This window comes from Lithobates pipiens, unplaced genomic scaffold, assembly GCF_037356315.1.
Source record: "Lithobates pipiens isolate NorthernLeopardFrog02 unplaced genomic scaffold, aLitPip1_a1.2 Scaffold_25, whole genome shotgun sequence".
NCBI lineage: Eukaryota > Metazoa > Chordata > Amphibia > Anura > Ranidae > Lithobates > Lithobates pipiens.
Genome location: NW_027507787.1, coordinates 39872028 through 40016206, shown reverse-complemented (window position 1 = coordinate 40016206; position 144179 = coordinate 39872028). Strand labels below are relative to the sequence as shown.

At 44.5% G+C, this 144179-nt stretch overlaps 2 protein-coding genes across 49 annotated transcripts in view; both read left to right on the top strand.

Moving 5' to 3' along the window:
• SORBS1 (sorbin and SH3 domain containing 1) overlaps positions 1 to 7205 on the top strand; it is a 582779-nt gene extending 575574 nt beyond the window's left edge. For all 46 annotated transcript variants that reach the window (XM_077454315.1, XM_077454316.1, XM_077454323.1 and 43 more), the window contains 2 exons: positions 612 to 724; positions 3339 to 7205. In XM_077454315.1, the coding sequence (XP_077310441.1) occupies positions 612 to 724; positions 3339 to 3406 (181 nt within the window). In that variant the 3' untranslated portion in view covers positions 3407 to 7205. The remainder of the gene's footprint in view (positions 1 to 611; positions 725 to 3338) is intronic.
• Positions 7206 to 58941: 51736 nt separating this feature from the next.
• Positions 58942 to 141113, top strand: PDLIM1 (PDZ and LIM domain 1). Of its 3 annotated transcripts, XM_077454295.1 has the most exons (8): positions 58942 to 59150; positions 85942 to 86093; positions 107022 to 107106; positions 111141 to 111343; positions 119109 to 119263; positions 134554 to 134607; positions 134977 to 135088; positions 140690 to 141113. In XM_077454295.1, the coding sequence occupies exons 1-8, from the start codon at positions 59055 to 59057 to the stop codon at positions 140874 to 140876; spliced, it is 1044 nt and encodes a 347-aa protein (XP_077310421.1). In that variant the 5' UTR covers positions 58942 to 59054; the 3' UTR covers positions 140877 to 141113. The 3 variants fall into 3 exon arrangements, with proteins under 3 accessions (XP_077310421.1, XP_077310422.1, XP_077310423.1); XM_077454296.1 differs by lacking the exon at positions 134554 to 134607 and having other exon boundaries at positions 58945 to 59150; XM_077454297.1 differs by lacking the exons at positions 58942 to 59150; positions 85942 to 86093; positions 107022 to 107106 and adding exons at positions 114274 to 114344; positions 115383 to 115691 and having other exon boundaries at positions 111210 to 111343.
• Positions 141114 to 144179: the final 3066 nt, after the last annotated feature.

Here is a 144179-nt window from a genome sequence, read left to right as displayed (position 1 = left end):
GGCTCGGGGTTACCGCTTTTGGTATAAAACTTCCACCTCGAGCCAGACTCGGGAACACCGCCAGGGGGGTTAAGCTGGGTACACAAAGCATGTTTTCTTTTTGTTCAACCCGAAACTGACATATCGACATACCAATACAAGTGATGTTGGTGCTGCTGATTGGATGCTGGTTTACCAGCATGTCATTTCAACAAAAGCCAGCCGTTAGACCGGCTTCTGTTGGACAGCCTGTCGTACACATTGATCAACTGGGACAGTTCCTGCTGAACCAGCCCCTTTTTGGACAGTGTGTACCCAGCTTTATGCCCCATACACACTATCAGATTTTCTGATGATTGTTTCCTTCAGGTTTACCAAAACCATGTGGTGCAAGGGCCTGCCTGATTGCATAGAAATTGAAACTCCTAAGGTTTGACCTCATATTATATGGTTTTGGTAAATCTGAAGGAAAAACTCAGCAGAAAAACTGATAGTGTTTATGGGGCTTAAGATTTCGCCTAACAACTGCAGTCTGGTATCTGTTTCTTTAATAGTTTTGCTACCTCATTTGACATCAATAAACTATTGTTCTTGTATCTATAGCTTGACACATTCTTTGTCTTACCTTTCAGGTTTGGCTTTCAGGCATTGTACAGCTACTTACCACAAAATGAAGATGAGCTGGAGCTCAGAGAAGGAGATGTTGTTGATGTCATGGAGAAATGTGATGATGGGTGGTTTGTTGGTAAGTATTTACTTAAAGCGGAACTGCAGTCTGCTCACATAATCTGTAATAAAAACATCTTTGCCATTCTGAAGCTTTCCTCCAACCACTTTGCATATTATTTTATATATACTGTAATTCTGTACTAAGCTGCAGAAATCTCCCTCCACTAAGTCTGGCTGCATCCATTTTAACTGTGGGCAGCTGAAGCTGCTGCCTGTTCACTTCCTGGATTTACACAGACACACAGAGACACACCTCCAGCTCTGAGAGAGAGAGCTGTGCATGATGTCATACACCTAGGCTTTTTACCAGACAAGAAACAGGAAGTGGGCTGTATCAAAAAAAATGTTTAACTATCCAAAGTTAAAACAACAAGGGCAGAAGCTTTAATAGATAGAAAGTTGAAAAAAATGACTGAAGGTCCACTTCAATTAGCGACTCATTATTACAAATCCAGATGGGACTACTAGTTTTTCTTGTATATAGTCAGGATTGATTTCATTTCTTAGAGATATATTGAGCTTTCTAATGAATTGGCTATGATTTTATACTGTACATCATTTGCATGATGAGCATCAAATACATGAAAGAACAGCCGCCTTTTATTACCCAAGAGTCATCCCAACTGTGGCACCCATGCTGTTATACTCTTTGATCAAAAGAGTCCACATTGCTCCTGCTTTCATGTCTCATGTTTAATTTTTCACTTGTGAAGTTGGGCTAGACACGGGTTGGAATTAGAGCATATGTTAAGGATAGGTTTACTAGTGCTTGGAAAATATATGAAATCATATTGAATTATTTTTTCATGTTCCTCTGTTTATAACCCTTGACATTAAAAAGATACGTATTTAGGTATAGTGGTTCTATGTGCACTGAAAAAATTATGCCATGCCAATATGGTTACCAGACCCAGCAGCAAACCACAGGTCATGCAACATAATATTTTATATATCTGTGTATTCTGTATACAGCGCTGACAGTTGGTGTTTGAGAAATAAATGAAAGACAACAGAAAAAACTGTTTTAAAAAGAATTATATTTTTTTTGTGTGTGTTTTCTTGTTTCCTACATTGTACACAGATATTTTATCTACATAGATAGTTTAATTTACATTGTAAAAACATATTAGTGAAACATCCAAGTATTTTATATATAATGATGTAATATAATATGTTAAAGATTAACTCCATGCAGGTATCGAAAAAATACTGTAGTTGTGCATTTCTTTAAAAATATTAAAACTAAAATGTATGCAAAGGCCAACCTTTTGTTGGGTTACAATTGTCAGAACCTAAAGCCTGATACACACTTTGTTATTTTTTTTTTTTCAATCTGGGCTGAAGTTCAGGAGGAGCTTGCTGTACTAACTATTCAGTGTTAGTGCAGTGATCTCCCCGCTGAGCTATTGTGTTCGCAGAACACACTGGCCTGCGCTGATCGGATGGCTGATGTACACACATGCCAAAGGTCGGAGAGTTTCTGTTGAACCTGCCAAAATTCAGTCTGTTTGCACCAGACCTTGGTTTTTTTATTGGTGTCTGTGTCTACACTGAGGAGATTTACCCTTACTATTGGTCCTGGTGACCATGGTCTCCAATATAGAAAGTAATGGGAAATCCAAACTGATTAAAGGCTAAATCCAACTTTAAGACCGTGGCGCCAAGTGTACCCCCCACCCCCAAAACGCCCCTTTCTTTACAGCGTGCAGGTGTTCTTCCCCCCCTGCAGCAGCTGTCAGATTTGAAAACCACTTTGTTCATTCATGCAGGTTTCCACGGCAGTCGGACTTGTAGTCTGACGACACTTCAGCTTTCTAACTGAAAGTTGTATCTTGGTACAGGCAGAGAGCTGAAGGAAGGGTGTGCAGGAGCCTGGCATTGCACCAATGATCCACTCACATTGCAATGATTTGCGTGCTCATTTGTAAAAAAAAAAAATGGATAAATGCGATACATTTTTCTCCTGCAAAAATATGTACATTTTTATTTTTTTTGCAGAAGGTGGGCTTAGCCTTTAAGTTGTCACTTGAACAGAAATTAAAGTGATTGTAAAGCTTTACATTTTTTTCGTAAAACATGTCATACTTACCTACTCTGCACAATGGTTTTGCACAGAGCAGTCCTGATTTCCCTCTTTTCAGGTTTCCAGCTGACGCTCTTGGTTCCTCCCCACTGCCGGGTGCCCCTGTAGGAAGCCACTATGGGGGCACACATACATGCTTGATGCCAAGCTGGGCTATTTGAGAATCAGAGTTTGAGTCAGAAAACCAGCCCTATATGGCTCTGCCCTCCTGCTCTCCCTTCTCAGGTTTTGACTGACAACCTAACAGCTCTTAGCCAAGCCTGTGAGACGAGGAGAGGAAAGAAGAGCTGCTGCAGAAGTGCACAGTGCTGGATTGAGATAGGACTCTTTAGAGGGGACAGAGAAGAGATCTTCTCTTAGTTTCTGCTAAGTGCATCCTAAGTGTCCCTGTGACAGGAAATAAAGGGAAATGTATGACAAAAGTGGAAGATCAGGTAACTTGCATACAGTATGTTCATTTCAATCGTTTGCTTGGAGTTCAATAATCAGCTTTTCTTCTTTGCGATTCTAATTTTACTTTACCTATTTCACTTTTATTTTGTAACAGGTACATCAAGAAGAACAAAACTGTTTGGCACGTTCCCTGGCAATTATGTCAAGCCATTGTATTATTAAAGACGATACAGCACGCAGCTACAGAATTATTAAGCTATACTTATAAAGAATCCAGGCTTATGGTATTATGCTATGTGAAGGCATTTGCTGAATGTATCCATTAAGGTTCTAAACAAACAAGGTTTACATGTGTCAGTACTGTGTTCAACTCTATATTTCTAATATGAGACAGTGAAGCGTTATTCCATCTAGTCAGTCTGTTGTTACTATGTTGCCTTAATGTTCTGTTATTTTAATAAGGATTCTATCCTTTTCATACTATTTTTTTAAGTATACCTGTCTCCTGCAAACAGAGATGCCATTTGGTGAGCTGAAATTTTACCTAAATTCTAAGGAATTAAAGGTGGAAAGTGCCCTTGCCTGTCCCTGTTGAGTTCAGAGAATCAATGCTTGGTCACCCTAGGTCCCTTGCTATTACGAGGAAAAGTGAAAACTTGTCCACGAGCAATGCCCTTCAGGGGCAGCATGGGGCAGGCTTCTCACCTGACCACCTGATCCCTAAACTGGTCCCTATTGCTGTTCACATTGAGGAATGCAGTAACACAAAATCTTCTTCGTAATCATCTTGTCACCATTGTCCATAATAGCTGCTACAGTAGAAGAACATTTTTCCAGGAGGCAGAGAGGACCATAAAGTTCCTGGCCTCTCCACGCTCTTTGGTTGCCTTCAATTTATGCATAAAGAAAGTATACCATTAAAGGTTTGGTTATGATCACATGTTTTAAAAAAAATTATTTTCACATTTTTATGCTTTAAATTACATCACAAAATAGCATGTTTTTCCAGTGATATAACAATATCACATGTCCATCAGTTTATAGAGATGTCCTGAAATGTTTTTCCAGAGATTAGTTTTGACATTCATATCAGAGGCCTTCAAGGTATGAAATGACAATTATCCCATCTTTGTGTAACAGTGTAGGCATATATGCAGCCGTCTCTTTTATATGCCTAGATGTATACTGTTATTGAGCTAAAGAAGTAAAGAATCTGACTAAGCGAGAGCCGTTGTTTTCTCTGCTGCTATATTTATTCTCTTGCCTGGCTCAAGAGGTTATACAACTGAAGATGGCATAAAATACAGAGTCAGGATTTAAAAAATGTGCATAGAAGGCATATGATAATTTCCAAAAGGAATTACAAGTGTTCACTCTATAAATGGATATCTGTAGTTGGATAAATAAGGTTTATAAGATGCCCATAGATAGGGGGTAACTGGGGCAGAGTATATTATTTTACGTACATGTACATGTTTAAACCTTACACAGATCTGGTCACAAGTTGCATTCCAATGGACTTTGTAACTTGGCTGTTGGCCTGGGGTCTAGGCCAAGCAGCTTCCCATAACAATGTTTTGCCAGCTTTGATTAAAGAGGGGATCTTTAATAATGGGTAGTCAAGCATTTAGATCTCCATTCTGACCACTTCATCAGTGGGTGGGGCTGTGATTTTCTTCTGTGACTTGGTGCCCCTAGTACTTTGTAGGGCATGCATTGTTAAAGGCTTATTTATGCTCATTTCATGCCTATAGAACAGTGGCCACATTTTCATTTATTTATTCAGATTTCAGCCAACCTGAAGTTTACACAGAGTTCATACACATACCTATGTACAGTCACTTATTTAAAAGTAATCCTTAGCAGCCAATCATGTTTCATTTGAGAGCTGTCCTTAAAGTGAATTTTGCATGGTCTCTCTGTTTTTGGCCCCTGCCTGTAATAAGAGCTGGCTGGCACAGTATGGGCGTACAGTAGACTAATTGCTTCATCCAGGAAAGGCAGGTTAGTGATATTAATGATATAGTAGTATATGAGGAGATAACTGTGACTTAAATATGCTCAGTAGACTTTCATCAGATAGTCAAAAGAAACAAAAAGTGTAACTACATATGTAACTAGATAGCATTGTATTTGACCTGATTTTATCTTCATATTTTACATTTTTAAAGTTCAGATGGCCATTCTGGGAGGAAAATTAGGTTTGAAGTTTGCTAATGGACATTGGTGTAATGTTGCCAGTCTGAGGTATCATATATTATAATTTTTCCAAAATGGCCCCTCCTGTGTGTAGGTACCAGGTATGCTTTCACTGTCTGTGTCTCAAGGTGAGGTGTGTTAATCTGATTTAAAGGGGTTTTCCAGAGTAATTTAATTACCAAAACAAACTTAAAATATACCAACTTTGAATGTATGTTTTCCTGCCTTTACATCTTTTTTGTTTACAAACTTTTATTTGGTAAAGTGGTGGTACATTCCTGCCTTTACATCTTCTACCATTAAGGGGTACCTGATGCTTCCTACCATTGCGGAGTGGTTGCTGCTGTACCTTTTTTTCCCTGAGGTTACGTTTTTTCCCCTGAAACACAGCCACAATCCTGGGGTGACCAGTAGGCAGAGCACAGATAGGCAGGGGTAGCCTGCACCCAAATATATGTATGTAAGCCTTCCAGGTGCACTTCAGAGTGGCATTACCTTTTGAGGACATTCAGGCAAATCTGTGGACAGTGCTCAAAAGTAGGGATGAGCTGAAACACACTTGGATCCTAGTCCAAATCCACCTGAGTGAACCCGCCAGGTGGCGGTCACTGTACTGGGCCAATCATAAGTGGCCAAGGCATTCCCCCACCCTACAGCCGCACATATGCACGCCCCTTTAGACGTGCAGCTGTGGGTCGGGAAAGGTCTTGGGTGCTTATAATTGGTCCATTGCAGTGACAGTGACGGAATTGTTCAGGTGGGTTTGGAATAGGACCCATAAACGTCTTAGCTCATCCCTATTTAAAGGCAACAGGCCACACGGTATATTCTAAGGTTACATGTTAATGGATCTTGCTGAAAATCCAGAAAACCCCTTTTAATTCAGTGAACTGAAACATACCTCATCGTTTTTACTATGGTTTAAGTCCAAATGGAAAAAAAAAAAATGTTAACCTCTTTAAGTCTGCTTTCACAAAACTACCACATACTGTACACACCTATAAAATGTTTCTAAAAAATACACTGTAAGTTTGCATCTTACAGTTCAAAAAAAAAATACAGATCTAGAATGTTCTTTTGTCATAAGATATATTTAATAATGTAAGATGACTATTTTTTTGCTGGCGCTTTTTTTACCAACTTATTAATTACAGCTGTGATAGCATGACTAGCAATATGTTTTGATAAATATACATAAAAAAACCTCTATATATATATATATTACCTGTGTTCCTAGTACTAAAGAAGAGTATTTTTTTTGCCATGAATTGTACTTAAGTACATTCAACAAAAGATTTCTAAGAGGTTATTGACTGTAAATATGTATATTTGACTTTGTAAAGAACATGTATGTTACCTTGTATAAAGAGAAAAAATAATTTAAGTGAATTGACTGAAAAGGAAAAACAGTTTGGAGAAATGGAAAGATTTTTTTTTTTTTTTTAAGTATACCGGTAATTTAAATGAAGGAGGTTCGGTATAACTTCACAGGAAGTGTTTAGCACAAGATATCTATGTCACACTTAACAAAATCACACTGTCCACATTATAAAGAAAGAAAGACATAACATATGCATTGTTTATTATTACTATTTTAACCCAGCAGGTGCGTTCATGACACAGTATTTAGAACTATGTTAAGAATTGGAAAGTACACTAACAATACATTAGGAATTGTCTATTTGACTATTTAGTCAAGCACACATACAACAATAATGGATGACCACTTTTCTCCTCACTTTAACATAGAGTTATGTTGTGGTGTTTTCTTATTGCAGTGCATTATATTTTGAATCATAATAAAAAGGAAGCATTCAATAAATGTTGGTTCTTTTATGATTTGTAATCCATGTGATCTAAAATAGTTAAAAGGAGAAAATGTTTACTTGACCACTTCAGCCCTGGAAGAATTTACCCGCTTCCTGACCAGAGCACTTTTTGCATTTCGGCACTTGCGTCGCTTTAACTGACAATTGCGCGGTCTCCCAAACAAAATTGACGTCCTTTTTTTCCCCACAAATAGAGCTTTCTTTTGGTGGTATTTGATTACCCCTGCGGTTTTTATTTTTTGCGCTATAAACAAAAAAAGAGCGACAATTTTGAAGAAAAAAAACGCATTCTTTTTTACATTTTGCTATAATAAATATCCCCCAAAAATATATAAAAAAAATGTGTTTCCTCGTTTTAGGCCGATACGTATTCTTCTACATATTTTTGGTAAAAAAAATCTCAATAAGCGATTATTGATTGGTTTGCGCAAAAGTTATAGCGTTTGCAAAAAAGTGGGATAGTTTTATGGCATTTTTATTCATTTTATTAATTTTTTTCACTAGTAATGGCAGCGATCAGCGATTTTTATCATAACTGCGACATTATGGCAGACACATCGGACATTTTTGAAACATTTTTGGGACCATTGTCATTTATACAGCAATCAGTGCACTGTACAAATGCACTGATTGCTGTGTAAAATGACACTGGCAGTGAAGGGGTTAACCAGTAGGGGGCAGTGTAGGCGTTAAGTGTGTCCTGGGGTGTGTTTCTAACTGGGGGGGGTGTGGCTACATGTGACACGTCACTGATCTCTGCTCACGATGACAGAGGGGATCACAGGGAGCAGAGATCAGTGAGACTTCACTAGGCAGAACAGGGAGATGCTTGTTTACATTAGCACCTCCCCGTTCTTCCTCCCCGTGAGACGATCGTGGGTATCCCCACAGCGATCGAGTCCGCGGGATCTGCGACCCGATTCACGGAGCTTGCCACAGGTGCCTCTTAAAGGGCAATGTACAGGTACGTGATTCTGCCTGAAGGAGCCTTTCTGCCGACGTATATCGGTGTGAGGCGGTCGGCAAGCGGGTAAAGTTGTGTTTAGCAGGGAACTTCAATAATACCCTGTATCATACGACTAAGGTGTTTATCAAGCAGCGGAAAATAACCGGCATTCTCAGAGGCAAGTGCCTGTTTATGAAGTGGTGTAGATTGCTTCTTCTTTTGAGGAGTGAAGCGATCTACAAATGATACGAACTGTGGAGAACACCTGCTGTTATAATCTCAGAAGACATGTCGAGATTACAGTAACAGAAAATCAATGAGCTGTACGTTTATTAAGCAGCGGTGAATTACCACTGCTGAGTAAACGGGCATTCTCAGAGGAGTACCTCACACTACACCTCATATGAATAAAATAAAGTTTAAGTTCCCCTACACAATATATATATATATCTATATACATACATTATATTTATATCTAATATATATATATATATATATATATATATATATATATATATACACAGTATCTCACAAAGGTGAGTACACCCCTTACATTTTTGTAAATATTTTATTATCTTTTCATGTAACAACACTGAAGAAATGACACTTTGCTACAATGTACAATGTAAAGTAGTGAGTGTTGAGTTATTTTGAGGGGATAGCAAATTTACACTGTTATACAAGCTAAACACACAGCCATTAATGTCTAAACCGCTGGCAATAACAGTGAGTACACTCCTAAGTGAAAATGCCCAAATTGGGCCCAATTAGCCATTTTCCCTCCCCGATGTCATGTGATTTATTAGTGTTACAAAGTCTCAGATGTGAATGGGTAGCAGGTGTGTTAAATGTGGTGTTATCGCTCTCACTCTTTCATACTGGTCACTGGAAGTTCAACATGGCACCTCATGGCAAAGAACTCTCTTAAGATCTGAAAAAAAGAATTGTTGCTCTGCATATCAAGATGGCCTAGGCTATAAGAAGATTGCCAAGACCCTGAAACTGAGCTGCAGCACAGTGGCCAAGACCATACTGCTGTTTAACAGGACAGGTTCCACCCAGAACAGGCCTCGCCATGGTCGACCAAAGAAGTTGCGTGCACATGCTCAGCGTCATATCTAGAGGTTGTCTTTGGGAAATAGATGTATGAATGCTGCCAGCATTGTTGCAGAGGTTGAAGGGGTGGGAGGATCAGCTTGTCAGTGCTCAGACCATACACCGCACACTGCATCTAATTGGCCTGCATGGCTGTTGTCCCAGAATGAATCCTCTTCTTGTATATCCATTGCATAAACTGCTAATAATCTGAGATGAGTTGCAATTATCAGGATCATCAACTGACACCTAAGAAAAAATACATTTGATCTTTTCTGTTAATTAAGAAGGAAAGGCTCTCCACTGAGTAAGGCTTAAATGCTGCCTGCCCTCTGCCTAATGCTGCATAATGTTGAGATAACAATCAGTGTAAATATTTTTTTTTCTTCATCTGTTTACTAGTGATGATGTCACAGCCCAGTTCTGGGACCTGGGCAGTTGGTGAGATAAGACCTCAACAGCACTTAGAATATTGGCCCCTGTCGTAGTGACTTCACCGCTTTGAGAACTCCTCGTAGTTTTCGGCTCGTGCAGCAGCGACCCAGGACCCAGAGTTATGCGGTCACAGATTTCAAAAAAAGATATTTGCCCTCTATGTTATTAGCAACAGTATGCAACATTAGTAAAGGGAGAGGGCAGGCAGCTTTAAAGGGGTTGTAAAGGTAAAAGTTTTTTTTACCTTAATGCATTCTATGCATTAAGGTGAAAAAACATTCCCCCATCCCCTTCGTTTTATTTACCTGACCCCTCGAAAGTCCTGCACTCGCCCCCAACGTCCTCTTTGCCGCTCACCCTGGCCGTTGATTGGCTAGAGTGGATGGATTGAAAGCAGCGCCACCATTGGCTCACGCTGCTGTCAATCACATCCAATGACGTGGCGCGCCGGGGGCGGGGCCAAGTGATACAGTGAGCAGCTATGGCCGCCAGCTGTATCACCGGAGCACGCCCGCAAGCACTCCACATCATGCGAGGGAGCTCGCATGAAGTTGTGGAGTCCTTGCGGGAGGGAGCCGAGACAGCCGCTGAGAGACCCCAGAAGACCAAGTTCGGGGCCACTCTGTGCAAAACGAGCTGCACAGTGGAGGTAAGTATAACATGTTTGTTATTTAAAAAAAAAATTCCTTTAGTGACCCTTTAATGCTTACTTAGTAGTTAGCCTTTCCTTCTTTTTTATTAAGATATGCAGCCCCTTTTTAAAGCGGAGGTCCACCCTAAAGTGGACCTTCCGCTCATCGGAACCCTCCCCCCCTCCGGCGCCACAATTGGCACCTTTCAGGGGGGAGGGGGGTGCAGATACCTGTACAGTACAGGTATCTGCACCCACTTCCGGGATAGCTCTCTGCGGAAAGGGGCGTATATTACGCCCCTTTCCGCAAGTGCCCGCCCCTTTCCGCAAGTGCTCCGCTGCCTGCTGGGAAAACACACAGATCCCAGAGGCAGCGGGGACCGTCCTTATTGCGCAGCGCGGCTCGCGCATGCGCAGTAGGGAACCAGGAAATGAAGCCGAAAGGCTCCATTTCCTGATTCCCATACCCAAGATGATGGCGGCAGCACCCGAGAGACGATCTACAGATCAGCTTCAGGTGCCGACATCGCGGGCGCGCTGGACAGGTAAGTGTCACTATTTTAAAAGTCAGCAGCTGCAGTATTTGTAGCTGCTGGCTTTTAAAAAAAAAAAACGCGGAGTCCCGGCGGACTCCCGCTTTAAGTGATACATCATTATTGATGCAAAAGACTTGAGACTTGGGTGGAGGTTCACCTTCCAGCAGGACAACGACCCTAAACAATACAGCCAGAGCAGCAATGGAATGGTTTTTATCAAAGCATATTCATGTGTTAGAATGGCCCAGTCAAAGTCCAGACCTAAATCCATTCGAGAATCTGTGGTAAGACTTGAAAATTGCTGTTCACAGACATTCTCCCTCCAATCTGACAGAGTTTGAGCTATTTTGCAAAGAAGAATGGGAAAAAATGTCACTCTCTAGATGTGCAAAGCTGGTAGAGACATCCCCAAAAAGACTTTCAGCTGTAATTGCAGTGAAAGGTGGTTCTACAAAGTACTGAGTCAGGGGGGCTGAATACAAATGCATGCCACACTTTTCACATATTTATTTGTAAAAAAAATTGAAAACCATTTATCAATTTCCTTCAACTTCACAATTATGTGCCACTTTGTGTTGGTCTATCACATAAAATCCCAATAAAATACATTTATGTTTTTGGTTGTAACCTGACAAAATGTGAAAAATGTCAAGGGGTATGAATACTTTTTCAAGGCACTGTATGTATTAAATTACTGTACTTAGATGTTTGCCTGGAGTTCAGCTTTAAAATTCAAACCCTGAAAAACATTTTTGATTGGTTGATAACTTCAGGCTGTTATTAGTCTTGAGGGTTGATGACATGACTGGAGTTTCCAGTTTCTCCTGTTTCTTCACTCAGCAATTATATAGTAACAAGGTTCAAAAGTGATACAGATCCACCAAATATAGCTACATTTTGATCCAAAGCTTTGTTGAAACCTGTAGCAACTTGACATGTAAATACATTAGGGCCTATTCAACCTGATGCATTATGATAACCTTACTACAGGGCACACAATTGCTTGAAATGTGATGGGTTTCAGTGTCATACATTTTGAAAATGCCACCCTAGTCCCCCCCCTCCCCCACTCTTCAGTGGTAGGCAATGCAACAACATTGCAGTAAGGCTATATTTCCACTATTGCGTCCCCAAAGTCGCGCAATTTTGCCACGATTTTTTTTACCGTGATTTTTTTGCCGCGACTTGAAGCAATGCCTGTGTATTCTTGAGGTCTAGGGACTTCAAGTCGCATAAAAGTGGGACCAAAGTAGTGCATGGACTACTTTGAAGTCACTGCGTCTTGAAGTCGCACATTGTATTCATTGGAAATCATGGGGTACAACTTGTCATGCGACTTTTCAGTCCCAAATCGCATGAAAAGTCGCACTAGTGGAAACCTAGCCTAAACCACAATATGCATGGATGCATTGTGGTGCCTTGTGTAGAAAAAAAGTCAAGTCTGTATCTTCGTGCATTATGGTGCACCACCAACCCATTCCAAATCGGTGCTCCGCCTTAACGACGCACGATTCAGTGCAGAATATGAATAGATTTTTATTGTCACTACACCAAGCTGTGACAGTATGATATCTGATTGACTAGTATGGCTTGCTGGACATTATTGCAGAAGCACTAATGTGCTATTATAAACCATTCGTCTGTGAATGTTTCCTACCAGGTTTATCTGCTTGTATTGTGTATGCCTTTACTGTCTATGTAAAGATACAAACTCCTTAATATTTTACTGGAGGATATGGTAAAGAGATTCATCCCTGACCTCACCTACATTACAGGGGTTAGCCAGGTCTTTGCAAGCTGAGAGTCAGTTTACACACTTCATTATAAAGAGCATCATTTTCTGGTCTATCTGGAGGAGCAGCTTCCTATGAACTAAGCTATAGGCGGAAGCCTGGGTCAGATAAAGAGAAATATAACTTCAGAAGTTTCTGTATATAACTAGTTGACGATGCAACTACAGCCATTGCCAATGACACCGATTTAATGATCCAGGCAGTGGCTGCTGGTGCTCAAATTTATGGGGGGCGGGGGGGCGCAAACAAGCTGAAAAATTAACCTGTTAGTAACGCAGGACTGTAAATAGTCATTTACCAAGTGATTATGTATTATTACTGCTAGATAAAACTGTGCCCATCACATGCAGCCTCACCGTGCCCATCACAGTAGGCCAATCACATCCACATTTCAGGTAAAAGAAAATAAAATCACTTAACATCAGGTGTCCTCATCAGAGTCCCCTTTTACATCAGGTGGCCCAATCAGAGTCCCCCTTTACAGCCGGGGCCTCCTTTTACATCAGGTGTCCCCATCATCATTCCTCTTTGCATCAGGTGTCCCCATCAGAGTCCCCTATACATCGGGTGTCCTCAAGTCCCTTTACATCAGGTGTCCCAATCAGAGTCCCTCTTTACAGCAGGTGCCGGTTTACATCAGGTTTCCCCATCAGAGTCCTCCTTTAAATCAGGTGTCCCTCATTAGAGTCCTCCCTTTACATCAAATGTTCCAATCAGCATCCCTCTTTACATCAAGTGTCCCCATCACAATCCCCCTTTACATCAGGTGTCCCCATTAGAGTCCCCCCTTTACATCAGGTGTCCGCATTAGAGTCCTCCCTTTACATCAGAGTCCTCCTTTAAATCGGGTGCCCCTTTACATCAGGTGTCCCCATTAGAGTCCCCCTTTACATCAGGGGCCCCCTTCAGAGTCCTCCTTTAAATCAGGTGCCCCCTTTACATCAGGTGTCCCAATCAGAGTCCTCCTTTACATAAGGTGTCCCCATCAGAGTCCCCTTATAGATCAGGTGTCCCCCTTTAGCGTCTTCCCTTTACATCAGATTTTACAATCAGAATCCCTCTTTACATCAGGTGTCCCCATCACAATCTCCCTTTACATCAGCTGTCCCCATCAGAGTCCTCCCTTTACATCAGAGTCTCCCTTTACAAGAGTGGTCCCATCAGAGTCCTTATTTAAATCAGGGGCCCCTTTACATCAGGTGTCCTCATCAAAATCCTCCCTGTACATCAGATGTCCCCATCAGAGTCCCCCTTTACATTGGGTCCACTTTACATCAGGGGTCCCCATAAGGCCGCGTACACACGGGCGGATTGTCTGGCCAACAAAATCAATCAATCAAAATTTGCATGAACGGACTTGACCACACATGATGAGCGGACTGTCCGCTGAAACCAAGTTTGGACGGACAAAACCAAGTTTGAACGGACAAAATTTCGGAAATTCCGTAAGACTTTGTTCGTCAGACAGTCCGCTGAAAAAGTCCGCTGAAGCCCACACACGAGCGGATTGTCCGCTGAAACACGGTTCAGCGGACTAAGTTGGACAGACAATCCGCCCGTGTGTACGCGGCCTCAGAGTCTTCCTTTGAATCAGGTGCCCTCTTTACATTGTGTCCTCATCAGAGTCCTCCCTTTATATCAGGTGTCCCATTCAGAGTCCCCTTTTACAGCAGGTGCCATTTTACATCAGTGTTCCCCATCCGGTGTCCCCCTATACATTAGGTGTCCCCCTTTACATCAGGTGTCCCCGTCAGGGTCCCCCTATAGATCAGGTGTACCCATCAGAGTCCTCTTTTAAATCAGGTGTCCCCATCAGTGTAAGCCTTCACATCAGGTGTCCCCATCAGAGTCCTTCTTTAAATCAGGTGTTACCATCAGAGTCCACCTTTAAATCAGGTGTCTCCCTTTAGAGTCCTCCCTTTACATCAAATGTCCCAATCAGAGTCCACCTTTACATCAGGTTCCCCCATCAGAGTCCCCCTATACATCAGGTGCCCTTTTACATCAGGTGCCCCTGTCAGAGTCCCCCTTCACAACAGGTGTCACCATCAGCATCCCCCTTTACATCAGTTGTCCTCATCAGAGTCCCACTTTACATCAGGTGTCCCCATCAGAGTCTTCCTTTGAATAAGGTGCCCTCTTTACATTGTGTCCTCATCAGAGTCCTCCCTTTACATCAGGTGTCCCATTCAGAGTCCCCTTTTACAGCAGGTGCCATTTTACATCAGATTTCCCCATCAGGTGTCCCCCCTATACATCAGGTGTCCCCCTTTACATCAGGTGTCCCAATCAGAGTCCTCCTATACATCAGGTGCCCCATCAGAGTCCCCCTATACATCAGGTGCCCCCATCAGAGTGCCCCTATCAGAGTCCCCCTTTACAACAGGTGTCCCCATCAGCATCCCCCTTTACATCAGGTGTCCTCATCAGAGTCCCACTTTACATCAGGGGTCCCCATCAGAGTCTTGCTTTGAATCAGGTGCCCTCTTTACATTGTGTCCTCATCAGAGTCCTCCCTTTTAAACAAATGTGTCCCATTCAGAGTCCCCTTTTACAGCAGGTGCCATTTTACATCAGATTTCCCCATCAGGTGTCCCCCTATACATCAGGTGTCCCCGTCAGGGTCCCCCTATAGATCAGGTGTCCCCATCAGTGTAAGCTTTCACATCAGGTGTCCCCATCAGAGTCCTTCTTTAAATCAGGTGTTACCATCAGAGTCCACCTTTAAATCAGGTGTCTCCCTTTAGAGTCCTCCCTTTACATCAGATGTCCCAATCAGAGTCCCCCTAAACATCAGGTGCCCCCATCAGAGTGCCCCTTTACATCAGGTGCCCCTATCAGAGTCCCCCTTTACAACAGGTGTCCCCATCAGCATCCCACTTTACATCAGGTGTCCCCATCAGAGTCCCACTTTACATCAGGTGTCCCCACCAGAGTCCTCACTTTACATCAGGTGTCCCTATCAGAGTCATCCTTCAGGGGTCAGGGGCCCCATAAAAAAATCATCCCTTTACATCAGGTGTTCCCATCAGTGATCCCCTTTACTTCAGGTGCCCCCATCAGCATCCCCTTTACATCAGGTGTCCCCATCAGAGTCATCCCTCACATCAGGGGTCCAAATCAAAATCCTCCCTTTACATCCGGTGCCCCCATCAGAGTCCCCCTAAAGATCAGGTGTCCCCATCAGAGTCCTCTTTTAAATCAGGTGTCTGTGTCCCCATCAGTGTCTGCCTTCACATCAGGTGTCCCCATCAGAGTCCTTCTTTAAATCAGGTGTCCCCCTTTAGAGTCCTCCCTTTACATCAGATGTTCCTATCAGCATCACTCTTTACATCAGGTTTCCCCATCAGAGTCCCCCTATACATCAGGTGTCCCAATCAGAGTCCCCCTTTATAACAGGTGTTCCCGTCAGCATCCCCCTTTACATCAGGTGTCTCCATTGGGGTCCCCCTATAGATCAGGTGTCCCCATCAGAGTCATCCTTCAGGGGTCAGGGCCCCCATCGAAATCCTCCCTTTACATCAGGTGTCCCCATCAGAGTCATCCCTCACATCAGGGGTCCAAATAAAAATCCTCCCTTTACATCAGATGTCCCCATCAGCATCCCCCTTTACATCGGGTGTCCCCATCAGAGTCCTCCTTTAAATCAGGTGCCCCTTTAAATAAGGTGTTCCCATCAGAGTCCTTTAAATCAGGTGTCCCCATCAGAGTCATTCCTTTACATCAGATGTTCCAATCAGCATCCCTCTTTACATCAGGTGTCCCCATCACAGTCCCCCTTTATACCAGGTGCCCCCATCAGAGTCCTCACTTTACATCAGGTGTCCTCTTCAGAGTCATCCTTTACATTAGGGGTCTCCATCAAAATCCTCCCTTTACATCAGGTGTTCCCATCAGTGTCCATCTTCACATCAGGTGTCCCCATCAAAATCCTCCCTTTACATCAGGTGTTCCCATCAGTGTCCACCTTCACATCAGGTGTCCCCATCAAAATCCTCCCTTCACATCAGGTGTTCCCATCAGTGTCCACCTTCACATCAGGTGTCCCCATCAGAGTCCTCCCTTTACATCAGATGTTCCAATCAGCATCCCTCTTTACATAAAGTATCCCCATCACAGTCCCCCTTTACATCAGGTGTCCCCATCAGAGTCCCCCTTTAAATCAGGTGCCCCTTTACATAAGGTGTTCCCATCAGAGTCCTTTAAATCAGGTGTCCCCATCAGAGTCATCCCTTTACATCAGATGTTCCAATCAGCATCCCTCTTTACATCAGGTGTCCCCGTCACAGTCCCCCTTTACACCAGGTGTCCCCATCAGAGTCCCCCTTTACACCAGATGTCCTCCCTTTACATCAGGTGTCCCCATCAAAGTCATCCCTTCACATCAGGTGTTCCCATCAGTGTCCACCTTCACATCAGGTGTCCCCATCAGAGTCCCCCTTTACATCAGGTGTCCCCATCAGAGTCCTCCCTTTACATCAGGCATCCCCATCAGAGTCCCCCTTTATAACAGGTGTTCCCGTCAGCATCCCCCTTTACATCAGGTGTCTCCATTGGGGTCCCCCTATAGATCAGGTGTCCCCATCAGAGTCCTCACTTTACATCAGGTGTCCCCATCAGAGTCATCCTTCAGGGGTCAGGGCCCCCATCGAAATCCTCCCTTTACATCAGGTGTCCCCATCAGAGTCATCCCTGACATCAGGGGTCCAAATAAAAATCCTCCCTTTACATCAGATGTCCCCATCAGCATCCCCCTTTACATCGGGTGTCCCCATCAGAGTCCTCCTTTAAATCAGGTGCCCCTTTAAATAAGGTATTCCCATCAGAGTCCTTTAAATCAGGTGTCCCCATCAGAGTCATCCCTTTACATCAGATGTTCCAATCAGCATCCCTCTTTACATCAGGTGTCCCCATCACAGTCCCCCTTTATACCAGGTGCCCCCATCAGAGTCCTCACTTTACATCAGGTGTCCTCTTCAGAGTCATCCTTTACATTAGGGGTCTCCATCAAAATCCTCCCTTTACATCAGGTGTCCCCATCACAGTCCCCCTTTACACCAGGTGCCCCCATCAGAGTCCTCACTTTACATCAGGTGTCCTCATCAGAGTCATCCTTTACATCAGGGGTCTCCACCAAAATCCTCCCTTTACATCAGGTGTTCCCATCAGTGTCCATCTTCACATCAGGTGTCCCCATCAAAATCCTCCCTTTACATCAGGTGTTCCCATCAGTGTCCACCTTCACATCAGGTGTCCCCATCAAAATCCTCCCTTCACATCAGGTGTTCCCATCAGTGTCCACCTTCACATCAGGTGTCCCCATCCGAGTCCTCCCTTTACATCAGATGTTCCAATCAGCATCCCTCTTTACATAAAGTATCCCCATCACAGTCCCCCTTTACATCAGGTGTCCCCATCAGAGTCCCCCTTTAAATCAGGTGCCCCTTTACATAAGGTGTTCCCATCAGAGTCCTTTAAATCAGGTGTCCCCATCAGAGTCATCCCTTTACATCAGATGTTCCAATCAGCATCCCTCTTTACATCAGGTGTCCCCGTCACAGTCCCCCTTTACACCAGGTGTCCCCATCAGAGTCCCCCTTTACACCAGATGTCCTCCCTTTACATCAGGTGTCCCCATCAAAGTCATCCCTTCACATCAGGTGTTCCTATCAGTGTCCACCTTCACATCAGGTGTCCCCATCAGAGTCCTCCCTTTACATCAGATGTTCCAATCAGCATCCCTCTTTACATAAAGTATCCCCATCACAGTCCCCCTTTACATCAGGTGTCCCCATCAGAGTCCCCCTTTAAATCAGGTGCCCCTTTACATAAGGTGTTCCCATCAGAGTCCTCTAAATCAGGTGTCCCCATCAGAGTCATCCCTTTACATCAGATGTTCCAATCAGCATCCCTCTTTACATCAGGTGTCCCCATCACAGTCCCCCTTTACACCAGGTGTCCCCATCAGAGTCCCCCTTTACACCAGATGTCCTCCCTTTACATCAGGTGTCCCCATCAAAGTGCTCCCTTTACATCAGGTGTCCCCATCAGAGTCCCCCTTTACATCAGGCGTCCCCTTCAGAGTCCTTTAAATTAGGTGTCCCCATCAGAGTCCCCCTTTACATCAGGTGTCCCCATCAGAGTCCTCCCTTTACATCAGGCATCCCCATCAGAGTCCCCCTTTATAACAGGTGTTCCCGTCAGCATCCCCCTTTACATCAGGTGTCCCCATCGGGGTCCCCCTATAGATCAGGTGTGCCCATCAGAGTCCTCACTTTACATCAGGTGTCACGCCCCCCCCCTCGTACTCACAGGAGGGGGGTAAGTGCTGCAAATGGTCTGGAAATGGCCTGACCCACATCCCAGTTATGTTTGCTGATCCATTTCCCTGAGAAAGAGTTTTAAACACTTGAAACGCGTCGGTATAGGAATATTCACCTGTATTTTGCTCTTTGTGTTTATTGTATTTTGCATCCTGTTTTTGCTTTTTGTATCCACACATTCATTCATATCCTTTCTACCATTTGGGCTTCTGTTTGCCCATATGACTACTACCCCTTTGATTTTACTTGAAGTAAAATAAAAATATTTGTTTTAAAGTAAGATATTGCCTACTAAATACTTGTTCTGCCCCTTTAAAGTCCCGCTGAGGCACCCTTTTCGCATCCCCCCTCGTACTCACAGCTCTCACAGCACGAACCAGCCAGAAACCGTAAGTGACGGTAAGGGACCCGCCAATCACTAACCCCAACAGCGAACAATGATATAGTGGGAGTGTTCAGGGCGCAGAGCTCTGCACCCTGTGGACATTCTAAAGTAGGGATGAGCCGAACACCCCCCGGTTCGGTTCGCACCAGAACTTTCGAACGGACCCCAAATTCGTACGAACGTTAGAACCCCATTGAAGTCTATGGGACTCGAACGTTCGAAATTAAAAGTGCTAATTTTAACGGCTAATATTCAAGATACTGTCCTAAAAAGGGTTTGGGGACCTGGCTCCTGCCCCAGGGGACATGGGTCAAAAGTGAAATATTCCTTTAAATATGGTGCCTGGGGGTGTCTGTAGTATGCCTGGGAAGTGCCACGTGTTTCCCGTGTTTAGAACAGTCCCTGCACAAAATGACATTTAATGGAAATAACGTCATTTAAAACTGCTTACGGTTTTAATGTTATATCTGGTTCCTGCAATATGGTTGAAAATCATTGAGAAAAATGGCATGGGTAGCCCTCCCTGCCCATTACCAGCCCCTTTGGGTCTTGTACGCATATTAAGGGGAACCCCGTACCCATATTAAAAAAAGGAAATACGTGTGGCCCCCAGGCCCTATATACTCAGAACAGCAGTATACAGGCGGTGCAAACAAGACAGGGACTGTGTAGGTTTGTTGTGTTAAGTTGAATCTGTTTGTAATTTTCAACTGGTAAATTTTTAAAGTGTAGCTCCAGTCAAAAAAACTATTTTTAAGCTTTTTGGAAAACATAGGGAAGGATTATCACCCCTGTATAATTTGTTTTGCCGTCCGTCTTTTTCAGAGCACGCAGACAGCACGCACAATCTCCTACTGCTGACTGCAAGCTCTATTTAAAACGAGAAAGATAGTTAGCTATATAGGTGGATATAGCGGTGTATACTGCGTTCAGAGCACGCAGACAGCACGCACAATCTCCTAACACTGACTGCAAGCTCTATTTAAAACATGCAAGATATTTAGCTATATAGGTGGATATAGCGGTGTATACTGCGGTCAGGGCACGCAGGCAACAACCACTACAGAAGAGCAAGAATGAAAAATCGTCCGATAACGATCGGTGTATACTGTGTTGAAGGTACACAGAACACCCACTAACTGCTACAGATGCCAACACACTACACAAGGCCGCCGCGCTGGTGGCCTTATATAGTGTGGGGCGTGTACTACACAGCCTGAGCTATGATTGGCCACAGGCATCCTGCCTGTGGCCAATCATGGCTCTCCTCGCTGCCGGCGCTGTGATTGGCCAAGCATGCGGGGTCACAGTGCATGCTTGGCCAATCATGAGCCAGCAATGCACTGTGCCATCGCAGTGCATTGTGGGCCATGAGCGCCACACGAATTTGGCGCGAACGGTCCATAACGTTCGGAATTCGCCGAACGGGCGAACAGCCGATGTTCGAGTTGAACGTATGTTCGACTCGAACACGAAGCTCATCCCTATTCTAAAGGAAGCCAACAGAGCATCTTGTTTGCAATCACGTGATTGCAAACACATCATGCTTCCCATAGCACCTCTGTGTCTGGCGTCCCGCACATACTTTAAGGGCCATTATTTTATTTTATATTTTTTGTAATTTTTCAATTTTTTTTTTTTGATGAGTAGCTTTGGTTGGGGTCGCCATTGATGGGTCGCCGCTGGATCCAGGCTATACAAAAAGATGGTGACCACCCCAAATTATAACTGGCCTTTGCAGTAAGGTGCACATGGAAGGGCAATGCACATCACAATCAAACAATAATTTCCTAGCACACTTAACAGCCAGCCTGCAAAAAAGAAAAAAAACTGGCCCAATTTAACAATTCATGTTAAAACAACTAAAACCTCTGTTTTTAACATGAGTTGTTAGACCAGGTAAATTTTATTTTTTGCAGGCTAGCTAATAAGTGTGCGGGTGAATTTTTGTTTGTTAATGATCCAGGCTGCAGATGTTTTACATTATCTTTGTTTTACTATTAAACATTCCTCTAGTAGCATTGGTTGCACATTATAATCAAAGACATTACTCTCTGTCCATATAGTTTACAATTTATGTTATACACCTGTTGTATAGCCTTGGGAAGCAGAGGGGAGAATTATATTTGTTTTGCATAGAGTGACATTTGCATCTTTTTGTCATATATGGCAATAGAGTTAACTTAATGGAACATTTTGTGGCCCTCTAGGAAAAACAAAAAAACAGATAAAGTGTAAATGACTGTTGAAAGAGAAGAAAAATATGTTTTTCACTTGGTACAATGAAAAGAGTTCAACAAAAACGCAACTATTGGTGCTACTTCATAGTAATAAAATGGGTCATTTTTGTATCTTAAGGCCTCGTTCATGCACTCAGGGCCCTGATCCTGAGGACATGTGAGTGCATGTACGGTATCTAGGCTAATATTTGAGCACATGTACAGCCATGGCCAAAATTTTTGAGAATGACACAAATATTAATGTTCACAAAGTCTGCTGTATTTATGATGGCAATTTGCATATACTCCAGAATGACCTTTGTCATAAAATATTTACCTAATCCCCCCCCCAGAAAAAATCCACTGCATTTCAGCCCTGCCACAAAAGAACCAGCTGACATGTCAGTGATTCTCTTGTTAACACAGGTGCAGTGTTGATGAGGACAAGGCTGGAAATAAGTAATAATGAAGTAAAGCCGCTTACACACGGTACGATTGTTGGCCAACCGAGCATCTGATTTTTGTCAAAAGGGTGTGTGGCAGGATCTTGTCTTGCATACTAACAGTACACAATTGTCGTGCAACAAACACGAACCTAGTGACATACTACGAGGAATTTCAGCTCTTGAGAGGCACCCTTTGGGCCCCTTCTGCTAATTTCGTGTTTGGTGAGCATTGATTCCAAGCATGCGTGTTTGTAATATCGACTTTTGTGTGACAAATTTGTGTACTGACTATACAAAAATCTGATGTCAAACCATTGCCCATCGAAAACCTACTAGCCTGCCATCCAACATTTGTTGGCTGAAAGTTGGACAACAATTGTCAAAAGAAGTGGACTAATGGTAAGATTTTAGGACAACAGTCTGTCAGCAAACAATCCCTTGCCAACAATCGTACCATGCGTACGAGGCTTTAGAATAACAGACTGGAAGCTTTAAAAGGAGTATGGTGCTTGAAATCATTGTTCTTCCTCTGTTAACCATGCTTGCAAGGAAAACACGTGCAGTCATCATTGCTTTGCACAAAAAGGGATTCAAAGGCAAGGCTATCGCTGCTACTAAGATTTATGGGATCATTAAGAACTTCAAGGAGAGAGTGCTGTGAAGAAGGCTTTAGAGTGCCCAAGAAAGTCAAGCAAGTGCCAGTACTGTCTCTTACAGTTGATTCAGATGCAGGATTGGGGCACCACCATTGGAGAGCTTTCTCTGGAATGGCAGCAGGCAGGTGTGAGTGCATCAGTACGCACAGTGAGGCGAAGACTTTAGGGGGATGTCAAGAAAGGCAGCAAATAAGCCACATCTCTCCAGGACATGCATCAGGGACAGACTGATATTCTGCGAAAGGTACAGGGAATGGACTTCTGATGACTGGGGTAAAGTCATTTTCTCTAAAGTGTCCCCTTCCTTCTCCAGAGAAGAAAAGGTGAGTGCTACCATCAGTCCTGGTTAATGCCAACAGTAAAGAATCCTGAGACCATTCATGTGTGAGGTTGCTTCTCAGCCAAGGGAGTGGGCTCACTTACAATTTTGCCTAAGATCACAGCCATAAATAAAGAATGGCTGCCATCAGTCCGGATGTGGCCCAGAAGTTGATTGACAGCATGCCAGGCCAAATTGCAGAGGCTCTGAAGATTTTGAGTCACCACTGCAAATATTAACTCTCTGCATAAACTTAATGTGATTGTCACTAAAACGTTAGAATACCATAGTAACATCTGACAAAAAGATCTATAAACACTCAGGCAACAGAGTTTGTGAAAATTAATATTTGTGTTATTCTCAAAACTTTTGGCCATGGCTGTACGCTCTCCAGGCTCATATGTGAGCACAACAACGCTGTCCAGACTCTGTAGCTCTAGATCGATGTAAAGGCAAATGTCACTGCAGCTGGACTACATTATTTGCAAATAGTGCATATACATAGTTTATATTGCTTATGTCTTGTATACTTTATGTCCATGTCTGGTAGAGAGTACCATGAAAAGAATTTCTAATAAAGTGCTTCCTATCAGTATAAGATGACTGAAGTTGCAGGAAGCCTCTAGTAAGATAAATACCGCCCCTCCATCACTGACCGCTCCCCTTGAAAATGCTATTTGCCTGGCTGTCATAATGCTTCAAATGAATTAATTATTTTAAGTCACTGACTTATAACATGTATGCCAATTAGACGCTTTAGTGCTCTGTAAATGCAAGCATTTTTACATTAGTGCTCTTTAGACTTTTCTGCACTCAGAAACTTAAACTTAAAACTTCGCTAAAATGTTCATATTAATTTTTAAAGATGAATAAAACCTTCTTTTAAAAGACATTGAGAACGATGGTACTTTCAACACACAGAAAATCCCATGTTTGGTTCCTAAGAGAATTCTAAGCCCTTGAACACACGGTCGGAGATTCCGTCGGAATGTGTCCGATCGGAGCGTTTTGTCGGATATTCCGACTGTGTGTGGTCTGCATAGGACTGTTTCCATTGGAATATCCGTCGGACCAAATTTTCCAACTTGCCGGAAATATTTTCCGCCAAAATTCCTCGATCGGACATACTCCGATCATGTGTAGCCTACTCCGACGGACAAGGTACCACGCATGCTCACATTCAAATTCTGACACGGAAGCGCTCGCTCAGGTAAAACTACAGCTCGTAATCGATATAGCACATTCGTTACGCTGCAATGTTAAAAATTCTTTCATGAAGCGCATTCTCTTGTTCTTTACAATGCTGCAAGAAGGAACTTCTTTTGATGCTCATAGTCACATAAACTTCTCCCGAAAGTATTTCATTACTCTTTTTTAACCATTTCGGCAATACAATTTTTTAATTCGTCACATCTACACAATTTTATTTTTTGTTTTTGTTTTTTGGGCTGCATTTTTTTTTTGTTTTCCTAAACATCTCATTTTTTGACCGTTTGCTCATCTTTCCATTTTTTGGGGTGTGTTTTGTGTGTAAACAACAACAACATTTTTTTTTTTTGATTTTCTTTTTCTTTTTTAATCTACAGGAGGTTGTTTAGTGTTGGTACCCCTTGTTATTCATTTCACTTTGTATTTTTGAAATGTACCTGCCTGCTCACAAATAAACTGGCCTTTTGGAAGTAAAACACATACACAAGTATTTCCTCAAACAAAAAAAACCTTTATTTAGGTGTCAGTAACAAATAAAGAGGGAGGCAGCGATGGAGAAACTGGGGAGATTAGCGAAGCCTTTGGCCCCCAGGGCACACATCAACTATTTAAACGCCAAACTTGGTGGCCTGAGGAGTACATATCTGAGGGAGAGAAGTCTGGTCCTGAAGTCCAAGAATCCTGGAACAGCAGCAGATGACATCTATGTTCCCAGGCTGTGGTACTACAACAGGCTGCATGTTCTGTCAGACCAGACTGAACCCAGGTCATCACTTTCTGGTCTTTCTTCCACGCTTCCTTTCAGGCTTTGGCTATGGTGCTGGAGGTGTGGCAGAAGGAGGAGGAGGAGGGGCATGGGCCAAACCACTCAAGTGTGTTTCTTGTGTCATTTAGCCCAACAGACCCTTGTTGAGGGTGTGTATAATAACCTCCTCACACAAGAGCTGTTGCCCCTGCTCCATTTTCTCAAGCTTGCATGCAACCAAGGCGGCAAAGGCCTCTTGGTAGGTGGGTTTTGCTTAGAGGGCCGCTGATGCCTCACCAATCAGCCTCAGGGCAGACTCCTCCACATTCCCCCCCTTTCTCGCCCTTTTGCGTGGAAGGCGGAGGGGAGGGACCTGGCATTCAGTGAGGCTCCTTTGCCCGCCCACCGCCTGGCTGCTGCTTACCCCCACCTCCTCCTGGCTGCCACTTTCCACAGCCACCTCCTGGTTGCTGCATTCCACACCCTCCTGTTCCTGGCTGAGTTCTTCCTGTGTATGAAAAAGGGACATAGTTTTATTTTTTGGTTCATCAAACACACACAATTTTCATACCAACACTGTTGCAAATTGTTAACCAATAGAAAAGACTATCATTCTGAGCCCAGCATTTTTCTTTCTTGTTCCAAAGGTTTTGGCCACTACTGTCTATTGATATGTGAAACACTTTCTAAACTCAGCAATTAGTGAGCAAAAATCAAGTTAACATCATTCATTTCTACTCCCAAAATATGTACAACAATTCTATACCTGGCTCAAGCTGGGCTCCCCCAGTTCTTCCTGAGTGGAAGGCCCAGGTTGGGCATCGGAAGACTCATCGGGTGTGGAATGTAGCATAGGACGCGTGGAAGGAAGAGTAGAGAGTGATTCTCTGACCTCAGCCTGGTCTGACAGAAACTGAATCCTGTCATAATACCACAGCCTGGGGACATAAACGTCATCTGCTGCAGCTTCAGATTGCATTGACTTCAGCACCTTGGTCCTCTCCTTCAGATATGTACTCCTCAGGCCACCGATTTTCTTTTTTAAATAGTTGACGTCTGCCCTGGGGGACCACCGGCTTCACAAACTCAACCAGTTTCTCCAGCGCTGCCTGCCTCTTTTGTCTGTTACTATATTGAGGGTGTGTGGGTTGCCACAGGCAGGGCATGTCTCTGTATTTATCGATGAACAGAGGGAGGAAGCTATGACCGTTGAAGCCGTTCATAATGTCTGCAAGACACAACACAAGACAAACCCTAATGTCAGGCTAAACTCCACTAATGCATGCCTCAATATAGAAGCAGTATAGCCTAGTGATGTACCAAGTTCAAAATTTTACCTTCGTTTGCACGTTCATCGCCTCAGCTTCTCCCTCTGTTCACAGATCGTACGGACGACACACGCATGTTGCGTTTTATATACAGTGCGCATGCGTGAAACTCCGCCCGCCCCTGACGTTCTTTCTAGACTATTCCCCGCCCCTTCACTTTCGGCGCAGTGGGGAGAGCACATGGCGGAGAGAACGCAGGTGTGCACTAATAATAGTTCCACTAACGAGGAGGAGGGTGAGGAAAGCCGGAGCCTGAAACGTCCCAATACAGGAAGAGAAGATTTAAGGCCTCAAATATGTATTTTGGAGAGATGTTGGAGATGGTAGACATATTAAACAGGACCGACTATGATGGGAAGTATGGACCTTACCCAAACTATAAATATCAGAAAGGCCAAGATCATGAATAAAGTTGTAAAGAGTCTTCATCAGAATTTTGGGGTACGCTGATCCATGGATCAACTGAGAAAATGCTGGTCAGACCTGAAACTGAGGGAGCACGAGCAGTACATAAGGATCAAGCGTGTTCTTGAAAAAAGTATGTATTTGTCGTTTGTTCATATGATTATTCTTGCTTGCATACTGCTCCATGTGCTTTGATTTCATGTTGTGCATTTTAAAATGGCCACTTTCAAGTTCATGGTTTCATTCGTTCGTAAGAAACATCGTTCTGCAGGGAAGTATTCCAGCTGAACAAAGTGTCCCCAATAATGTTCTCACCTTGGAGCTCGGTCAAAAAAAAACAATTGTACAACACTTCCAAGCAATGTTTCATATTCCTAATTCTGCCCTCTGTGTGCTAATAATTCTTTTTTTACATTCTCATAGGGGAGAGAAGACTCGGCAAGTATGAGGACACCAGGGACCACACCCCTCCCAAAGAAGGTAAAATACCAAAACCAGAAGAGCAGGAGGAGCAGGAAGGAGAGATCGTTGAAGTTGGACAAATTGTCACCACAACAGGCGAGTGTCGGAGAACACAGCTTCCTGTAAGCTCATCAATGTATCTCACCATATTTTTAATACATGGTGTGTTTTTTTTTTAATTTGTTTTGTAGGTGATGTGGAAGAAGAATCGTGTTTTACCAGTGAAAGTGCCCAGATCCTGATTGGGGAGATAATGGGGTGCAATTGGGATTTGGAAAATATACAGCAAAACATCAATGATGTTAAAAATAAAATGAAGAGCATCATTGATGTTTTGGGAGAGTGTGAAACAGCCCAAACTAGCTAGGGTTTTAGTTTTTCTATTTTAAACCACAACTTTTGTATTTTTAGAAAATCCAAATTTGGAAGATGCACAGAGTGTGTAAACATGCGCTATCTCCCATCATGGGGGATCAATCTACGTGTTTTGTGTAAAGTGGCTGAGATGAAGGGGTTGCAGCCCCAAAACATGTACATTGATCCCCCATGATGGGAGCTAGCACATGTTGACACACTGCGTGCATCTTCCAAATTTGGATTTACCAGGGGTGACACCCCATGTGATGAAGGCAATATCAGCCCAGTTTGTACATACTCATGTCTGATATTGTCTTCACTTTTCAAAGTTGAACTTTGTAAGTTCCTGTGTTCTGTATGTTACGCTTTGATACATGCCTGTTTACACAAAAACAAAAATTACCTGAAAGACTGTTTTCGATACACACAATTTGTTGGTTTGTTGTAAAACCCTGTTCTAAACGCACATGTGAATGTGCTTGGATTAAAAAGTTAAATTATCATCAATGTGTGGCTTCCTTTTTCATTGCGCCAAAGATGTATTTGGAGTAAAATTTTTGCGGTGAGAATGCGTGTTATTTACTAAGAGAAAATCCACTTTGCACTCCAAGTGCAGTTTCAGGTGTACTTTTGCAGTGCACTTGTAGTGCATAGTGGATGTGCCTTTAGTAAAAAAACACCCACAGTGATGTGTTAATTTGGACAATCATGCCATTTTCCTGCCATGGTGCTGAAAATGAGCACGATTTTCATCAGTAATGCACTACATACATTAGTTACCAAAAACAAGGTGTGTGTGTAGTAGTGATGGACGAACTTCCGACGGGACGTTTCGCGAACGCGAAACGCGAACGGGCACAAACGTTCGCGAAAACGACCGTTCGCCGCGGGCTCCATTGACTTCAATGGGAGGCGAATTTCGCAAACCTTTAGGTCGAATTTGCGGCCACGGGGTAATTATTAGGGGGTAGCACGTAGTCCCACCACCTGGACAATAGCATAATACATGTATGAGGTGAATTTGGGATCGATAACTACAAGCATTTTTTTTTTATTTGGGAAATTGTTCTGACAATTCAGGACTATGGAGCTAATGAAGGCAATGGAGGAGAGGGAAGGTCAGGGACCAGGGTAGGCAAACAAGAGGGTGCAGGAGATACAGAGCACTGACAGCAGCACCGTAATACAGAGCACTGACATCAGCACCGTGACATACAGCGCTGACAGCAGCTCCGTGACATACAGCGCTGACAGCAGCTCCGTGACATACAGCGCTGACAGCAGCTCCGTGACATACAGCGCTGACAGCAGCTCCGTGACATACAGCGCTGACAGCAGCTCCGTGACATACAGCGCTGACAGCAGCACCGTGACATACAGCGCTGACAGCAGCTCCGTGACATACAGCGCTGACAGCAGCTCCGTGACATACAGCGCTGACAGCAGCTCCGTGACATACAGCACTGACAGCAGCTCCGTGACATACAGCGCTGACAGCAGCTCCGTGACATACAGCGCTGACAGCAGCACCGTGACATACAGCGCTGACAGCAGCTCCGTGACATACAGCGCTGACAGCAGCTCCGTGACATACAGCGCTGACAGCAGCTCCGTGACATACAGCACTGACAGCAGCTCCGTGACATACAGCGCTGACAGCAGCTCCGTGACATACAGCGCTGACAGCAGCACCGTGACATACAGCGCTGACAGCAGCTCCGTGACATACAGCGCTGACAGCAGCTCCGTGACATACAGCGCTGACAGCAGCTCCGTGACATACAGCGCTGACAGCAGCTCCGTGACATACAGCGCTGACAGCAGCTCCGTGACATACAGCGCTGACAGCAGCTCCGTGACATACAGCGCTGACAGCAGCTCCGTGACATACAGCGCTGACAGCAGCTCCGTGACATACAGCGCTGACAGCAGCACCGTAAGCAGCCCCAGGAGGAAGTCAGCACAGCACAGGGATGGTGTGATCCCCTCATAATAAGAACCCCCAGGAGGAAGTCAGCACAGCACAGGGATGGTGGGAGCCCCTCATAATAAGAACCCCCAGGAGGAAGTCAGCACAGCACAGGGATGGTGGGAGCCCCTCATAATAAGAACACCCAGGAGGAAGTCAGCACAGCACAGGGATGGTGGGAACCCCTCATAATAAGCAGCCCCAGTAGAAATATGACACCGCTCAACCTCTTCAAAGAGGAGGGTAGGGGCATATAGTACGGTGTGCTTTTTTGGGTCAGGGAAGTGAGCCAAATGAATTAAGAAGGTCTGTGTGCTTGATTCCAAAAATTGTTTATAGACATATACATGGTCTACTGATCACATGTGTTGAATTCCTCCGAGATCCATGCCTCATTCATTTTTAGAAATGTGAGGTAGTTAACACTGTCGTGAGCTAGGCGAGTACGCTTATCGGTCACAATCCCCCCTGCTGCGCTGAACGTCCTTTCGGACAGGACACTGGATGAGGGGCAAGCCAACAGTTCGATTGCAAATTGGGCAAGCTCTGGCCAGAGGTCAAGCCTGCCCACCCAGTAGTCTAGGGGTTCATCACTCCTCAGAGCGTCCACATCGGCCGTTAACCCAATGTAGTCGGACACCTGACGGTCTAGGCGTTCCCTGATGCTGGATCCGGATGACACCTGTCGATGGGTCGGCTGAAAGAATGACCTCATATCCGAAGTCACCAACACATCTTCAAACCGGCCTCTTCTTGCAGGCGCTGTTGGATTGGTACCCGCAAATCCTTCTCTGGGAGTGGGAATTGCTCCTCTGCCAGCGCACGCAAAAGCAGAATGCAGCATTTCTCGAAGCAAGGCCTGGAAGTGCTGCATTCTGACAGCCCTCTGCGACGGCGGTAACATTTCCGCCATTTTGTGTTTGTACCGGGGATCTAAGTACGTTGCCACCCAGTACTGGTCCTTGACCCTCATGCTTTTTATACGGGGGTCCCTATTAAAACACTGGAGCATGAAGGCCCCCATTTGCACTCAAGCGGAAGGTATGTGGTGGTGGTGGTGTTGTTGGTGGTAGTGTCTTTGGGGGTGCACATAGCAGAGAGTGAAGAAGAGGGTGCAGATCGAGAGGATGAGGAGGGTGCAGAAGAATAAGGCTGAGTGAGCCACTCAACCAAGTCTGGTGCGTCCTTTAAAGTAATTGAACGCACCTTCTGCAACTTCCCACTTTGGCTCAAGGCTGTTGCTCCTGCCCTACCCCTACCACCCCTGCGGAAGGGCCTGCCTCTTCCTCTGCCTGTCATTTTTTAAATCACCCTGTGACAAAACTCTTAGTCCCTATACCGCTGAAGGACTGCTGCAGTATAGGGCAGCGGTCAGCAGTAGTGCACGTCAACCCTATGTATTGTGGACCGATAGCGGTCCTTACAGAACAGCAGACTGTACTGCACTCAGGCCTATGTACCGTAGCACCCTATACCAAGTTACCAGTCCTTATAAAAACTTTTGTGGACCAAGCAGGTTGTGTGTTAGTGATTAGCAGACTGTACGTCAGTCCCTATACCAATGAAGGACTGCTGCAGTATAGGGCAGCGGTCAGCAGTAGTGCACGGCAACCCTATGTATTGTGGACCGATAGCGGTCCTTACAGAACAGCAGACTGTACTGCACTCAGGCCTATGTACCGTAGCACCCTATACCAAGTTACCAGTCCTTATAAGAACTTTTGTGGACCAAGCAGGTTGTGTGTTAGTGATTAGCAGACTGTACGTCAGTCCCTATACCAATGAAGGACTGCTGCAGTATAGGGCAGCGGTCAGCAGTAGTGCACGTCAACCCTATGTATTGTGGACCGATAGCGGTCCTTACAGAACAGCAGACTGTACTGCACTCAGGCCTATGTACCGTAGCACCCTATACCAAGTTACCAGTCCTTATAAAAACTTTTGTGGACCAAGCAGGTTGTGTGTTAGTGATTAGCAGACTGTACGTCAGTCCCTATACCAATGAAGGACTGCTGCAGTATAGGGCAGCGGTCAGCAGTAGTGCACGGCAACCCTATGTATTGTGGACCGATAGCGGTCCTTACAGAACAGCAGACTGTAACGCACTCAGGCCTATGTACCGTAGCACCCTATACCAAGTTACCAGTCCTTATAAGAACTTTTGTGGACCAAGCAGGTTGTGTGTTAGTGTTTAGCAGACTGTGCGTCAGTCCCTATACCGCTGAAGGACTGCTGCAGTATAGGGCAGCGGTCAGCAGTAGTGCACGGCAACCCTATGTATTGTGGACCGATAGCGGTCCTTACAGAACAGCAGACTGTACTGCACTCAGGCCTATGTACCGTAGCACCCTATACCAAGTTACCAGTCCTTATAAGAACTTTTGTGGACCAAGCAGGTTGTGTGTTAGTGTTTAGCAGACTGTGCGTCAGTCCCTATACCGCTGAAGGACTGCTGCAGTATAGGGCAGCGGTCAGCAGTAGTGCACGGCAACCCTATGTATTGTGGACCGATAGCGGTCCTTACAGAACAGCAGACTGTAACGCACTCAGGCCTATGTACCGTAGCACCCTATACCAAGTTACCAGTCCTTATAAGAACTTTTGTGGACCAAGCAGGTTGTGTGTTAGTGATTAGCAGACTGTACGTCAGTCCCTATACCAATGAAGGACTGCTGCAGTATAGGGCAGCGGTCAGCAGTAGTGCACGGCAACCCTATGTATTGTGGACCGATAGCGGTCCTTACAGAACAGCAGACTGTACTGCACTCAGGCCTATGTACCGTAGCACCCTATACCAAGTTACCAGTCCTTATAAGAACTTTTGTGGACCAAGCAGGTTGTGTGTTAGTGTTTAGCAGACTGTGCGTCAGTCCCTATACCGCTGAAGGACTGCTGCAGTATAGGGCAGCGGTCAGCAGTAGTGCACGGCAACCCTATGTATTGTGGACCGATAGCGGTCCTTACAGAACAGCAGACTGTAACGCACTCAGGCCTATGTACCGTAGCACCCTATACCAAGTTACCAGTCCTTATAAGAACTTTTGTGGACCAAGCAGGTTGTGTGTTAGTGATTAGCAGACTGTACGTCAGTCCCTATACCAATGAAGGACTGCTGCAGTATAGGGCAGCGGTCAGCAGTAGTGCACGGCAACCCTATGTATTGTGGACCGATAGCGGTCCTTACAGAACAGCAGACTGTAACGCACTCAGGCCTATGTACCGTAGCACCCTATACCAAGTTACCAGTCCTTATAAGAACTTTTGTGGACCAAGCAGGTTGTGTGTTAGTGATTAGCAGACTGTACGTCAGTCCCTATACCAATGAAGGACTGCTGCAGTATAGGGCAGCGGTCAGCAGTAGTGCACGGCAACCCTATGTATTGTGGACCGATAGCGGTCCTTACAGAACAGCAGACTGTAACGCACTCAGGCCTATGTACCGTAGCACCCTATACCAAGTTACCAGTCCTTATAAGAACTTTTGTGGACCAAGCAGGTTGTGTATTAGTGTTTAGCAGACTGTGCGTCAGTCCCTATACCGCTGAAGGACTGCTGCAGTATAGGGCAGCGGTCAGCAGTAGTGCACGGCAACCCTATGTATTGTGGACCGATAGCAGTCCTTACAGAACAGCAGACTGTACTGCACTCAGGCCTATGTACCGTAGCACCCTATACCAAGTTACCAGTCCTTATAAGAACTTTTGTGGACCAAGCAGGTTGTGTGTTAGTGTTTAGCAGACTGTGCGTCAGTCCCTATACCGCTGAAGGACTGCTGCAGTATAGGGCAGCGGTCAGCAGTAGTGCACGTCAACCCTATGTATTGTGGACCGATAGCGGTCCTTACAGAACAGCAGACTGTAACGCACTCAGGCCTATGTACCGTAGCACCCTATACCAAGTTACCAGTCCTTATAAGAACTTTTGTGGACCAAGCAGGTTGTGTATTAGTGTTTAGCAGACTGTGCGTCAGTCCCTATACCGCTGAAGGACTGCTGCAGTATAGGGCAGCGGTCAGCAGTAGTGCACGGCAACCCTATCTATTGTGGACCGATAGCGGTCCTTACAGAACAGCAGACTGTACCGCACCCAAGCCTATGTACCGTAGCACCCTAGACAGACCAAGTTACCAGTCCTGATAAAGAGCTTTGTGGAACAAGTGAGTTGTGAATGATTAGCAGACTGCAGCAGAAGGGCAGCAGTCAAGTATAATATTCTTTCTATATTTGGAAGAAAGAATATTATACGTGTACAAGCCTATTACCGTACCACTGATACCAGTCCTGAAAAGAACCTTTGTGGAACTAATAGTAACAGCAAGTCTTTAAAATTATCCTCACTGCCTGACACACTGCTTCCTGCCTGTCCCTATACAAATTGGCAAAAAAGAGTAGGCTGGAACGATTAGCTGGAACAGCTCTTTTGTGGACCTGATAGTAACAGCTAATGATGATGATGATGATGATGATGAAGAAAGACTAATCTGGCTGAGCTGTCCCTAAAATAGCAGCATACAGCGCTCTGTCCCTTTATCTAAACTGACAAAAGAAACTCAGGCTGCTGACCTAACACCTATACCAGTCCTGAAAAGAACTTTTGTGTACCAAATAGCTAGCGTTTTCTCTGTCCCTACTCCACACAGGATCCTTTCCCTACAGTGACAGAAGAAAGAATGTAAAATGGCCACCGGATCGGGTGTATTTATAGGTTAGGGGGAATGTCCAAGTGTCCATGAGCTGTCATGTCTCAATTGGTTGTCCTGTAACACATGATAAACGTGTCACGAAAGGTTAAAGTTCTTGTATACATTAAACACGTAAGTCCGCCGGGGCGAACGACGGAAAAAGGCGTTCGAACCCGCGGACGGCGAAAGTCGGAAATTCGCCGCGAAACGACCGCCGGGCGAACCGTTCGGCCATCACTAGTGTGTAGCAGACCCACAACATAATAACATTATCTGAAGAAGAGACTGTCCCCTCATCTCGCTCTGAACTTGGTTTTGCACTGTTGGTGAAAAAGGCACAACAAGAAAAAAATTTAATTTACCTAGGAGACACCTAAAAGCAAGCCAAGCAGTAAATGAAGGAGTTTCAAAGAGAAATTTATTGTGAAAATGCCTCTCAGACATAGTCTGGCATATCAATGGCCCCCCTACCCACAAAGCAGTCCATGTATTGGGTTCTAACCTCACAGGCGCTTTGGGGGGGCAAGCCAGGATGAGCAGGTTCAAGGCCCGTGAGGTTATCATCATTTTCCAGCAAGTCTGCTTCTTGTTGGCCAACTGAGACCGCATAGTTCACAGAAACTCTTTTTAGAAAATTGTGAAGAACACAGCAGGCCAGCACTATGTGATTGAGTTTGTATTCCGCCATGTGAATAGGCGTTAGAAAAAGGTGGAACAGACTGGTCAGTATACCAAAAGTGTTCTCCACCACTCTTCGGGCTCTGGACAGGCGGAAATTAAAAATCCTCTGGTCTGGGGTGAGGGTCCTCATCGGGAAAGGCCGCATCAGATGGTTCGCCAGGGCAAACGCTTCATCCGCAACGAAGACGAACGGGAGTCCTTCCTGATTCTCCTCTGGGGGTGGCAAGCCCAGACTGCCACTCTGGAGACACCAGTAGAACTCCGTCCATGCGAACACTCCACCATCCGACATCCGTCCATTTTGCCCCACGTCCACATACAAAAACTCATACGTCGCAGACACCACTGCCAACATAATGATACTATGAAACCCTTATAATTATAATAGTACGACCCCGAGTTGGGTGGTGGGATGATGCGGACGTGCTTCCCATCAATTGCTCCTCCGCAATTGGGAAAGTCCCAACGACTGGCAAAGTGGGAGGCCACAGTCTGCCATTCCTGTGGCGTTGAAGGACACTGTGGAGTGAAACAAGAACCAAAATTAGTAATTGAAAAAATCAACATTGCAAGCAGATTAGACACAAACATTTTTGGCCAAGATTAGTATAACATTTTGGGAACTGAGTATTTAAAGCCTAAAGTGTAAGGTCCCCTTATGAGAGTCATCACCCCCCATTACCCCCCCATCTGATGGGCCCTTGCTAAAAAATGAGGGGGGGGGGGTGTTTTGGACAGGTAACACTCTCCACTTGATTGAGAGCTGAATGCCTAAATAATGTGTGATACTTTGGGAAGCCCCTCCTTAGTTACACTATTGGCAGCCCACCGGACAGGTAATAAGTGTCATAATACCAAAAAGAAACCAAAATGGAAGCACATTTTGACATTCTGCTATCACATATCAAGATAATTAATAGGGGACAAAACAAAAAAACAAAAGCCATTGAAAGTATTGAGGCAGGCCCTTGCACTACATGCTTAGGAGAATTCATCCATATATGTGAGCATCAAAAAGGTAGGTATAGTGTGTATTGGGTTTGGTAAAGTCAGCAGATAGAGGATTGCTATCAGCTGAGCTAGCAGTTGGGGGGAGGGGGGTTCCTAATGAGTTTGGCACAAACAAAAAAATAAAAAAAAAGTCACTCTGCATGAATTGAAGCACACACATAACATTTGTAGACATTATAGGGGGTGTTTAGGGGAAAGCAATACTATGGAGCTGACAAAAGACATTGGTAAGTGACTAGACTATAGTTTTATTGGCCAAGAAGAGCATGGTGGGTAAGTTAGTGAGGCAAATATGCCTGAGGACAAAAGGGCAGAGCATATGAATTAGAGCATATTGCAATCATGGTAATTAGGGAAAGAGGAAAGAAATGCAAGACATTAGCAATCATGAAATACATAGAATGTGATGTTAAAGGATAAAACTTACCTTCATATAGTCCTTCTGCAGGACCTGAATGATGGCAGAACAGGTCTCTGGAATAATGATCCCCAGAGCCTGGGGGAGATGCCTGTAGAGAACTTGAGGTCCTGAAGGCTTCTCCATATCGCCAAGTAGCACAACGTGGCAATGAGCCTCTGCTCCAGAGTGATGGCTTGCCGCATGCAGGTATCCTGCCTGCTGATATAAGGGGTCAGCAAAGCCAGCAGACGGTGAAAAACGGGGTCCGTCATCCAGAGATAATTCCTGAAATCATCAGGATTATTCTCGTGGATCTCACGGAGCAAAGGCATGTGCGAGAACTGGTCACGCTGGCGCAACTAATTCTTGGTCCACAAACGCCTCCCCTCCCTGTTCATGGACCGGGCTTGTGTCAAAGTAAGAACCCCAACACGAAGCCCCTGCACAGCACAAACTCTACGACGAGTACGTAGATGAAACATGGTTTCAAAACGGTCGGCTCGTCAGAACGGACAACAGAAAGCACCGATAAACAGCAATGCCTGAAAGAACGAACTGAATAGCAGAAGCAAGCAGACAATAAAAAAATGCAAATCAAAGCGTACTATACCAAGATATAGTCCACTATGAGAAACAAATACTTACTGACTGCACGCACTGATTATCAGATACGCAAAGACAAGCAGAAACTGAAGAGCAGTAGCGATCTGAATCACTAATCTGAAAAGCGCAAATCATCTCTCACCAAACTTCTACTAACACGCAATACACACGAGATCAGCAGAAGGAGCCCAAAGGGTGCCAGACGTGGTGCTGAACTTCCCTTTTGTAGGCCCGCCGTACGCGGCTTACGTCACCGCGTTCTTGGCAACCGCAAATTCCGACAGCTTGGTCCGACCGTGTGTATGCAACATCACTTCCGGACCTGGTCCGGAATTAATCTGACGGATTTGGTCGTCGGAATCTCCGATTGTGTGTACAAGGGCTAAGAATGCAAACAAAAAACATACAACAGAACAGCGCCCCTGGTGGTTATTTTTTAAAAATTTACCATGACCAAAGAAATCAATGGAGAAAATCCATCTATACATTGTGTATATAGAAGGTTACAATTGAGTAATATAGCATAGATTGTCACCTTTATACATAGATACACAATCAGTGTCAAGTTGTCAAGCACAAATAAACGAACAAAGGAAAAAAAGAAAATACAAGAACAAATGTGACCAGTGAGGAGGAGTTCAGATGACTACAGAGGGCTTAAATGAGATGGACAAGAACATTAGAGAATGGCGGTATCCCACCTTACGGGGCCTATATTGTTTCCATTTTGGAGGGGCATAAGGACAAAAATAACAAATTTACTTGAGCGATGAGTTTACAAAACCCAAACAACCATACTTCATAATAGAAATGACATAACAATTACAATTAGGACACAGACTTGTCTCAGGCTAAATAACATTCAGCTAACAATATGGTTTTTCTCGGTGGAATTGATCACTGAAAATACATTTTACACAGATGCTCCTTGGCTATTAGTGGTTGTAGGGTGTGAAGACATATGCAGAGACACAGTAAGTGCCCCTGTGGTAGAGTAACTGTGATGAATCCCAGTAGCCCATATAGCGTAAAATTGTTCCCATATTTCTCTTTGCACTTCCATCCATTCCTCAGCCACCACCAGTATACCTGCTATTTTCTTACTCTAGCCTGCTCTGCTAGGCACTTGGAGTCTCTTCTAATTGACTGAAATTAGTTGACTAGCAGCGCTCAAGAGGTGTGGCAACACATATTTTTTATAATGGTTGATGGGAATGGTGAGGAGGTGAAGCAAAAAGTGTTTTGGCGAAACAAGTATGCCTATATCTAAAATAGATTTATTCTTGGTCTTGCCGTTCATCCAAAACGAACGGATACTAGGACATTCCCACCAACTATGTAGAAAAGTACCTTGGTGCCCACAATCGCTCCAACACAGATTGAAACTGTAAAGCCGCGTACACACGTAGCCGTCTGTCCGACGTACTTAGTCTGGCGGACGTCCGCCAGACTGTCCGTCGAAATTTCCGAACGAGCTACTTGCCCACACACACGGCACTTTTTCAGCGGACTAATACGGCGTACTAAGTCCACCGTACTAACTCCGCCGTACTTTCAAAATGAACGGACTCGCCCATACACGCGGAGGAAAGTCTGCTCATTTCGAGCACGTCTCCAGGTAGGCGGGGCCCGCGAAGGAGACGTCGCTGGCCCCGCCGCCTGGTATGGACTTAAAGGGGAACCCCAACGCCGAAAAAAAATCGGCGGGGGGGTCCCCCAAAGTCCACAACAGACCCTTGTCCGAGCACGCTACCCGGCCGGCCAGGAAAGGGGGGGCGAGCGAGCGCCCCCCCTCCTGAGCCATACCAGGCCGCGTGCCCTCAACATGGGGGGGTGCCTTGGGGAAGGGGGGGCCCCGCGGCACCTCCACCCCAAAGCACCTTGTCCCCATGTTGATGAGGACAAGGGCCTCTTCCCGACAACCCTGGCCGTTGGTTGTCGGGGTCTGCGGGCGAGGGGCTTATCGGAATCCGGGAGCCCCCTTTAATAAGGGGGCCCCCGGATACCGGCCCCCCACCCTATGTGAATGAGTATGGGGTACAATGTACCCCTACCCATTCACCTGTAAAATAAAAGTACAAAAAAAAACACAACACACAAGATAAAATAATTTATTGCACAGCTCCGGGGGTCTTCCGTCTTCGGGGGTCTTCTCGCTGGACTCCTCCGCTATCTTCTTGTAGCTCTTTTGCTAGCGGAGGAGTCCGGCTTTCTTCCTCGCCGCCGGCCTCTTCTTCTGACTTCGGGGGTCTTGTCCCCCTCTTCGGTTCTTCTGCCGGGCCACCGCACCTTCTTATAGCTCTTTTACAGGCGGTGGCCCGGTCTTCTGTCGCCGCCGCCGCCTCCGCCTTCCGTTCTTCTTCTTCTTCACCTTCTTCTCCTGGAGATGTTGACTCGACGCTCTCTCCGGCCACAATGCCAGGGACGCGCTGCCCGGCCACTTATATAGGGACAAGGGGCGGTGTCACATGGCTTTATGTCACATGGGTTGGTCACATGGCTTTATGTCACATGGGTTGGTCACATGGGTTGATGTCACATGAGGACTGTGACATCGTAAGGGGGCGGGGTCACCATGTGACATAAAGCCATGTGACATAAAGCCATGTGACACCGCCCCTTGTCCCTATATAAGTGGCCGCGCAGCGCGTCCCTGGCATTGTGGCCGGAGAGAGCGTCGAGTCAACATCTCCAGGAGAAGAAGGAGGAGAAGAAGAAGAACGGAAGGCGGCGACAGAAGACCGGGCCACCGCCTGTAAAAGAGCTATAAGAAGGCGCGGTGGCCCGGCAGAAGAACCGAAGAGGGGGACAAGACCCCCGAAGTCGGAAGAAGAGGCCGGCGGCGAGGAAGAAAGCCGGACTCCTCCGCTATCAAAAGAGCTATAAGAAGATAGCGGAGGAGTCCGGCGAGAAGACCCCCGAAGACGGAAGACCCCCGGAGCTGTGCAATAAATTATTTTATCTTGTGTGTTGTGTTTTTTTTTGTACTTTTATTTTACAGGTGAATGGGTAGGGGTACATTGTACCCCATACTCATTCACATAGGGTGGGGGGCCGGTATCTGGGGGCCCCCTTATTAAAGGGTGCTCCCGGATTCCGATAAGCCCCTTTGCTCGCAGACCCCGACAACCAACGGCCAGGGTTGTCGGGAAGAGGCCCTTGTCCTCATCAACATGGGGACAAGGTGCTTTGGGGTGGAGGGGCCGCGGGGCCCCCCTTCCCCAAGGCACCCCCCCATGTTGAGGGCACGCGGCCTGGTATGGCTCAGGAGGGGGGGGGGGGCGCTCACTCGCCCCCCCTTTCCTGGCCGACCGGGTAGCGTGCTCGGACAAGGGTCTGTTGTGGACTTTGGGGGACCCCCACGCCGATTTTTTTTCGGCGTTGGGGTTCCCCTTTAAGTCCATACCAGGCGGCGGGGCCAGCGACGTCTCCTTCGCGGGCCCCGCCAACCTGGAGACCCGCTCGAAATGAGCGGACTTTTCTCCGGGCGGGAAAAGTCCGCTCATTTCTAAAGTACGGCGGACTGGCATACACACGGCCGGATTGTCCGCCGAAATGCGAGTCCGACGGACAGAATTTTGGAAAAACCGAAATTCTAAGTCCGCCGTACTGTCGGGTCAAAAAAGTATGCCGGAGGCTACACACGGGGGGATTGTTTGGCGGACTTGAGTTTGCCGGACTTTTCCACTGGATTGTTTGATCGTGTGTACGCGGCATTAGGAGTAAAAGATTGTGGGACTGGAGGGGACTTGGTGCCATCAGGTAAGTCATTTATAGTTGTTCCCCTGCATCTTAGTGTCCACAGAACTGGAGTGAGTCAAGTGATATATGTGGTCCGGCTGAGACACTGAAAATTTTAATTAATTTTTTTTTTTTATTAATTGGAAATTAAACAACGGAGTTGTCTATAATAGCAGGCTTTCGTTGGGAACCTACCATATTGATCCCTCAAATTATCCAACGGGAGCAACTCATCATCTAAGAGGAACCTGTCATATTGCACCTCCCAGCCCCCGTCCACGTGCTGAAAAAAGAGAGGTGTTCACCTAATGGGAACCCTTCAAGTGGTGCCAGGAGGGAGACAGTTGGGGACAGGGTACCAGCTCTATTCAATCTGTGGCAGAGGCATAGGATGTGTGCTGTAGAAGGAGAAACATGACTGCCAAGCCCCTAAATTTGCTTTTGAGCCATGGAGCGTGTGATAGATTCCTTCCTGCCATAAATTTCTCCATGGGAACCCAGAGTTTGTCTGTGACATGATGATGCCAATCCAGGATTCGCTGGAGAGCAAGGGCTCTATATTAGGGTTATACCTCTGATATGCCCATTCTCCTTTAATCTTTTAGGCTTTTTCAGAGTGGAAAAGGCTAGGCGTGGTCTATTGTCGCTCCACACAAAATGCATGAAAAAAATACTTATGCGCCATACACGTGATCGGACATTGACTGGACATTCTGACAAAAAAATCCATGGATTTTTTCAGATGGATGTTGGCTCAAACTTGTCTACACACACGGTCACACAAAATTGGTCGGAAATTGCGAACTTCAAAAACGCTGTGACGTACAATGAGCCAAGAAAAATGAAGTTCAATAGCCAGTGCGGCTCTGCTTGATTCCGAGCATGCATGGAACTTTGTGTGTCGGAATTGTGTACACACGATCGGAATTTCCGACAACGGAAAATTTGAGAACCAGATCTCAAATTTTGTGCGATGGAAATTCCGATGGAAAATGTCCAATGGAGCCTACACACGGTCGGAATTTATGACAAAAACGGAAAATTCCTATCAAAATACTTACCGTAATTTTCCTTTCCTGATGGACTCCATGGCAGCAACGTGTGGGTTAAGTCCCGCCTCCACTACCCTATAGGACACCACTCCCATAAATCTTTGCTCCCTGCCCATGGCCGTGTTCGGTAACTAGCCTACTCCAGCCATTTTGGGAGGGAACTCCTGCTGCCATGGAGTCCATCAGGAAAGGAAAATTACGGTAAGTATTTTGATAGGAATTTTCCGTTTTCCTGACAGACTCCATGGCAGCAACGTGTGGGAAATAACTCGCCAAACACACTCGGGAGGGCAAAAATGCTGAACAAAAATGTATGTAACACTGTCAACCGACAGCACCTTTAAACCAAAATCAATGGAAGATAAACTGGTAGGTTCGACACAATAGTGAGCCATGAATGTATGAATGGATGACCAAGAGGCAGCCTTGCAGATAAACTCAGGAGCCACATGACGTGAAGCTGCCCAAGAAGTAGAGAGACTTCTCGTGGAATGTGCCGTAACCGCCTCAGGAGGAGCCAAGCCCTTCTCTTTAAAAGCCCACTGGATCGCCTGAACCACCCACGTGGCGATGGATCTGACCAAAGCCCAAAGGCCTTTGTTTTTACAGTGAAAAAGAACAAAAAGATAATCCGATTGCCGGAAAGAAGCTGTTGCCTCCAAGTATCGTTTCAGAATAATTCCCATGTCGAGAGGATGAAGATCCTGACTCCCAGCCGAATTAAAGGTAGGAAGAGTAATATCCTGAATTTCGTGGAAGACTGAGGTAACCTTTGGATTCGACCCCAGTATTGGCACTAGGACCACTCTGTCAGGAAAAAATGTGAGGAAAGGATCCTTTGATCCTAAAGACTGAAACCCAGAGACTCCTTTTGCTGAAGATATGGCTACCAAAAAAGATGTCATTAGGGACAATTCTTTGATTGAAAGTGTTCAGTCCAGTTGTGAAAAGAAGACGAGAACCAGCGGTAAATCCACTTGGGGAATCTAGGTTTCCTCTGTGGTCTAAGTCTAATTGCTCCTTTAAAGAATTGCTGAACCAAGGGATGTTTAGCCCAGGATACTCCAGAGACTTGTACACGAAGAGCGCTGACAGATAGGGGAATGTCTAGTCTGGACTGTAAGAGAGTCAAAACATCCTGAACCGTCAGATTACCATTAGAGCAAGACTTGGAAGACAAGTGACTTGTGAATCTAGACCAAATCCTCTCATACACCTGGTTGGTACTTTTCCTCCTTGCACTCATGAGAGTAGAAAAGGCCTCCTTGGGACAACCCAGAGCCTCTAATCTTCCCCTCTCAAAAACCAGACCCTCAGACATAGATGGGCCGGACAGGGATGGAGCTTCGAGCCCTGGGATAGAAGATCGGGTCTGAGAGGTAAGGGAATCGGATCTCTGACGCTGAGGAGCATTAGAAGCGGAAACCATGGCCTGTTGGGCCAAAGAGGTATTACAGCTATCACCTCTACTGCTTCTGATTTGAGTCTCCGCAGGAACTGTAGAATAATAGGAATCGGAGGAAAGGCGTAAGCTTTGTTGAACCGCCATCGATCCGTCAGTGCATCCACTCCGTAAGCCTGAGGATCCCGAAACCTGGAATAATACCTTGCCGGTTTCTTGTTGCAAGGAGAGGCAAATAGGTCAACCTCTGGGGAGAAACATAACGTTAGAATCCGCCTGAAAACTTCCTTGTGAAGAGACCATTCGTTGTTGTCCAGATTGACTCAAGACAGGAAGTCCGCTTGGACGTTCTGCGTTCCTGGAACATAAGTTGCTGTAATGCTGACCAGGTTCTTCTGAGCCCAAGACATGATTGGCTCTACCCCCTGAAGAAGGGACAGACTCCGAGTACCTCCTTGTCACCTTATATATGCCACTGCTGTTGTGTTGTCTAGTCCGAGAAGAACCGAAGTTCCTGAGATCAGATGACGAAAGGCTAGGAGCGCCCGGAAGGCTGTCTTTAATTCTAGAATATTCTACACCATCCCCCTGGAAGGGAAGTCCCAGGTGCCTTGTGCTACTTCCGTCAAACAGTGGGCGCCCCAGCCCCTGTTGCTGGCATCCAAAGTTATTGATATCCATGAGATGAGCCTTGGAGGAGCGAGATCGATCCTCGCTACGGCGCCCAGATCTTGAGGGTGAGCCGTGATGTTTAGACTTAGAATATGAATGCCGATGGTAAGACTTAGAAGAATCGCTTCCTCTATGCATTGACCTGCGTTGCTGTGCTGATCTAGATGGGCTAAGACAGAGATAGAAGAGACATACAGATAAGGAAAGAAAACACACTGACTAATACCGGACCACCCCCCCCCCTTACTTCCTCCCCAGACAGTACCTATTATGAGAGGGCTGGCCACATACCGGCGGAGGTGAGTCCATATCTCTAGGGGTTTCCATAAATGCTGCAAAGACATATAAGTAAGGCTGAGGGCATAAAACACACACACGCCCACCCCCTTCTCCCAGAAGGCCACCTACCTCCACAGCAGAAAACCTGGACAAGGGGAAGTCACGAAATAACCTGCAAGCATTCCCAAAGCCTGCAGGCTATTTTCTAAGTTTAAATAAAGCGCCTTAATGACGTCATCACCGCGTCCTGTGTACCGCTACAGCGCATGCGCGAATAGCGTCATCCCGCCGCCACCGCGCCCGCGCGAACCAAGCCTCGGTCCTGTGCCGTACGCGCGCATGCGCAGAACGAACGTACCGACGAAGACCCGGAAGTGAGCGCCGGTCTGGAACGCAGGCTAATCCGACCGTCATGCCTATACCCACATACACAGACATAGAAAACGAACGGAAAATGAAGGAGAAACGGCAAAAAACAAACACAAACTGCTGCCATGGAAAAGAGGAACAATCTTACCGCTCCCACACGATCGTCTCCAGGCCGAAGGTAAGCACCATACATACCGGACTTCTCAGGGCAAAATAGGTCACCTGCTATTTAGCTGGGCTATCCGACCAAATGCGCAGCCTGCCTGCCAGTGGCTAGGTTTCTGGCTTCCTCCAGCGCTTATATCCAATGCCCACTCCATACCCCGCTAGTAGCTAGGGCTTAGCGGAGTCATGCGACAATTCCATCCAGTCGCAATTCGGCCAAACCAACAATGGAACCGTGTGGGAGCAATCTTCAGGTAGAAAGACCATAATGTCTGGTCCTACGGAGGAGGACAAAAAAAGAACACGGCCATGGGCAGGGAGCAAAGATTTATGGGAGTGGTGTCCTATAGGGTAGTGGAGGCGGGACTTAACCCACACGTTGCTGCCATGGAGTCTGTCAGGAAAAGCTCCCATCGAATTTTTTCTGTCAGAAAATCTGACCGTGCAGCCGACAGGGGTATAAGACTCAAGAAAAATTTCTCTAAAGACAAGAAAAGAAATGGAAAATTGATCAATGTATGTGGCTCACAAAAAAAAAGGAAAGAAACAAAATATCAAAAAAATCGAAACAAATGAAATACAAGATAAATACCAAAAAATAATATGTCAAATCGCATGCCAAATCAAAGCCTATTGCCTGCAATGGCACTGTCCAAATCGTTGCGGCACCTCACCGATTCCAAAAAGTAGTTTCTGCATTACTTTTGGCGACTTCAGGGGAGATTTCAATAGACACCTGTGCATGAACCCACACAGATGTCTGTTAAATTGCCCCCTAAGACCCCTTTCACATTGGGGGCATTTTGCAGGTGCTATAGTGTTAAAAATAGCACCTGCAAACTGCCCTAAAAAAACTGCTCCATTCACTCCAATGTGAAAGCCCGAGGGCTTTCACACTGGAGCGTTGTGCTGGCAGGGCATCATAAAAAGTCCTGCCAGCAGCTTCTTTGGAACTCACCCCTCCTCCACCAATCCTTCCCATTGAAATCAATGGGGCAGCGCTGTCATACTGCCAGAAAAATGCTGCTGTGGCTGCATTTTATGGGCAGATTCAACCCCTTTTTGGCTGCTAGCGGGGGTTAAAACCGCCCTGCTAGTGGCCGAATAGTGCCACTAAAATGACGGCGGTGGCGGCACAGTGTGCAATGTGTCTAAGTCGGACTGAAATGCCGGTTTGAAATTGTGCGAGTTCAGCTGAACTTGCACATTTCCAACCCGCCCTCAATGGGAACGAAGGCTCAAAGCGTGCTGCTGTCAACCATGGAGGAGGGTATCCATCTGTGTGAAGACAAAAGAGGGGGAAGGGACAGACAGCACCACTGCTCTGGCGAAGTATGTTAATGTAAGCCTTTATTAAAACAATGTAAAAAGATCCTACTAACAAAGATAGATGCATCAGGAGCAATTAGGGGGATCAGTCTGTAACCCAGTGTCCGGATCGCTGAGAGTGTGCTGGCTCTTCCTAGGTGCTGAGCCACTACCTAATCTCCCTGTGCCAAAAAGGTCCACTGCATCAATGGCGCCACCAAGAAGCGTTTTGAGGAAGAGTCCCTTACCTGCATAGGCAGTTTTTTGGTAAGGACAAGTTTGATCCCATCTCCCTACCACCATTGTATATCTTTGATTGCTTTCCAAATATAATAAACAATGGAAACAAATGTTTGATCGGTAAGTCAAATTTGCCAATAAACCACAAATCAACTTGCATTCATAGTTACATAGTCAGGTTGAAAAAAGACACTAGCTCAACCAATAAAAAATAAAAAAACACAATCATGCAGCCCCATATACACAATCCTATACCCACAGTTGATCCAAAAACCCCAGCAAAGCCTGATGCAATTTGCTACAGCAAAAAATTCCTTCCTGATCCCCCGAGAGGCCATTGGATATTCCTTGGATCAACTTTACCTATAAATGTTAGTACCCAGTTATATTATGTACATTTAGGAAAGAATCCAGGTCTTTTTTAAAGCGATCTACTGAGCTGGCCAGAACCACCTCTGGAGGGAGTCTATTCCACATTTTCACAGCTCTTACTGTGAAGAAACATTTCTGTATTTGGAGATGAAATCTCGTTTCCTCTAGATGTAAAGAGTGGCCCTCTGTCCTCTGTGATGATCGTAAAGTGAGTAACTCAACACCAAGTTTACTACGTGGACCTGTTATGTATTTGTCCATGTTGCTCATATTCCCCCATAATCTCCTCTTCTCAAGAGAGTAACAATTCAGTTCCTCTGATCTTTACTCATAGCTGAGTTCCTTCATGCCTTTTATCAGTCTGGCTGCCCTTCTCTGCACTTTCTCCAGTTCCCTGATATCCTTTTTGTGAACTGGTGCCCAAAACCTAACTGCATATTCCAGATGAGGTCTTACTAATGTTTTTTACAGGGGCAAAATGATATCTCTCTGGAGTCCATACTTCTCTTAAAGTCGAAGTAAACCCATGGATTTAAACAGTTTAAAAAAAAAAAGCATGTCGGGAATGCTAACTGCACATTGGCTGTGCTCTCAGCGAAACTATCAAACCATCCAATGGCTGGTGTCATAACGACTCACATATGCAGCACCATAGCAGTTGAAGATGAAACAGAGGCAAAGATGGCAGCTTCCTTGGCTGAAAATGATAGGGGAGTTTACTTCCACTTTAATACAAGAAAGGACTTTGCTCGCTTTGGAAACTGCAGCTTGGCATCGCATGCTATTATTGAGCTTATGATCTACCAAAACTCCCAGATCCTTCACCACCATTGATTCTCCCAGTTGTACTCCCCCTAGCATGTATGATGCATGCATATTCTTAGCCCCCAAGTGCATAACTTTACATTTATCAACATTAAACCTCATCTGCCACATAGTTGCCCAATGAAACCGTGCATTCAGAATGATTAATTTGTGTTTGTACCTGAAGAAAATACCAGTACAGGTGGTATTATCAGTATTAAATAGAATCTATATTCAGCAACCTGTGAATCCAGAGCCGTCTTTAATTTTGATTGGGCCTTGGGCAAACATTTTATTGCCCCCCCCCCCCCCCCCTCCATTCTGAGACATACAAAAAATAGCAGGTAGACTCAAAATCCGTTTACTGCAGCAGATCACGCAGTGATTGCAATTGTTCGCCAGAGGTTACAGCCTATCCTTACTGCTCACTGGCTGGTTGTTAGAGTTTACAACACATAATTTCTGCTTGCCAATTGGTTGCAAGAGGTTAATGCACATCATTACCACTTACTTATTGGCTGCTAGAGATTAAAGCAGATCATTACTGTTCGCTGATTGGTTTCTACAGGTTAATGCACATCATTACCTCTCACTGAACAGTGGAGCAATCCTAAATAATTGAGCAAGTAAAGGGGCACATTAATACACATACTGCAGGAGAGTGTCAGAGAGTGCAGACATACTACAGGAAAGGTTCAGAGACTGCGGACATACTTCAGGAGACAATCAGAGACTGCGGACATACTGCAGGAGATTACCAGAGACTGCGGACATACTGCAGGAGATTACCAGATACTGCGGACAGACTGCAGGAGATTACCAGAGACTGCGGAAATACTGCAGGAGACAGAGACTGGGGACATACTGCAGGAGACAATCAGAGACTGCGGACATACTACAGGAGACAATCAGAGACTGCGGACATACTGCAGGAGACAATCAAAGACTGCGGACATACCACAGGAGACAATCAGAGACTGCGGACATACTGCAGGAGATTACCAGAGACTGCAGACATAATACAGGAGACAATCAGAGACTGCACACATACTGCAGGAGACAACCAGAGACAGCGGACATACTACAGCAGACAATCAGAGACTGCGGACATTATACAGAAGACAATCAGAGACCGCGGATATTATACAAGCGATGGTCAGAGAACTTTCAGCAACACACAGTTTTACAATTGAATAACACAGCTCAGCAGTCAGGCATTTTATGGGTGTAAGGACATACCTGGCCAGTCAAACTCACTACATACATTTAGAGGTGTATGGACGGGGCTTCCATTCTCTGCTCTCACTACACCAGCCAGGAGCTCCACTGATGCTTTGTAGGGGGGCCCCATTACCCGTGAATTGGGGCCCTGATGAAGGTTTTGCAGAGTGCACAGAGGACACGGGAGGCTGTATTTCTGCGCTAGCCATCTGAGAGGGGGTGGGGCCAGGAGCTCCACTGATACTCTGACTCCGCCCCCGTGCAGCCTGTATGCTCCGAACAGAGCAGCTGTAGTGAGAGCCAGTGATCGGAGTGGGAGCGTCAGTGGAGCTGCCGGCCCTGCCCCCTCTATACTGGCTGGGGAATACAGAGGTCCGGGGGTGGGACCAGGAGCTCCACTGACGCTCCCACTCCGATCACTGCCTCTCACTACAGCCGCTCTGTTCCGAGCATACAGGCTGCACGTGGGCGGGGTCAGAGCGTCAGTGGAGCTCCCGGCCCCGCCCCCTCTCAGATGGCTAGCACGAGAATACAGCCTCCTGTGCACTCTGCAAAACCTTCATCGGGGGCCCCAATTCATGGGTAGCAGCGCGGGCCCCCCTACAAACATTGGGCCCTGGGCAAGTGCCCCGTTTGTCCTGCGCTAAAGACGACCCTGTGTGAATCAATTAAGGGGGAAAGGGGGGGAGAACACAGTGCTCTTTGTACTATCCCATTGGGTCCCCTCATAGTGTTAGGGACCCAATCATTACCCTTAAAGGAGTTGTAAAGTCTCAAGGTTTCTCCCCTTAATGCATTGACGTGAAAAATCTTCTGTGCTGCAGCACCACCCCAGAGCCCCCCCCCCAATTTTCCTTACCTGAACCCGATCGTTCCAGTGACAGGGACAAGCACAGCAGCTCCAACCAATGTCTCAGGTCCTCATTGGATTGATTGATAGCAGCAGGAGCCATTGTCTCCCGCTGCTGTCAATCAAATCCAGTGACATGGAAGCCAGGGGGTGGGGACGAGTCCTTCTCTCTGTGTCAATAGTCGCAGCAGCGTGCCCGCACGAGTGCCCCCATGGAGAGCGGGTCTCCGTGGGGGCACTTGAGAAGAGGAGGAGCCAGGAGCGCCACAGGGGGACCCCAGAAAAAGAGGTTCGGGGCCACTCTGTGCAAAACTCTTGCACAGAGGAGGTAAGTATGACATGTTTGTTTAATAGTAAAGCTTTGGTTTTTTTTTTTACTTTAATTGAATCCCTGAGCATGTGCAGTAACTCAAATAAGGATATTAAAGGAGGGGATTGCAGGCTGTGAGTGGGTGTCACCTGCATAATTAGGGGTGGGGCTGCCCAGAAAGTGGGTGTGATCTTTGTGGAACTGCTGGGAAGGGGGGCATGGTAAGTGTGGGCCATTGGTGGGGTGATAGTGTCCTGGAGACTGGGATGAACATGCTGGCAAGTATGACCTTCCAAGAAGAGATTTTTCATAGAACAGCAGGATATTCTCAGTGTCCCCCACAGCTGTTTGCATGTAATGTATAAAGGATCAGCCCTGGGTGCAAACGGTGAATTACTTTCAATGGGGCTTACCACCTGCCGCTAATTGTTGGGAACCCCGCTGTGTCCCCCATGGGTAATCACAAGTGTAATTGGGGCCTTAGTAGGTGGGGAGTAAGGTTGGTTTCACGTGGGCGATCTGATCAGGTCTGCCTGTCAGTTTTTCAGGCGGACCATCCATTGTTCTCTATGTCCGCCAAAAACAGACGGATGGGGGATGCATTCCCCATCAGTCTGGTGGATCGGATCTGATGACAGTCGGATAGAAATGTACAGGCAGTCCATTTCCAGTTGACTGTCCCATAGAGAACACCAAGGCTGTGTCTGCTCTGCATAGCGGATGGATCCTCCTCTGAGCAGGTAGATGCTCTTTATGGAGTCTACCCCGTGTGAAATGTGCCTAAAGGTTCCAGGGCCACCAACACCTTGGATCTATGAATGATTTCACCACTCAAAGAATTCTGTGGGGCTTTGTCCTTCCACAGTTAAAAAAAAAACACTTGAGTTATGTGGTCATGTGACTGATTGCTATAAGTGAAAATAAAAGGTATTTCCTTCAGAGTTATATGCAACAAATATAAGAGAATATGTGTAGACAGGTGCAGTTTATTTTCTTCAATGTAGGTGGCGCTCAACCACAGTGGCATTGCAGTCGGAGTGGAAGTCAAGAGGAACATGATTTCTCAATAGGTTCCTGGGAATCCGATGAGAATCTGCAGCCCCATGTGACTCTGGTGGCCATCTTGGGTCAGGCAGAGCCTATTTAAAGCCCTGGCTCCTGGACTTGGCAGGCATTTCGCATGTGGGTAGTGTAGGAATGGGTCACCCCTCTGGCAGGAACAGATATTAGCGACATGGAGATGTTACAGATGATCAAGGAAATAATAGAGGCATAACATCCTTCCTGTAGACTTCCCCATTTGGGTACAGACCAGCCAGGCCACATTTTGCCCCTCCAGAGAGACGCTGCTGGCACATCTGAGACCTGCTCTGCTACACAAGGCTGTTACATTCTGTGAGTGTTCCCGGTCGGGCGCCTTCCTGCTGGGCTCGCTGTGAATTGTTGAACTTTAAAATGAATACAAGTTCTGTTGTCTGTAACTGGACACTGAGGCTCCATTCACATCTTGGCGTTCCGGATCGTGGGCGAAATCGTTGCGATTCTGCCCACGAATCCCAAACTGTGGGACACGCTTGCAATTCTGTTACTTTCAGTGGCACTCCAATTGTGGTGTGATTTTATTGTGATGTCGCCCCAAGGAATCGCGGTAAGTGCCGGTTCACACCCGTATCGCATAGAACTCGCAGGCAGTTCACACTGCCCTATGCAAACCGCTGCGTGTGTCAATAGAAAGTTAATGACACCCCCCAGATCAGTTTGCATATCGCAATGTTCACACCCATGCCATCTGATTCTGGTGCACACAAAAAAAAGAGTCCCGCACGATTTTGGTCCCAATGTGATGCAAATTCAGCCATATAAACGGTACGGCTGAATTCGCATCGCACAGACATCGCATGTGATATGCACAGCAGTGCGGTGAGAATCACATGCGATGTCTGACATTGCACAAGTGTGAACCGGCACTAGAATTGCACAAACAAGAAGTGCGCATGCGCGAGGCTTCCAAGATGGCCGCGATCATCTAAAGCTCCGCTGCCTCGCGGAACAACGGAACCCCTACCGCACGGCACGGCTACCCTTCCGCTTCCCGAGCTATAGGGGCGGAATCCCGAAGTGTTGGGGCACATTTCTGAATGACCGGTGGACTGGCTAAACGCAATCTCGGCCCGCTGTTCGCTTCATTGGACGTGAGGGAGAAATCCAAGATGGCCACCGCAGCACAGCTCCTGTCTCAGGATCACAGATCCGCAGGCACAGTGGATTTCAGGTCAGATACAGACTTTCCTCCTCTCCACGCCACCCCAGGCAACCCCAGGGGTCTCCCCAAGGAAGCCACACCGTCCCCGGCCTCCACGGTCTCTCTGCTGGAACGCACCATCCAGGAGTTCTCTCCCTCCCCAGCGGGGACCTACAGAGCTACCCAGACCGCCATGGCCCCCCACGAGGCTGCTCATACAGACCCAGTCTCCCACATGGATGCCCTGTTTGGCAAATTCTCTGAATTATTAGAGAGGGGCCTCTCCCAAACTGCCTTGCAAATCACGGGGGAATTGAAAGCTGATTTTATTAACCTAGGCTCCCGGATCGAAACGATCGAGCATAAAATGGAGGATACCATAGCCAGATCCATCCAAAACTCCAGACACATCTACTCAGTACAGGAGCAATTGGACATAGCCATGGCCCGTATAGATGACCTCGAAAATAGGTCACGCAGATATAACGTCAGAATTCGCGGGCTTCCAGAATCAATAACTGATGTGTCCAGGGCGGTGCAAGACCTCATTCAACAGCTAATCCCTGACATCCCAGCTACTAAGCTTGAACTTGACCGGGTCCATCGAACCCTCGGCCCCCCTAGGAAGGATGGCACCCCGCGAGATGTTCTGGCCAAGCCACATCACTTCTCGGTGAAAGAAGAATTCATGAAGAGAGCCAGATCCCTGCAACACGTCAATTACCAGGGTCACCAGGTTCAGATCTTTGCGGACCTCTCCCCCTCCACGATACAGAGACGAAGAGCTCTAAAACCCCTCTTGCTTGCAATGTCCCACAAAGACATAAAATACAAATGGGCATTCCCTTTTGCGGTCAGGTTCACGGACAAAGGGAAGTCTTTTGCCTTCTCCACTTTTCCCGAGGGGGAAAAGCTCCTCACCAAGCTGAAAATCATCTCTCAAGAAGCTGACATGGACACTTCTAACCCTAGCCAGGGATCTAACAAACGACCCACTCCTAACAGCCCACAATCCCCGTTGTGGACCTCCGGAAGAGCCAAGAAGGTCAAGGATAATGCACCCACCTGAGCAACTTCCAATCCCATTATCAGTCTCTCCATTTTGTGACTGACCGTCCGAGGTCCTGGAGAGGGCCGGAGGACTGCTCCCCAAACTTGGAAAGTTTGGCCCTCCAACCCTTTTTGCCCTCCCCTTGCCTAGGACTTGTGCTACCCTTGTTCTACCCTTATCCCCATTGCCTCCAATAATCCGGGACGCTATGCAGTACTTTGTCCATCTACTAGACTGCCCGTAACCCCGCATATAATTTTTTTTTGTTTACATCCCCTCGAAATGGGCCCTAAGGTTGCTTTGAGGATTTCCCAGGGGGTTGCATTCCTCAGCACCCCCCCTGGATGTACCATCCTTCCTTATGCCTTAGGAACAGCGTTCATTTTTTAGCCCCAGTGTCTTCTAGGCATTATGTTTAGCCGTGCCTCAAAAGAAAAGTTCCTTTTTATGTATATTGCAGCTTTTATGTTATTGCTATTTAAAGTTGATTTCACAGTTCGGGTAGTTACCCGACTAGGGGTCCCCAGTTCCGCGAGGGACCACATGTGTAACTCTCCCTCCCTCGGCCTTTCCCAGGCGTCTGAGGGTCGGGACTTCTGACCTCATGGGTCGGTTGTCTTCATTGTGTTTGCTTGGGATTTCGGGGGGTGTCTCCTGCCCTGATCTCCTCTTTCTCTTCTCAGGAACCCTTTCTTTCCTTGCCCTTTCTCCCCTTCTCTTCCCCCTTGATGGTAAGCTTCCCCCGTTGAATGTTTGCATGACACTATTTTTTTTCTCCTCAGGTTGGGCTGAGCCAATCCAGCCGAAATGGTATCCTGGGAGATATCCTTGGGCCACCGATCTCAATGCCCTTACCAAGAACCCAGCTATAGATTGGGTAAGTGAGGTCGTTTTCAGATGCTGGGCTCCCCCTCTGCTCCATGGCTGACCCACAGGCTGCTAGGCTTAAGATAGCCTCCCACAACATTCAGGGTCTTAATTCCCCCATCAAACGGAGAAAAGCCCTCGATTACTACAAATCCCTGAAACTAGATATAATTCTGCTTCAGGAAACCCACTTTCCTATCCGGTGTAGTCCCAAGTACCTACATGCCCACTTCCCTCAGTTCTTCTTAGCCAACGCGGAATCCAAGACCAAGGGGGTGGCCATTTTGATGGCCAAAACATGCAAATTCAATAAGAGTTTTGAAAAAGCGGATCCGGAGGGCAGATTTTTACTTGTTAAGGGCACTGTGGGGGACCAACTTTACTCCTTGGTCTCCTACTATGCCCCGAACACGGGTCAGGCCAAATTCTTCGAATCCATGCTACGTACCTTAGCACCTCTTTTAGAGGGGACGGTTATTGTCGGAGGAGACTCTAACGTCGCCTTTGATCAAGGTCTTGATAAATCCTCCCCCTCACGTCCCCGCTTAACCAGGCCCACGAAGGCAAGCTTACGGATTGCCAAATTGCTACACGCTCATGGGCTATCCGATGCCTGGCGGGAATTAAACCCCACAAAGAGAGACTACACTCACTTCTCAGCGCCTCACCAATCATATGCACGCATAGACCACATACTTGTCCCCTCCTCGCTCCTTCCCAGGATGCTCAAAGCCTCCATCACTGACACAGTGATCTCAGATCACTCTCTTGTAATTGTGACGGCCCTGGGGGGCTCGAGTGGGAGACATCCTAGGCATTGGAGGTTAAATGAATCCCTCCTTTCGGAGCCATCACGAGTTATAGATCTCGACAAAGCATTGAAGGAATATTTTTCTATTAATGCGACTCCTGATGTCTCCCCCGAGACCCTGTGGGCGGCGCACAAAGCTTACATTAGGGGAAAATTCATGCAATTGGGTTCTCAAATAAAACGGGAAAGGCAATCAACCATCCTGAAGCTAGAAGAGGAATACTCTAAACTCAGAGCTCTTCACAAAAAGGACCCCCTCCGTACCCCCACGGCCATACTAGACAGGACTCGCTTAGAACTAAATCTCGCCCTCACCACGAAAGCTGAAAAATCAGTTAGGTGGGCTGGCCACAAATTTTACTCACAGGCGGATAAAATAGGCACTCTCCTGGCCAATAGACTCTCCCCTAGAACCAAGCTGAGCACCCTCCCTCGGATCAGAAGCGCGGGACTCCCGCCCACGTCTAATCCGGTCACAGTTCTGAATGCCTTTCAGAAATTCTACACCTCTCTCTACAGTAGCTCCCCACCCCCCAAAGATAACCTCCTCCCAAAGTTTTTGGAGGGTCTGCCCATCCCGGCCTTATCGGACGTTCACAAACAAGTTATGGAAGCCCCCTTCCAGACAGAGGAGATACTGGAAGTCATTAAGACTCTTAAAAAAAGCTCCGCCCCTGGTCCCGACGGCCTTTCGATCCCTTACTATAAAGCCTTTGCCAACACACTAGCTCCCCACCTGGCCAATCTCGGTAACCATAAAGCTAATGGAGACCCCCTGGATCCCCACCTAAACACGGCGTATATCACGGTCATCCCCAAACCTGGCAAAAACTTGGAAGATGTCAGCAACTACAGACCGATTTCCCTTATTAATAATGATCTCAAAATTCTTACGAAAGTTATGGCCAATAGGTTAGCCTCCTTTATTGGACGCTATGTCCACAAGGATCAAGTTGGTTTTATTCCCGGCAGACAGGGACCTGATCAAATTCGGAGGGCGATCGACATTATCTCCATTTTGCAGTCTAATTGGGAAGGGGGATCCGGACAATCTGGCTTCCTCCTTTCCTTAGATATTCAAAAGGCTTTCGACTCGGTCTCATGGCAGTACATCTTCCAGCTCTTTGACAGGTGGGGATTTGGGGCTCGCTTCCTTGGCTTATTACAGGCCTTATACTCCCAGCCGAAGGCCCAAATTCGAATGCAGGGATACCTTTCTGAGCCAATTCCCATCACCAGGGGGACCAGACAGGGGTGCCCCCTATCCCCCCTCATATTTGCAATAGCCATTGAAACACTGGCGATCGCAGTCCGCCACAATATGGACATTAGAGGTGTCCAATGCGGTAGTCAAACGCACAAATGTGGACTCTTCGCGGACGACATACTGTTGTTCCTCACTTCCCCCCTCACAACTCTACCCAACTTATCCCGAGTATTGGACGACTTTGCCAAGGTCTCAGGCTTGAGGGTTAATTACTCCAAGTCTGTGGCGTTGAATGTTTCTCTCCCCACTCACCAAGTCCTCTCACTCAAACAATCCTTTCCGTTCCAATGGAGTGACACTGCCATCCAATACTTGGGTATCTCCCTCACACCTAAAATAGAGATGCTATATGCCCACAATTACCCCAAATTATACAGACAGCTGGAAACTGACCTCTCCTCATGGTCTAAACATGAATTATCCTGGCTTGGCCGGATTAACTCCATAAAAATGACCCTTCTCCCCAAAATCCTTTACTACTTTCGAGCCCTGCCAATACCAGTTCGGAAGGACCACCTTTGCTCTCTGCAAAGCAAAATACTGAAATATATTTGGGGTAATAAGGGATACCGTCTACCGCAAAACACGCTCTTCCTGCATAGACGCAGAGGGGGGCTGGGTCTGCCTAACCTCCACAAATACTACCTTGCAGCTCGCCTAGCCCAACTCTCCTCGATCTACTCCAAATATGAGAAACCGGATTGGCAGTCCATAGAACGCTGTGCGGTACCCTCCTATACACTAGATTTTTTATTATGGTGCCCGCCCAAAGCCAGGCCGCCCATCATGTCCCCATCCCTTTCTCACTCCTGTGCCCTATGGGACGGCCTTCGCAAAGAGCCTTCCCTAGTCTCCACTATAAGACCCCTTGCTCACATGTTTCGTAATCATGACTTCCCCCCCGGTCTGAACATTGAGGCCTTCAGATGGTGGTTGGACAAGGGACTATACCGGATAGGTCACTTTTTTAATTCCAGGGGTCCGATTTCCCTAGCTTATTGTATCGAACACTTAGAGCTACCAAACACAGAGAGGTTCCGCTTCCATCAAATATCTCACTACTTGAACTCACTTTGGAAAAACAAACCCCTTCCTCCTCCCTTTACTGAATATGAAGCCTGGTGTGGTGGAGTCGGGGAGCAGAGGGGTGGTATTTCAGTGATCTACACGGCTCTCACTTCCCCAACGGGTAAATCCCCCTATATGACGGCTTGGGAATCTGATCTCCAGACCTCTGGGAGTCTCGAATCCTGGCAGCTGGCCTTAGCCAGATCCTTTCGTGGGATCCAGAACACCTCACTAATGGAGGCTAGCATTAAATTGATAACCAGGTGGTACCTCACTCCAGTAAGGCTAGCCAGAATATATCCCACGGCTAATCCCTTATGTTTCAGGGGGTGCCAACTTCGTGGCTCCATGATCCACATCTGGTGGGAATGCCCTAGACTCCGTTCGTTCTGGACTAAAATCTTCAACTTGATTTACTTAGTCACGGGCTGCCGGGTTTCGAGAACTCCAGAGGTTGCGTTACTCAATACCCCGATTCCTTTGATGTCTGGTAACATTCAGAGACTAACTTATTTTATTCTATTAGGAGCCAAAATTGCGATTGCCTCCGCATGGAAGCAACCCAAACCCTCCTTCCTCGCAGTTAAGAGGAAGATATCGTGGATAATGTCCCAAGAAAAACTATCAGGTATTCTGTCAGACACCACACCTAAATTCCGAAAGGTGTGGGACCCTTGGGCCCGTTACATGGGAATCTCTCTGCTGCCGGGGGTACCCCCAGGCCCTCCCCTAGGAACCAGACCTCACCCCTAAAGCACCCATTCTTACATTGATTGCGAAACATTCCCTCGCTATATCCTTCCACCCTTTCAGGACATAGCTTACCTCCCCCGACCCCTCTGTTCTCCTCTTCTCCTCCTTTCTTCTCTTCTCTGTCCTTCTAGTCGTTCTAAGATTTTGGTTTGCTCAACAGAGCTGTAATTGACAGGTTCACCATTCAGTCCAATTTAATGTTGCGGTACCCACGGCAGACGATCCTCCGACTGTTTTTCCCCTCTGCGAGGGAGGGGCCTGGGAGGACACTCCCTCATCCTGGCACAGCAAGTTCCCTATTAGGGGTGTCGGGATGGGGGCTCCTGGGAGTTACCCTAATAGTTCTACCTGGTGGGCTCTCCCGGGGGGACACCCCCCGGTTACCTCTTATTGATGTAGCCCCTCGATAAGGAAGGGCTTGCCGACTGTACACTCTTGATATTGTCTGTTTTTCACTAATGTCTCATGTTTTCTTTACTTACATTGTGACAGCAGGCCTTCCCTGCTACTGCTAGTTTGTGTACTGTTTTACGTATGTAAGTGCCTTTAATATAAAATAAAATATTTTGAAAGTAGAATTGCACAAACAAAATTGCAGGATGCCTATCCCCCCATTTTGGGCAACAGGCATCCCGCAATTTTATTTGTGTCATTTTACAATGATTCATCGGGTGACAATTTGGCAAAATCGCGCCATGATTGGGCTGCCACTGAAAGCAAAATTGTAGCGATTCTGCTTGCGATCCAGAACGCAATGGTGTGAAAGGAGACTGGAGCCTGTTTACTGCAGTCACATCAGCCCACATACTAGAGTGTTCATTGTCTGTCTTTGGGTGGGGTGGAGCCCTATACATATGTTACTATGGGCCCCATGTGGGGTTCCATTGACCACTGCCCTATACTACCCAAGACAGTTTGGGCTTTAGCTATACTTTCCTATGGAAGAGTGTAAAGAGATGCTATGAAGAAATGAATGGCCAGGCCTTCCCTCCACAGTCCGGGATCCCTCCACAGTCCGGGGTCCCTCCACAGTCCGGGGTCCCTCCAGGGTGCCGAGTGATGATGGAGAGGAATGCTCAGCTCTGACAACATTCCTGAACTTTGGAATCCTGATATTCCATATATGGGCACAGTGCTGTCAGAGGGGGCGGGGCCGGGACCTCCCACACACACACTGCCCAATAGAGGAAGAAGAGGGAATCTGTGCGCCACTTGAACAGTCTTTGTAGGGAGTTCCCGGCTGTCACACACCACGCCCCTTTGTGCCGGAGGATCCGTCCTCGGGAGAAGCTGGACACTCACAGCCTGCCGGGAGAAGACTCCACACCTCCCTCCTCCATCCATCCATCCATCCCTCCGGACTATGACCACCAAACGTGTCGTCCTCACCGGACCCGCACCATGGGGCTTCCGACTGGTCGGGGGAAAAGACTTCGATCAACCTCTAACCATTTCCAGGGTAAGTCCCAGCTGTGATCTCTATAGGGGATCCTCTGTGTGTGGACATCTCCCAGCTGTGATCTCTATAGGGGATCCTCTGTGTGTGGACATCCCCAGCTGTGATCTCTATAGGGGATCCTCTGTGTGTGGACATCCCCCAGCTGTGATCTCTATAGGGGGAGATCGGGGATTCTCTGTGGACATCTCCCATATGTGATCTCTATGGGGGGGAGATCAGGGATCCTCTGTGTGGACAACTCCGAGCTGTGATCTCTATGGGGGGAGATCAGGGGTCGTCTGTACCCCCATACACTGTCATAGAAGAGGCTCCTCTCCTTTGATCTCTATGCATGAGATGACTGGCAGGGTGGAGTACACAGTGGTTTCCTGAGTTCTATGTGATATTCTGTCTACTTTTGCAAATTCATGCTCAGCCTGCTTCACGGCAGCTGCTGGTGGACTACAAGTACCAGCATGCCCCTCAGGCAGCACTGCTCTGCAGTATCGGATTAATTACAGACAGAATGCCAGTTTATTAAATCCAGACTTGGAACAACCACAGATATGAGAGGGAGACTACAGTATACACTATGCAAGCTCCTTTACATCTATCAGCTTGTGTAGAACAAGGGCCAGTCTGATTGGATACAAACCAAATGAACCGTAAAGTGTGGTGTGTGATTTTATTTTTTTTTTATTTTTTTTTATAGCAAACCTGTTATTTTTACTTGCTCTGTGCAATAGACTTGCACAGAGCAGCTCCAATCCTCTTCTGGGCTCCCCCGCCCATGCTCCTGGCTCCTCTTGGTAGGTGCCACCATAGGAAGCCACATTCTTTAGTGGCACATGTGTGTGCTCAATCCTGAGCCACACTGCCTGCATGCATGGACACAGACAGTACAGCTCGACCCCAGCCCCAATCTCTTGTCACAGGATTTGACTGACAGCAAGCTAAGTTTATGGGGGGGGGATTAAGATAATTAAGATTAAAAAAAAAAAAAAAAACTTTTTTTATCTTAATTTAGGGAAAGCATTTAAAAAAAAAAAGGAAACCTGTTATACTTTTTTCTCGGGTCCTCCACTGGTGCTTCTGCCCCCTTCCTCCTGCCAGTTGCCCCCACAGCAAACCGCTTGCTATGGGGGCACCCTAGCTGAGCCACTGCTCTGTCTGTCCATTCAGACACAGAGTGCAGCTTGGCCCTGCCCCCCACTCTCTCCTCATTGGCTCACTGGCTGTGATTGACAGTAGTGGAAGCTAGTGGCTCTCACTGTTGTCTCAACCAATGAGGAGGACGAGAACCAGGACAACCAAGGCTCTTGTGCACATCGGTGGATGAAGACGGGGCTCAGCTCGGTATTGGGGGGCTTCTGCACATAGAATGCGTGAAGGTAAAAAAAAAAAAACCTTAAGCATTTACAACCACTTTAGGGTAAAAAATGTTTAGGCTTTAGAACCACTTTAATGTTTGTCATCCTATTACAAAGCTTTGGTAACTCTAAAGGAGATTGTGCAACCAGATTGTATCGTGTATGGCCAGCTGTCATGTTTGGTCTATAATTGTGCATGGTGTCTTCTGCTGAGTGTATGAGTTCATGGTTTCAGTATATTCCCATTCTTGAAAGAAAAATAGTAGTGACTGATTGGTAATGTTTTTAAATGAGAGGGGGGGGGGGGGGGGGTGGGATTGTAGATGTCACAATCTGTCAAGTTTTTTTTTATATGATCATTTCCCATTCTGATCATTATCGAACTGATTACAGGACAATCGTTCTATGTCTAGGAGTAGCCCTAGGATCGCCATACATGTTACAGTCTGCTGTACAACCAACTTTAGATTTACCAAAATGATGTACTATGAGGACCTACCTTGCAGGAAAGAAATTTGCACGGTCTATATTCTTCCTAAGCTATCCAATCTAAATTTTGATTAGGCTTCCTGTACTATATAATTATTGGCAGATCTAAAGGCGATTGTACGATTGCACACAGTGAAAGATGTCGCTGATTGAAGCTTCTGGATCTCAATCGCTAGCTGGGAGCGACCTCTTGCCTCAGCTCAGCTACAGAGGAATCGTCTGGCTGACATCAGTATTACGTTTAGTACACACGATCAGAACGATTGTTTGATCTTTTTATTAACACTTTGCTTTCCAGAGCTGATATGGACTATTCAGATGGACATCTTTCTTGTTAATGACCATAACGTTTGAATTTCATGTAATTAGTACAGTATTCGTCCTATAAAATCGAATGAGCTAGTCTATGCATAATTGGTAACAAAGTATAACCATAGACTGTAGGCAGTTGTTCTCTGTGGTTTGAGAGTTTTGATACCCTTTTCAGCATGGGACAGGAACCCTGGCCCTGGAATTTCTGGCCCGCCCTGGCATCTTTTAGAAAATTCAGATTGTCTGGGGAATGGGGGGGGGGAAATCATCAATCATGTGACTACTGTACTGTAACTGCCTGTCACAGTGGTCACATGATCACAAGCTCAGTGTGTTGGGAGCGCACAGTGAGCACGCTCCCAGCACAGAAACCGTGACGCATGCGTGATGTGTGGGCATTTTTAAAGTGGATGTAAACCCCCATTTATGAAAGTTGAACTAAGCACACATATCTGTAGTGTTTACTTATCTCTCTCCAAAGCTCTAATGCCCCATACACACGATGAGATTATCGGACGAATGAACGTCCGTTTTTTATTGCATGCTAATCTCAGATCGAATCTGATGAGTTTACTAAAGTCACGAAAATTCCCGCACGACATAAAAAAAATTCGTACGTGATGTCATGTGTTGTAATGCATTTGTATTGCATTTTCGAACGATAGCTGTACTGATTACACGAAAATCGTACGATCTAGCATCGTACGAAAAAAATTTCCGTGCACGTCCGATAGAATAATATCGGATGTACTGTTCGAATCGGCTCTCGAAAGCTCTGTACTAACGATCCGATTATCGTACGATCGCATCGAAAGCGGTATTTTCCGTACGATTTTCGTATCGTGTGTACGGGGCATAAGTGTAGTTTCTCTCTGGTGCTTTGTTCCTCGGTTATCAGCATGAGTCATTCCTAAGACGCATGAGATAACAGTAGCTGAAAATTTGTGTCATTCCTCTTCCTGGAGGGGGGGGGGGTTGTCTCTCTCCTCCAATCAGCTCACACACAGAGTAAACCCAGTCTCCTCACCCACTCCTATGTGCTGCTGAAAGAGGAAGAAAGATTTTTGTTTTTAACATGATGTACACTTTCTAAATGTGTAGAAAGCTGAAGACAGCAGATATACAATTAAAACTTATATAGGGAGATTTGTTTCATCCCTGTGTATCTTCTGAAGCTATTTACCTCACTGGGCATATGTGAGGGTTTACATCCACACCAAGGTCTAACTTTTTGCTGCCAAATGTCTTATCTGGGAGGCAACAGGTTAATTGCACCTGCCATTTTACCACCTACAGGGCATTGTTGGGGCTCTTTCACATGGGTGATAAAAAGCGGGCGGTTGAGTTGCTCCCCACCTAAACCCAGAAATGCAGCTGCTAAGGGTTGTACACATGCCATGGCCACGATGCTTTGCTTCTCAGCCAAGGCAAAAATGAAATGGCGTGTTGCATTTGGAGGGCAATGCCATCCTTGAACACAACCTATTCAAGTGAATGGGGGCACGTCACTGCCGCCCTGCAACTATGTGCCAGTGGACACAGTTGCGGCATGATAGGTTGGCTTTTTTGGGTTAAAGGCTGGGTCACCCACAATCCCTGTGTTCAGTGTGTGTTTCCACATGCACAATTGCACACAGTTTTAATGCATTTTCAGTGCGCTTGTTTACATTCCTGTGCGCTTAGGATCCCCCTAGTGCTTTTGTATGTTTACATGCAAACAAATGACTGCTGCTGTATGTGTGTGTGTGTGTGTGTGTTTTTTTTTTTTTTTTTTTTTTGAGAGCCATATTACTGAACGCAGTGGGACCAGCTATGGTTGGATGGATATATATAGATATTTATATCTATATCTATATCTCTATATCACCTGTCAAATGTCTTTGAAGAGCTATCACCGCAGAACGTTTTTCAGAGGGATGGAAATAACAGTATACAGGTGAATGAGCTCTCGGGCCGGTGTCGACAGTCTTTTGTTTGGTTTAGAACAAATCTATAGGAATGCAGAAACGGCTGAAGAAGGCCAAAAACAGGTCAGCAGTGCCTACAATGAACTCTGATGCTCTTTTCACATAGGCGCCCTCTGTTCCTTCCCCTCAGGGTGTCCTCTGTTCCTTCACATCAGGGTGCCCTACATGCTTCCTCTTCTGGGTCAGATCAGAATGGAATCTCGTGTGTGTGTGTGTGTTATTGTGATGGAGGAAAAACTGATCCATGTAATCCCTACAGGCAGCCAGATGTAAGAATATGTGTGTCCGCCTATCTGGTCAGGTCCGCAAAACCGTTACAAAAACGTCTTGCTTTTGGTCTGACGAACCTGAATGGACCCAGATGTAAACGGACGCACGTCCACTTATATTGAGCCATATATATGGATACATTGCAGGCTGTTTTTGATCTGTCTTGTCAAAGTTAGAAAACAGACTGATAGGACACTTTTGTGTGAAAGGGGCCTTAGAAGGATCCTAAACTAATGTCAGAAGTACACTGCATTTGCCCATTGATCCACATTCACATGGTGCTGAAGCCCATGTGCCATAATCAGTCATTTTTTTATTTGACTGGAATTGCTGGTTCCTGCATGTGGGCAGGCCGTGTAATGCAGGCCATACATAAGTCGCATTCCAAAATAACTTTATTTTCGGAAATTGTAATTAAGAATCTTTGTTCAAATTTCGCACCTGTGCTGCAGGAAAGTTTGATTTTTGTGTGGTCATCGAATTTGAATGATCGGCATGTTGGAAATTGTTTGAGCTAACAGATTTCGAATCCATGATTAGAGAATTGCGCATGAAATGTAATGGAAAAAAGAAATGCACATGAGCTGTGACCTGGAAAGAAAAGAAGATTTCTGGCACTGAAATGTCTTTTCTGTAACATGAGGTGAAATTGAAGGCTTGGTTGGTTGAATTTGGAAGTCAATGGTGGCACCATCAGATTACAAAACGCCCAAAATTTCTGATTTTCAAAAGGAAAATTTGTTCGGAATACGACCCATGTATGGTCTGCATACGTCTATGGTGATGCAGTAGCTGTACAGCCACGGCTGCTCGTCCTAATTTGACAGGCGTGTGGGTAAGTGGTCCTGAATGCAGACAGGATGGCAGCACTTCCCACCTGTCAAATTAGGACAAGGTGCTGTGTCCGTACAGCCACTGCATCCCCAAAGTGTTCTATGCACCACCCGCATGCAGCACCTGGCGGTTCCAGCCACATAAACAAACGTCCAATTTACGGTGTACAGGCCTCAGCACCTCCGCAAAGGAGGCCTAAAAAGGCAATTGATCATGCCTGTTGGCATCGTTATAATAACTGGCATTGTTAGGTTTATGTAAGCTGTTTCTATGTTTATATGATGGTTGTCCTCACTGGAGCTGTGTAGACAAAGATCTGCCTGGTAGTGACATGGCTGTTTTAGGAAAGGTGATTTGTGGCTGTGGTTTGGCCTCAGTCCAGAATGAGCTCATCCATTTCACAGAAGCCATCATTAGTGATGTATGAGGTGGAGGCCAGGCTTATCAGGAGTACAATGCAGCTGAAGATTAACCCAAAGTTTGGACAATGAATAGTTCCATTCTGACTGATTTGTGCATAGGTCCGATTAAATCCTTAAAGTAGTTCACCTTCCGCCTTATGTAAACACAAAGGTCACAATGTGATAAGACCTGTAAGGACAACTCCTGACCAGGACCAACTCGTAAGCCTGCATGTTCACCTGAGCACCATGAGCAGGGCGTGTTCCTGGTGATTTCAAAGCTCTTTTTGTTTTATTGGCCTTTTTTTTACAATCCTTTTGTACATGTTTCAGGCTTTAACCATTTCCTGGGCTGGACAAGGGAGGGAGAGCAGTTATAGCAGAGGAGAAGACTCTTGGGGTGCAAAATCATGTGCATCACATGTGTACAGCCAGGCTTATTGAGGTCTATGGGCCACAAAAAAAAATTTTTTGCTAAACAATAGCTTGTCTAAAACCACTGAGTGCTGAGATGTGATCAGGCACACAGTGAAGCCAGGCATAGGGAAACGCACTACTAAACATGCTAGGTGTGTTTAATGTGCGATTTACCTTCTATGAGTCGAGTTAAAGTGGTTGTAAACCCTTACAAACCACTTTGACCTACAGGTATGCCTAGATTAAGGCTTACCTGTAGGTCCAAGAAATATCTCCTAAACCTATACGGTTTAGGAGATATTTACCTGAAGACAGCCACCGCTGTCTACGGCGCATGCGGGCTGTACACTGGGTAAGCCGCAGATCGCAGCGATATGCCGCGTGTGTCGGCTCCCGTGCGCATGCGCGGGACTGACGTCATCGCTGCTTTGGTGAATCACAGCGCCGGAGCAGCGAGACCCACCAAGAAGATGGACGCTCGGAACTATAGGGGACAGCGGTGACTTTGCTGGCTCCTGTGTCAGGTAAGTGACACATAATGGACTACTATGCAATGCATAGTAGTCCATTATGCTTTACCTTTGCAGGGAATCAAACCCATCAGGGTTTACTTCCTCTTTTAATGCCAAAGAACTCAATTTTTGTCTCATCTGACCACAGCACTTTCTCCAAATCCTCCTCTGAATTATTTTTAGATGTTCATTGGCATTACTGTGCATGTGCCTTCTTGAGGAAGACAAATGCTGACAAATGACTCTAAGAACACCACTCGTACAGTCAAGTATGGAGGTGGAAACATTATGCTTCGGCCGCTGTTTCTCTGCTTAAGGTACAGGCCGACTTTGCCGCATTGTAAAATCTTGGATGAGAACCATCTTCCCTGAGCCAAAACACTGGGTCATGGCTGGGTCTTTCAACATGACAGTAACCCAAAGGAGTGGCTCAAGAAGAAGCACATTAAGGTCATGGAGTGGCCTATCCAGTCTTCGGATCTTGATCCTATAGAAAATTAATGAAGGAAGCTGAAACTTTGAGTTGCCAAGAAACCTTAAGCCCCGTTCACGTCGGCGTGATTTGACATGTCAAAGTTCAGCCTATTGCCGGCAATGGCACTGTCCCAATATGGCACCGCACCGATTTCCAAAAGAATTTCCTGCACTACTTTTGGCAAATTGCAGGGTGCAATTTCAACAGACATCTGTGCATGAACCTGAACAGATGTCTTTCCAACCCGCGTTTGGTGTGAATGAGAGCTCAGGATTTAGAGAAGATCTGTAAAGAGTGGACCAAAATCCCTCCTGAGATGTGTGCCAACCTGGTAACCAACTACAAGAAACATATTACCTCTGTAATTGCCAGCAAGGGTTTCTCCACCGAGTAACAAGTCATGTTTTGCTTGAGGATCAAATGCTTATTTTACTCGCTGAACTGCAACTCAATTTATAACATTTATATCATGTGTGGTGGTTTTTTATTTATTTTTATTTTTTTTCCAGGATTTTTGGCTGATATTCTGTCACAAATTCTTATCATGGTGTATTTTAAATGATATAGACCCTCCATTTCTTTGTAAGTGGGCAAACGTACAAAATCTGCAGGGGATGAAATAATTATTTTCCCTCATTGTAAGGTGTTCTTTGCATAAACCTATGCGTTCTTCTTCCCCTTTTTTTTTTTTTTTTTTTTTTTTTTAAAGTGCGTTTTGAAGTTTGCAGAAACACACTACAGTCCATTTAACATGGTTTCCAATGGTACTAATTCATATTTGTGCTTTTTTTTTTTTCCCGCGATTTGCGGCTAATAGACTTCAATGGAGCTGCACTAGAAACGCAAGTGGTACATTTTGTGGTTCTTATTTTACCACTGTATATAGCTGGTTTCTAAGCAGGGGGCCCAGGAAGCCAGCCACCACATCCTTAGCAACCGATGAGTCATCAGCTGTCAACGGGGTTCCCTGCTGAAAGCTGAATGTAAAAAAAAAAAACACAAAATAACAATGGCGTGGGGAACCATACCAGGCCGCATGCCCTCAACATGGGGGATGGATGCTTTGGGGCAGGGAGGCTCTGTCCCCCCCCACCCCAAACCATGTTGATCAGGACAAGGGCCTGTTCCTGACCACCCTAGGCAGTAGCTGTCGTTGCGCTGGGATTATCTGAATCTGGAAGCCCCCCTTTAAGAGGGGGGGGGCCCCCAGATCCCGCCCCCCTATGTGAATGGGTAGGGGTACCCCTACTTATTCATCAAAAAAGCAGTGAAATATAATAAAAACACAAGCCGTTTTTTGACAATTCCTTTTTAATAATAGCTCTGTCTTGTCTCTTCCTGCCGTCTTCTTCCTCGCCGCTGGTTACCCGCTAAAACAAAGCCCCTCCTTGTTGAGAGCATGTGGCCTGGTATGGTTCGGGGGGGGGGCGCTCACTCGGGCGGCATGCTCTGATAAGGGTTTGGTATGGATTTTGGGAGGGACCCCACACCATTTGTTTTTAATTTTGGTGCGGGGATCCCCCCGAATCCATGCTAGACCTGAAGTGCCTGGCGGGGGGGGGCTTTTTTGCTGCCAAATTTTATTATATATATGGGTGGAGCTCCGCTTTAGCAGATATAAAGTCAGGGTTTTTTTTTTATTTATTTTATTTTATTTTATTTTTATTTTTTTTGTCAAAGCTTAATTTAAGAAGCTGATTGGCTACCATGCACAGCTGCACCAGATTTTGCACTCTCTAGTTTTAGCAAATCAACCCCAAACAGTCTGCCCATACTGCACTAAACTGTAGTACCGCTCGGTGCCCTGTCCAGCTGCAGCAGCTGTCAGCTTCTCATAGTTTGACGGGGCTGCCAGCAGCAGAGATGGATGATTCACCTGTGCCTTCTACCCCCACCCTAAAGTGGTTGTAAACCCTCCACATATTCCCCAGTGAAGTGACTGGCCTCAGGTGATACAGAGATTAAACAAAATCCTCCTACATAAGTTTGTACCTGTCTGCAATCTTCTCTTTTCTACAGCCATTCAAAGTGCAGCAATTATAAAGCTTGTCTGAGCTGTCAGAAAAAAAGGGGGCAGAGGGCTGACATTACACTCTGCAGAGCTCAGTAGGAGAGCTGATTGGAGAGAAGGGAAATCCCCACTCCGTCACCTTTTTTCTCTTGGTGTCAGGAAAACTTGTCAGAAGTGAAAGCAGAGGAACAAAGCAGCAGAGAGAAATTATACTTGGTGCTCTGGATTGCGATAAATACACACTATAGAAGGATATGCTTTGTTCATATTTCATGTCTGAGGTTTGCAACCACTTTATGGGCTTATGCACATAAGGGGTTTTTACAGCTGATTTTAGTGGCGTCAGGCGGTGTTTTTTTTTTTTTTTTTTTTTCTTTACAGCTTCAAAACACCTCTCCATGTTATTCTATGTGTCCATGCACACATAGACTTTTAGGAGCTTTCAGGCTGGGTTCACACTGGAGCGATGCGGGAATGCCGCGAATCCGCTGCGTTTTCCCGCATCGCATGCCTCCCGACGGCAGTTCACACTGCCCTATGCGGACTGTTGGGAGTGTCAGTGAAATGTTAATGACACCCCCAGATCAGTTCGCATATCGCAGTGCGATGTGCAAACTCGGACAGGAATCGGATCGCATGGTGTGAACACCCATGCGATCCGATTCTGCTGCGGACCAAAAAAAGGGTCCTGTGCGAGTTTGCGGCGGGTGCGATGCGAATTCAGCCATACTATCTGTATGGCTGAACTCGCATTGCACAGAGATCAGATGTGATTTGCACTGCAGTGTGGTGCGAATCACATCTGGTTCTCGCTGCTGCAGCGGTGTGAACCCAGCCTCAAGAGGAGTTTCCATTTGAAAAAAAATAAAAATCAGCAGCTACAAATACTGCAGCTGCTGACTTTTAATAATTGGACACTTGCCTGTTCCAGGGTCCAGCGATGCGGGGGGGTCGAAGCTCCGCTCGGCGGCGCCGGTATTGCAACTGTAGGCACCTGGCTGTGGCTTCACAGCCGGGCACCCACTGCGCATGCGTGAGCAACGCCACGCGCTGAGATTGGCTGCGCAGTCATCTTTGACCTGTCACGTGTCCCAGATGACTGACAGGAGGGAGGGGGCAGAGCTGAGCCCTTCCCGCGCTGAGGGGAAGTGATGATTTAGGAATTTAATTTTTATTTTTTGAAATTATTAATTTTATTATTTTATTTTTTTAAACTAAAAACGCATAGGTGTGAAACCAGCCGTAGGCCCTTTTGGATTGATAATACAGTTCAAATCAGAAAGTGGAAGTATTATTTTTTTTATTTTATTTTTTTTTGTATTTTTTTTTATTTTTTTTTTTAAGGTATTTATATAGCTTTTATATAATATGCAAGGCTTCCTACATAGATCTATTAATTCCCTGCCCACTGAATGGCGTTCATGGTCTAATACCCCTACTACACATGTGACAATAGAGGGACCCCGTTCACCTACAAGTATTTTTCAGGATCATACTAACAAAGGGAGAAGCTACACACTCCATGCAGACGTCCCAGGTGAAACTGCATCATTCATAAGTATATGTGTATGAGACCAAATCTGCATAGTGGAGTAGGCAGATGTCTTCTGTTTGTGTGATGGAAGTGATTTGTTGTGTTGGGAGTATTGCACAACGATTCTCTGTTCATGAGGGGGAACATCTGCCTGTCAGATCATACTTGTAAACAAGTCTCAGCACTGCTGTAACCATTAGCCCGAATCGCTTCTGGCGGTTATCACGCACGACAGTTACTTGTGTTCCATGATGTGGTGATTCACGTTGGTAAATTATTGAGAAAATCTTTTCCTATTGTAAAAATCACAGCTGGCATTGCAGTGACTGAAATGTGCTGACCACCTGGTCACTGACTATTGGTTATACCCGAAGGATGGAATGTGAACATAGGATGCCCGGGGGCATCTCTAATCATTTCCTTGGAAGATGGAGTGTTCAGGGTTTCCACTGATACTGAGAGACTGCCAATGCTGACTTCTCGCTCTGGAAATACTGTGGTAGTTACCTGGCAGCCATGTTGACCCTATTGCTTCAACTCCTTATGGGAATGTAGACAGAAATAATAACCTATAAATAAAACCAACAAACAAAATAGTGGAGTAAACTTTGCCGCGGCCTTTATTATTGGTGTTCAATTTATTTTATTAAACACGTAACCATTCATAGGTAGATAAATTCACAAATAACTTAATTACTCAAAACAACCTTACAATAAGACCCCTTTCACACTGTGCCGCCCATAGCGTTTGCGTTATTTTTAGCAGTGTTTTACCGCCGGATTTGTGGCGCATTTCGGCCGCTAGAGGGACGATTTTTTTAACCCCTGATAGCAGCCTAAAAAGGGTTAAAACTGCCCGCAATGCGCTCCAATAGCGGTGTTTTGACGGCGGTATTGCCACGCTGCCCCATTGATTTCAATGGGGAGCAGCGGTGGAGGGGCGGTAAACGCCCCGTTCCAAAGAAGCTGCTGGCAGGACTTTTCCTCATGCCCTGCCAGCACACCCTCGGGCTTTCACACTGGAGACAATGGAGCAGCTGTTTGAGGGCGGATTGCAGGCAGTATTTTTTAACGCTATAGGGCCTGCAAAACGCCCTCTGTGTCAAAGGGGTCTAAGCAACCCAGCCACTACGACTCAGGTTGATGACAAGTATAAAAATTTTCTATTAATCACTTGAGAGAGGGAGGAGTAAACCACAATATTATAGGGCCGCGACAAGGGAGGTGGGGTCTTGAACTGTAAAATAGCGCCTGTTGCACTGCCTTCTATAGCCTTTTGACCCTTCTAGAACATTCCAAGAGGTCATGGGACCTAATCTTCTGGAATGTTCCTAAAGGTCAGCTGACCATCAGTGGTCAATTGACTTGGTCCTTGGCTACATGACCTTTTATTGGTTACTTAAGTTTACCTTAAACCTTTTCTATTAACCCAACTGGCAGGAAACAAGACACGTCCACCTAACTAACTGCCCAATTAACCACTTGCTGCCCTCCATATAGCAGAATGACGGCGGCAAAGTGGTTTCAAAATCCTGACTGGGCATCATATGACGTCCTCAGGATATTGAGCCTCTGCGTTCCCCCAGGGGCGTGCATCGCATCGATCGTTGTTGCGTGGTGTCAGTCTGACACCCCGCAACTACGATCTCAGTAAAGAGTCCCCGACGGAGACTCTTTACCACATGATCCGCCTTTTCCAATCACGGCTGATCACAGTGTAAATAAGAACAGCCGTTGATTGGCTTTCCCTCACTTGCGTCTGTCAGATGCGAGTAGGGGAGAGCCGATCGGCTGCTCCTCTGACAGGGGGGGTCTGTGCTGATTGATTATCCCCCCCCCCCGAGGATGCCCACACTGGACCACCAGGTATGCCACCCTAGACCACCAGGGATGCCAGTCAGTGCCCACAATGGGCATCACTGGCATGCATTGTTGGGCACTGATTGGCATCCATTAGTACAATACAATGCCGCCCATCCGTGCCACCTATCATTGCCAATCCCTGCCACTTATCGGTGCCAATTTGTCTCGCCCATGAGTGCTTGTCAGTGCAGCCCCATTAGTAACCATCAGTGAAGGAGAAAACTTACTTATTTACAAAGTTTTAAAACTGAAACAAAAAAAATATTTTTTTCCAAATTTTCGGTCTTTTTTTATTTAGCAAAAAATTTAAAACCGCAGGTGATCAAATACCACCAAAAGAAAGCTCTATTTGTGGGAACAAATGATAAAAATGTAGTTTGGGTACAGTGTAGCATGACCACGCAATTGTCATTCAAAGTGCGACAACGCTGAAAGCTGAAAATTGGTCTGGGTAGGAAGGTGTTTAAAGAGGAAGTAAACCCTGATGGGTTTACTTCCTCTTTCATTCCCTGCAAAGGCAAAGCATAATGGACTACTATGCATCGCATAGTAGCTCATTATGTGTCACTTACCTGACACAGGAGCCAGCGATGTCACCGCTGTCCCCTGTAGTTCGGCGCATCCATCTTCTCGGTGGGGTCTCGCAGCTCCGCCGCTGTCATTCGGCGAAGCCGCGATGACGTCACTCCCCCTCATGCGCACAGGAGCCGAGACGCACGGCGTCTTCGTCATCGAGGATGCCGCGCTCAGTGCGCCTGAGCGCCGCTGTCTAAGGCGCATGCACCGTAGACAGCGGTGCCTGTTTTCGGGCAAATATCTCCTAAACCGTATAGGTTTGGGAGATATTTCTTGGACCTACAGGTAAGCCTTAATCTAGGCTTACCTGTAGGTCAAAGTGGTTTGTAAGGGTTTACAACCACTTTAAGTGCCCGGTATTGAAGTGGTTAACTACCTCGGGGGGGGGGGGGGGGAGGCCTTGAAACTACTATTCTGTCACAATCCCATGCGCTGGGTGGCCTTAAGACAGCCCCCCTGGTCTCATTAATGGCTCCAAACAAGCATTCAGATCAGAACTTTCTGAATAAATGAACTCCAAACAAAATCGCGAGCACTGAAATATTAACAATAAATCACACTTGTACTAGTCCAGCAACCTCAGCATTAGAATCACAGGACCCTTTAAAGCTGGCGTCAGATGGTTGGAATCTCAGCTGCCCCCCCCCTGCATGTATGGACAGTATATCGGATTTCTAGCATTCTGTTATTGCCAGCAGCTATAGATGCTAACAAAAATCACTGTGTTCTCCTGGCAGGGGCGACTCCCTTCCCCCCCGCCGGGAGAAACACAATGGCTCTACAGGAGGGATTCCCCATTAACACGGACTGTGTTGATGGTGAAATCGGTCGATTCTCTTGCAGGAAAGAAAAATTGCATCATCTACGGCAAGGGTCTCCATACTTTCTAAACAAAGGGCCAGTTTATCGTCCTTCAGAATTTTAAGGGGCCGAACTGATGACAGCAGGAGTGGAAATTGTCTTGCCATCAGTGGGAGTAAACGTCACCACATTTGGTATTAGTGGGAGAAATGGTGCCCCATTGTTGTCAGTTGGCAGAAAGTGTCTTATATCAGTGGGAGGAATAGTGCCCCAAGGGCCAAATAAAGGCAAGCAAAGGGCCACATCTGGCACCGGGCTGCAGTTTGGAGACCCCTGATCTACGGCCTGCCATAGAGTAGCCTCAGATATACTAATCAGTTTAAAAGCAACAATTGTGTCTGAGCTGTTACTAGTCCATAGCAGACCAGAACCTTGATAAAGATCGGCATTTCTGATCGACATTTGTCAGATTGAGGCTGTAGGGGAGTCTTTGTTTTATGCCTTCTGTGAGTGACGTTAACTGATGGTTTATTTTGCAGCCAGGATCCTGGCTGACACTGCTTAAGCTTAGAACTCTCTATTCAAAAATTCAATGGACGATCGTTTGCATTTTGTCCTTGTCCTCTTCCCATGTTGGAAAGCAGACTTGCTAAAATGGCACGAAAATTCTCAGACAACTTCCCACATGTGTAGCTATGGTCTCTGTCTTGTCTATAGTCCTATTTTGTTTATGATCATGCAGACTTGCTCATTCGATTTTTATAGGCTAATATTGTACTAATTATCAAACATAACTAGCAAGAAAAATTTCCGACAGGTCCCTTTGGAAATGTATTGTCTGAACAGTCCATATTCTTATGCCGCGTACACACGAGCGGACTGTATGGCGTACTTAGTTCGTCATACAATCCGACGGACAGTCCATCGTACTTTCGACTGAACGGACTTGACCACACACGGATGTACAAACAGTCCGTCGAAAGCTTGCGCGATGACGTGTACAGCACGTACGACGGGACTAGAAATAGGAAGTCCAATACACAGCAAAGCACCCTTCCGCCGTGTAAATCCTTTCTGGGCATGCGCCATTCTTAGTCCGAAATTCTTAGTACGCCGGACTGCACGCTGAAAAAGTCCGCTGAAGCCCACACACGAGCGGACTGTCCGCTGAAATGTGTTTCGACGGACTAAGTACGCCATACAGTCCGCCCGTGTGTACGCGGCATAACTCTCTGGTTCAGAAAGAGGTCTGCTATGACGGCACCTATATATTTTACTTAGGGAAGGTTCTTTTTAGGTTACAAACTCAAAGGCTGGCTGGTTTTGTGTACAATTCCCACCAGGCACACCATCTGCATGGAGTGTATTTCCTATTTGTGCTGCAGGCCATGTGAATGAGCCCTTAGGTGATACCAGCAGACTGCCCCCATGATTGTATATCTCAGCAGCCTCCTTACTTCACTCTTGACATTTGTTTTTATTTCTCTTCCTAACCGCTGTTCAGATGAGTTATGACTTGAAGATGTTATGCAAGAGCAGTAGACCAACTTCTATAAGCCCCTTTCACACTGAGAGCGTTTTGCAGGCGCTATAGCGTTAAAAATAGCTCCTGCAAAATGCCCTAAAACAGCGGCTCCATTCACACTGGAGCGGTGCGCTGGCAGGGCGTCAGAAAAAGTCCTGCCAGCAGCTTCTGTGGAGCTTCTTAGAAGTGGTGAACTCACCTCTGCTCCTCATTGAAATCAATGGGGCAGCGATGCGATACCACTAGCAAAACGCCACTCCGGCAGCATTTTGCGGGTGAATTTAACCTCTTTTCAGCTGCTAGCGGGGGGTTAAAACCACCCCGCTAGCGTCCAAATAGCGCTGATAAAATGACGGTAAAAATAGCACCACTTTACCGCTGGTGCCCTACCGCAGGGTGAAGGGGGCCTTATAAAGAAGGTGAGGGTTTTTATTTTTTATTTTATTTTTTTATTTCTTCCTGTAATGAGAAACGGCTTTGGTTACTCCCTGTGACATCACCACGCTTGTAAAATGATTGCAGGGGAAGCTTCTGTGAGCTCAGTTGCTGTTGATGTAGGAACACCCCCAGAACTGCATCTCCCGAGAGCCCACACACACACCATACAGATAACAGTGGTTGCAATTTCATTGCCGGTGTCTTGTAAAATAGTGTCCTCCATCAGATGCTGTCCCCTGCGTACTGCGCATGCGCAGTACACAGGAACACAGATTCCGAAAATTGCCGAGGACGAACGGCGCCTGCGCCGTGAGTCCAGGTTCTATCCCCACTATCCAAGTGGACATAGAGTTAGAATAAAAAAGAGCCGAGCGGAGCGAGGCCGAGCCCGAAGCGTGGCGAGCGAAGCTCGCCCGCGAGGGGCCCTCTAAAATTCACTACCCTATGTCCGCTTGGATAGTGGGGCTACCTCCTCCACTCACGGCGCAGGCGCCGTTCAACTTTGGAGTTTTTCCGAAGCTTCGGCTGCTCCGTACTGCGCATGCGCAGTACGGAGCGGACAGCATTTGATGGGCGGACTGTATTAGGCAGAACACCGGAAAGGCTCCATGTTGTCTGCCTGCTCACTAGATTTCTGGCAGGTCAGGCATTTCTTTCTGTACTTGCAGCATTTTTAAAGTGCTAAAACATGGTATTGCTCAATGCATTCACAGCATTATGGTAAATAGTACTGCAGTAAATTAACTCATCAAACCCCCCCCCCCCCCCCCCCCCATCCCTATCCCTATCCCCAAACACTTACCTGCTGTTGCTGCATCCAGGTCCTCCACAATCTGCCCTGTCCTGGTTGTTGGGTAGAGGTGAGCGATTGGTTCCTGCAGGAGCTGGGAGGAGGTAGCAGAGGGGTGACTTGCTCTGTGCTTTAATGGATGCAAACAGCTAAGGCCAGGAACACGCATGCAAGGGTTTCTACTTTGCGGCAGCAAGGAATAGAAGATGCCTACTAACCGGATCACAAGATGGGCATACAGGAAGAGTCTCCTTTCAAGAAATATAATATAGGTTTGTATTATTTAAAAAATATATATATTTATTTTTTACATATGCTTTAAAAAGGAAGGCAAGGTTGTTACTGTCATGTCTGCTGGGTATTTGTCTTTATCAGGTCAGCAGTACATATCGCAGAGCTCTGAGTCATTGTGTAAACAGTAAAAGTGACAATGTTCAGCACCCTGTGACAAACAGGAAAAGTAACAATAGCAGCTGTTATGGGCTTGACCATGTAAAGCTGTTTGTGTAACCTCCCCAACTATGCAGTCCTTTGATTGTACACCATGTCCTCTGCTGCAAGTCTGTTTTATGTAAACTGTTATCTGCCAGCTCCAATAATGGTGCCCATTGGCATGCTTCTGTTCACAATGACCTACTGTTTGAGTATAGGCGAGTATGATAGACATTTGATGGATAGTGGATGATTTCCTCCAGACAGAGCAATGACTGTCATGTCTATGAGCACCTGCAGATCTATGCTGATACCCCCAGAGTAGGGATGAGCTCCGGTGTGTTCGCATGGACCACGTGCAGAGCCCGCCAGGAAGTCGGTGCTGCGCTAATCACAGGCAGTGAGACATTGCCCGATCTCTGCAGCCGCACATCGGGACAATGTCTCACTGCCTGTGATTAGCGCATCGCAGCACCGACTTCCTGGCGGGCTCTGCACGTGGACCATGCAAACATGCCTGAGCTCACCCTTACCCCAGAGGTTTATTTTCCAACTAATTGTCATTGGTCCAGCCAGATTAGGCAGCTTGTTCAATTAAACTTTGGCAATAAAACCTGGAAGCTGATTTGCTTCTATGCAGAAATGTGACTCGTTTTGCCCCCTAGCTTTAGTAAATAAACCCCTCTGACTTCATCTTCTCCACTGATAGACATGTATGTTTCTATTTCAGGGGGCAGATTTGTTCAATGGGGGCAGCAGCAGGAGGTCCCTTTTGGGTGCCCATTAAGCTGACCATACACCTAAAGATATACCCATCTAATCTAACCAATTGCACCATCTGTACTGTTATCTTGTGCTGTGGCTATTGTAATCTCACAGCTGGCTCCGCATATGCTTGGATGCAGCGGCTGTTTGACCAACAATTTTATGCCTGGCTTCTTTGGTATTTCAAGTAAAGTTGGAGGGGTCCAAGGGGGCCACCCACTAAGCAAATTTCAGCTGGTTCATTAGGAAATACATTTTAAACCCTTTCAAAAACTCTCCCCCGTGTTGCATTCAACGGGCAGTAAGTGCTGCCACCTAAACCAACCTATTCAAGTGAGCTAAACACCAGCCTTGTGGTTGCAGTTTGGTATTCCCTTTTAAAAACCCTGTTTAACTCTTCAGAGACCAACATGCATAAATTAAGCCCTAATAAAGTAATAAAAAATTCAATGCATCCTTTGGGTTTAGGCCAGCCTATCTGCATCCCCTAATATTTTACAATAAGTTAATTTTGCGTTTTCAGGCTCGATTCACATAGGTGCGATGCAGGAAGCCCTGCGAATCCACTGCAGGTTCCCGCATTACATCCGATTCGCATGCGGTTCGCACTGCCATATGCAAACTGCTGGGAGTGTCAATACAAAGTTAATACATCCACCCCCCCCAGATCTGTTGGCATATCGCAGGAATACAGCAGAATATTGCCAGCCAAACAATGACTACATCAAATCGGATGCAGCCACTCTTTGGGTTCATCTGTTTATATATATATATATATATATATATATCTATCTCTGGGTGTGTGGCATTCAGAGAGCTCCTCAAATAAAAGTCCAGGATCTAGTTCTTGAAAAGCATAGTCATGTCCTGACCTTTTTTCTTTTGGAAGTGAACTTTAGCTGACCACAGATGGATCGAAATTCTGCAGCCTTTTAAAGTGGTTGTAAACCTCAGATCTAGCATATGCATAGCACAAAGCATATCCCTCTATAGTGTGTACTTGTCTCAATCCAGAGCACCAAGTGTCATTTCTATCTTCAACTTTAAAGGCTCAAGGTTTCTTATCTTCATGTTAAGAAGATAAAAAAAAACCTTCAGGATGCATCTCCCCTGCAGCCCCCCCCCCCCCCCCCCCCCAATACTTACCTGAGCTGATCAAGCGATGTGCACGAGAGCCAAAGCTCTTCCGGGATGCTCTCTCCTCATTGGCTTAGACACAGAAGCAGGAGTTGTTGGCTCCCGCTGCTGTCAATCACGGCCAGTGGGGAGGGAGCAGACACAGAGGTGGCTCAGGTGCGAGCACGCACTTGTGCTCCCAGAGCAAACCTCTTGCTCTGGGTGCACTTAGCGCTGGTGGGGGATCCCAGAAGAGGTGGATTGGGGCAGCTCTCTGCAAAACCTTTGCACAGAGCAGGTAATTATGTGTTATTTAAAAAAAGTGATTTAAAGTGATTCTAATCAATCACCTTGTAAAACAATCCATTCGGTTCAAAATAGAAGGGAAAGGCAAAACATTTGTGTATAGATAAAAAAAAAGAAAAAAAAAAGGAAGCAGTATTAAGGGGGGTGTTTTTTTTTTTTTTTTTTTTTTTTTTTTATCTATACACAAACACACCCCTTAATACTGCTTCCTTTTTTTTTTTTTTTGCAAGTGATCACATTCTGTTTTTTCAGCTGCGTAAGAGCTGGGGGAGGAAAAGCAACAGTACACTAAGCTCTCCAATGAATGGCTGTGCAGGGGAGGTGTGTCAGGACAAGTCTAATTTGGAGGAGAGCAGGCTGAGTTCCCAGCACAGCTAGAGAATAAACCATGGTGTGTTCTCCTGCTTAGTGTGGTCAGTTGTTAATAGGAAAGCATAGGGACTGGCAGGAACACCAAGGATTTCAAACAAAGGAAGCAATACAAAGAGAACAGAAGACTTTTTTGATACAAGTACATGGTACAGCAGGCACATATCAGGAATATAAAATGTTGGGGGTAACAAACACTTTAAGCAATGTCACATAAGAAGAGCCACTCACTGTGTTTATTCTCGTCAGAAGTTTTACGTCATCCAAACATTTGTTTGATTAGCCTGGGAATGTGTTTGTGGAAAAGTTATTTGTGGCACAGATAAGATCTGTCTGGTCTGCGGAATTCCTCATTCCCGCATTAAAATGTTTGGCCATATGTTTCCTTGTTCTCTTGGATGGACTTGCACACATCCAATGTAAATATCATTCACATTATGTATACAGCAGAGGCTAGACTTTTATTTTCTCATGGAAGGATAGCAGCTCCCAGTAGATGACGGAACAGCTGAGGCATTCTGTATAGTGTTCTGTGACCCCCCTACCGCACAGTTACATTTAAACATGCATCATCTCTTCCCTTTTGCTTTTGGATAGGGTAAGGGAGGGTTATAACCCCTTCCAGCTTCTTAGCAATCTGTTTCTCATTGGAGAGTTTTCCCTTCACTTCCTGTTCCATAGCCAGAACAGGAAGTAAGGAGGGTCCAGGTTACCAGAACTAGTGTCTCCATTGGAAGCTTTCCCCTCTATTCCTGCCCTGACGACAAACCCCACATTTTGGGATTTTCTTTCACTCTCAGTGATAACAGTAATCAGGACAAATAGAGGGTGAATCTCCCCAACGGGGGCACAGACAGCAATAAAACCAATCCGCTCCACTCTATCCAGAACTAATACATGTTTTACTGTAAGAATTAAAGTGGAATTTCAGCTATACACCTAACTAGCATTAAAACTGTCCCCTCCCTCCTAACTAACCCGTATAAGACAGGTATATACTTGTTTTCAGGTCGCTCCGGCCGCGTGACTCCCCCAGTGTCAGCTAGCGGCAGCTGCAGGGGAGAGGAGAGGACAGATTGCTCTGACAACGAGCCTGAAGTGGTGGCGTCGCCCATAGGCTCCCATAGCCCATCCATTGTCAGCACTCCCTCCTCTCCCTGAGGCCGATGCTGGGGACCCAGAGATTTTATATATATATAATATAAAAAAATTATTATTCCGTATTTATCGGCGTATAACACGCACCCCAAGTTTAGGAGGGAAGTTTAAGGAAAAAAAACCTTACATTTAAATGCCCATCAATGCAGCCTTATCAGTGTCCATCTGCGGCCTTGTCCATCGTTGCATCCTTGTCGGTGTCATTTGCAGCCTTGTCAGTTTTTTTTTTTTTTGCAGCTTTTCCTTTTAAAAATTGCGCCGCCGAGATACAGAGCCGGATGTCCTGTGTATCTTGGCGTCACTCTGTAGTTCTCGGCGATCTGCGGCCATTCTAGGCATCTTTCGGCTGCAGAGAACGGCCAAAGCCGCCGAGAAGAGCCATAGGCGGCTGAAAGCCGCCCAGAGGCTCACAACGCCGGGGGATTGGCGTATAACACGCACCCGCGATTTTTCCCCTGATTTTAAGGGGAAAGAAGTGTGTGTTATACGGTATCTGAAAAATAGCTGGCAAACCAGGAGTTAAAGACCTCACATGTTTACTGAGGTCTTAGTGTTAATAAACCCAGGACCCTGCATTCACTAGATCTGGTCTTCCACAGTATTTTGAAATACAATTATTTTAATTAATCTGAACTGCTAAATGCCTTTTCTCATCAGCAGTATATATCATTCTTATGACTTCTATCAGTGTCTGGTAGGAGGAGTTTTCATTCTCCTCTAACTGTTCTATGAGGCTGCATGACCCCTGAGTTTGTCTGGACAGAGCTGATGTGCACCCTCCCAAGGAAAAAAAAATGGATTGGGGACAGTAAAAGAAGGGGATGATCAGAAAAGAGAGAATCAAACAGCCTTTTTACATAATGTGGAGGATTAAGCCCTTAGGTTCCACAGTGAGTATAACAAGCATGCTTTACTGCATATACAGACTGATTTTCCTGATGTGGGTTTAGTAACGCTTTAATTGCAGAAATACATCCATAAAGGCACAGGCCTTATTCATATAGGCCATATTGTTTGTAGACAGCCTTGGATGGAAAACCTGTACAAATCAATGACAAGAACTGTGTTGGGAAGGCCTCTGGGATGTCCCTTGCAAACAATGCAGTGATTGGTGGAGAAGCAGAAGCTGTAGCAGGGTATGACCAATGCTGTGACCCTAAACTGGGCAACACGAGGTGTGAGGCAGAAGATGTGTGGTAAGGCTAGTCATATATTGTTTGATTTCTTTCGTTCTGCCCGCATCCTCCACCCTCTACAGAGCAGATGGACAAATTGCCTGTTGTGCCTACTATGTTCTGAATGGATGCAGCCGCCATTCAGCAGACAATTTTCTGCCAGCTCCTTTTGATTTTTGAATTGAAAAATGTCTGGCAGAAGGCGGCCAACAGGGCCATCTACGTAGCAAATTTCATGTGATCTGGCAAAAGTCAGGTAGTGTATGGCCAGCTTTAGTGTTGCTTGCTGCATCAGTTTGTATCCATACTCTGTCGATGCTGGTATGAAAGGAACCGGATAGCACTCGTTGTATCTCCCATGGACATGACACAATTCCCGCTTTTACCTCTAGTGGTGAGAAAGTCCTCATTTTGTTTATATAAGATCTGCAGTTCTGTGCAATGTTGATTTGTGTGTTAGGAGAATAAATACTATGTCTGCTTTAACTTCAATACTACATTGTTAGCAAAAGGTGTTGCAAAATAACACGCATTCTTCCTTCACTAAAAGAAACCAACAAGATTCCTTTCTCACATTACCTCTTATCATATTTTTTTTTTTTTTTTTTTTTTGAGCCTGTAAAACATTGCACAAGCAATCAGCAGTTCGCAGGTGCCATGCGGGTCTCCTCCCGATCTGTCAGAGTATCTGTATGCCCATAAATCTTGTATGTATCCCATTGAGAACTACAAGCCAACAGCCACAAAGGATGTCAGGGTTTGTAGTTCATTCACACACAGAGCTGTGTGCATGAATCATACTGCCATGTTGGCCACGCTGATTTCAGAAAATGACAGCTAGCACAGGGACCTTCTCCCCGTACTGTTGTCACGGGGGAAGATGTAACCTGTTCCCAAAGGTCAACTTATCCTTTAAGTCAGCTCTGGAGCTTCATGTTGAGGTGCAAAGGTGAATATCCTCGTCCTCTATGCCGACCACAAAGAAAAACCTTCTGTGCTGCTGAATCCTCCCCCTTTTTTTTTTTTTTTCTTCTCTGAGCCTGATCTGATCCATGGACTTGCACGAGCGCAGTCCTTGGTTAGATTGATAGCTGTGACGCGGGGGGGGGGGGGGGGGGGCAGGGCCAAGTCCTACCATCTGTGTCAATGCATGCAGCAGCGGAATTAGGGAGCGAGCCCGCACCGACGAAGAGGAGGAGCCTGGAGCGCAGGTGGGGGATCCCAGAAGGGGAGGATCGAGGCTGCTCTGTGCAATATCTATACATGTCCTACATTACAAGGTGGTTTACATAATGGCATATTGTTGTTTTTCAGAATCCTGTGCATGATAAGTCCACATGCCAAGATGAATGTAATTTTGCTTGGCATACGTGACATTTGCTTGTTTCACACCCCACAATATATTTACACTGTCACATGAAACCTGACATTGTAAAACCCAATAAAAACGTATTAAAACAGAAACATATAGGTTTACCACTAAGGGGGGGGGGTTTACAATAGAACGCAGTGTGGGCAAAGCTCATTTCGTGCGTGTTCCTCATAGTGTAGGTGAACATGTTACTCTTGTGATTTGCATGCGGGCACCAATAGATTGTTAATGGCACTGCAAATGCAGTGAAATTGCATGGTACCGAAGTACCATAGTACCATGCAGTTTGGTGTAGTGCTTGCTTTTTCCATGGTACAGTGCATTTTGCAGCCCATTGGAATGAACAGGCTGTCAAAACACACAGCAACATGCGCATTCTAGTGTGAACTGGCCGTAAAGGGGACTCCCGGTGGTGCAGTATAAAATCTGTCTTCACTGTAAGATCAGTCATAGTGCATTGTGCCCACTCAGTTGCCTGACTCATGGAGTTTGTGTGGGGTCATGTTTGTGTGAATTGGGGCGTAATTAACTGTCGGTTTTATCTCCGGGTTTAAAAAGTATGGGATTTAGAAAAACAAACGTACATACTCAGCTAGGTGGATGCAGCATTCATCTGAACTAACTCACAGCTCAGAGCGGACCCGAGAACTGAGCGATCCAAGACCACTAATCGATCAGTTCTCTGGTCCGCTTTGAGGTGTCAGTCACCGACTCTTTGCTCTGCCCCTCCAGCGCTCACCAGCGCACTGGGCTATGGAGGGGCTGGCTCAGGCTCTGGGAGGCTGAGCCAGATGCTGACCCAGGCATCTGGGTGGATGCCGACATTGTCGGGATTCCTGCAGAGCCTGGACCAGTTCTCCAACGGTTCCTTTCCACTTTAACGTGTTCTAGCACTCCATGTTTCCTCGTCATATAAAATATAATTCAACAGAAAGAGGCCACAGCTGGTGGGCAGAGCCTGAAACTCAACCACAGAAATCTCCGTGATAGTCCCTACAAAATAATAACTTATTAGAAAGTAAAACTCTCCAGCATCCTATCAAAAAAAATATATTGGTTTTGGCTGAATTGAGCCATTAAATACATCTGAATTTGAAGATTTAGAGAGAACCTGAATTGCACACAATTATTGCTACAGTAAAGTACAACTTAAAAGAGAAGTCCAGCTTTCTGAGCATGTTTGATGTAACGCCCTTCTGCCCGCTCCTATCATTATTTGAAATGGACTCCGCGCACACAGCTACAGCATTTGTTCAAAGGAATCAGAAAATTAAATAAATAAAAACGCCATGGGACTTATCCACTGCAGCAGAGGGACTTGTACTTGTAACCCATGGATACTTCCTCCAGTCCCTTAACTGAAGGTCTTATCTTGATGTGGATCTGCAGCTGGGGGGATAGTCAGCAGGAGCCTGCATTGCACCCATAATCCACTGGTATGCAAAAAATACTTTTTTTTTTTTTATCAATACGGGTGCCCTTCCCTCCCCCGTTCTTCTTCCTTTTTTTTATTTTTTTCTACACAGGGTGGAATGTGCCTTTAAGTCGTCACTTGTACAGCCCACGGTGATGAAAGCAGAAGATCTAAGGAGTGAGGCAATATCCTCCGACAGACAGGCAGCATGTGATTTTAATCTATTCTTTACCTTATATGTGACCATAAAAAGACAAATTTCAAATTCCTTACAATGTTCCGTATGTCACTGCTAAAAGCAATACATAAAGGGACAAACTTTGCGTTTTTAACCGGAGCAGAACAAATCAGCATGTGAAATTTTTTTAAGCTTCGTGGGAAAAAAACGAAAGCTGATTGTTTACTATGGGCAGATCTTGTCTCATTTTTTTTTTTTTTTTTTTTTTTTCTTAATTTCCCTAAAATTTTAACATAAGAAACTTTGTTAAATGTTCAGTGTGTGTTTCCCCAGCACTTCCCAAATAATAATAAAGCAGAATTGTGGATGTGGTTTGTGTACTGATATACAAAAAATACACACTTTCCTTTCTATGTTACTCTCATTTCGGTTTTAATGCTTAGAGAGAATAATTGGGTTTATTTTAGACATTGGCAGGGCAACAATCCAATCCGAGAAATGTTACCTGTACCCAGGCAATGCCCCAGCCATGCTTAAAGTAGAACTAAGGCCAAAACTTTATTATTATTTTTTTTTTTTTTCCCTTTTTTGGATAGAGTAAGGGAGGGTTTCCCCTCACTTTCTGTTCCATCTTTTGCTGACATTGGTGATCAGGACAAATGGAGGGGGCGGTTGTTGCCAATGAGGACACTACAGAACACACTCCTCATGTCCATAACATAAGCGGGAGGTGTTCTGTAGTCCAGCAGCAAGAACATGAGTAGGGCTGATAACTCTGCTTTAAATTTCAGTGCAGCGGAGGCAGTATTGTTCAGGCACAATGGGAAGTTCAGATCACGCTGGATTTTTTGTGAAGTCAATGGGTGTTTTTCTGTATTCGCAGTGGTTTTAATAAGGCAAAACACACAAATGTGCATGTATTGCAGAAATGTAGTGACTCTGGCTCTCCTTCCCCCCCCCCCCCCCCCCGACATGCTTATTAATTGAGAACGTTCACCCTGAGGCAGCAACATCTGGACTCCAAACTGTGGCCTGGGGGCCAGATGCAGCTCTTTGCTTGCTTTTATCCAGCCCTTGGGGCACTATCTCATCCATTGACACCAAAGATGGCACACCATTCCTCCAATTGACCCCAATGATGGGGCAAAATGACTCCCAATGAATGGGGCACAGTGGCTCCCAATGATGGGGCACAATTGCTCCCAGTGACACCAATAAGGGGGCATAATTGCTCACAGTGACACCAACGATGGGGCACAGTCCCTCCCAATGACACCAACAATGGGCTGAATTCTCACTGACATCAAAGATGGGGCATTGTTTACTCCCACTGATGCCGAGACATTTTCCCCCAAGTAAACTGGGACAGTAAATTGGGCCTTTGTTTGGAGACCTCTGATCTGGAGGAACCTTGGGGTTCCATGGAACCCTGGCTGTGACTGGCTGCTCTAGGCACTTGTCCAGGAGTACCATGTAGAAAATGCAGCTCTGGCAGCATTCTTTAAATCCTATTGCCTACAAATGTTATATAACTTGAAATGAAATATAACCTCCTGCTCTCCAGCTCCCTTGTTGCCTCCTCCCAAGCTCGCCTTCGGGACTTCTCCAGAGCCTCTCCCATCCTCTGGAACTCCCTGCCCCGGTATATCCGATCAGCCCCTACCCTGTCCACCTTTTAGGAAATCCCTGAAAACTCTTTATTCATGGAAGCTTATCCCAAACCCACTTAACAACTGTCCCCGAGTGTCCCCATCAAATCATTCTCTGCAGCTATTACCTTTTGTACCACCACCCCCTCCCTTTTAGAATGTAAGCTCTACGAGCAGGGCCCTTTTGTATTGAACTGTACTGCAATTGTGTTCTCCCCCTATACATTGTAAAGCGCTGCGTAAACTGTTGCGGCTATATAATAATAATCACTGGACTTCTTGCCTTCTTACAGGTGACACTCGGTAGCAAGGCTGCTTTGGCTGAACTGTGTCCTGGAGATGTGGTTATTGCCATTGATGGGGAGAACACCGATGGAATGACTCATTTAGAAGCCCAGAACAAAATCAAGGCCTGTGAAGATGATCTGGCTCTCACCATTAGCAGGTAACTGTCTCTGAGAGGATAGATGACAACATATAACCAGTTTTCATTTTCTCTAAGTGCTTCAGCCACAGCTCATGTAAAAACATGAATGTGTATGCATTCCTGCGGTCTCCTCCCTCCTCCTGTGTAAGTGGGGAGCGTGAGTTGTTATTAGATGTCTGTATTCAGAGGCAGGGGACCAGAGAAGTACAGAGGTCTGTATAAGGGCAAGATATACATAGGAGGAACATCTGTATGGCTTGTCTATATCATCAAGCCAATTAGTAATGGGCAAATGGCTATATCTTTTTTTTTTTTTTTTTTTTTTTTTTTTTTTCGTTCTTTTTTCATTCTTTTTTCATTCCTTTTTCTTTTTGGCTGAGTGAACACGGATTTATACAAGTCAAATTCATTGCAGTTTGCTTTACAAAACCTGTCAGAAGCAGAAAACAAATACACATACATGAGCCGCCATATCTCTGATCCTTTGTTACCCAAATGCTTGATGAAACTTTACAGATGTTGAAGAGTGATGAGAACTGTATATTGCTGTAGTTTATACAATGTGGGATTCATTCGGTATACCAGATGGTGTACAGCCACATAAAAAAAAAAAAAATGAAATATTGTGCATTTTCAGTAAGCACATACTTTGAGTAGTACGAATTGCAAATTCTACATAGAAACAAGGTTTTTAAAACCATATGTAAAAATCTGTTTTTACAGTTTCTTTACAATATGTACAATCTTTTGTGAATCTATTGCAAACTTTTCTACCTGGAGATCCTGCCAATAACCAAACTTCCTGTTGGCAGGTTGACAATGCTAAGCTACCTCCTTGTAATTAGCAGCAGTGTGTGTTCTCAGCCTGCTTTGCACACGTGTGTGTGTGTGTGTGTGTGTGTGTGTGTATGTGTGTGTGTGGCGCCAGTACTCCTAACGAGTACGCGCTATGTATTTAAATCTAGTTTTTGCTCAAAACTGTAGTGAGTCTTGGGGTTAATTGTACTTTGGCATCAGTTTGGCTGGGCTGTATAGAAGTTCTGCCTGTTCATAGTTGGGGTTGTACACCTGTGGTAGGCTTTAGAACACTGTCTAGTTGGACGCATTGGGTACCAATCATTGGGCGTAATCCAGGAAGGGGTACTTAAGGTGCCGAAGTCATGTAGTTCTGGTTTCCGGTCCAGAAGTTGTTGTTGACTCCGTGGTCCTGGTCCTCCTGACCAGCCCCCGAGGGGCCCTCATGGCCTGGTGTGCGGATCCATCCGTTTCTGAGCCTCAGAACTGGCTAGTTCGAGGCCCAGTAACTGGAAGGAGGATTCTAAGGTTTTCCGGTGCCGTCTCGTTTTTGGAGAGGCCCAGCAACTCTACACGCGACCAGGGGAGGACTCTTCAGTGGAAGGGCCACGCACGAGGCTGGCTGCTCGGTAAGAGCCTGGAAGCTGAGCTGCCATGGACATTGATTGAATCCACAATTCTTACAGTATCGCCGGACCGGCTGAAAGATTCTGGTACAGTAAGAAAAGTTCCTACTTCTACCCTTCCAGTTGTAACTAAGTTTCCTACCAAGTCTGTGTGAGAGACTTTGGCTAGTATTACCTGTTGGCTGCTAAACCCAAACTTAAGGATTTATCCAACAGCCAAGAATCCAGTTGCGAGTGGCTGTTCCCTGGATTGTGTACAGAGAGAGAGACTTTTATTGAAGTCCGCAATTTCAAGCACCTGAGCTAAACTCTATCCTGATACCCTCTATTCCCAACTTAGAGACCGAGTTTGTTCAACTGTTTTTATGCAAAATAAAAATCCTAACAAGGAATTCAAGTGTCTGTCTCTACAGTTACTGGGTTATCAACCCTGGGAACCCCTAGACAAGGACAACGAGTGTGAGCTAGTGGAGGTATCTATCTATCTTATATTGTAATGGATAATTATTCCTGCGCTACCATGTATAAGGCACAAACGAAAGGGGGGGAAAAAAAGGGGAAGAGGGAACTGCTGCAAACACCGAGTGTGGGTCAAACCGTACCCACTTGGAATTGTAATGTATTAAAGAAATGGTGTAGCGCTGTTCTAAGAGGTAACAAAAAAATTGTACAGTAGTGACAAGATAATGTAGTCTTTTCAGCAGAAAGTGGCACTAGAGATGGCAATATAGATGCAATGGGAACATGGGTTGCTACAAACAGCAGTACCAGTAGGAAGCCAGTATGTGCAGAGAGAAACTTTTTTTTTTTTGGTATCTCAGTACAAACATTTTTTTAAATACATAGGAATAAGGGGAACATTAAAACAATAATACATACAGTGCAAAAAATAGCTAATAATGCCTTCACGTTCCAAAAACAATAAATACCATGCAAAAATAGCTAATAGTACATTCACCTTCCAATTTCAGGTGTATTGTGACATCAAAACATATCAAAGTGCAATGTACACATCTGTGCAAAAATGCAAATATAAAAAAATAGTGCATACACAATAGGTGTAAAATCTGCAATAAAGTGCAAAGTGAGTGATATCACTATATAGTAAACAATGTACGGCCAGTGATAGGCAATATTCCCAAGGCACCAAAAAGGTGCACAAATAGCAATAAAGTGCAAAGAAAAAATTTGTATGTGCTTAATGGAGCCAGTCTGTGCAACAAAAAAAAATGCAACAAAAGTGCAAGTCTGTCTATCTGTCTATCTGTCTATCTGTCTATCTGTCTATCTGTCTGTCTATCTGTCTATCTGTCTATCTGTCTATCTACTAATACTACTGCTAATTACAAGGAGGTAGCTTAGCATTATTGACAATGCTAAGCTATTTATACAAACAGATATGTGTGTATAATGTATATAGAGATAGAAATTATTGTTTTTAAGCCTTTTAATAAAGATTAAGACCTTCCAAAGAGACACAGTAGAAAGTCAGCAAAAGATTGACATCAAATATAGACATTGCACAGCAGGGCTCACAAGTAAAAAATTTACGGCAGAATAAACAAAGTCCAGGTACAGTCTAGGTATCTTGCAAAATATGGTGGACAAACCTAAAGAATTGTACAAATTATGAGATACACCACTGTACACTTAATAAAGAATAAGGGAAGAAAGGGGGGAAATGCAAAAAGTAAAGAACATCCTAACCAACTAAACCCAGACGGAAAGAGAATGGGGGAAAAAAAAAAAGAGGGGCTTGAAAACTCCAGAAATCAAACACACAGGAAAGTTATGAATCATTGGGAATCTCTGTAGAATAATGCATCCAGCCCGGAGATATATATATATATATATATATATATAATAAATAATTTTTTTTATTTTTGGTGCTCCTATTGAAGCTAATGGGACCGAACTCTGTTTCAAAAGCAGCTCCTGTATAGTGACTCAATATTTTGGGACAATTTTAAAAGCATGGGATTTTGATTGTAGAGTGTGTTGGAGCTTTGAGCCCTAAATCCTCACCTGTGAATGGGAGGTTAAAGTGCTTCTAAAAGCCAAACCTTTTTATGGTGGTGCACTGAGAAGAGGAGAAACGTGGAGTGCCGGCAGGGGACCCCAGAAGAGGAGGTTCAAGCTGCTCTGTGCATGCACAGAGAAGATGGGTATATGTTTTAACATGTTTTATGTAATGATAAAAACAGACCGTTTACAAATGCTTTAGGAGTAGCAATGTTTATCAGATATTTAAATGGTTCCTTTTATCTACTGGGAGATTTTATGGGGAAATAATCTGTTATGCAAGGCCTGTCAAGTGAAGATGTTTTAAAAGCAGAAGAAATGAACAGGTCAAGGTAGTAACTCTCCCTGCGATCTGTATTAATTGCTAGATCAGTCATTGTTTAAACAGTGGGAAGATTTGCTTTATCAGCATGGAGATTTAAGTCATTGTGATATTTCCTTCATCTGTCACTTATTAAACTGATACTAAGTGCTTTTTAAGAATTTTTTTTTGCCCTGACTTGTACTTTACAGTGCATTTCAATTTTTACAGTCAAATTTGATTTCCCCCCCCCCCCCCCCCCCATGCTTGTGTGTTCCCATTTTACACAGCATACCTAAAAATAGGCTCCAACATTCATTACATTCATTCACAAATCTATTCTCTTCCCTTTTTTTTTTTTTTTTTTTTTTTTTTTTTTTTTTTTGCACAATATATCTATATAAATCTTTTCATTTAACATACACCACACTAACCCACCCTGAGAAAACACATTGGATTCTTGATCATGTCTTCAAAAGAGAGAGAAAAAAAGGAAAAAGCCCATCCACTTGCCTACCCATAATCAAAACTCAATTTGTGCAAAACATTATTCAAGGTATAATTAAGAATATAAATATATTAATTATACAATTCCTAATATATAATTAAGGATTTTAAAATATAATTAAGTATAATTTACAGCGCCCTATTACGTTTGCCAAATAACCAACAATACAAAAATAATAAAAGAAAAAATATATAAATAAAAAAATTCACAGATCTATTCAAAAGGATCTGTGAATGGAAGAACACAAGTGCCACCTGCCATTGTGGCAAGCAAACCCATCAATATCATCAATGGGCAGGGCTGGACTGGGACAAAAATTTGGCCCTGGACTTCATCATGACCGGCCCACTTTAATCTTGAGTGTCTCCATCAGCACTTCCCCTTACATCAGGGTGTCCTCCCTTTCCTCCCCCTCCCACGTGTACTCCGTTTTGAAGGCAGCTTCTCATTCCTCTCTCCAGTCATGTGATAAGTGACAAGTGCCAAGGGGAGAGAGAATGGAATGTCTGCCAGCTGTCTATCTCCCCCTGCAGGCTGGAGGGAGCAGAAGGCCTAATGCTCTCTCCAGCAAGTGACGGCAGCTGCTCCACCTAACAGGAGTGAAATCGCGATCACTCACTGTCAGAGAGGAGCGGCTCCAGGACTGCACCTGACTGGCCCACTGAGCCACCGGCCCACCGGGAAACTCCCTGTAGTTCAAATGGCCAGTACATGCCTGTCAATGGGGCACAAGAATAGTGATATCACTGCACTTGTAGTCCATTGACTCCATTCTCCATAACCTGGAGGTGGAATATGGACTAAAACTTGCCATTTTTTTGTTTCCTATATGCCATTGGGGCTATTTCCCGTTTTGCAGTCCTGTTGTGTGTCTGCCTCAGGAAGTAAAGTACAGTACGGGGAGTTCCTTTCTTGGGAAGTTTGCCAGCAGCATAGTGATCTGTCTCTGTAAAGGTGGCCCCCAGGCCAAATAGGGAATTTAAATCTACCTTGTGGGGACACAGGCAGCAATAAAAACTTGGGTCCTAACCCTTCCCTTCATTAATCCCAACTATGAAATAAATGACACCATTGCTTTTTCAGAATTAAACTCTAATTAAAAAAAGCCTGATGCATTAAGGCCTCATACATAATGATGTATGGAGGCTGCAAAGATCTTTAGCATAAACTCTCTGGCACTTTCCCTTGCCAAAGGAGTTGCATCTTAATGGTTGCAATGCACGGTACTTGGGTTAACGCTGATGGCTTCTGCATCAGCATTTACATGCTCATCCAATGTATTTCCCAAAATGCAAAAGTGGTGCCTTCAGGGAAATATTCCATACACGCATGCGTGGGAAACAGCCAGAATCCATCCGCTTTTTACAGGACTATGTATGTCTAGCCATTCACTTGTATGGCAGCTGTACCCAGCACCTGTGGCTCACCGGGCACAGGAAAGTGAGTTATTTACACTAGATGACGTTGCAGCCTCTCTACATCCGCATGCATCAGGCCTTAGGCTGGCCATACACGATTCGAAGCATTAATGGGCAGGCTGAATGTACCAAGTTGATCAATCAGCTTGGGTAAAACCAGCCTGCTGGATTTCTTACAATTATCGCTAGTGACTGCTATAGCCGCAAGCAATAATTACTGTCTTCTCCCGGTGGGGGCGGCCTTTCTGCCCATGCTGGGAGCAGACAATTGCTCAGCAGGAGGAAATGCCCTGTCAGCACTGTCTGATGGGAAAATCGTACAAATTTCCTTCCTGCAACCATTCATGCAAAAATTCAGTGTATGGCCGGCCTTGGACCCCTTTCACACCAGGGCGTTTTGCAGGCGCTATAGCGTTAGAAATAGCACCTGCAATCCGCTCCATAAAAAAGCTGCACCATTGTCTGTAGTGTGAAAGCCCGAGGGCTTTCACACCGGAGCGGTGCGCTTGCAGGACGTCAGGGAAAAGTCCTGCCAGCAGCTTCTTTGGAGCGCTCCTCCACTGCTGCTTCCCATTGAAATCAATGGGGCAGCGCTGTAATACCGCCAGCAAAATGTCGCTATTGCGGCATATTGCTGGCGATTTTAACCCTTTCTCGGCCGCTAGCGGGGAGTAAAAGCGCCCCGCTAGCGGCTGAAATGTGTCGCAAATCATCGCTAAAAAAAAGCAGCGTTTTACAGCTGACGCTATGGGCGGTGTGGTGTGAAAGGGGTCTTAGGGCCTGTAACTGTAACATTTCTGGTGCCCTGACTGGAAGATTTACTCTGCAGAGAGGAAGAAAAAAGAAAATCACTAATTTGACCATATTATTCCTAGTTATATACTTCAAATTTTCTGCAGTATTTGTGGTCTATGATTAATGGCAAAAATATGCTGAACACACCACACTATCCTTGGGCTATCCCACTTGTATGTACCATATTATTGGCGCACCCAGCTGTATCAGACCACTTGAATGGAGCCAACTCGGTTTTCAGTTTTGTACAAGTCTGCAAGAAATTGCTTGCGCCTGTTGTTGCTACGGTTACATACACTTTATAAACAGTGTCTATACTCCTGTAAATCCCCGCCATGTACTGTTTGTTCTGGGTTTGTCACTGATTTTGGTGGAGCAATAACACTTTTTTTATGAGTCTAACAAAGGTGTGTATGCCTGAACAAGACCGAACGAAAAAAAAATGGAATATTTGCAGCACAATAAGGCCTTTGCTTTACTGCAAACAAATGGTTCTTGGAAGAACAGTTAATTAATCCATTGCATTTGCCAATATACTGAAAAGTCATGCTGCTTCATTGCAGGCAATATCCAATGCAATTTTTTTTTAATGGGTTTAAAAAGAGCATTTGTCTCAGGCTAATTGGGGTTGATGGGCTGTTCACTAAATAATAAGTAATTGAACCTAATATTGGGTGTGCAAGACTGCGTCATGTTTACATCGAGAACTTTAATCTCTATACCAGGGTTCATCCAGAGATTGCTAGGTGTTCCTTGAGCAGTAAGCTATTTCTGCCTCTCAGATAAGTTCCCATTGACACCATTGATCTTTTTAGCTATTTCTAAGGGGGTAGTTCTATCCATAGACCACTAACCAATAGGGGAGCACATCTTCACTGGTCTCACAATTCAATACAATTATCCTGTCCATGATGCGATTCCACAATGCATTACAATTACTTGTGCAAGTGCGCATGGTTAAACTTTTTTTATCCAAAAATTCAAGCAGTCAGAAAAACTCAATTTTTCTCCACTGGCAGAGGGATGGCTGGTAGGGGCAGAGGGGTGATGGTAGTGTAGGGATGGGGATCAGTGACGGTGGCACTCACCAGCTCGCTGTCAGTCAATTCCCCCCTCCATGCTGCTCAGTGTTTTCTCCTTCCGGTGCCTCCAGTGAAGCCTCTCCTGATGTCGGGTCTCCTTGAGCTCCTCCCCCCTGCACTGTACTGGCTGTCCGCTCATCAGCTGACTTTCTGCTTCAGTGAAGGGGAGGGGCTTTATCCACCATGCAGGCTTTGCATTTCTCCCAGAGAGGGAGAGCACTGCACGGAGCGATGGATGATGTCATCCGAGATCGATTTGGCCGTCTCGCACCATTCTGAACGTCTCTGAATCTCGATGCTGCGATTTATATTCAACACCCCTACTAATCATCACACAAATGTAACATGAGTTGTAGATATAGTTTAGTTATTTTTAGCTGGGGTTCCCTGAGACCAGAAAGTTGTTATTTTTAAGGGTTCCTCTGTGCTGAAAATACTCTATACAATAAAGAATGCCTGTCCATCAGTCCTTAAAATTGCCCCGACTAGTTTGAGCTCTTGTGGATTGCTAGAGGCTTTCCCAGCATCCCGAAGAACTTGCTACAGTTCCGCCATAGACTATAGCTGTCTTCATTCTGTCTTATTGACTCAATTATGTTGAACTTGAGATCAGGGCTTGCTGGGAGGTCCTACCGTATGCTGCAGAGTTCCCACCTCTTCTTTGTACAGCAAATAATGAAGTTGTGACTGATAAGGCTGCTTTCTGATTGTATTACATGATGGGTAAGAAGGTGCTTGTACTTCTTCTTACCAATCCTGTTTGTGGACATGCAGTCCTAACCTTGCAGGGAATCTCAAATACTTGATGGATGGGGAAAGCGTAGGCCCACAGTATAACGGCACATAATATAAAACCTGCCTCTTCCCCTCCCAAAAGATGATACAGACAGATTAAGTTGGAAAATGAGCAAGGCTACAGCTTAATTGAATTTCCAACAAAAGAACTTTTATTACGTTTTTCAACCACATAACCAGTGGCAGTCAGTTATACCGTGAGCACATCTGAGCAGCAACCTAAAAAAGCCTTCGAAGCCTGCCTTTACCATGAGTGCCGGACAGGCGCTAGACCACATCTGTCAAACACAAGGCCTGTAGGCTGAATTCTGCCTGCCAGGCTTTGTCATGTGGCCCTCACACCCAGTTTTGCAGCTGAAACGTGGAGGAACGCCCCTCTGCTCCTCGCTGTTACTTGTAAACACGGAAACCTTCACTGTTTACAAGGGACAGCTTTGCTCGCAGTGGTTCCCATATTTACCAGATTCCTTTCCCCACTCCAGGGGGGGAAAGATCTCCAGAGAGAGAGATCCCTTCAAGACGAGGTAGAGCTGCCTACACAGGGAGGTATTAGAGCTATTACACATGGAGGCGATAGCCAGGCCAGGTAGGAGAGAGATGCGAGAAAGCATTGGGGTGAGGAGGGTTGGGGTTGCACACTGTACACAGCACACCCCTGAACCCTGCACTCTGTACACAGCGTGCCCCATATACAACCGGCCCTTTGAGGACAACCATACTGCTGATGCAGCCCTCAATGAAATTGAGTTTGACACCTCGGCTCTAGACCAACTAAAGAAACCATCTTCGCCTCTAATATGCAGTTATCATGGAGCTGTACATGTGATCAGTTATGACCCCAGCCATTTGATGGCTTTATAATTCCATTGAGAGCACAAGCACTTGTGCAATTTTATCATACATTGCATGCCTTGAATGTAATCGTTTTGGGAAAGTGTTAAATCGCTGGGTTTTACTGTATTGCCTGGTGAAGAATACACGATTAGGACATTTATTCACTCAAAGTTCCCTCTTGGTAAGAGCTCAAGGGGCCAATATTGCTGTTACCTGTGGCCTTTCATCTATGAAGGAAACACGTGTACAAAATTCCCAACCAAATTCCCAGGTCAGATAAGTCTCGATATCATAGAAAGACAAGTCTATGGGCATTCTGCTATTGATTTGGGTGTGTCTATCCACAACAGTCCTCTGGAATATAGCATGGAACTTTTTCCCCATTACTAGATGATGGATATGTGAAGAGATCTACTGTGTGTGTGTGTGTGTGTATGTATGTATGTATGTATGTGTATATATGTGTGTGTGTATATATATATATATATATATATATATATATATATATATATATATATATATATATATATATATATATATATATATATATATATATATATATATATATATATATATATATATATATATATATATATATATATATATATATATAAATTTTATCATTGTCGCAGAGTAAAGCCTTTTTTTTTTTTTTTTTTTTTTTTTCACTTTCTCACGGCGTCTCGGGAAGCGTCTGTTTATTGGCAAGAGATGGAAGTTTTAGTTATAAATAACTAGATAATATTCCAAAGCATCCTGTCATTTGTCATGTCAGTGTTCTCAGTATTTCACAATTTTTCACTGAATAGCATTCTTCTGTGTTGGAAAATATTTTGTGATATCCATGACTAACAGCTCCAAAATGGGAGATGACTAGATCTATGTAATAAGATCTCTACAGAGAGGGGATAGTAGTCTGCAATGTTGAATAATTGTGGTATGTTGCTATTGTGCCGGAGGTGTTTGGTTGCACCGCCTCCTCCCACCTCTATAGACATAAACACACATGAATGAATGAATTATTTGTATGCTAACAATAAGGATTCCATTGCTGCTTGCAGAGAGAAGAGGGTGCAAGACATGTAAATGCGGCCATAGATGGTGCAATTTCCCTCTGGGCTCTGAGCAAACAGTGATTATTGCTGGCGACTATAGTCGCTGGCAATAATCGCATGAAAAATCTGACAAGTTGCTTGTACCCAAGTTGATGATTGATCAACATGGGTACAATTAGCCTGTACAATCATTGGTTCAAATCTCGGCCAGTCCCTGCTGAACCAGCCAACGTTTAAACCATCTATGATCGATTTAACACTGAGAAATCTCAAATTCTACTTTTAGTTCAAGAGGAGAATCTCTTTAATCTTTGTGCAATCTCTAGAACCAAGACCCTCTTCTAAGTTTAGCAGTTCCCCCAAAGATGCCATTCTGTGCCTGCTAACACAGATGTGACATGTTAGTCAGGTCTCCATATTTAGTAAACCTTGAGAGTCACTAGGGATTGATGTGTTTTTATTTTTATAGTTTTTACCCCTACCCTTCTATTCACTAACACTGCAGAGTCATCATGTGTAATGGAAATAATATCATTTAGCTATTTCTGTGCACTAAAATATACTTGAAGAGGTTAAATGGTTGTGGACATGGGAAAATATGTGTGTTACTGTACACGGGCCAAAGGTTAAATCTACAATCCAGTGGATATTCTGGAAATAGGTACTTTTTAAAGCAGAACTTTTTTTTTTTTTTTCTCTGACAATAAATACCTTAAACAGCCCGATTCTCGTTTGGTAAAGAGCCTGGGCCTTATGACGACATGCACAGTGCACTCTCGTGAGAGTTTGCCAGAGAGGGATGAGTCATGAGAGGGCCAATGAGAGCTGCAGAGATGGGGGTGTGTGAATCCAGGCAGTGAACAGGCAGCAGCTTCAGCTGCCCACAGTTAAAATTGCTGCAGCCAGACTTGGTGGAGGGAGATTTCTGCAGCATATTTGGCAAGTAGTGTGTGTGTGTGTGTGTGTGTGTGTGTGTGTGTGTGTGTGTGTGTGTGTGTGTGATAAAAATAAATACATACATACTAAGCAAAGTGGTTGGATGGAAGCTTCAAAATGGCAAAGATGTTTTTTTTTACAAAGTATGTGAGCAGACTGCAGTTCATCTTTAAAGCTGAACTCCAAGTATGATTTGTATTGCATGCATGCATTGGTCCAGCTTGGACCAATGTAATAATGCATATATCATACATTAGGAACTGCTAGGGAAGCTTGTCGTCACTGAACTGAAAGATCAGTGATATCACTATAGTAGTGCCAGCTACTACAGCATTTGTCAGATTCCTCAGCAGTCTCTCAGTTATAAATTATGCATTAATACATTGGTCCAAGCTGGACAAATGTAAGTATGCAATACAGCTAGTACCTGGAATTCAGCTTTCAGTATTTTTGATAAATTGCTTACTTAATAGTAATATCCAATGTAGTAGCCAGTTAATACAGTTGTGATATGGGAGCATTTTGACGTTTGATTTCTAAAGGTAACATACAATACATAAACAGAGTAGTTTGCATGTTAAAATGTGTTACAAATCAAAAATATATGTACATTAGTGTGTGAGAGAGAGAGAGATAGAGATAGAGAGAGAGAGATAGAGATAGAGAGAGAGAGAGAGAGATATAGAGATAGAGAGAGAGATATAGAGATAGAGAGAGAGATATAGAGATAGAGAGAGAGAGAGATATAGAGATAGAGAGAGAGAGAGAGATATAGAGATAGAGAGAGAGAGAGAGATATAGAGATAGAGAGAGAGAGAGATATAGAGATAGAGAGAGAGAGAGAGAGAGAGATATAGAGAGAGAGATATAGAGATAGAGAGAGAGATATAGAGATAGAGAGAGAGATATAGAGATAGAGAGAGAGATATAGAGATGGAGAGAGATATAGAGATGGAGAGAGATATAGAGATGGAGAGAGAGATAGAGATGGAGAGAGAGATAGAGATGGAGAGAGAGATAGAGATGGAGAGAGAGATAGAGATGGAGAGAGAGATAGAGATGGAGAGATGGAGAGAGAGATAGAGATATAGAGATGGAGAGAGAGATAGAGATATAGAGATGGAGAGAGAGATAGAGATATAGAGATGGAGAGAGAGATAGAGATATAGAGATGGAGAGAGAGATAGAGATATAGAGATGGAGAGAGAGATAGAGATATAGAGATGGAGAGAGAGATAGAGATGGAGAGAGAGATAGAGATGGAGAGAGAGATAGAGATGGAGAGAGAGATAGAGATGGAGAGAGAGATAGAGATGGAGAGAGATATAGAGATGGAGAGAGATATAGAGATGGAGAGAGATATAGAGATGGAGAGAGATATAGAGATGGAGAGAGATATAGAGATGGAGAGAGATATAGAGATGGAGAGAGAGATAGAGATGGAGAGAGATATAGAGATGGAGAGAGAGATAGAGATGGAGAGAGATATAGAGATGGAGAGAGATATAGAGATGGAGAGAGATATAGAGATGGAGAGAGATATAGAGATGGAGAGAGATATAGAGATGGAGAGAGATATAGAGATGGAGAGAGATATAGAGATGGAGAGAGATATAGAGATGGAGAGAGAGATAGAGATGGAGAGAGAGATAGAGATGGAGAGAGATATAGAGATGGAGAGAGAGATAGAGATATAGAGATGGAGAGAGAGATAGAGATATAGAGATGGAGAGAGAGATAGAGATATAGAGATGGAGAGAGAGATAGAGATATAGAGATATAGAGATGGAGAGAGATATAGAGATATAGAGATGGAGAGAGATATAGAGATGGAGAGAGATATAGAGATGGAGAGAGATATAGAGATGGAGAGAGATATAGAGATGGAGAGAGATATAGAGATATAGAGATGGAGAGAGATATAGAGATGGAGAGAGATATAGAGATGGAGAGAGATATAGAGATATAGAGATGGAGAGAGATATAGAGATATAGAGATGGAGAGAGATATAGAGATATGTGTGTGTGTTCATAGCACAAAAAATAAAAAATCTGCAGTAGTAATCAAATGGCACCAAAAGAAAGCTCTATTTGTGGGGGGAAAAAAAATAATTTTTTTTTATTTGGATACAGTGGTGCATGACTGCGCAATTGTCAGTTAAATTAGTGCAGTGCCGTATCGCAAAAAATGGCCTGGTCATAAATCTTCCGTAGGTCAAAAAGTGGAAGTGGATAAACTCCACTTTTGAACTTTGTTCCTACAGGTAAACCTATAATAAGCTTTTGGTTTGCTCAACAGTCCACAGCAATTGTGTCACACCTACATATTGCTATAACACACACCTATAGAGTGCTTTTGCTAACAGATAGGGACTTTCACCCTTCCCTTTTTTTTTTTTTTTTTTTTTTTTTTTTTTTTTACAAAGCAGAACTACACTGCATGTGAGCACCTCAGATTGAAAAACTCAAAAAAATTAATTTTTTAATATTCAGAGCAAATTCCCCATCTATCCATCATTTATTTTGCTGAGAAATCACTTTGAAAATCACCCACTAGCATTTCTGCCCATGGCCAACTCAAAGCGGTAGTAAACTACTTCGAAGATGGGGAAAAAAAGTGGGCCCCCTGCAGGGTTAAGTTATAATGTACCAATATGCACTGCATGACAGACTTGCCTGTAAAGCAGATCGCTCCCGTAAGGCGCTGTCACGGATCCCTGGCGCTGCTATCTTCATCCGGTCTTCCTTCTGGGTTCTCGGGCTCCAGCTGTAGGAGTGGCCAGGGCCATGATGATGTCTCTCCCGCGCATGTGCGTGGGTACCCTAGACTCCGCCATGCCATCCCTTCACAGCACATCAGTGACGTCACTGCCAGCATCCCTTGTGAATGTCTTCTAAACAGTGCAAGTTTAGGAGATACTCGCTGTAGCCACTGGTAAGCCTTATTATAGGTACAAGTTCAAAGGTGGCGTTTATCTCCACTCCAGAAGATTTACCCTCCTTCTTGACCAGGTCATTTTTTTGCTTGGTCATGCAACACTGTATCCAAATAAAAATGTAATTCCCCCCCCCCCCCCCCCCCCCCCACAAATGGAGTTTTCTTTTGGTGGTATATCAAATTATATATATATATATATATATATATATATATATATATATATATATATATATATATATATATATATATATATATATATATATATATATATATATATATATATATATATATATATATATATATATATATATATATATATATATATATATATAAATTTATTATTATTTTTTTTGCTATAAACAAAAAAAGACAATTTTTTTTTTTTTTTTTTTTTTTAACTCAAAACAATATTTTTTACTCTGCTCTAAAACACATCTAATAAAAAAAATAATCAAATTTTTTCATCAATTTAGGCCAATATGTATTCTGCTTCATGATTTTTGGTAAAAATTCCAACAAGTGTATGTTGCTTAATTCACGTGAATGTTATAGTTTCTACAAACTATGAGATATATTTATGGAATATTATTATTATTATTATTATTATTAATAATAATTTTTTTTATACTAGTAATGAGCTTTAAAGCTGATGTGTTTTGCTTAAATAAACTTCCCCCTACAGCGAAGTACTGTATTTAGCAAGTTGCAGGATCCTGGAGAAATCATGTGTACGGCACTGCCCGGTCCTCTTCCTGTCTCTGAAATGTGGGGGATCATCGCTTCAGGTCTCAGAGCTGAACTTAATATAAGAAGACCACCCCTTCCTTCCCTCTAGTCCATTGACAAAAGTGCTTTAATTGACTGACTCTATTGCGTGTAACAAGATCTATGAATGGGGGAGAGTCACAGGATTCTCTCCCTCTCGTTCACAGATTGAGTTACAGGAAGTGTAATCAATGAATAGGCTTTTCTCATTTGTTGAGGAAGGGGTGGGTGCCCTGCCCGACGCTGTTAACTTCCTCTGTGCCGATGGTTCAGAGACTGGAAGATGACCGGTCGTCACTTCAGAATTCTCCAGGATACAGCAGGACATGGGATATACTTCAAGCAGTATTAAACCCAAAACCAAAAGTATAATGTATTGACGCTTACCAGTCATTTGGATGTGGTGGCTGCATCAGTTTTCTTCTTTGGGTTTTATTCACCTCTGTTTTTCCCCTGGTGATCTGGCCAGCAACACCCCTCCTGTATTAGTAAGACACCACTCTAGAAGACTGAGCACAGGAGGTACAGAAGCATATTTAGTCTGTTAAATGTATTAGCAGATTTAAATACGCCAACAAATTGAAGCCAAATTCCAGCTCAAACTTTATAATCAGTTACAGCAAACCGTTTTTGGCCTTTTGGCATAAAGGTTTTACATGAATAAATAAAAGCTGATTATTTTAAAGCACCCCTGTCGGTGATAAATGGTTCACCTCATCCATGTAAACCGATACATTCTGCTGCTGAGCTTGTGTTTTTGAAAAACAGCAGACTTGCTGGCTGGATCATCAGATGAAAATAGAAGAAAGAAAGCCTAAAAAAAAGAAAATGAATGCAACCATCACATCTAAAAATTGGTAAGCTCTGTAGTATAATAAATGTTTGCGTTTTTGAGTTTCATTGCCGGTAAGTTAGGCCACTAAGGCTGTAGAAATAAAATATTAGGTAAACTTCAGCTTTAACCTGTTTAATATCCTTTTTATAAGTATGGAGGTAGGCAGGTTGTACTGGATTTGATCTATGGAGGGACTTCGGTACAACCAGCCTGTTGGGTTTTTCTTTCGTTCAGTCACTGCCAGTGGCTACAGCCGCAGGCAGTGATCATTGTATTCTGATGGAAAACTCCCCACTGTCAGAACACAATGGCTCCACAGGAGGGATTCCACCATCAACACCGACTTTGGTGGGGGAATCAAGCTATTTTCTTTCCTTCAACCCGTGGTTGAAGAAATGAAATTTGCCTAATGTATAGCCTGACTAAAGCTGCCAGCAAGAAATCAGCCAGTGCTAGGCTTTCTTACTAGAAAGCACAGTATGAATTGCAGGCTATCATAAATGCCACCTTGTAATAGTTTGTAAGATAAAAATGAAACAACATGGACTCAAAACTGTTAGAATTCCACTTTGAAGGGACCACCACCATTCCAGGTATTGAGACTGCCAGATAGATGGCATTTTCATAAGGAGGTCAGTGATGGAAGCTTTCATATTTTTCTCAGAACTGGTTTTCTGTGATTACAGTTGTGCTCATAAGTTTACATACCCTGGCACCTTTCCTTCATGATTAGTGTTTGGCTAAAGCCATTTATTATCAATCAACTATGTTTACTCTTTTTAAATCGTAATGACAACAGAAACTACCCAAATGACCCCGATCAAAAGTTTACATACCCCAGTTCTTAAAAACCATGCATTGCCCCCTTTAACGTCAATGAGAGCTTGAAGTCTTTTGTGGTATTTGTGGATGAGACTCATCTTCTCATATGGGAAAAAGCCTCCAGTTCCTGTTAATTCATGAACTGCACGTTTGAGATCTCCCCAGAGTGGCTCAATGATATTGAGGTCAGGAGACTGAGATGGCCACTCCGGAACCTTCACTTTATTCTGCTGTAGCCAATGACAGGTTGACTTGGCCTTGTGTTTTGGATCATTGTCATGTTGGAATGTCCAAGTGCGTCCCATGCGCAGCTTCCTTGCTGATGAATGCAAATGTTCCTCCAGTATTTTTTGATAACGTTCTGCATTCATCTTTCCATCAATTTTGGATCAAATTTCCTGTGCCTTTGTAGCTCACACATCCCCAAAACATCAGCAATCCACCTCCGTGTTTCACAGTAGGAATGGTGTATCTTTCATCATGGGCCTTGTTGACTCCTCTCCAAATGTAGTATTTATGGTTGTGACCAAAAAGCTCAATTTTGCTCTCATCACTCCAAATGACTTTGTGCCAGAAAGTTTGAGGCTTGTCTCTGTACTGTTTGGCATATTGTAAGTGGAATACTTTTGTGGCATTTGTGTAGTAATAGCTTTCTTCTGGTGACTCGACCATGCAGCCCATCTTTCTTCAAGTCCCTCCATATTGTGCATCTTGAAAAAGCCACACCACATGTGTTCAGAGAGTCCTGTATTTCACCTGAAGTTATTTGTGGGTTTTTCTTTGCATCCTAAACTATTTTCCTGGCAATTGTGGCTGAAATTTTAGTTGGTCTACCTGACCGTGGTTTGGTTTCAACAGAACCCCTCATTTTCCACTTCTTGATTTAGAGTTTGGCATTCATAATTCCTTGGATATCTTTTTATATCCCTTTTCCTGTTTTATACAGTTCAACTACCTTTTCCCGCAGATCCTTTGACAATTCTTTTGCTTTCCCCACGATTCAGAATCCAGAAACGTCAGTGCAGCACTGGATGAAAGATGCAAGGGTCTGTCAGGAGTCCAGAAACTCATTGACCTTTTTTATACTCACACTCACACACACTAATTACAAGCAAACAGATCACAGGTGAGGATGGTTACCTTTTTTAATATACATGTGTGCATGTTATCAGGCCAAATTCACCAGGGTATGTAAACTTTTGATCAGGGTCATTTGGGTAGTTTCTGTTGTCATTATGATTTATATAGTGTAAATACAGTTGATAATAAATGGCTTCAGTCAAACACTAACCATGAGTGAAAGAAAAGTTTTTGTGTTCTCATTCATATTGTCTGAAAAATGGCCAAGAAACAATAAATCCTGCCAGGGTATGTAAACTTATGAGCACAACTGTAACTACATTTATCAGGGAGTGTTGAAGTTTTCAGTTCTGTTTAGCAGATATCCATGTAAGGCGGGTAACAAAATTGCATTGCTCCTATGAACTCATTCATATGTGAAGTCACCTGCCAAACATGCAGTACATTTTGGTGTGATGGGGCTTTCTAAGGTTACACTATTCGGTCCTCCAGGATGTTTATCAGGGAACTTAAGTGTTTCTGTTCCCCCTGGAAAGTGCCTTCCAACTCCATAGGTCTGAAAGTATGCAGTTTGCTGAACTACTTGGTACACTCTTCTAAGAATCTAAGGTCTTCAGGCTGTGCATTGCTTCCAACTGGCCCAAGCTGTAGCCCATTTTTTTAACCACTTCAATACCAGGCCTATACCGGCACTTCTCTCCCGCATGTAAAAATCATCTTTTTGGGGTTTTTTTTTTTTGCTAGAAATTTACTCAGAACCCCCAGATATATATATATATATATATATATATATAGATATAGATATAGATATAGATATAGATATAGATATAGATATATAAAAAATTTTTTTGGCAGACACCCTAGGGAATAAAAAGTGTGGGGGGGGGAGGGGGGAAGTTGGGACTTTAAATGAGGCAATGAATGTATAAATTCATCTACCTCCATCCCTGATTCGGTATTACAAAAAGAATGAGGTGAGACTTTAAATGAAGCATAGCTGCAATGTAGGTATGCAAGGACATGTCTGAAATTCATTGACTAAATTAGAAAATTGAGGAGAGTAAACAATAATAACATGATAAACAATAGTATCAATAAGTTATATTTCATATAAGTATGTATACAAACACATGTTACAACATGATTTACTCAGCTCCGGAGAAGATTTGTTTTCACAGCGCCCTTATTCGTTTTTTTTCTCCCCAATTTACAGTTTCATTGTAGGTAAGAATGTTTGGGGGAGCTAAGTTCCTCCCCTCTATCTATTCCTTGGCCCTTCGTGCTGTTTTTGTCTGATCCTCATGCGTTCACTTATCTCTTTGTAGATAATTTTAACCCCTGGAATTGCTCCTGATGAGTGGATGAACTCCACGAAACGCGTAGAGCGCTTTTATGCTACCATTTGCAAGCATGTGTCTGAAAATTCCCCCCCCCCCCACTTTATCTACAATGTTCTAGGTTTCAATCAATCGAAGATTATTTCTGTTCTTTTTTCTAATCATGAATTTTCTAATGAGATGTTGATTACCAATGTAAATCATGTTGTAACATGTGTTTGTATACATACTTATATGAAATTTAACTTATTGATACTATTGTTTATCATGTTATTATTGTTTACTCTCTCAATTTTCTAATTCAGTCAATGAATTTCAGACATGTCCTTGCATACCTACTTTGCAGCTAGGCTTCATTTATTGTCCCACCTCATTCTCTTTGTAATACCCTAGGGAATAAAATGGTGGTCATTGCAACTTTTTATCTTTAATTCTCTAATTTTTCAAACTCTTTTTTTGGGGGGGAACCAGTTTCATGAATTAAATAACAAAACAGTAAAGTTAGCCCAATTTTTTTCTATAATATGTACGATGATGTTACGCCAAGTAAATAGTGACCTAACATGTCGCGCTTTAAAATTGCGTGCGCATTCATAGAATGGCGCCAAAGTTCAGTACTTAAAAATCTCCATAGGCGACACATCTAGTGCTAGAATTGTTGCACACGCTCTAACGCACATCTTAGAGCGGGGTTTGAACGGCATTTATGTATGTGGGCGGGACTTACTTGTGTGTTTGCTTCTGACCAGAGCTACCGAGGCAGGGGACGTTTTTAAATTTTTTATTTTTTTTCCCATGATAACTCTTAGCTTTTGTACACACAGTCGGATATTCAGACAACCAAATCCGTTGGATTTTGTCTGACGGATTTTGTCCGAAACTGTTGCATACACAGTCGGACAAAGTTGTCAGAAAATCCGATCGTACTTAACGTGATGACGTTATTTCGTTAGGACGGGACTACGTTCACGCTAGTAGCCAATAGCTTTGGTCTTGGAATTTGATCTGAGCATGCGTGGCACTTTGTGCGATGGGAATTCTCTTCACATGATCGGACAAAGTCCGATCGGATCATGTTGTCGGAAAATTTTATAGCCCAGCTGGAAAACTTGGTCCGTCGGATACTCCGATGGAAACAGTGCGATGGAGCCCACACACTGTCGGATTATCCGACAACACGGTCCTATCGGACATTGTCCATTGGAATGTCCGACCATGTGTACAAGGAGTGAATTTCCCTTCCAAGGGTAGATTTCCTCTCACTTCCTGCTGTCTCCCTCCGTTTGTAAGTCGGATGTTTGTAACTAGGGGACCGCCTGTATTGTGTATGGCCAGTCCAAAGCCTGTCTTTATTTCTATACTTAGAACATCCTGCTAATAGGAATTAAAGAATACATAAACCTGACACCTCATATTCCTGATATGTGCCTGCTGTATCATACACTTGTATGAAAAAGTATCCCGTTCTTTGTATTGTTTCCTTTGTGTGAAATCCCTGGTGTTCCTGCAAGTTCCTCTGCTTTCCTATTAAAAACTGACCACACTAAACAGGAGAACACACCATGGTAGGTTCTCTAGCTGTATTGGGAACTCGGCCTGCTCTCCTCCAATGATCAGATCTTCACTGGGAAGTTCAGTGCATTGCGGTTCCTCCTCCCCCAGCTCTTATGCAGCTGAGAACAGTTGTAATTGTGTGTGTGTGTGTGTGTGTGTATGTATGTATGTATGTATGTATGTATGTATGTATGTATGTGTATATATATATATATATATATATATATATATATATATATATATATATATATATATATATATATCGATATATAATGTGTATGTATGTATGTATTGAATGCTTTTTCTATCTATACACAAATGTTTTGCCTTTCATTTCTATTTTAAACTGAATAGGTTGTCTTACAAGGTAAGGGTTTTTACATCTATTGTTTAAGCACATATGTTTTAATACCATATGTTTATTGTCCTGTACTCCTTTTCTTTTAAGGGTTGAATCTAAGATTTGGTCACCCCTTGTAACTGAAGAAGGCAAATCAAACCCATATAAAATGAACCTATCATCGGCTCCTCAGGTAAATGCTATTTATTCTCAAATTGTATCTTTTGATTAGAGGCTGATGGAAAATGTTGTTCATTGTTCATCTCAGCAGAACAGCAACCTATGATGTGTCCAACTACAGAACTAAATTTGCCAGCAATGTGTTCTTGATTTAGGTTTGTTATTGTAGGTTGATGTTTGACAGCTACAGGCTATGCTGTATTAAGCCTTTTATGCCCCCCTAAGCAAAAATGCACAATTCTAAAGATCAAACTTAAAAACTACGGATTGAGCAAAAGCATAATTACAGTACATAATTTGCCATCTATATACCGTAATTCCCCCCTCCTGGAGAATAAAATGCCATGGCATGAATTTTGACAAGTGCATGTGACCATTCATAGCCAATCACAAGTTTGTATTGCATGTTGGGAGTCCCTCTTGTGATTTGGTTTTCAGAAGCAGCGTGAGCATGCGCTTTGCGGCTAAATAAGTATTCACACTGAGTAGGAGTGAGGTCAGGCGGATCTCATGCTGACTTTTCTGTTGGAACTGTTTTTTTTTATTTTTTATTTGCATTAACTTGTGTAAAGGAAAACGACTAATTATTTGAACCAAACGAATGTCTTCAGACATCAGCTAAATGGCATAGCTTAGTCCTAATTAAATGCTACAGTCTAAATTGTTGTGTAGATCCAAGATCTGAGCCGAAGATCTCTTTAAATATACTTTTAACAAGAACAAATCGTTTTGTTTTTTTTTAAGCTTGGAGGGTTCACCTTCCTATCTAGATGTGCGAAATTGCGTTTCTGCACTCTCTCATTTGAGATCTTAGAAGCACTATAGGCATCCTGTTGAAGTATCGCTGTGGTTCACAGGAGTGCAAATCCTTCTGCAATCCTGTGACCTGTTTTCAGCTGACAGCGGGCTAAAGCCTGCTGTCGGCTGACGTCACTCAGCTGGTCCAGGCTCGGGAAAGATGTCGCTGGGAATGCTGTATTGCTGTGCAAGGGAACTGTTTTGAAGGTGATGGTGTGTAAATGTAGATAAAGTACTTTCTTGTATACAGGGCTAGTCTCAAAAAATTTTAATAGCACCTTGAAGTGGCGGCCCGTCCATTAGGGGCGCAGGGGTGCTGACCCCCTAATCCATGCGTCTGGCCCATAGTCTACATGCAGGGTTCTAGACGCATGGATTCCAATGGGCTTTTTTTATTTTTTTAAAAGCACATGATTTTGTCCATTAAAAAGGGTGGGCTCAGGGCACAGAGCACCACGCCTGGAGCCCACCCAGCTGTGTGATATTGGCGAAATAATATTCGCTAATGTCTTCCAGTTTCTCCTTCCGTCCAATTGGAAAGCAGGTCCTGAGTCCCAATTGGCCGGGAGGCCTGAGACCCGATTGACTTTGAGTCCTAACTCCTGATTGGCTGGGAGGAGAAGTGACTGCTGGGACTCGGGAGGAGACGCGCAGGGGGGGGGGGCACTAACAAGATGGGGTAAGTGCAGGGGCGATCGATCGATGGGGGTGGTTTATGTGGTTGAGGGGGAGATGACGGCTGGCGGCCACCCCAAGAAAGTTGAGCACCAGCCGCCACTGCCACCTCATATAAAAGTGCATGTATTGGATAGACGGGAGTAGGGTTAGAGCCTCTGTGTTTTTATTTCTGTCTATTGTTCTGTCCCAGTAGCGGCTACATCTGTTAATTTCCTGTCCTGGTAAAATCCCAGGGGGTGCAGCAAGATAAACGTGATAGAATGGGTCAGAACTTCTATTTAAAAACAGTTGGAAAAACATTTTGATTGGAGTTGGGCAGTTCCTGCTATGGTCAATTATTTACAAACGCCTCTCTGAGGCTACTATGGCTCCACCAAGTGGCAGTACTAAGTCATTGCTGCCATTATTCTAATATTAGCATTGCCAGTCTCTATTACCAGCCAGTAAAATAAAATCTCCAGTCCCTTATCTAAATGAATAAAGTTACATCATTAGAATTATCTTATGAAAAAGAAGTCATAAAAAGGAGCAGACTCTGATTTCTGGGGAGATGGTGATTGTGATTTGGCGGCAGGGATGAGGTCAATCATGGTAGCGTGTGCAATTTGAGTGTGTTGATCTGCTTCCATAGAGACATGATGTAATCACAAGGGTGTATCATTAAGCTCTAGGTGTGATAAGAATGGAAGAACAGGACTATTGTTCCATGTGCTGGAGCCGGTGTTACCTCATTGCTCTGGAATGTCAGCGGGTTCCGTGCCCTGTGAGAAGTTCAGGAAACATTTTCATTGCTGAGGCTGTGCTAAAAGTCACCGTGTGAGTGTAGTTTTTATAGATACATTTTAGCACACTAGACGTTTTATCTTTAAAGGACACCAGGATATTTTTATGTACCAATGCAATAAAAGTAACAGGCAATACAATGACACATAAAGTCATCATAGGGCACGCAGCATGGCTCACTGTCCTTAAAGAGACCCTGGCACCAACTGTAAAAATTCTAGGCAAATGCACAGGAAAATCAGGTATATAAAGCAGTAGTAAACTGCCAGCGATTGGGCCACACATAAAATACACTATCAATTAGAATAGCTGATCAGCAGGAAAAGTCGAGCAGATCTCAAGTTAATGATCACTGATATAGAAAATGTACCTAATGTATCTAAATAATAACACTTCATTTTTTTTTCTAAAAGTAAAAGGGCAATGTACAGCTGTAGGGTTGTATCTAGGAGTGGGGTGTGCTGTGCCCCCCACTCCTCCCCACACAGCACATAGCTCTCCCCAGCATACCCCTAGATAAAGTTATGCAGCATTCGCATGTCTGGCACTATCGGGAGTCCCTGTATTTATTGCAGCAGGTGTTATTACAAAAACTCCATTCCCCCAGTCAAGCCTATGCTTGGATTCTCACTGCTGGCCCCTGTGGCTGCTATGTATCCCTCCATATGTGCTTGTCCCTGTCAGCCACCATGGCTTCTATGCTTGCATAGCATCCCTCCATATGTGTTTTGTCCCTGCCAGTCACCGTGGCTTCTATGCTTGCATAGCATCCCTCCATATGTGTTTTGTCCCTGCCAGTCACCGTGGCTTCTATGCTTGCATAGCATCCCTCCATATGTGTTTTGTCCCTGCCAGCCACCGTGGCTTCTATGCTTACACAGCATCCCTCCATATGTGTTTTGTCCCTGCCAGCCACCGTGGCTTCTATGCTTACACAGCATCCCTCCATATGTGTTTTGTCCCTGCCAGTCACCGTGGCTTCTATGCTTGCATAGCGTCCCTCCATATGTGTTTTGTCCCTGCCAGTCACCGTGGCTTCTATGCTTACACAGCATCCCTCCATATGTGTTTTGTCCCTGCCAGTCACCATGGCTTCTATGCTTGCGCAGCATCCCTCCCAGACATGCTCGGGCCGCATATTGAACGCTCTTGGGCCACAGGTTGGACACCCCCTCATGTATACCAATGATTGGCACATCGTAAAAATATATATCAGGTCTTTATATTGTGCCTTCAAATCTTGACGGCGACTCATTGTGAAGAAAGGGAAAGTCCTAATTTTTGTTACTTGTACCCAGAGAAGTTACTTTGTAAAGCCTAAATCCAGTCCTTTTTTTATTGTAGCGTTGATATAGCAGAGAAGAATCTAAACTTCTGTTTTTATTCTGCCGCTCACCCTATTGGGGAGATTCAAACCATTCACCACTCTACTCGGATGTATTTCTGGGTCCCCATTGGGGAGATTCGAACCATTCACCACTCTACTCGGATGTATTTCTATGTCCCTATTGGGGAGATTGAAAGGGATTGATGGGGCAAGTCTCCCCAAAAGGGGCACCAATAAAAACCTAAAGGGGCTTAATCTAGAAAAAAAATGGGGTTTGGCCAAATTTGCGCTTTTAAAGAGAAGTTGCTCTGTGCTGCGTTTTTTGTTTTGTTCACATTTTCAATTGCTGTCACCAAAAGTTGTATGGTATCATTGTGTGTTGCATGAGTTTTGGCTGTGTTATCACATCACGCATGCATGTTAGTCACCTCTGATTTTCCTTCTGGTCCCCTTGCATGCAGGAAGTAAAACCGATAGGAATCGCACACAATCGAAGTGCTATGCCATTCGCTGCTGGCTCCGCTTCCAGCACTCCCAAAGTGATCACTTCTCAGTACAACAACCCAGCTGGCCTCTATTCCTCTGAAAACATCCAAACCTTCAATAACACTTTGGAGTCCAAATCGACCAACGGTGCCCATGTTGCCCAAGTGTCAAACAAAGAGTAAGTGTCCATTATCTGGCATGTAATGTTGTTGAGAAATATTTGATGTGTGGTTACCATGCAGGATGCTTGCTGCTCTGTAAACCTGTACTGACTGCATCTGCCTATTTTGTGAGCCCTATCCACTCCAACTGGGCACCCAATAATATATCTATTTTATCTTCATTGATGACCTCACAAGGACTAAGGGGTCTATTTATTAAACATTTGTTGCAGGAATATCAGAAGCATTCATGCCAATGTAATAAAATGTCACTCGTTGCTTTATAAAAGATTAATTCCTTTATTTTCTGCTCCATCTAGTGGCCAAGATATGGTATAGTTTTCTCGCTGAAGTATTTCAGAAAACTATGCATTTTGACCACTAGATGGAGCTGGTGATAAAGGAATTTAATCTTTCAGAAAACATATCCTGTTTCCCCGAAAATAAAACCTAGCGTGCTTGTCGGTGATGGCTGCAATATAAGCCCTACCCCCACAAATAAGCCCTAGTTAAAGTCCTTGTAGGTCTTCTTTTCAGGGTAGGGCTTAGTTTCGGGGAAACGGGGTAGGGCTTATTTGGGGGGTAGGGCTTTGTACACTGTATCACAATTCAGAAGGGACACGTCAGGATGATAATATGGAGCTGTCATTGATTTCAAAGTGTATCAGAATCTAAAAACATTGTTTTATTTATTTATTTTCCCCACTTTATTTTCATCTGGTAATCTGCAAATAACACAATTCTGTTCCTTCATATCTGCTCTAATTTCTCCACTGTAATCTATGGAGGGAACTATGATGTCATAAAAATATGCGATGATGATGATCCAACAGTTTGTGCAATGCTTTACAACAGTATCATCCCCATTACACTATGAATTGATGCAAATATTAGTTTACACCAGGAAGATAAGGATATTTTAGGCTTTCTTTTGACCTGACCAGAAGTGACAGGATTTCAAAATATACACCTACATTTCTCATGGTACTTTGAAGGCAATGTACATAAAACACAAGTGATAAAATTTGTGCCAACCTTGTCCAGCGTTACATTAAAAAAAAGCAATACAATTCCATAAAGGCTGGCACATTACATATACGCTATATTGCCAAAAGTATTGGGACACCTGCCTTTACACATACATGAACTTTAATGGTATCTTAGTCCGTAGGGTTCAATATTGATTTGGCCAGCCCTTTGTAGATAACCGCTCCAACTCTTCTGGGAAGGCTGTCCACAATGTTTAGGAGTGTGTCTATGGGAATGTTTCACCACTCTTCCAGAAGTGCATTTGTGAGGTCAGGCGCTGATGTTGGACGAGAAGGCCTGGCTCTCACCCCCCCCCCCCCAATGGTTCCCCCCCCAATGGTTCTGATTGAATGCAGATTTGAAGTGTTTGTAAAGTCTTGTTTTTTTTCCTATAATAATAACAAACATATTCTACTTGCCTGCTCTGTTGCAGTGGATTTTCACAGAGCAGCACTGATCCTCCTGTTCAGTGCCCCCCACAGCAAGCAGCTTGCTATGGTGGCACCCGAGCTGATTCAGAGCTCCCTGTGTCCATTCAGACACAGTGCCCTGACCAAGCCATGCCCTTTCTCTCCCCAGATTGGCTAGCTGACTTTGACAGCAGTGGCAGCCAGTGGCGCTGCTGCTGTGTCTCAGCCAATCAGGAGGGATAATCTCGGAAGGCTGTGACTTGTGGACATCGCTGGACACAGAGAGACCTCAAATAAGTGTTAGGGGGGCTGAGGGAGGCTTCTTGTCTACATGCACAGAATGCATTCTGCCTTTACAGCCCCTTTTAACCACTTGCGGACCGCCGCACGATGATATATGTCCTAAATTTGAAGAGGAATATTGTTATGGCAGCAGCTAGCAGCCATAACCCGGTATCCTCTTCTTTGGCCGGTGGTCTGCTTTCTGATTCTCTGGGAGAGAGCCCCTCTCACCACGCTCCGGTGCCCTCCGCCTCTTACTGGGGCCATTGGCAGCGGTGGCGGCAATTGGATGTCTCTTTTTTGGTATGGAGATGAGTGAGGGGTAGATGGCCCCCACCCGTCTCCATACCACTGCAGGGCAAAAGTGATGTAAAAACATCCTTCCGCCCATAGCTCTTAAAGGACCATTTTATTTATTTTATTTTTTAATGACAACATTTATTTCAAATTTTTTTTTTATTGCATTTTAGTGTAAATGGGATCTGAGGTCTTTTTGACCCCGAATCTCATATTTTAAGAGGTTCTGTCGTGATTTTTTTTCTGTTACAAGGGATGTTTACATTCCTTGTAATAGGAATAAAAGTGACACTATAATTTTACCTCCTCTGTAACTCAAAACATGCAACCAAATTTTTTAAATTTTGCCTATGGAGATTTTTAAGGGTAAAAGTTTGTCGCCATTCCTCGAGCGGGTGCAATTTTGAAGCGTATCAATTTACTCGCGTAACATTATCTTTCACAATATAAAAAAAAATAATTGGGCTAACTTTACTGTTGTCTGTCTTATATTATTTTATTTTTATTTATTTTTTATTAAAATGATTTATTTATTTTTCCCAAAAAAAGTGCGCTTGTAAGACTGCTGCGCAAATACGGCGTGACAAAGTATTGCAACGACCACCATTTTATTCTCTAGGGTGTTAGAAAAAAAAAGTATAATGTTTGGGGGGGTTATAAGTAATTTTCTAGCAAAAAAAACTGTTTTTAACTTGTAAACAACAAATCTCAAAAAGAGGCTTGCTCCTTAAGTGGCTAATCTTCAGGGGTGATGCTATTGTGCGCTTGTGACTGCGTTTGGTATTTTTCCTGTAAGTGTGGTATCCTGAGTGATCAGTAAAACATGTTATTGGTTCTTTCATGTTCTGACCATATGTTTTCTCTCCATCCACATGCCTTCTACAGATCGACTGATGGAAAAACTAACAGTATGTTTTTTCATTTACCAGAGACCTGTCAAATTTCAACGTGCTTTCAGCATGACTTGCCAACCACTAAAATCACCATCAGGCTCCATCAGGTGCTTTCCTATTAATACGGTCTGCTCTAGCTCATAGTGCCATCAGCAGAGAGCCTTATGCTCCACATGTCATAACAATTCATCTGATGCCACCAAATTCTAACCTGTATTTTAACATAGCTACTGTATATAGAAGTAATCCATATTCCTTTTAAGATGAATGCTTTTTTTTTTTTTTGATTGCTCTAAGGTGGCACAGATGTAAAACCATTATATAGTTTTATGAGCCTTTATCTACTGTTGAAATCTAATTTTTAAAATAAAACCATAAAGGCCAATTTTGACGCTTTTATACGTAGGCCCCATGCACACTGAAGCTCATAAATGGCCATTTTTGGGAGCTTGGGCATTTTTATTTTTTTTGTTTAACAGCCCATAAAATCCCCTCTGTTATCTTATGTGTCCATGCACACATGGATGTTTTTGGATGTTTATCAGCAGCGGACTTTATAGGCTTTTATCTGAACGCCCTAAAATCGCGTTCAGGAGCTGTTTTTCTGACCACAAAAAAAGCACGCTCATAAACATCGATAAATGTTCAAAAACATGGCTCACCGGGGTTTTTTAATGTTTTTGAGCCATTGAAAATTATATATATATATATATATATATATATATATATATATATATATATATATATATATATATATATATATATATATATATATATATATATATATATATATATATATATATATTGTATTATTAAAAAAAGAAAATGTGTATATATATTAAAAAAAAATAAAAAATTCTCCTTAAGAAAAAGAGAGAAAAAACGCTATGGTAAAAATTGAGAGACTCGCTGCAAAGCTACTGTTGTTTTTTTTTTTTTTTTTTTTTTGTTTTTTTTTTATAGCATTATTTTAACGTCCAGTGTGCATGGAGCCAAAATGTTGCAAGATTGCCAGTGTAGTTTAATACAATTGCCAAATGCAACAGAAACGTTGATTAATATTTTTTCTTTTCTTTTTCTTTTTTTTTTCTTTTGTTTCTGATCTTGTATTCTGTTTGCCTTGGACCTTTTTAACTGGGCCTTAGTCCTGTCTCTCCCTCTGTGATGTTTAAGGCTACCATGGCTTCTGTGTATAACCCTCTTCAGTCTTGTGCCGCCCCTGGCTCCTTGCAAAGGCGGCACAGCACCTCTTCAATCCCAACTCAAGTGCGAGTGGGCCCTGAAGAGTTGAAACAAGCTGCACAGATCTGTCCTAACAGCCCAGTGGAGGTGGATATTCCTGGACTAAAAGTCATGCACAACCAGTTTAACTCCCCATTACAGCTCTATTCCCAGGAAAACATTCTGGACACTTTGCAGGGCCAGATCTCTTCTATTAACCCAACTTATTCCAGGTAACTTTGCCTGTGTGCACACATCCCCAGCACAGTGCATGCCCACTGGAGTGTAACTGCATGCTGCTCACCTGGCATCTCACCTTCATGTATTGTGCTTGTGTTTTCATTGCACCCACCATGCGCAGATAATGCTGCTCATATACTGGAATTCACCATCGCTATATAATGCATCAGTCACAGTAATACTATTAGCAGTTACCAGTGTGTGAATTGTGTATTATGTCTGGCTGAATACTGTATATTTTGTAAGGCTTGTAAAATTTTTACATGGCCTATTTTCTTTTATTTTTTTTTTATTTGGTCGTGTTGAGATAGATTATTAGAAATGATGTGTACAAAGTTACACAAAGACATTACAGAACGTTCTTCAAACGTATATTTCTTAAAGCTAGACTCCGGAGAAAAAAAAAACGTTACCCTTGCTGTGGTTCCTTTTCTGCTCTGCTCGTTTTCCCCAGAGCAGGGGTCCCCAAACTTTCTAAACAAAGGGCCAGTTTAATGCCCTTCAGGCTTTAGGGGGCTGGACTGTAGCCAGCAGAAGGTGCCCCAGCATCAGTTGGACTAAACAATATCCAATCATTGGGTGGAAAAGTGCCTTGTTGGTATTAGTGGGAGTAATAATCCCCTATCGATAGTGTAAGGCATGGTGCCCCATCATTGATGTCTGTTGAATAAATAGTGCTCCAAGGGCCAGATAAAGGCATGCTAAGGGCCACAGTTTGGAGACCCCTGCCCTAGAGGATGAGGAACTAGGTATTATACCTACAATTTTTTTTCTTGGTAGCCTTTACTTTTCCCTTCATTCTAATGTCCTGGGTTTTAGGTGGGCACTCTGTGTCCCCACGTGCAATGCAGAACTGCTGGTAATACCTTGTATGAGGTGACGCTAGAGGGCTGTGACTGGTTGGGCAACAAAGATGATTGACTTCAGGGGACTGATATTACAGCATAGGGAATCCCTGCAGAAACCAAGAAAAGGCTTAATATATCACCGTATTTATCATCTCATATGCAGTTGATCATTGCATTGCAGAAGGGGAGCCACTGCAAGGATCTTCTTCTCTTCCTTTTTTTTCCTCACCGAGTTCCGCTTTAAATTGCATCTCTAGCTAAAACTTTTTTTCTGTTTTATATGGAATGGGAAAGGGTTCTAACCCATGTCAGGTCTTTATTGCTTTCTGTAACTTCAGTGGGAGGATTCACTCTTCATCTTGCCAGTTATTACCAGGGAAGAAAGTGATGGGGAATCCAAAATTGTTATAGTTCTCGCTGGAAAATTTTTCCTCATTCTGCTTGGTATCATTTCTTCTGGAGACAGCTAAGAGGGGATTTCCACTTATTTCCTGTTGTGTCTCCAGGACAGGAAGTGATGTCAAACCTCCCATGTTTCCTGATGTATAAACAGACTATAAAGTTATACATGGTTTCCAGAAGGAGATATCCAGATTTTGCTTGTTTAGTATTCCATTACAAACTGTGAATAAGTTCAGGGCATTTGTATTTTTTTTTTTTTTTTTTGATTAATTATACTAAAAGCGCTCTCCTATATACTCCAGTGGTGAAGACAGTTGTTGTGGAGTCTTGGGGTATCCATATACCTATTTTCTATGATGTTTCCTAGGGTTTGGGGGACATCAACGGAATAAACATGTCGGTTTCAACTATTGGTCCTTGATTATCACTAAAGAGAGCCTTTCCTCTAAAGGATCCAAGGCTGTAATACCTGTCCTGGCTTCACTGCCTAGTGAGTCGGTAACCTTGAATACACATGCAGCCAGTGAAATCTGTAAAGTCTAAACTCTCATCCTGTATGCCAGTTCTGGAACAGTGACTCACTAAGGCATGAATCAAAATGGAGATGGTCTTCTGGAGCCTGCCCTTTTTTAAAAGCAAGATTGGCTCCCTTTTCTCTCCTTAAATATTATATATCTATCCATCTCTTCATGTATTTTTTTTTTTTTTTTTTTCAATATGCCTACTTATCCTATAGATCCATTGATCTTTGATAGTAGGGCTTTTGTCTCCTATTTTTTTAGCACCGTATGCTGTCCGAACCAAATACAGTAAAACGCATGACATAAAATAATTGCATCACTTTCAGTTTTGTATGTTTTTTTTTTTTTTTTTTTTTTTTACTTTTCATTTCATAGGTTGGATAATGAATATAAAGTCCATTTTCCTTTTTGTCCATTAGTTTTCTAAGATTTAAATTCTTCCCAGTAGAAAAGTGCATGTAAAAAGCAAAGCTATTGCAGTTTAGCCAGTAACACTGCATCAATAGAAATAGTTTTCTGCAACGGCAAGCAGTCATTGGCTCTCCATAGTTTTAGTTTATTCGGTATTGAAAAGCAATAAATGTTTGGTTGTTAAGTTACTGCACACTGAAGGTTTTTTTTTTTTATTATTATTATTATTATTATTTCTTTTGTATGGAAACTGAACTCTAGCCACATTGGATTGTTTTTTTTCTTAAAAATCTCTAATGGGCAAAAAAAAAAAAAAAAAAGACATTCCTGGGTAATGGGGTAGGGAGATTCGTTTTTTTTTTTTTTGGTATATTGCAAAAGTTCAACCTAAGAGTTAACTTATTCTGTACCCATTTTAGAGCAAAATAGGCTTTTAACAAATTGGCTCAGACACCAATGTATCATATGGGGGTGCCCTGTGTAAGCTCAACTAGGAGCTTACACAAGACTTCTCCTTGCTGCTGGTGGTGAACGGAACTGTGCAGAGGCTTGCTTTTAAAGCCCAACCGAATGCCCAGTTTAAACCAGCAAAATACATTCTGGGGTTATCAATGCCTTTCAGTTTCTCTTTATTCTAAAGCAGCCACAGCATGAGTAGAAAAGGCTGTTTTGCCAGCGGCTGCAAAGTGGGAACCTTGCTCTCTGTGTGAATGTAGTTGCCTTATTGGAAAATGTTCCCATGTCCCCTGTTGATTCAGACCTAAAACTCTGCAATCATCAAAGCTGAAAATCTCATGCTGTCTGTTGATTGGAGAGCTCTGGCTTTGGTGCATGTCAGACCTCTACAAAGAACTAGTTCCTATAAGAGTGCAAATGTCCCAATCTTCAGCTGCTGGCAGGAACAGGCTTTTCTTTTCAAGCTGTGACCTCTTTAGAATGAGATTAAACTGCAAGACATTGAACACCGTTTTATTTTGATGCACCTGAAATGAATTTAGCATATTTAAGCGAGAGGTTCATTGAACTGGAAAGTAAACCCATTGCTTTGCCCTGTATAGGCAAATCACTGGTTTCCATTCAGTAATACATGTCTCGACTGTTTTTTCAATTTGTATCTCTCTCCTTTTTGTTGTGTTGGTAAGTATATTTTAGGACTAGGGTCTCATGCTACAATCCTGTCATGTACTTCTGTGGTATGAAATATGTGTTTTCCTATTATTTCATTCAGTGTAGAACGGCCTCCTCCTCCACCACAAGCACGGCAAATTGACACGGAGTCCGAGGTATACAAGATGCTGCAAGAGAACCAGGAATCAAATGAACCCCCAAGACAGTCCGTCTCCTTCCTAGTACTGCAGGACATATTGGAGAGCGATGAGAAAGGCAAGTAATAAACCTTATGTAGCACAAACCCCTGAAGGAGCTGCTGGCTATTTTTGGGCTTACCGTTACCCTCCGTTATCCTTGTTGCACGTCTAGGGGATGTCCCGTTGTAGATGGCCCAGTAACTCGAGACTGACATAGATCCACTTGAATGGATTTTATTTGCAAAACTCAGACAATTGAACAGTCTCTCAACTTGGGATCAGAGGGTTGGAAAAGGAAGTTCAGGTACTCTTTGTGTCAAAGTCCAAAAAGTTAAAGAACTTGCTTACTTTGACTGCATCCAGAGAATAGCCATTCGCAGCTGGATGATCACTCAAGTTGGACAGTCCTTCTCTCACAAGGCCTAGCAGCCAACTTGATGCTTACTTCAGGAACAAAGTCTTTACCACAGACGTTGGAGAACATGTAGGGAAACTAAACTTGAAACACTTGTAGAATACCTGGATCTTTCAGCCTGCTTGGCGATATCCATAAGACTGGATTCTCTCGGTTACTTCAGCCCTTCCAGGCTCTTGTTAAGAAAACCAATCCGTACGTGGTGTTCTTCTAAAGAGTCCTCCCCTGGGATGCTCGAAGTACACTAGGTCTCTCCCGAACCGGAGACGGCACCCAACCACCTCAGAATCCTCCTTTTAGTTTCCTTGCCTTGGACTAGCCAGCTCCAAGACATCAAAGTCAGATGGATCCGCACCCCAGGCCATAGCCTTCCTGGGGGCTGGTCAGGAGGACCAGGACCATGTAATCAGCACATCATACTGCACCGGAACCCCGAACCACGTGACGCCCGTATCTTATGTACCCTCTCCCAGAAGCACAGCGAGAGCGCCACTCCCACTGGGCAGACTCCGAGAGAGTAACTTAAGCACCTAACCAGACCACAGTTCCATACCTGCCAGAAGAGACAATGTCCCCTGTGGCCAGGCTGAACATCTCACAGTCCAGTCAGACTGATGCTGAGGCCCAATCTAGATAATTACACCCAAACCAAACTGCAGTTTAGGCAACTTTAATTTTAGAAAAACTGCATAGCGCATGCTCTTCAGGAGCCGCCGCTACACTTAATTATAGAACATTTTGGGAAGATAGCTTTTCAAAATAGATAGCTGTGAGTTTATAGTCCCACTTATTTGTAAACTAAATGTACAGTATCCTGATATCCCTTCTGGATATATAATTTTTTTTTTTTTTTTTTTTTTTTTTTTTTACTCCGTTTCATTACATTTTTGGTAAGAAAGCAAAAATACAGATACAAACATACAAAAACAACCCCGGAATAGGCAGCAAGGGAGGTTACGCAGATTTCTGTAAAAGTTGGTTCCCAGCTCCTGCCTCTAGCATGGCTGTTATACATGGCTGCCTTGCCATTACCTGCAACAAAAGGATGGAGACACAGATGAGATTTCTAGTAATTTAAACCACCAGCATCTATCCATAACAAAATATCAATGTTAGGATTCAGCATTTAATGAAAAGTCAAGGGGGGGAATATGTCTCTACAAAAACACAAATGACTACTTGGTAAAGTCCATTCCTACATTGCATTAACACGCAGAAGGTATTTCTACTCTACATATGTGACCCAAGGCTTTTAGCGTAGTTGGTGCCTTAAATTCCAATAAGGAAATCCATGTGCTGATAAGATGATTGTAGCCCCAGGATACTACACAGGATGTTTGGAGTCATCAGAAGGCATTTGCTTTAAACCCAGTGGGTGAGGTATTCATTAATATGCCTACCATGTGAAAGTGGTATTTACCCAAATAGTTGTCGTCTTTTTCAAGAGATTTGTCCTACAGGGATCAATATTTGAAGTGTGCTTTCATTTAGTACTATAGAAGGGTCAAAGTTATTATTAATTAATAGTCTGTCATTTTATAATGTTGGAAATTACATAAAAGCATCCAAACACTGCAAATCTTAGAAGAGCCCCTTGTGTTGGAAGTTTAAAAAAATTCTAAATAACCCTCCTTTTTCTTTTATTGGTAAATCGGTTAAAAAAAAATACAAGAATTCACATGTATTTGAAGTTTATTTTAATTGCCTCCATGGCTTTTTTTTCAGGTGTCGCCTGGCCGCTATGTTCCCACTCTGTCTGTGCTGCCAGGACCTCTGGAGTCTTGTAGGGGCTCCAACGTGCGTGTTCTTGCTCTGTACTATCACTCTATGGGCAGCTGTTCAGAGAGCAGCACACACTGGCACTGACAATCACTGCTGTGGGGGAAGAGGAGAGGAGTGGCTTTAGCGCAGTGTTCCTCTTGTGCTGGCTGTGTATATGGTGCTGAGCGGCTGCATGTAAAATTGCAGTACAAAGCAGGAATGTACATGTTTGAGGACTCGCACAAGACTCCATTAGTCCTGGCAACACAGAGACCAGGAATGTAGCGGCATGGCCAGAGGACAATTGAAAAAGAAAGCTTTGAGGAGGATATTAAGGATGAATTTAAATGCATGTGAGTTTATTTCTATTTGATTTAGGAACAAAAATTACTTTATTACCATTTAAACTGCTCTGTGATAAAAAACTGTCTTAAAGTGGCTATAAAGCCTAAACCTATTTTTTTTACTTTTAATGCATTTTTTTTGCATAGAGGTAAAAAAATGTTTAGGCATCGGTATCCCCCTTGCACCAACCGCCCCCTCATACTTACCTGTGCCCTAACTCGATCCAGCAATGTGACCGTTTGCAGCTCTTCACTCCCCTTACTGGTCTCACTGGCTTTGCTGAGACAGCGGGAGCTATTGACTGTCAACCAAAGCCAGTGACGAGGAGCGGGGGGACGGGGCCCTATCCTGCTGTGCATGTCTATGGATGCCGGCAACACAGCTCGGGAATGAGCCTGCACAATTGCCCCCATAGAAAATGGCTTGTTGTGGGGGGCACTTACCAGCAAGGAGGAGCCAGGAGCGCCGACATTGTGTTTTTTTTTTTGTTTTTTTTTCCAAGGTGTTATGCAGATGACTGCTGTATAATTTGCTGTGTTATTAAACATGCTGGATTCTAAAAATCCCTTGGTGATGGACATATTATATACTGTATTGGGTTGCCCAAGTCTGGGTCTTAAAAAGGGTTTGAGAGCAGAGATGAGCAGAATCTCACATGGGACAACAGACAAGTTGTTGAAATGCATAAGTACAATATTCCTTGTAATGATGTGCACATTTTAGTTAGGAAATCTTTAAAGCATGTGTGAAATTATAGAAATGCCCCTAATGTGGCACTGGAATGAGATGAGCATCTCCAGGTGCCCGCATTTCAGCTTTACTTTCCTACTAGACTTGCCTATGTGCATCAGATCCAAAGATGCTTCAGTGCACACACTTGCACCAGCTACCATTGTCATAGTTACATAGTAGGTGAGGTTGAAAAAAAAAGTCCCTCAAGTCCAACCTATGTATGTGATTATATGTCAGTATTACATTGTATATCCCCATATGTTGTGGTCGTTCAGGCGCTTATCTAATAGTTTTTTGAAACTTATCGATGCCCCCCGCTGAGACCACCGCCTGTGGAAGGGATTTCCACATCCTTGCCACTCTTACAGTAAAAAACCCTCTACGTAGTTTAAGGTTAAACCTCTTTTCTTCTAATTTTAATGAGTGACCACATGTCTTAAACTCCTTTCCACAAAAAAGTTTTATCTCTACTGGGGGTTCACCAGTATGGTATTTGTACATTGAAATCATATTCCCTCTCAAACGTCTTTTCTTCAGAGAGAATAGGTTCAATGCTCGCAACCTTTCCTCATAACCAACATCCTCCAGACCCTTTATTAGCTTTGTTGCCCTTCTTGGTACTTGCTCCCTTTCCAGTATATCCTACGTGAGGACTGGTGCTCAGAACTGGACAGCATACTCCAGGTATGGCCAGACCGGAGTCTTGCAGAGTCTTGTAGAGCTGGAGAATGATCATTTTATATCTGCTTTTATCTCCTTTTTAATGCATGCCAATATTCTGTTTGCTTTGTTAGCAGCAGCTTGGCATTGCATGCCATTGCTGAGCCTATCATCTACTAGGACCCCCAGGTCCTTTTCCATCCTAGATTCCCCCAGTATATAGATTGAATTAATATTTTTGCTACCCAAATGCATTATTTTATATTTTTCTACATTTAAACCTCCATTTGACATGTAGTTGCCCACCCCATTAATTTGTTCAAATCTTTTTGCAAGGTTTCCACATCCTGCAGGGAAGATATTGCCCTGCTTAGCTTAGCATTGACTGTTTACCTCATCCTCCAGGTCGTTTATGAACAAATTAAATAGGATTGATCTGTCTGGGCACAGAATCCTGTGGGACCCCACTACCCACCCCCGACCATTCTGAGTATTCCCCATTGAGCACCACCCTCTGAACTCGCCCCGTAGCTAGTTTTCTATCCATGTACTTACCCTATGGTCCATGCCAATGGATCTTCTTTTTTTTTTTGTACAGTAAACTTTTTATGGGGAACTGTGTGAAATGCTTTTGCAAAATCCAGATACATCAGATAAAGGAAGGCCCGTTCCTTTATCTAGATGGCAACTCGCTTCCTCATAGAAGGTTAATAGATTGGTTTGGCAAGAATGATTCTTCATGAATCCATGCTGATTACTGCTAATGATACTGTTCTCATTACTAAAATCTGGTATATAGTCCCTTATCCCCTCCAAGAGCTATTGATGTTAGGCTAACTGGTCTGTAATTCCCAGGGATGTATTTTTGGCCCTTTTTAAGTATTGGTCCTACATTGGCTTGTCTCCAATCTGCTGGTTCCATTCCAGTCAGTAGGCTGTCAGTAAAACTTAGAAAAAATGGTCTGCCAATTACTTGACTGAGTTCCCTAAGTACCCTCGGATTCAAGCCATCTGGTCCCGGTGATATATTAATGCTAAGTTTCCCAAGTCTAATTTTAATTATGTCTAACCATGTAGGAGCTTCCTTTGATGTATCATGAGGATAAATACCGCAGTTTTGGTTACTCTAGTCCCGTTGCAACCCTATTGCAATTTCTTGGGATTTTTTTATTTTTTTTGCTCTACTCCGCTATGTGTCTATCGTGTTCTATCTTAGCCACTCTAATTGCACCCTTACATTTCTTGTTGCATTCTTTATAAAGTCTGAATGCTGATGATCCCTCAACCTTTTATTTTTTGACGGCCTTCTCCTTTGCTTTTATATGCATTTTTACATTGGAGTTAAGCCATCCAGGACTTTTGTTTGCTCTTTTAAATTTCTTACCCAATGGGATGCATTAGCTAATGCCCTTATTTAATATGCTCTTAAAGAAAACCCATCTCTCCTCCTTGTTCTTTTTGTTCCTAAGATTTATGCCAATGTATGCCTTTTAGCAAGGTTCATAGTTTAGGGAAGTTGGCCCTTTTGAAATTCAGTGTCTTTGTATTCCTCTTATGTTTCCTATTTGTGTGATTTTTATATTGAAGCCAATTGACCAGTGATCGCTATTTCCTAAATTACCCCGTATTTCCACATCTGTGATCACGTCTGTATTGTTTGTAATCTGTAGATCCAGTAACGCTTTATTTCTAGTTGGTGCGTATACTATCTGACCCATGAAATTGTCCTGCAAGACATTTAGGAACTGGCGAGCCTTAGACTAATGCGTGGTTCCCTCCGCCCAGTCTGTCTGGATAATTGAAATTCCCCCGTTATGATAACACTTACCATCCTTGCTGCTAATCCAAATTGTGTTAGGAGATCTGTTCCCCCCCCCCCCCTCCACCCTCAGGTTAGGGGGCCTATAGCATACTCCCAGTATTATTTTCCGCTTGGCTTCATCCCTTTTGGAGCTCTACTCATAAGTATTCTACCTCCCTCCCTAACTCCCTTAGTGATGCCACCTCTCACATTCACTTGTACGTTATTCTTGATACATAGGCATAACTCTCACCCTTTTTCTCTTATATTCACCGACTGACACAGCTCCTCTTAGCCATTGGGCTGTTATGTCACCTTTAGGAGAAGACTAGGCATTACATGTTATGAAAAACACAGAACTTTTAGTTCCGCCCAAGGGGTGGTCCCTTAGATAACAACCCCCCCAGCCTGCCATGCAGCCATCAGTTTTATTTTCCCTAGTGAAGGAGAAGGACCTAGGAACCCTGACGGCCCATCGGTCCATTATTTTTTTTTTTCTGCAGAAGTTTGGCTTTTTGCGCAAGATGAAAGATCCTGTGATCTGCTATCAACAGCCGGCTGGGTGACAGGCTGGATACCCTTATCCTTGTAGTCTCCCCAGCCTGGCCAGCGAGCATGTGCAGGTCGTAGCTATGCACTAGGCCGGCCACGACATACCTCAGCTCCAGAGGTGGTCGGTGAGCTTTATGCTCCAGGGCGCACATATGACCAGGCTACTAATGTCTGCGTCACAGTGTGCCGAGGCCAGCCGCCATCCTGTACTGATCGCAGAGTGGGTCTGTGATGGAATGCCTCCCAGCTCTTCAGGACTGGCAAGTACAGCTCTCCCTGCCTCGGTGAGGCTGAAAAGCTGGGTATTCCCTGGGGGGGTCAATTTGGGGTTCCCTCACCTCCCTCTCTTCTCTCCCTGTCTCCATCTTCCCTCCCCCACTCCCTGTAGGGGATGCTGCATGTGTGGCTGCTGAGCGGTGTGTCATGTGCAGAGGCTCTCCGGGGGGGCTCTCACCTGGGGGGGGGGGGCTGCGCTGGCTGGCTGTGCCCTGCAGCGTTGATCACCGCCATTTTCTGGCACTGCCCCTCATGGTTTTCAGTGTTCAGCGGCCATCTTAGGTGAGGGCAAGGAACAGCATGCTCTCTGAAGCTAGCGGCCATTTTCCCTGTGATTTTTGTCCTTTATCCTGGACACCGGCGGCCGTTCTCTTGAAGCCTGAACACGTTTTTCATCAGGCTCCAGGAGCAGCATGCTTTCCTGTAGTCCGGCGGCCATTTTCGCAGTGCTTTTTGTCCTTATGCTGGACGCTTGGCAGCCATTTTCTTTGAGCCTGGGCACATTGCAGATTGGTTTCAGTGCCATAAGCAGCAGCTTTGGATGACAGTGACAATTCCTCTGTACCTGAGAGCTGACAGAGAACACAGGCACTACTTGCAGGACAGCGCAGAACCACTCAGGGTGGTGGGTCCTGTGGGAAAGAGCCCATCAGCCAGCAGCAGTTAGGTGGGTGGGACCATCACTGTCGTAAATGTCCTCTTCAGGTGGCAGACAGGGTAGGGTCAGCATGGCTTCAGAAACTGGTGTTTCTTCCCCTGAAATCCAGGCAGTTGCAATCTGTTCGCCTGCGGAATGCGCAGTGCCCCTGGACACCTTGTCGGCGGTCCTCAATTTGTTCGTTGCCAAGATGGATGCTGTGTGTGGATGCAAAGGTGCTATAAAGCGGCCCCTGGCCCCCATCCTCTGAGGAGAGCTCTGACGCAGACTCGAGGCCCTGCTGAGGCTGGTGACCCCTGTTCTGTCGTTTTCAGATGACTCTGACCAGGACCGTTCGGACAGTGAGAATGAGTCACCGTCCGGGTCCGTGCACAATAAAGCGCTTGTTGGAGCACTTATCACAGCTGTGCGCGATACCCTGAGGTTTTAGGAGCCAGCAGATCCCTCTGATATAGCGGTACCTTTTTGGGTCCCGTGAGTCAACACATTCACCTAAGGTGTTCCCGTATCTGACTTATTTTGACAAGTTAATTTACAAGGAATGGGGTCGACCGCAACTGACCTTTTCGTTCCCCAAATACATGGCGGTGTGTTACCCCTTTGTGGAAAGCCTTCTCAAGAAGTGGTCGACTCCTCCGGTCCTGGACCCCCCCCCCAGTATCCAGGTTAAACAAAGTAACCACGATCCCGGTAGAGGGGACCCTGCATTTAAGGATCCCATGGACAGGAAGGCGAGCCGTTCCTTGTTTACGGTTGTGGGGTCAACCATGCGACCGGTACTGGCATCCGCACTTGTGTCGCAGACACCGAATGGGCAAAACTGTTGCACTGCGAATTGGGAGAACAGGCGGCTTCTCCTGTCTGCGTGGAACTAGCAGACCAACTAGTGCAAGGCCTGAAGTACATTTTTAATGTGGCCCTGGAAACTCTTCCCCCTGTTATCCAGGGCTTCAGTGTCAGCAGTGGTGCTGAGGCGCCTGATTTGGTCATTTTAAAAAAAAAAGCCCTGATGGATCTTCCCTTCCTTGGCGACCGGCTCTTTGGAGCCTCTTTGGATGACATTATTAAAAATGCCACAGGTGGTAAGAGTATGCTACTCCCACAGGCCAGGAAGGCTAAAAAGCCACGCCGTAGGCAAGGGCCCTCATTTTCCGCTCACAAACGGCTTTTTCGTCTACCCAGAGCTTTGGCCAAATGTCCTCAGATCGATAGGACGACTTCTGAAGGACAAAAGCGTCCTTGGAACCGCAAGCCTAACTAACCTGCGAGCAAAAGTGTGACTGCATGAAGGTTTGCCCCCACCCACAACTCTGGTGGGTGGTCGCCTTTGGGAGTTTGCAGCCCGGTGGGCCTCTCGGCTGTCCGACCAATGGGTCTGCGATCTGATTTCCTCCGGCTACAACATAGTTCCTCTCTTGGCCGCAAAACAGATTCTTCCCCTCCAGCATACCCGTACTCCCGGCTCGCCAGGAGGCCCTCTTGGGGGCGGTAAGGGACCTGCTTCATCTGGGGGTGATAGTACCTGTTCCGGAATCTGAACGTTTCCAGGGGTTCTACTCAAACCTGTTTGTAGTTCTCAAAAAGGAAGGGGTACGCCCAATCTTGGATCTTAAAGCCCTCAATTACTTTGTAAAAGTATAAAGGTTCAGAATGGAATCAGTTAGCTCAGTAGTTGCTGCACTCCATCAAGGGGACTCCCTGGCGTCCTTAGAGGTCCAGGATGCGTACCTGCACATACCTATATGCCTCCAGCATCAAAAGTTTCTGCGGTTTGCAGTCGGAAAAGCCCACTACCAGTTTGTGGCTCTCCCTTTTTGGTTTGGCATCACCCCCCGAGTCTTTACCAAGGTTTTGGCTCCAGTTTTGGCATTGCTGCGGCAACGCGGGATCGCGATCGTTGGATACCTAGACGATCTCCTCCTGAGAGCATCTTCCACCTCAGAGTAGAGGAGGATGTGGCGATCACCATGCAGACCCTGCAGGAATGTGGGTGGCTGTTGAATCTAAAGAAGTCGGTGATCGTACCAACTCAGCGTTTGGAGTACCTAGGCTTGCTGCTGGACTCCAGGGAAGCAAGAGTTTTTTTTTCTCCCTTCAGACAAGCTGCAGACTCTCAGAGCCTTGGTAAAACTGCTGATGAACCACAAATGGTCATTGCTGCGCTTCTGCATGCGAGCCCTGGGACTCATGGTGGCCTCTTTCGAGGCAGTACCATATGCCCAGTTCCATACCAGAGTGCTGCAGAAGGAGATTTTGACGAAGTGGGACAAATTATCCAGGGATCCCCTGATTTGGTGGCTGAGGTACCCGGTACTTCAGACCGGAAAGTCGTTCCTACCTCTGAAATGGATGGTGATCACAACGGACGCCAGCCTATCCAGCTGGGGTGGAGTAATGGGAGTTCAGTCGACCCAGGGCCTCTGGTCGGCAGAGGAATCCAAGTTGCCGATCAATCTGCTCAAACAGAGAGCGATCGAGCTATGCCCCTCCACATGGTCGATGAGACTGCGGGGGGTGTCCGATCAGGATCCAGTCAAATGCCACCAAGGAGGAACAAGAAGCTCGGCCGCCGCATGGGAATTCGCTCACATACTTCAGTGGGCAGAGTGTCATGTACTGGCCCTGTCAGCCATTTACATCCTGGGAGTGGAGAACTGGCAGGTGGACTATCTGAGTCGACAGATGCTGGCCCCAGGAAAATGGGCATTGCATCCGGAGGTGTTCAAGCTACTGTGCCTGTGGTGGGGCACAACAGATGTGGATCTTCTGGCCTCCTGTCTCAATCGGAAGGTGCCGAAATTTGTGTTGAGGACAAGAGATCCATGGGCAGACACGTCAGATGCGCTAGTGGCTCCGTGGGATCAGTACCAGCTGATCTATGCCTTTCCCCCACTGAAACTGTTACCACATCTGCTTCGCAGAGTGGAGGACGAGGGGATCCCAGTAATACTGATTGCCCCAGATTGGCCTCAGCGTCCTTGGTATGCAGACCTAGTGCGCCTGGTGGCAGACGCCCCCTGGCGATTGCCGTTGCGAGAGGACCTTCTGTCTCAAGGTCCGATTCTCCATCCTGCTTTACCATCGCTGGCTTTAATGGCATGGCTATTGAGAGCCAGGTTTGGAGGAACCAGGGTCTGTCGGACTCTGTGATCCCAACTATGTTGACAGCACGGAAATCTTCTTCTCAGAAGATATATCATCATACCTGGAAGGCTTACATCTCCATGTATGAGGAGAAAGGATGGCATCCGCGCTCTTTTTCTATATCTAGGATCCTGCTGTTTCTTCAGCGAGGAGTAGACCAGAAATTGGCCTTGAGCACCATTAAAGGACAAACGTCAGCTTTGGCTGTCTTTTTATTTTTATTTTTTTTATTTTTTTTCATCAACCCCTGGAGTCTCACTCTCTAGTGAGTACCTTTTTTGTCCAAGGGGTCCGGCATGTTGTTCCTCCGGTGCGTCCAACGTTACCTCCATAGGATCTGAATCTGGTGTTGTCGGCACTGCAAAAACTGCCTTTTGAAAATATCAGAGAGATCCCTCTGTTGACTCTTTCCCAGGAAGTGGTCTTTCTAATGACCATCACATCGGCCAGGAAGGTTTCGGAACTGGCGGCCTTGTCCTGCAAGTTGCCCTATCTGGTTATCCACAAAGATAAGGTGGTGTTGCGTCCGCAACCTTCTTTTCTGCCGAAGGTGGTCTTGTTGTTTCACATCAATGAGGACATTGTGTTACCATCTCTGTGTCCTAAGACGACACATTCTAAGGAGGTGGCACTTCATTCCCTGGATGTGGTTCAGGCTCTGAGGGTGTATTTGTCTGACACGCCTCCCTTCCGGAGGTCAGACTCACTGTTTGTTTCGGTGGCTGGTCCAAAGAAAGGCATGGCGGTCTCGTCGGCCACCATTTCCAGGTGGATCAGGCAGATTGTAGTGCAAGCCTACACCTTGAAGGGGCAGATGCCCCCCTTTCCGGTCACGGCCCACTCCACAAGGGCAATCGGAACGTCTTGGGCCTTCCAACATCAAGCGTCTGTCGCTCAAGTGTGTAAAGCGGAGACCTGGTCGTCTGTTCACACTTTTACGATGTTCTACAAGGTAGATGTCAGTGCACCGGCTTGCAGGCGGCCGTATAGTTGCAATTGTATTTGCAATTTTTTCTTTTTTCCTGGTTTTTGGGGTAAAAACAGTATCTTTTTAAGTTAATGCACTGTTGCATTTGTTACCGCAGGTTTGGTGCAGTTTGTAGGTAGGGTCTCTCTGTTGAGGAGCACCCTGTGTGTTTTATTTATTTATTAATTTTTGTGGTGGTTTTTGCCATACACTATCGTTTTGTGGGTACAGTTCATGCTAGTTCCCACTTGCCACGATGGATGAAGTTTTTATGCTGGTTTTCCCTTGTTTTTGGCACTGCTCGGGGATGTCCCAATGGCTAAGAGGAGCTGTGTCAGTTGGTGAATATAAGAGAAAATTTTTTTATTTTTTTTTGCACTCGCAGTAAAATCCTTTTCTGTGTAATTCACCGACTGACGCAGCACCCGCCCCTCCTAATTTTCTTTACCTTATACTGCTTGTTGACGTACTGATGGCTTCATGGCAGGCTGGGGGGTTGTTATCTAAGGGGCCGCCCCTTCGGTGGAACTAAAAGTTCTGTGTTTTTCATAACATGTAATATCTAGTCTTCTCCTAAAGGTAGTGTAACAACCCAATGGCTAAGAGAGGAGCTGTGTCAGTTGATGAATTACAGAGAAAATGATTTTACGGTGAGTATAAAAAATCCTATTTTTACCCTCTCTATCCCTGCGATAAAGGGTATACCCTTGAATGGTTGCCAGCCAATCATGAGAGCTGTTGAACCAGGTCTCTGAAATTCCCCAAAAATCCAAATCCTCCTTGTACAACAGTATCTCTAGTTGACCTATCTTGTCCGCCAGGCTCCTGGCATGGGTGAACATGCCACCTAGTTTAGATCGGTCGCATATTATCCTCTTATTGGGTGTTTTCCGGGGATTGCAACTAGGACTTGTCTATATTTTTAACTTGGGTTTATTTGCTTTAGTCAACCTACCACTAATGCCCCAAATACTACCCTCTGGAATATGTTCCGCACTGACTAGCTGTACCTCTAAAATCCCCTCTAGCTTTTTGGACATTTTCACTTCCAGCTGATCTGCACCCTCCTCATTTAGGTGCAGTCCGTCCCTTCTATGATACTGGTGATCGATTAAGAAGTCAGTCCAGTCCTCCAGGAACCCAAACCCCTCCTTACTTCACCAGCTCCTCAGCCACTTGTTTACTTCCCTAATCTCCCTCTGCCTTTCTGGTGTGGCTTGTGGTACCGGTAGTATTCCTGAGAATACTACCTTGGAGGTCCTTTTCCTCAATTTAGCTCCCAAGTCCCTAAAATCGTTCTATAAGACACTCCATCCGACTTTGTCATTGGTGCTAACGTGCACCATAATAGCTGGGTCTTCCCCAGCCCATCCCAGTAATCTGTCCACCAGATCCGTGATGTGCCAAACCCAAGCGCCCGGTAGACAACATACAGTTTGGCGCTTCAGGTCTTTGTTACAGATTGCCCTCTCTGTCTTTCTAAGAATTCTCCTACCACCAGAATCTGTATTTCCTTGAACCCCCCCCACTTTCACTGGAGGAGTTCAACTGGCAGCTAAGAGAGCACCTCAGCTACAGCAGTGCTGGCCCCTGACTGGTTTCACCAATGTCACTGAATGGAGCATAGTTATTTGGATACTCCAGCCCTGGATCGGTCTCTTTGGCACTTCACCCTCTACTCTTCCTGACTGTAACCCATCTACTCTTTTCTAGTGCCTGCACCTCTGTCTCCACCCACCTCTAAACTGGCCCCTGCCATCACCTGCCAGGTACGTTTCTGGCTCTCCTTTAGTATGGAGGGTCTTCTCAGTGCTGACAGTTGCTTCCCCAGATTCAGAACCTGGGCTTCCAGGGAAACAATGTGCTTACATGTTGCACAGCAGTATTTGCCCTCGATCGGAGGATCAAGAAACGCATACATGCCACAAGATGTACAACTCGTCGCCTCTCCACACCCGCGAGGCATCGTACCTGTTAAATTTAATGAGGATTGGGGATTATATCCTGTCCTAATTGCCTAACAACTAGCTTCCTGACACTAATACTCAACAAGCCAATACACAGGTACTCGCAGACCAACGTGCACACAGAATACATAAGTATACATAATACAGAAGTACTAACGATCCACACATACACTACTCAGACAATACTCAGGTACTTGCAATACACAGGTACTACCTGACACTAATACTTAATACAGCCCACGTGCACTCACAGCACTCATGTACTTACAATACACAGGTACACACTCGCACCACACAGGTACTCAGTTCCACTTGGTCTAAGTGTCAACAAGCTGAAAATGAGTTCTACAGAAAGTTTTATATAGGCCTCAAGCACCTGTGACCAATTAACCACTCCCCTTTTTAATTAGTAGGCTGTTTAAGTGACAGAAAAAGGTGTTAAACAGCTGCAAGGAAAAGCCCCCCAAAAGAACCTAAAAATGCAAAACGCCAATCACCAGCAGTCAAAAGAAAAACTTGTTCACACTCTCCACTCAAGGTCCCCACTGTTTAGCTTCCAACCAGCAAGTCTGGCGACTAATGTCATGTCCCTTCATGTCACTAGTGAGGGACCTGGTGGAAGATTTGTATAACCAATAATTCTAGTGTATTTGGTTCCCATGATACCCAATAGGGTTGGTGGGGTTATTGCAATGGATGGATCTACCTGCTTTCCTATGGACAATGGAACACTTTCTCATATCATGCATTATGTGATTGTTGCAGGCAGTACTCAATTTTTTCGATCAGCCTTATCAAATCAGTTGATCAGAAGTTGAAATGGTTAATCCATTATACATACACTGATCTTTAGTTTCTATTACAACTAAAAGGTTTAACAATTATCTTAAAAAAAAAAAAAAAAAGTATAGCTTGGTTTAGGAAACCTAATGTGTCAGGTCACCTGGGTCCAGGTGACAGATGCACACCGTTTGGAGTCAGGAGTTCACTGCTAAGGTAGTGGACCTTACGGCTGACTGGTGCGGATGGAACACTGGGTGGTTCAGGAAGGCAGGTCCACTGGAGAACCAACACAGATCCCACTGGGAGCTAGAGCATAAGATTCCCCAGGGCGCAGAGTCTAAAAGCCAGCAGGTGTTCACCAGAGCCTCTAGTGGTGAGGATGGACTGCGCTGCAACTGACTCCGGGTCGTGGGCCCCAGGGTCTCCCAGCTCATGCTCACGGTAGGCTACAGAGAGGAAGCAGCAGCCCAGGACAAGGGATAGTAAGGAGATAAGCCAAAGGTCAGGGCGACTTGCAGACAGAGAACACGCCAAAAGGTCAGGGTGACACCCAAGCTGGGATAGTCAAGAACAAGCCAAGATCGGTAAACTGGATCAGATGTAGGACACAGCGCAATGAGCACACAGAAGCCAAATCGCAGAATATTGATAAGCAGAGCTGGCTTGCAGTGCACAGGTTAATATGGAGATCCCTGATGGGGCTGGGGTGGAGCCATGCTTTGAGAAGAGATTACTTAAGCAGCCAGGTACCCGTTTCTGGCCTCTAATCTGAACACATGGAGAGGTAAGCTGACAGACAAACATTACTGCATAACCATGACATAGTGAATGCAGTGGAAGTCTATGCTAAAACTAAAATCCCTGCATCTATAGCCAGCAACATTCTAACACTAACCTATCTAGCCCTGTACAGGGAAAAAAAAATCTGTATACATACCTTTTCTGCAGGAGATCCGACTCTATCTCCAGCGGTGGAAGCTCTGCAGAGGACACGGCAAACGACTGTGAAATGAATGGGAAGTGACGTCACCCATAGACTTTACTATGGGGCTTCTGTTGTCGGATGTGTCCTCTGCACCCGTCCACACAGCGAAGCCCCAGCTGAGAACACAGCGTAGGATTGGGTTGGATCGCCCGCAGAATAGGTATGTATACTGATCTTTTTTCTTTACAGGGCTAGATAGATTAGTGTTAGAACATTGGTGTCTATAAATGATGGGATTTTAGCATGGACTTCCACTTTAAGTATATATTGCAGTATATTCTTATGAGAAAAATGATGCCAAATTCTATCCATGTCGCCAGACTTCCAAGGCACCGAATATGCATTCCCAGGTTCAGCTGATGGTTTAGACCCAGGTAGTTTATGGCTGACAGCTCGGTCAACACATATCACATTAGTGTGAGCGCTTATTATCTCACTCTGTTGTCACCTTCCTTTGCATGTTCTCTCTGGATGACCGGATCTGTCCTATGTTGTATGGCAGTAATTCTTGGTTATTGTGAAAATCATTTAATGATGGGCTTCAGTTGTGTATTGTGATTATAGGAAGTGGTGAGAGACACTGCTCTTTGGCACTGCTTGCCTTTATGCATGCATCCAGTCACAGAACGATTCATGGGAATTTTTTTTTTCTTTCACTTGAGAGTAGGAATGTTTCTGTTATAGTAATATATGTATGGATATAACACACATGCATGACATTTTGCTTTTATGAACTATTGCAGGTGAGAAGCCTTCTGGGTTCCGTAGTGTGAGAGCCCCCACCACAAGAGTAGCAGCCTCTGTTGGCGGTGGGCAAAAATTGCCAATCTGTGATCATTGTGGATCAGGCATTGTGTAAGTAGTGCTTTTTTCCTTTTAATGAAAAAGTGGCAAAGGAGTAAATGTTTGTTTTGCTTTGCCTGCTTTCATAGCATACATACAGGGTAAAGGCAGCCATACATGGATTGAAATTCTTCTTCTGGTTCAGCAAGGATTGGAAGAATTTTCAGTACATATATGGGTAGGCTGGTTGTACCAATCGACTTCTGTACCAACAGCCTGATGGGTTTTATCCCAATTGATCAGTGCATTCTAACGGTGGGCCCTGCCAACTGTAAAATGATTCAGTGGCAAACAATATTGGGTCTGTCGGTCCTTCCTTTTTTTTTTTTTTTTTTTTGTGTTAAACCTACTGGACAAAGAATGTATGGCCTGCCTTATTCTGATTGGTTGCTATACTTAAGAACATTCTGTGGAATATGTTTTGGTCTTACTTTTAGAATGTTGACTCTGAACTTGCTAGCTTGCTGCTGAACCTCGAACAGCCCACCATCTTTTGGCGCAGAACCCAACACACAAACTGCAGTGCCAACAAAGCAAGTCATTAACAGCCCCATACTGAGCCATTGACAACTAACTCTTTCTCATCACAAAAATATATAGTATACCGTATCCGTACCCTAATTACCCCGCATATACTATATTGACAGCGCTAAAACAAAAAAGGGAAAATAATCAAAAAATAAAATATAATAAATATATAGAGGATAAAATATAATAAATATATGGAGGATAATAATTCAGTGTCTAAAAAAAGTCACTAGCAAGTGTCCATAATATCTCCAAACATATATGACTCAATATTCAATTGAGCTATCACACTTTGGAAAAAAGTTCAGAAAAGAAGATCCATCTCCGAAGAAGAAAACACCAGTGTGCGAAGGGTCTGACGGCCGGTGACACCCCTTATGGTAATTCACTCACCAGAACCCAAAGGGTTAACAGGCACTTCACTACGGCTGTAGAAGTAGTCCCACTAGTGTCCCTCCGGAAAATCGTCTTATCAGAACACCATAGGTTCCTCTCTCTCGGGCTCCCTGCTCTCTCACCGATAAGAGTTCACTTAATTCTCATTCACAGCCCCAGATCCACATATAGAAAACAATAAAATATAGATTCCATAGTGCAACACAGCTTTATTCATTAAAAACACTCATGCGCTTAAAATCATACGTACACAATGTGCACAGCAAAATGTCACATTTAAAATGTCACTTGCAGTGATAACGAGGTGGTCTCACCGCAGTCCTGAGCGCGTGGGCCCACGGACGAAGACGTGATGACGAAACGCGTATGGGCGTGACCAGGCAGCTATACGTCACCAGAGCAGGCTATTCGGAGTGGTTACCCGGGACCCGCCGTGGAAGCTGAGGCAGTATTCGACCAAACGCGCTCAGGACTGCGGTGAGACCACCTCGTTATCACTGCAAGTGACATTTTAAATGTGACATTTTGCTGTGCACATTGTGTACGTATGATTTTAAGCGCATGAGTGTTTTTAATGAATAAAGCTGTGTTGCACTATGGAATCTATATTTTATTGTTTTCTATATGTGGATCTGGGGCTGTGAATGAGAATTAAGTGAACTCTTATCGGTGAGAGAGCAGGGAGCCCGAGAGAGAGGAACCTATGGTGTTCTGATAAGACGATTTTCCGGAGGGACACTAGTGGGACTACTTCTACAGCCGTAGTGAAGTGCCTGTTAACCCTTTGGGTTCTGGTGAGTGAATTACCATAAGGGGTGTCACCGGCCGTCAGACCCTTCGCACACTGGTGTTTTCTTCTTCGGAGATGGATCTTCTTTTCTGAACTTTTTTCCAAAGTGTGATAGCTCAATTGAATATTGAGTCATATATGTTTGGAGATATTATGGACACTTGCTAGTGACTTTTTTTAGACACTGAATTATTATCCTCCATATATTTATTATATTTTATCCTCTATATATTTATTATATTTTATTTTTTGATTATTTTCCCTTTTTTGTTTTAGCGCTGTCAATATAGTATATGCGGGGTAATTAGGGTACGGATACGGTATACTATATATTTTTGTGATTTGTCCTTTTGTATGATAGCAGCTTGTTAGGGTGAGTTTTGACTTACTGCATAGGGCGCTGGGATCATTGTTTGTCACTTTCAATATTTTGTGTGCACATTCCAGTGATACTAGTACTTGTTAACTCTTTCTCATGCCATGCATATAACTTCGGGCCCCCGTCACTTTTTATTTAATTTTTTTTTTTTTGTGGTACATCGCATTAAAGTGACTGTAAAGGCAGAAGGGGTTTATTTTTATTTTATTTTTTTCTTAATGCATTCTATGCGTTAATATAAAAAGCCTTCTGTGTGCAGCAGCCCTCCTAAGAGGTCTCTCTAGATCCAGCAATGTTGCAGGAGTGTCTTGGCTATCATGGACTCCCCTCCTTATTGGCTGAGAAAGCAGTGCGGCACCATTGGCTCCCGCTCTTGTCAATCAGCCAATGAGAAGAGAGGGGGCAGGGCCACGACTCCATGTCTGAATGGACACAGGGAGCTGTGACTAAGCTCAGGTGCCTCCATAACAAGCTGCTTGCTGTGGGGGCACTCGACAGGAGAAAGGGGCCAGGAGCACCGAAGAGGGACACGAGAAGAGGAGGCTTCAAGCTGCTATGTGCAAATCCACTGCAACAGAGCAGGTAAGTAGGGACATGTTTTGTTATTTTTAACTTTTAAAAAAAAGAGAATTTACACTCAGTTTAAATGGGCTGCCTGCACACCAGAACCTACCTGTGCATACCTGTACTTTTTTTTTCTTGACCGTGCACAAAACACATGGTAGTGTATTGCAACACAGGTGGTCGTGTTATGCATTTGGGTACCATTGAAAATACCAGCAACACATAGGTGCGAAGCCGAGCCAAAAGCTTTTTCTTCTGAAATCCCCTCAATCATTCTCGGGGACTTCAACATCCCTATTAATACGAACACTCCTGCCCCTTCCAAACTTAGCCTAACCACCTCCTTTGACCTGAAGCAGTGGATACATGCTCCTACTCACTCTGAAGGCAATATCCTTGACCTTGTTTTCTCTCACCTTTGTACTCCATGCAACCTCTCTAACCAACCATTCCTGCTCTCTGATCACCACCTTATTAGTTTCACTCTCTCCCTCTCCTTCATCTCCTCTCCCTCCAACCATGTAAAGGTTACCCGCAGAAACCTACGTCATCTCAACCCTTCTCTTCTCTACTTTGCTGTCGACAACCTCTAGGACAAAATCTCACCCGTATCCTGCACAAACCTAGCCACTTCTGTCTACAACACTTCACTTCTAGCCTCACTGGCCCCCCTCACTACACACAGAATCAAGCCCCGACCCCTTCAACCTTGGCAAACAGATGTTACTAGAAGTCTGAAAAAACGTAGTCGTGCTCATGAGCGCCTGTGGCGTAAGACCAAGTGTCAGAAAGATTTCAACCAATATAAATCTGCCCTCCAAAAATACAATTCCAGCCTCCTCTCTGCCAAGCAGACCTATTTTATCACTCTCATTAGCAACTTATCCCGTCCCCGTCAACTCTTCTCTACCTTCAACTCTCTACTTCGTCCTCCACCCGCCAACTCACTCACTGCCCAGGAGATTGCCAATCACTTCAAACAGAAGATTGATACAATTCGCGCAGAGATCTCTACTGTTCTGATACCCTCCACACTTTACACTTCATGCCCACAGGCACAATCATTACTTCCCTCTTTCAACCCCACCACTATAGACGAAGTTGCTAAACTACTTGGAAATGTCTACCTTACCACCTGCCCTCTGGATCCTGTTCCCTCACAAATGCTACGTTCACCCTCTGGCTCTATACTACACTCTCTAACCCACATCTTCAATCTCTCCCTCTCTTCTGGCATCTTCCCCAACTCTCTAAAACATGCACTTGTCAGACCTATACTTGAAAAGCCCTCACTCGACCCATCCAATCCGAACAACCTACGCCCCATCTCCTTGCTCCCCTTCTTATCCAAACTCCTTAAACGTCTGGTCTACAACCGACTGAGCATCCACCTCGCTGATAATAGTCTTTTTGATCCCCTTCAGTCTGGATTTCGTCCTCAACACTCCACAGAAACTGCTCTCCTAAAACTAACAAATGATCTACTAACGGCCAAAACCAATCGATATTATTCGGTACTCCTCCTCTTGGACCTCTCTGCTGCCTTTGACACGGTTGACCCCACCCCCCCTCCTCAAAAAAACTCCACACCTTTGGTCTCTGTGACTGTACTCTTTGCTGGTTCTCTTCCTACTTATCCCACCGCACCTTTACCATTCCTTACAACTCTACTTCCTCCTTTGCTCTTCCTTTCTCTGTTGGGGTCCCCCAAGGTTCTGTTCTTGGACCGCTCCTATCTTCAATCTACACTTCCTCCCTGGGTAAACTGATAGCCTCCCTTGGCTTCCAATACCCACTTTACGCTGACGACACCCAAATCTATTTCTCTCCCCCTCAGCTCACTCCCTCTGTCTCCTCAGTATCACTAATTTACTATCGGATATATCAGTCTGGATGTCGCACCACTTCCTCAAACTCAATCTATCCAAAACCGAACTTGTAATTTTTCCTTCCCCATATGCCCCTTCCCCTGATCTCACTGTCCAAATGATGGCACAACCATAAGCCCGTCCCCACATGCCAAGGTTCTAGGTGTAGTCCTGGACTCTGACCTCTCCTTCAAGCAACACATCCAATCACTGTCCAAATCCTGCCGCCTCAACCTCCGCAACATCTCCAAAATACACCCCTTTCTAACCAATGACACAACAAAGCTCTTAATTCACTCGTTGGTCATCTCTCGCCTCAACTACTGCAACTCCCTTCTCATTGGCTTACCTCTATATAGTCTATCACCTCTTCAATCCATCATGAATGCCGCTGCCAGACTCATCCACCTTACCAATCGCTCTGTCTCTGCTACTCCTCTCTGTCAATCCCTCCACTGGCTTCCGCTCAGCCAAAGAATTAAATTCAAAATACTAACAACTACGTACAAAGCCATCCACAACTCTGCCCCCAGCTACATCACTAGCTTAGTCTCTAAATACCAACCCACTCATTTTCTTCGTTCCTCTCAAGACCTCCTGCTCTCTAGCACCCTCATCACCTCCTCCCATGCTCGCCTCCAGGACTTTTCCAAAGCCTATCCAATCCTATGGAATGCACAACCCCAATCTGTCCGCATATCTCCTACTTTATTAGCTTTTAGGCGATCCCTGAAAACCCTTTTCTTAAGAGAAGCCTATCCTACCCACACCTAACAACTGTATTTTAATTTTCTCCATCAGCTCATCCCCCACAGTTACTACCTTTTTTGTTTCAACTTGACCCTCCCTTCTAGATTGTAGGCCCTCTAGTCCCTCCTGTATTGATTTGTATTGTAAGTGCACTGTCTGCCCCATGTTGTAAAGTGCTGCGCAAACTGTTGGTGCTATATAAATCCTGAATAATAATAAAGGGTTGTGGTGTGTGTGTGTGTTTGTTTGTTTGTTTGTTTTTTTTGTTTTTTTTGTTTTATATGCAACTGAAAAAAAACCTGAACTTTATAAGTGACTATAACTTTGCCTTTTGATAGGGGAGCCTTCGTAAAGATCCGTGACAAGCCTCGTCACCCTGAATGCTATATTTGCACTGACTGTGGAACAAATCTCAAACAGAAGGGGCACTTTTTTGTAGAGGAAAAGATGTACTGTGAAAAGCATGCACGGGAGCGTATGACACCCCCTGAAGGCTACGACGTAGTGACAGTATTCCCAAAGTAAAATGTAGCAATTTCTTATTTCTGCTTTGCACAAAATGACATTTCCTACAATTTTTATTGCTGAGTGAAGGCTTCTGTTTACCCAAGCACAATTGTTTGCAGAAAATGATTCTAGAGCGGAACCCTGTGGATTTTTTAAAAAATATATAGGAAATTCAACTCAAACATTTCGACGTTTTTTTGTTTTTTTTTTATCTTGATTGTAATACTCAATACAGAGCATCTTTATGACACAAAACTGTGTGTTTTATTTATTTTTATAAATGGCCATGGCAGCGGACAAAGATGTTTCACTATTTATGAATTGCTTTTCAAAATAAGATGGTGATTGTTTTATAAAGAGACAAGTGTATGACCCAGCAGAATGAAGGAAAAAGCAAAAAAAATAATAATATAATTTTGTGTGAGTGTGTGTTTTATCCCAATTGATCAGTGAAACAAAAAAAAAAAATGGAGAGTTTGACAAAGACATCAACTATGAATGGTCTGCTTGATTGGCCAAATCACAGGTCAGAGTATGAGGGTCAGTGAATCATCCAATCCATGATAAAATATGTTTTTTTTCTTTGGAAATGTTGGCAGTGGCAGCCCCTGTATATCTTGACAGGTTTATTTAAAGTGTTACTAAACTCACAACCGTAAAATCCATCTGTGTACGAAGTAAAGCATTCTCGTTCTGCTCACTGTGGAACCGAAGGAGTTAATCCTGCACATTGTGTAAAAAGGCTGTTTGATCTTGTCTTCTCTGATCCTCCCCTTCTTCCACTGTCCTCATTCCATCTCCTGATAAGAGGGTGCCTTTTGGAGTCACTCTGCACATGCTCAGTTTGGTGTGCATTGCTAGAGCATTTTTTTTTTGTTCCTTCCATTGGCCCTGTGCTGATCACATGCACTCTCCCATCAGAACTGTCCAGACAGAGGGCCAAAGGTCCTGCAGCCTCATAGGAAAGTCAGAGGAGAATGAAAACTCCTCCTTACAAGCTTTAATCAGACACTCATAGAGGTCATAAGATGCTTAATACTGCTGATGAGAAAAGGTATTTCGAAGTTTATATTTACTAAATTAATTGTATTTCCGTGTACTATGTTCTGTGGGAGACCAGATATAGTGAATGCACATTCTAGGTTTAGTAACACTTTAACCGCTTGCCGGCCGTCATATGACAGGCAGGCAGCGCGGCTCTCGTTCTGGGCTGGCGTCATATGACGTCCCTCCATTTAATCGGGGAATGCGCGCGATCGTGTGCGCATCCTTGTTCCTTCGGTGGCAGTGTGTCACGGAGATGTCGCTTGCCACCGAGGAGGGTGAACAGCCATTGGGCATGGCTGTTTACCACGTGATCGGCCGTGATGAAGTCACGATCGTTTGCAGGTGGTACCACCCTACTTTGCACAGCGCATGCTCGCAATCTCAAGCGCGCTACGCATGCACATCGGTGGCGGCATGTTCCCGGGAACACTGCTAGTCACCAGCGCTGGTAAATAGCTGGCGGCTGTTTACCATGTGATCGGCTGTGATCCTTTCACAGCTGATCACTAAATGTCAACAAACGGCGGTAACGAGATGGTGATTGTGTGTGAGAAGGAGATTGTGGTAACCTCTCGTTACCACTTACAGTGTACACCAATCACACTGATCCCCCCCCCCAATAAAGAGGACCTGTCACCACCCATCAAAGTACCTGTCACAGTCCATATGAGTACATCAGTCCATCGGAGTACCCGAGTAGCTGTCACAGTCCATCTGAGTCCAAGAGTACCTGTCAGTCCATGAGTACCCCAAGGTCAATATGAGTACCTGTCACCAGCCCATCTGAGTACCTATCTGCAGCCCATGCCTCAAAGAATATACGTTGGTGTGTTTGCTTTCCAAAAGGGGGGTCATTTTGTGGGCAATTCCACTGTCCTGGTGCTCAAGGACCTTCAAAAATGTTATAGGTAGGAATGAAACGAGATGTGTAATTTATGCCCCTAGAACGCCTGAAGGTACTACTTTTAATGTTGGGCCTCTGTATGTGGCCAGGCTGTGTAAAAGTCTCGCACATGTGGTATCTCTATACTCAGGAAGAGTAGCAGAATGTAATTTGGGGTGTAACTTTTGCTATATACACGCTATGTGTTAGAAATATATCTTATAAAATGACAACTTTGTGTAAAAAAAAAAAAATAATAAAAAATGCGTCTTCATTTTTTTTATCCACATTTTCCCAAAAAACTTCTGGGAAAAAATGAACCATTCAAAAGACTTATTATGCCTCATACATTATACATTGGGGTAGATTATACGTTGTGGTGTTTTTTTTGTTTTTTTTCAAACTGGTGTCATTTTGTGGGCAATTCCATTGTCCTGGTGCTCCAGGGCCTTCAAAAGTGTAATAGGTGGTTGAGAAATGAGATGTCTCATTTATGTTCATAGAATGCCTGAAGGTGCTACTTCAATGTTGGTCCTTTGTATGTGGCCAGGCTGTGTAAAAGTCTCACACATGTGGTATTGCCATACTCGGAAAGAGTAGCAGAATGAATTTTGGGGTGTAATTTGTTGTATGGATATGCTGTGTGTGTAAGAAATAACCTGATAGTATAAAAATTTTGTAAAAATAAAATCTTTATTTTACAAAGAATTGTTGGAAAAAAAAATACAACTTAACCAGTTCCCGATGTACGTCGGCAGAATGGCTTGGGCAGGCATATTGGCGTACAGGTACGTCCAATCTTCAATGCCGCCCTGCCATCACAAACGCGCCGGCGGTGCGCTCGCGTGCTGCTCGGGACCCCGTGAGTCCAGTCGCGGGTCCCGCGTACTCGATCGCCGTGGGCATACCCGCGATCGTCTCACGGGACGTCTGAATGGAGGAAATGCAGTGTAAACAGCATTTCCCCATTCTGCCTAGCAACGCTGATCTCTGCTCCATGTGATTGGAGCAGAGATCAGTGTTCACTAAATGAAAGCCCAACCCCCCACAGTTAGTAACACACCCCTAGGAACACTTAACCCCTACACTGCCACCCACTGGTTAACCCTTTCACTGCCAGTGTCATTTACACAGGAATCACTGCATTTATATAGCAGTGATTACTGTATAAAGGACAATGGTCCCAAAAATGGCCGATGTGTCTGCCGCAATGTCGCAGTCACAATAAAAATCGCCGCTGATCGCCGCCATTACTAGTAATAAATAAAAAATTATTAATAAAAATGCCATAAAGCTATCCCCTATTTTGTAAACGCTATAACTTTTGCGCAAACCAATCACTCACTTATTGCGATTTTTTTTATTTATTTTTCCCAACAATATGTAGAAGA

Bases quoted from the DNA above. Each gene is read 5' to 3' on its own strand.
- PDLIM1 (XM_077454295.1), top strand. From the start codon at position 59,055: ATGACCACCAAACGTGTCGTCCTCACCGGACCCGCACCATGGGGCTTC. The intron at 107,107-111,140 runs GTAAATGCTATT...CCTTGCATGCAG, and splicing joins ACCTATCATCGGCTCCTCAG to GAAGTAAAACCGATAGGAAT. The intron at 135,089-140,689 runs GTAAGTAGTGCT...GCCTTTTGATAG, and splicing joins CATTGTGGATCAGGCATTGT to GGGAGCCTTCGTAAAGATCC.